The sequence below is a fragment of the Solanum dulcamara genome, chromosome 4, assembly GCF_947179165.1.
Source record: "Solanum dulcamara chromosome 4, daSolDulc1.2, whole genome shotgun sequence".
Lineage (NCBI taxonomy): Eukaryota > Viridiplantae > Streptophyta > Magnoliopsida > Solanales > Solanaceae > Solanum > Solanum dulcamara.
Genome location: NC_077240.1, coordinates 57,386,252 through 57,530,430, shown reverse-complemented (window position 1 = coordinate 57,530,430; position 144,179 = coordinate 57,386,252). Strand labels below are relative to the sequence as shown.

Genomic DNA, 144,179 nt, shown 5'->3' with positions numbered 1-144,179 from the left:
AAAAGTATAATCTTATTAAATCAACCCTATTGATTATAAGCCATATAAATATTGGAGAATGAATAATATTTAATAACAAAAATAAAAATAAACATAAAATAATAAATTATATTTTAATTTTCTAAATTGAACAAGTAAAGTTTGACAACTATTTTTAGTATACTCTACAAGTAAAGATGGATGGAGAGAGTAATTCCTACACTAAAAATAGATATTTAATTTATTTATTTTAACTAAAAAGAAAGTTTGTTTTTATACTATCCTCACTATTATCTTTGCTTTATCAATCTCAATGCCTTTTTAGAGATCCAGTGGCCATGCAGTATAACTTTTTTCATCAAAAAGTTGGTGATCAGATGTTTCTGCAGGTATCACTAATGCAGGGCGTGATGAGGTTCGAGAGGAAGCGAAATCTTAGCCTTAGGTTCATCGAACCATTTGAGATTGAAGAGTATTGGAAAGGTGGCTTATGAGTTGCCTTACCTCCAGCTCTTATGGGTGTTCACCCTGCTTTTCATGTCTCTTTGTTGAAATGATATGTTCTAAATAAATTTCACGTACTTCAGTGGGATTCGGTTCATCTTGATGAGTCATTGGCCTTTGAGAAGGAGCTTGTGGCTATTCTATACAAATGTCTTAGGAAGTTGAGGTCTAAGTATATTTTTTTGGTTAAGGTTTAGTGGAGGCATCGCCTGTTCAAGGAGGCTATTTAGGATATTGAACTTCACAACAACAACCCAGTGAAATCCCTCAACGAGGGGTCTAGAGAGGGTAAAGTGTACGCAGACCTTACTCCTACCAAGGTAGGACGGCTGTTTCCAATATTGAACTTAACATGAGGACCAAATATCCTCACTTTTATGAGCCTTCAAGATACTTTCCCTTTCTTAACATTTGAAAATGAAAGTCTTTTTAGTAGTGAATGTTGTAATGACCGTCGTGGTCATTTTTGTGTTTTATGTACTTTGACTATTTTTTTCCCTTTTTGTAGCTCCTATGTTGTGTTTTTGATATGTCAAGATAGGTGCCAAACTTTTTGAGGTGGATGGGAGGGGTTTGAGTGAGTTTTCCCTATTTTAGAAATTTTGTGTTGAAAGGGTTGAATTCAGTCAATATTCTTAATAAATAGGCTCGTATGAGAATTACGTCGGCACCGTTCGCTCTGAATCATTCAGTTTTGTCTAGTAGGATCGTTAGTTCAAATGTCATAGTTTTTAGGTTGATTTTGATAAGCTTGATTACTTTAAGGGTTTTGTTGTAAAATTGACTTCGATCGACATTTTATTGAGACGACTTTCATTGGTTGTTTCATTGATTTTGTTGAATCTAGATTTGATTGGGTGGCATGTTCATTTTGCATTTATAGGACTCCGAATGAATATTGAAGGTCAATTTGAGACTTGAAAGTTTTAGTTTAATTTGAGGTCCAACTTCACTTTGGGGTATGTGATCCTTATCTCGAGGGAAACATAATGACAAATTTAGTTTTTAATTTTGTTGTCAAGCATTGAAGGTCACTTTTTGACCCATTTTTATTTAATTTTTGCAACATCGATATGGATATCATTAGTCCCATATTTACATGTAGTTTCTATTTTTGATAGTGTGATAGCAATCTGAGACTTTTAAGAAGGGGTAACCTACCGAGCAGCAATTTGAGTACTGTTTTGGATTCGAGATAGGTTAAGACTTTGTTTTTTATACTTAGCTTAGCTAGATTATAAATAAATTAAGTTGCATGATTGTCAGGAAGATTTTAGATGGATTTTAGGCTTGATTGATCCTTTAGTATGAATTAACCATTTTTGGGACTTTAGACTAGTTAGTCTAGCCTAAAGCCTTAGTTTAGGAAATCCTTAGCCTTGGTGTGACTAGTACAGAATTATTAATATGCTTTTGGGGGATTTAAACTTAGTTATAGATGTTGTCATATCCTAGTTAGAATAATTATGTTTTTTGTTTTGATTGGTTGTGCTTTGTCTATGATTTTGAGATTGTGGGCTTGAGGCCTTGGACTTGGATTGACAAGAGTTTTAGGTTAGTACATTTGTACTATGGAGGGTGTATACCCTATTGTTTTGCATGATTTGAATGTTTTATGGCTTGTTTAATTATGATTGCCACGTATCTATGTGCATTGTACTTGCATTTGATCATGATTTGAGTTACAGATGAAGAATTTATGTATTTTCGAGTTCCAAGAACTTACATGCCTTAGTTTTAACTATTTGGGATGAAGGGGGTGTTACACTGATTTGTTGATGAAAATAGGATTTCTATGAAAGATTGTACTATCTTCTTGAGATTTTAGGTTTTAAAAAAAAAATTATCCTAAATTCACTGATTCCTATGATTTTATTGAAAGATATGCTAATTTTTCTTACATACAGTCTTCAGTGACACTCTCGGGATCCTTTCTTTATTTACTTTTTGATAATGAATCTGAGATTTGATTCTGGATGATTCACAGATTAAATTTCGGACCTTATTTTTATTGCATCTGTAGTTGAGCAGTAGTGGATCTGTGGAATTTCCAGGGGAGCCTAAGGCAGCCAACGAGGTGATATCAGGCCTTTTTACTTTATGCATTTATCACATATGCATTGCATCATCTCACATCATATGTTTGTTTGTGATAGACTTGTTCTTAGTGTGAATAATCACTTATTATTGTTGTCTTCACAATCAGTGCTTATAGTATAATTCTAGTTAACGGTTGATTCATAGTATTAGAACTATCACACCTCTTATAAATTATATAGCTTCTTACTAAGCCCGGTTGGTCTATGATACCTATTGAGTACCCATATTTTGGTAAGAATATTGCACTTCTAAATTATTTTCTGATGCAATGCATAGCATGAGCCATCCTCGTTGATTTCTGATCATTTAAGGTCATCGTTGTTTGAATCGTGGTGAGCCCTTGTTATCCGGAGGCTTGTTGCTTTTTTTCTTTTGTGTTGAGTATAAACTTTGTATTTTGATAGATATATTGTATTCTTTAGGCTCTTTTGTACTAGTGACACTGGGTCCGGATTTAGTTCTTGTATATATTCATCTTTATTGGTCACTTTCGGATCGTGTTGTATACTTTATAGTATTTGGACTTGTAATGTCCCTCGTGGTCATTTTTGTATTTTTATGTGCTTTTACTATTTTTCCCCTTTTCGTATCTTTCTTGTAGCTTTTATGAAGTGTTGGAATGGGTGGCACTCTTATCGATGTGGTCGAATGCGTTTTTAGTTGGTTAGGTTATTTTGGAGGCTTAAGGCATGAAAGGGTTTACTTTAGTCAACATCAATCGATTCTTTAGTCGGATGAAGATTCTATTAATTCCATCATCTCTGAAATGGTTATTTCGGTTTGTCAATTCTGTTGAGTCCAAAATATCGCTTCTGATTAGATAGCACTTTTGGCTTGCATCATTTGGACCCCAAATGAATTTTGAGGGTTTGTTTGATATATGGAGCATACAGCTCAAATTGCAGATACAGGCCTCTAGTGTCATGGCTTAAGAGAACCTTGATGGATTTTGCGGGTAGTCTTGTTAGCAACTAAGAGGTTGGCTTTTGCGATGGCTATCAAGGGGTAGGAGTTGCTTTAGCAACTGACCCATTGCTCTAGAAACGGCCATTTTAGCGACATGGTAGTCTCTTTAGCGAGAGGCTCCAAGTAGGCGGGGTGTATTTAGTGACCATTTGATGACTAAAGCGATGGCCGCATTAGTGACCATTAGACCACGTCTACAACTATCGCTGAGAATAAATCCCCTTTTCTTCCTCATTATTTCTAAAAAGAAAGCCATTGAAGTGGAGCTCATACCAATGTGATTTTGCTCGTCTCTTGATCAATTGAAGTATTCGCAGGTAATTTTCTTCCTTTCCCTTTTCTAAACTCCATTCTAGCTTTATTTTCTTAATTCAATTCTGGTTTTTACTTTGATTCCCGTGATTTCGAAGACTACAAAGATTAGTATTAGGACCAATTGAGGTTCGTATTAGACTTTGTTTTCACCCAAATTTTGCTCATGTGATCCTTACTTCGATGAGAACATGACAATTTTAGTTTTGTAATTCTTTTACATCATTTGAGGGTGAACTTTTGACCTGATTTTCGGTTTGAATTTCGTAACTATAATATAGATATAGTTAGTCCCTTATATGATTTGCTAGTTCTATTAGTTATAGCTTGGTGGCATTCTGAGGCTCTTCAAAAGGGAAAAACTCGTGAGTATTTGTTCGTGTGCAGTTTTTTTCCTTGAGGTAGGTTATGATTTCTTCTTCTAAACTTGGCTCGAGTAGTTTATATATATATTGAGTAGTATGATCAGTTAAAAGGTTCTAGGTTGTGATTCCAAGATGGCCTGATCCTTTGACTTTGAATTGGCCATATTCAGGTTTTTTAGCTTAGATTTTAGTTGTTAAGATTAGCTTAGGTTGAACCTTAGATTTATTTGACGAGTTTAAATCCTTAGAATGCTTCTAGATGATATGAAACTTAACTTTTGCGCATTTGAGTATTTTGGAGTGTTGGGTGCTTTTATATTTATGTCATGACCCGACCTAGGGTCTAGCCGTAACACAGCGATTAGAATCTAGAAGGACCCCTACCAATTCTCATAGCATAAAATTTATGAGCATACATAAGGTAATTGAACAATAAATTTGAATCAAGATATGGAAGCAAAATCTCTAATAGAACATAAGTCTCGAAATGAGAAAGCGACAACATAGACTCTTTACTATCTAATATGTCTCTACTACTAGATGGGGCGTAAGACAATCTCCTAGCTCACCCAAATAGATAATATAAGAGAAATGAAGTAACAAATGTCAAATATGAAATAAGTGTCATGTTCTCGAACTGTGAGGACTCACCAAAGGTAAGCTAATAGTAAGCACTAGCCATGAGCAGAAGGAGGATGAACGTGATCGTTGGACCCTACATTATGATACAATATAGGCAAAAAGTATGTGTTAGTACATGGAATGCACTGAGTATATGAGAAGACGCATGAACAATAAGTATAGGACATAATCAATATGAATCTTGGGATGCAAGACCAATATCTTTAAAACATGATTAAAACCATGAAAATAGTTAAAACATTTATCTCATTGGTCGATGTATCAAAATCTCATAATCATCATAAGAACTCCTAACTTTACTTTAACTAGTGTGGGATAGGATATTTAACCGACATATAAGACCATACGAGCTACTACATGGAATTTGATGACTCCCACATTGAGATGGGGGAGGCTACCTTGCCAGGGCATACTCCATTAAGAACTCATCTAACTTTGCCATGTGGATCCACTAACTTTGCCATATTGTCATCTGTATACCTACATGGGCAACGTAGTTTGGGACTTTAGGTTGTTATTAGGATTCCCTTAGGTAACAAACCTTTAGTTGCTGGACCGAACCCCACCTAAAAGTCCTCTCGGTGCTTAGTCATTATCCCAACAGAACTTTCATAAAACATGATCATAAACATCATAGGAAAAGATAATAACAAATATCAATTCATCTTTATAAAATAAGATTAGCTAATCTATCAATATTATAGTAAAATCATAGGATTAGCTCATTTATCATATAACTCATGTAATATGGTGTAGACCTTTCATCATTACATATCTTTAACTCATAAAAATATCTTAGGGTCTAACTTTCCCTATAATTAACTTGCTTGAAATATCATAATATCATCATTCATAAACTTCTTTGGATAAAGCATCTTTAAACTCATTCATAAAGTTTTCATTGAAATAACTTGGAAATCATGATCATATTTCATAAATCATACTTGAAATTAGAACATAGCATGGGTCATTGAAATTCAACTTGAAATCATGCAATATGATATGAATTATACATAATTAGGCTAATATCATTGAAGTATATCATAATTGAGAAGACCCAATGAAAATCATGAAATTAGGGCTTTTAATTGAAGAAATCATAATAGAATTTGAGAAGAAATCTCTAGGATTCCATGGGTGAAAGCTGCCCATGGATGAAGTCCCACATACCTTGACCTTTAGAAGCCCTAAACTGAAGTGGATTGAAGCTTGACCTTGAAGAAATCCTTTGAATTGCTTGAGGAAGAAGAAGACCCTTGAGAGGAAACTTGGGAGAGAAGATTTTGTGATTTAGGGAATTATGGTGAATATGAGAGGGTTAAGGGAATTTAGGTTAGTTAATAGGTGAGAATATAGTCCTAAAAACCATCCATATTCATTAATAAAATATAAGGAATGACCAAAACCCTCATTAAAACTGAAAATTGGACTGCACCGAGGACTCACCACGGTTAGTGAAACTCACCATAGTCCATGGTGATGATCATGGAGTTGCACTTAGACTTTTGGAAAAAGGGTCGTGAAAGGGGGTGCCACCACGAGACACACCACGGTTCATTATGGTCACCAAAGTCCGTGGTGGTCTTCCCGGGTGTTAGACTTGAACTTGAAATTTGAGGATTGCAGGGAAGGTTTTAGAAGCTCCTCCACGGAGACCTTCATGGTCCATGGAGGATAGTACGGTTTGTTAATTGGAGTGTGAAGATGATACTGACAGGGGCCGAAAGGAGGTGGTCACAATGAATACCATAAGAGTCTGTGGACCTCACCATGGCTTGTGGTGGCCTTTCGTGGTCATCACCTCAGGAACCCATTTAGCAAGGCATGGACTACGATGGCCCTTCACAGCCCGTTAAGGGCCTCGTAAAGACCACTTAGTGCTAAAAAGATGAGTTTTCTAGGAATTCTTTGTTTGAACCTTATTTTAGGACTTTCCAACTTCTTGGGTATTACAATTTATTCTTTATTGATTGTACTATTGGACTTGAGGCATTGCACTTGGACTGGCTGGAGTTCCAGGTTAGTAATATTGCTAAGTGATGGGTGTTTACCTTATTATTGTGTGATGTGGCTTGTGGTGAGGTTTGTTGATATTGACTGGATTGCATTCATGTGAATTAAATATGCATATGGCATGGCTTGCTCTTGGTAAGAAGGTATAAATGCTTTTAAGCCCTTTTCAAATAGTTCTACTATGTTTTCAATTTGTTGGGTTCCGAGGGAGTCAGATATTGTTTTTAACTTAAGGAAATTGTTTTTGAAGGGAGGTATACCATTTTTGAGTTGTGTTTCTTAAACAGAGGCCTTTTTACTTATTTCTATTGGTTTCATGTTCGAGGCCCAAGTCGGGAAACTAATTGAATTTATAAGACTTACGGTTAAGATAAAACTACTTTTCTAATAAGCTCGAGGGGGTTACTCCATGCAACCCACAAACTGAATTTCAGGTTATGTTTCACTTGCATATCATCTGTTGACGAGGTTGAGATATCACTTCAGGCTGCTCGAGGGTTCTTTCAAGTTTCTACTTTTAAGCATTTAGCCATTACATTGTATGATCTTGCCCTATTATGTGTTGTGCTTTGCGTGTATTTAGGTGCTTCTTACTTGTTAATGTGTGAATTTCTCTATACTCGGTGCTATTTGTTATTCATTGAATTGTTAGATTGTAGTTATAGAACTATTTTACTCCTTTATTTATATATACATGGTCTTTTTGAGCTTGATCGGCCTATGATGCTTGCTGGGTACCCCGTGTTTAGGTTCACCGGTCTTACCAGTACATGAACAAGTGCTTAGTAGAGTTTTGTGAATCAGTACAATGATGTCTGTATCCTCTCTTTTAGAGACTATAGGGCCTTCTTAGGAATACTTCACTTGTCTTTTTCCTTATCTTACGTCTTCTCTTGTTGCAACTTCTAAGTACGTTTGTTACATTCTTTCTCAGATGGCTAGGACGAGATCATTTACAGGTGGGAAAGAGCCTCATATACCAGTAGATACAACCCGGCTAGGGGACGAGGCAGAGTTCAACCTAGAAGAGGGCACCATCACCAAAGCTCATTATAGAGGTTGAGTCGAATCACCTTCAGTCGGAAGCTGTGCGGTCACCCAACCTGCGCCAAGTTTTTTTTCCACGCTAGTGCTCTAGGATACAGTAGTTAGAATCCTCAGCTTCATAGATGTTATTTACTTGGTAGGGACTTTTGCTAGTACTCTAGCTAAACCTCAGATTCAAGATAATGCTCATACTTTAGCCCAAGCATGGGCACAGGGTGTTTAGACTCCTGGGAAAAACTTGCTACTGTGGCTCCTCATTTAGCAGGTTAGACAATTTCGATATTTTCTCTACCCATGGTAGCTAACCCAGTTATGTCTTCTGAAGAGAAGAAGATATTGGGGTGGTTCATCAAGTTGGGTCCTCCCAAGTTCACAAGTGCAGCAGGCGAGGATGCCTATGATTTTTTGTTCAATTGTTAGGAGAAGTTGCATAACCTCGAGTTACTGGAGTCTCACAAAGTGGATACACTGCTTTTCAGCTAGATGGGTCAATGAAGCAATGGTGGAGATCTTATCTCAAGTGTTGATCAAATGGGTCACCTCCGATGATTTGGGCTTATTTCCTCGAGGCTTTTGAGGGAAGTATGTATCTCATAGCTTGTAGAGCAGTTGGTGGATGAATTCAGAGACATGAATCAAAGATCACTGTCAGTTGTAGAGTATGAGAAATGGTTCCATGAGCTGGGTAGACATGCGGTTATATATTTTTTATATTTGCCTGAGGGTTATCATCCCCACTTCAGATGGCAACATAGAAGATGGTGGTGTCAGGTTGCTCTTTTCTATATATAGTTTATCATGCACGCATTATTGAGTGGATCCATCGCCAGACCTAAAGAGGTAGATACAAGATGACCCATCATCAAGGTGGTTTCAATAACTCTTAGTACCATAGTAGAGGGTTTTCGAGCAGAGGTTTCTTGTAGAAGTTTTAGCCTACTAGACTGGTTTAGACAACTCTACAGATGGTGGGACTATTGTGGGTATTAGTGGTCAGATGACTCCAAATCTAGTTTAGACTTCTAGGGATGCATATTCCGAGTCTTTAGTCCATGGTGGCCAGTCAAGTTTGGTCAAACTATCTCACATAGGCACTTTTGGTGGGTTGTGTTATAAGTGTGGAGTGATAGGCCAGTTTGCCAAGGAGTTCCCTACGATTAGTCACCATAGGCAACATGGCCAGTAGGCTCAGCAGGTTCAGGCCCTACGACTCTGGTTTAGTCGAAAAGAGGTAGTGCTTAGGGTGTTAGGGGTGGTCCCCAAGATAATTGAGGTAGTCCTCAATTAAGCAGGTTGGTCGATTGAGGTCGACGCTATATATATGCTTTTCTAGGGAGGCTAGAGGTAGAGGCATCATATTTCATTATCACATGTACGATCTCCGTCTCTTATCAGCCTGGATATGCTTTATTTGATTGGGATCTACTTATATATATGTGTTTGCCTATTATGCTACACGTCTGGATGTATTATGTGAGCCTTTGCTTGTGTCTATGCTTGTAGCTACCCCCGTTGGTGATTCTTAAGTAGTTGATTGTATGACCCTGGAAGTGGGAAAGTTGAACAAAAATGAAATGCTTCATAAAAGGGTTTGGTGCCTACAAGCCTACCTATGATCCATATAAGGATCTATCAGTAGTATGAGGGCAGTCATAGGTGAGCCTGTACACTTTGGAAAATTTGAGATTTTTGGGTTGACCTACGAGTTCCACATACGGACTGTATGAAGTTCTATGGGCAGTAGGAAGGCCCCAGAGGAAAAAAATCAGAAACTTATATTTTTGTCTACAATAGGACGAGTTGACCTACAAACCATATAATGTTCTACAGTTCATAGGAAGGGGTCGTATGAAGGCCCTAAAGGTTGGGAAAATTGATCAAGTGTAATACCATTTGACAAAGAGGGTCTACGACCCATGTACTTTTTCACGACCCGTACACTTGAACCGTAGAGTCAATGTGCAATTTCCAATAGATACTTTTTTGGTGCATAAATTCTATGGACGTCTCCTACGACACGTAGGACTACCTACGATCCGTAGGAGGGTGATCATAGGACTTAAGAATGATTTCAATTTCATGTGTTTCAATGAGGGGTGTTTGATGAGCTGTATAAAGACCTACAGATCATAGGTCCCATCCATAGGTTACTCCGGTAATTTTAAGTTAGGGGTATTTTGCACTATTTCCCTTTGTTTAACTACTAAAATATGTCAATTTGGACTATTTTGGACATCCTATAACTACCCAAACTCTTCAAACTAATCTTATTCCCTCTCATTTACCTAAAATCCATCAAAGGCATCGAGTTCTCTCTCAAGGGTTCTTCTCAAATTCAAGTTTAGGGTTTCCAAGTTCAATACCTTCAATCTCTATTTCTTTTAGGCCTTGATATCCAGGTATTTGAGAATTCACCAATAGATTCCATTAATCCATTAGGTCCCAAAGATTTCAATTCTCCAACTTTAATTTTACCCAATTCAATGAGGGTTTAATGTCAATTCTTCATGGGTCCTTTCTAATTTGATTCAATTGATGTTAATTGATTTTATTATTCATGGATTTACTATGATAAATGATTTTCAATTGATTGCACATGGATCCATGCATTATATTTATGATTTTTAAGTATGAACTATGAACTATTAACTATGATCATGAATTTGATGAACAATTTATGAATTTTTTATGAAAGTAATGAATGATGTTTCAAGAATTTTTTCAAGTATGTATCAATGAATTATTAAAGTTTTTATCACAATCTGAATCAAATTATGATTTAGATGCTTAAAAAGGTAAGTGTCTTTATGAACGATGTTATGAAATCGCAATTTAAGGATCTACTCTTATATGATATTCATGATGTGTATTGGTACATGATTATTGTCTTTCTAATGCTATGCTATGATATTTTTATCTATTCCATTAGAATTTGACTTAGCATCGATAGGGCTAGAGGTGGAGGCTTGGTAAGGGAGTCTTTAGTAGAAACCTCTAGTCCAAAACTATGTGCCCCTGTAAGATTGCCTTAAATGACCTAGCTAGTAGATCCACATATAGCTCATTATGTTAATGATACAAAGTCTACCTTGGCAAGTAGCCTCTCCTTTTTTTGGTGTAGGAGTTACACCAAACTCTATGTTATAGCTCACATGGTTTTAGTGTCGGTTACTGTTCATATTCCACAAAATGACTATGTTTTCTTACAATCTCTTAAATGATATTTTTATGATGCATTGACCCTATCTCATGAATTTATGATTTAATTCATTCTTTTCATGATATTTTGGTCATGCATCTCATCTTCATGTTTATTATGTCCTTTCATTCACAATATGTAAATTTCTCACATACTTAGTGTATTCCATGTACTAACACATACTTTTACTTATATTATTTTGTAATATAGGTCACGATGCTTGCGTCCATCCATATGGATAGTTCAAGTTTTCATTTGGAGTTTTTTTGTTTTTGCGAGTCCTCATAATTCGAGGGCGAACCCATTATATCATTTTTCTTACTCTTAGACTCATGTTATTTCTTATGTTTTGGGTGAGCTAGGGCTTGTTAAGTCTAGTAAAGGCATTGTTGGACTATAAGAGCATGTTTAACTCCTTTTGACAATTATGTTTGAATTTCCTTATATCGAGATTTGTATGTTTGAGACTATATTTTGCATTTAAAGCTTTTCTTTCGATTTTATGTTATGAATGTTATGCTATGTAGTTTAAGAGACTTGGTTGGAGTCCCTCGGGATTCTAATCATTATGTCATATCTAGGGTCTAGCTTAGATCATGAGAAATTTGGTATCAGTGCACAAGATTTCAAATATACTAGGATGTCTGACATGACCGTCGAATACATTCTTGTTCATGGGTGTGAAATGCGTCACATCTATGAATAGGTGGCTATGAGGCATTTAGAAAACAAACTTCATTCTTTTCATCATTTTTACGTCGTACGATAGAGTTGAGCTCTCTAAGTTTTCCTTCTAACTCTTGTCATTTGTAATTACAGAATCATGCCTCAACGAAGAGCTTATGTTAAGAGGAATGCAAATGCAAACATTGATGAAGAGCAACAAGATCAACAAGCTCCTAATGACCCTGTAGCAGAGCAAGTTCCCATGTTAAATTCTGAGCAATTTTTCAAGTGCTTGCCTAAGCTATGATGGAACAAGACAACCGCGAGGTGTTTTCTCCCGCGAACCCAAATGTGGGTACAGAAGCTACAAGTTTACGTGATTTAACAAGAATAAACCCTCTGGAGTTTCATGGTTCAAAAGTGGACGAGGATCAACAAGATTTCATATAGGATATGCATAACATTATTGACATCATGGGAGATAGCTCGGTGGAGAAGGCAAAATTAGCCGCATATCAATTAAAGGACGTGGCCCAAATTTGGTTTGACCAATGAAAGGGAGAAAGAGCTAGGGATGCGGGTCCATTAGATCATGAGGAATTTAAAGATGCATTTCTTGATCGTTTTCTTTCCCCTTGAGTTAAGATAGACCAATATTTAAGAGTTTATCAATCTCAATCAAGGTAACATGAGCATAAGAGAGTATACTTTGAAATTTACTCAGTTTTATAAATATGCTCCGCTCATGATTGTTGATTTAAGAGCTCATATGAGCAAGTTTTATTGGGGGTTTCGAATTTGGTGGTCAAAAAATATAGAACTTCCATGTTGATCAGAAATGGACATATAGAGGTTGATGACACATGTCGAGCAAATTGAGGAGGAAATTCTAAAGGAGAAGGCTAGAAAGTCAAAGAGAGCAAGAACCGATGGTGGTGACTTTTCTCATTGGAGGTCTGAAAATAGTGGCCGTTCTCAGTTTTGCCGCCCAAAGTTCTCTAATAGAATTCTTCTAATACTCTATCTCTAAATTTCAATAAGAATATGGTGTCTAACCCTAAGCCTCAAGGGAGTGGTCAGACTATCCACGCATGCAAGAAGTGTAAGAAGAGTCATGAAGGTGATTGTTTGGTGGATTTCGATGCTTGTTATGATTGTAAGAGAGAGATTTACCTTTAATTTCTAGTAGAGGTGGAGATGGTCGTCCTCAGACTCAGTCTACTACTTTTGATCATCCGGCTTAGTAAGGTACTACTTCAGGTTTTGGTGGTCATCAGCGCCAAGACAAATTGTATGCTCTACAGACTACACATGATTTAGAGGATTCTCCTGATATGGTGACTGTTATGTTATGAGTCTTTTAGATTGATGTTTATGCTTTGTTAGATCTGGGATTGACTCTATCTTTTGTTACTTTGTATCTTTCCATGAAATTTAACGTTACTCCCAAAGTTTTGCTAGAGCCTTTTTCAGTCTATACTCTTATTCGTGATTCAATTTTGGCTAAACGAGTCTATATAGATTGTCCAGTCTCTATTTTCAATAAAGCCACCTTAGTTGATCTTGTACAGCTTGATATGACTGATTTTGATGTTATTCTTGGTATAGATTGGTTTCATGCATGTTATGCTTCTATTAATTGTAGAATTCGAGCTATTAAGTTTCATTTTCCAAATAAGCCAGTCCTAGAATGGAAGGGTATTAATTCCATTTAAGGGTCAATTCATCTCATGTATTAAATCTCAAAAAATGATTTCTAATGGTTACATATATCATCTAGTATGGGTTAGGGATACGAATTCTGAAGCCTTGATCTTTGAGTCAATTTCAGTGGTTAATGAGTTTCTAAAAGTGTTTCCCGATGATCTTTCCAATATTCCTCCCAAAAGGGAGGTAGACTTTAGTATTGATCTTCTTCCAGTATCCTACCTATCTCTATCCCTCCTTATAGGATTTGTTGGATAAAGGACTCATTAGATTGAGTATCTCTCCATGAGGTGCTCTAATTCTCTATGTTCGAGAGAAGGATGGTAACCTTTTTATGTGCCCTGATTATCAATAATTAAACAAGGTCACAATCAAGAATAAATATCCCATCCCAAGGATTGATGACTTTTTGATCAACTTCAATGAGATACTACTTCACAAAGATTGAAATTCGATCTAGTTATCATCAACTTCAAGTGAAAGAATGTCACATACCGAAGATGACTTTTAAAACTTAATATGGTCAATTTGAATTTTTGGAATATCTTTTGGACTAACAAATGCTCCTGCAACTTTTATGGATTTGATGAACAAAGTGCTCAAACAATATTTGGATATGTTTGTCATTGTGTTCATTAATGATATATTGATCTATTCTTAAAGTGAGTATAAGCATGCCAATTATTTGAGGATTGTCTTGCACGTTCTCAAGGATCAACAATTGTTTGCTAAGTTTAGCAAATGTGAGTTTTGGTTGAGGTCGGTGGCATTCTTTGGCCATATTATCTCCAAGTTGTTCCTAAGAAAACTGAGGTTGTTAAGAATCGGCCTAGACCTCTCCTTCAGATATTTAGAGTTTCTTGGGTTTAGCCAGTTATTATTGATGATTTGTGGAAGGACTTTCTTTCATGCACAACCAGCTTACGTAGAAAAGATTCCATATTCTATGCCAATAGACTCTTGACATCCATGTACTAAGTCGTAGCTTCACCTTTGACTATATTGACTCAAAAGAAGGTGGAACTCCAATAGTCTAACGCATGTGAGAGGAGTTTTCAAGAGTTAAAGGATCAACTTACTTAAGCCCCAGTTTTTTTATCGAAAGGATCTTATGGGTTTATTGTGTATTATGATGCTTCGAGAATTGGTCCTGGTTGTATTTTGATACAAAACGGTAAGGTGATATCCTATGCTTCTAGGAAACTTAAGGTGCATGAAAAGAATTATCCGACTCATGACTTGGAGCTAGAAGCGGTTGTATTTTCTCTTAAGATATGGAGACACTATTTCTATTCTGTCCATATTGATGTATTCACCGGTCATAAGAGTTTGAAATATGTGTTCAAGCAAAAGGATTTGAACTCTCAACAAATAAGATGGCTTAAGTGTTGAAGGATTATGGCATGAGTGTTCTCTATCATTCGAGAAAAGCAAATATGATTGTTGATGCTCTTAGTAGGGTGTCCATGAATAGTGTTCTCAATATTGAGAATGAGAAGAAGGAGTTAGTTCGTGATGTGCATAGATTAACTCATTTGGGTATTTGCTTGGTTGATTCTAATGATGGTGGTGTGGTTGTTCAAAATTGCACTGAATCGCCCCTTATGTCGGATGTTAAGGCAAACAAAGATAATGATCGAACTCTGGTTGAGTTGAAAAGAGTGGTTGCTAAAAAATTCATTGAGGCTTTCTCCCAAAGGGGAGATGGTGTGCTTCGTTACTAAGGTCTATTATGTGTTTCTAATGTTGATGGCTTGAGGGAAATGATATTATTCGAAGCTCATAGTTCTCGATACTCCATTCACCCAGGATCCACAAAAATGTATCACAATTTTAGGAAAGTTTATTGGTGGAATGACATGGAGAAGAATATTATGAAATTTTTGGCTAAGTGTCCTAATTGTCAACATGTAAAGGTTGAACATCAAAAACAGGGAGGTTTAGCTCAAGACATTGGGATTCCTACTTGAAAGTGGGAAGACTTGAATATGGAATTCATTATGGGTTTGCCTCGTACTCATAGGCAACTTGATTTGATTGGGGTCATTGTGGATAGAATGACTAAGTCAGCTCATTTTCTTCCTGTTAAGACTTCTTATTCAACCGAGAATTATGGTAGACTTTACACTTTAGAGTTAGTTAATCTTCATTGGACTTTGTTGTCTATCATTTTGGACCAAGGTGCTTAGTTCACTTCTCCGCTTTGGAGATCATTTCAAAAGAGTTTTAGTACTCAAGTTAAGCTTAGTATAACTTTTAATCCTCAGACTGATGGTCAAGCCGAACGGACTATTCAAACTTTGGAGAATATGTTGGGGGCTTGTGTGATTGACTTCAAGGGTAATAGGGATGAACATTTTCCATTGATTGAGTTTGTCTATAACAACAAATATATTTGAGTATGGATCCATTTAAGTAATTACATGGCAGGAGGTGTAGATCTCCGATTAAGTGGTTCGAGGTTGGTGATGTCTCATTGATAAGGCCCGAGTTGGTATGTGAAACTATGGTGAAAGTTTATCTCATTAGGGAGATATTGAAGACTACCCAAGTCGACAAAAGTCCTATTCGGATGTGAGAGGAAGAGAGCTTGACTTTGAGGTTGATGATAGGGTTTACTTGAAAATCTCACCTATGAAGGATTGATGCATTTTGGCAAGAAACGGAAGCTTAGTCCCCTCTATGTAGGCCTATATCAGATTTTGAGTTCCTTTGGCATAGTAGCTTATGAGTTTGATTTGCCTTCGAATTTGGCATCGGTACATCTAGTGTTTCATGTCTCTCTGTTGAAAAAGAAAATTAGTGATCCTACTACTATTGTACAATTGATATTGTACAATTGGACATCGTTGGTGTGAAAGAGAATTTATCTTTTCAAGAGGTTCTAGTTGAGATTTTGTATCATCAAGTACGAAAGTTGAGAAATAAAGAAGTTGCCTTTGTGAAGGTTCTTTGGAGGAACCAACTAGTTAAGGGTGTTACATGGGAGGCCGAAGCCGATATTATATCTCATTATCCTCATCTCTTCCCTTTCATTCCATCTAGAGGTATTTAGTTTACTCATGTTCACTACTTTGAATTCATGCATTTCAGTCGTTCTCATGTCTTCGTATGGATGCATGTATATGAAATGAGTTTTAAAGTCATATTTTAGCTTGGGGTTGATTACTCCTTGGTTTATGCATTTTTATGTGTTGTTGCATTCATATTGGATTGTTAAATCTCTTTTCCTATCTATTCACACTAGCTTGACTCCTATTTGAGGACGAATGTTCTCAAAAGAGAGATATTGTAAGACTTCGGAAGTTGGAAACTAGAATGGAAAAAAAAGTTGTAGAAAAGGAGTGTTGCAGACTCCTACGAGCCTACCTATGATCCATAGAAGGATCTACGAACCATAGGAGGGTAGTCGTATGTGAGCCTGGATACTCAGGTAAATTTGGGATTTTTGGGTTGACCTACGAGTTTTATGGGCTGTATGAAGGCCCTATAGGAGAAAATTAGAGACTTATCTTTTTGGGTGCAATAGGATGAGTTGACCTACAGAGCGTATAATGTTCTACAGCCCATAGGAAGGGGTCATAAGAAGGCCCTGATGGTTGGGAAAATTGACTAATTATAAGAATGTAGACCCTAAAAGTTGAAAATTCAGAAAATGAGGAACAAACGTTGAATCCCAAAAAATTTTAGAATTTGGCACCAGGTGATGACCACGAAGGCCATCATTGATAGTGGTTCGCACCATGCCTCGTGGTGTGCCACCATGGTGGAGTCCCTGAGCTTTAGTCTTGCAGCAAAGGGACCACGGGTTTTGGTAAGCACCACAAGTCGTGGTGCCCTCCATGGTAACCCCTCTCCTAAGACCCTCACAAAACTTCCAAAGGCAGGGACCATGCTTGACCAACACGAGCCGTGTATTCCTTCAAGGACCATGGTCGGTTCCGTGGTGGTCTCTCCTATAAACCCGCCTATAGGTACTTCACCACGTCTATGGTTCATCGACCGTAGTGACCTCCACAGACTGTGCAATTCTCTGTGGATGAGGTCCTAAAACTTTTCCTGCAACCCGTAAAGTCCGAGTTTAAATCTTGTGCCACGGACGTCCACCACGGGCCGTATTGAATTTCACGATCCATGGTGTGTCCCGCGGTGGCATATTTTCTCCCATGATTTTTTCTAAAAGTTCAAGTGTAACTCCATGATGGGTCCTACTTGTGGTCCTAGTTTCCAGTTTTAATGAAGGGTACTTTAGTTATTACCCATTCTTTCATTAATGTAATGGACATTTTTGGGGACTCAATTCATTGGGTAATTTTTCTAAATACTCCTAAGTCTATTTCATCCCCTCATTAACTCCCAAACAACTTTATGACTTCTCTCGCAAGGTTCCTTCAAGAGTTTATCTTCTTCATCAAGGTTTTGGCTAGGGTTTCTTCAAGAACAAGTCTCATTTATAAATTTCAAGTTCAAATTCATTCAAGGTATGTGGGAATTGGTCCATGGGTTCCTTTTACCCATGGAGTCCCAAGGTTTTTAGTTGAAAACTTATTAATTTCAATTGGGTTTGTAACCCTAGTATGATGAATTGCATTGGATTGTTTCAATTACGTTTTTAATCATTATAAGTACGTTTTTATATAAATTGTATGATTTCAAGTTGAATTATGAATTTTCATGTATGAAGCTACTTTCAATTATGATTATGAGGTTCAATTATGATTTACATGAGTTTTGATTATGAGTTTAATGATTTTAAAAGAAAAGCTCTTATGGATGAAGTTAATATGTATGATTCAATGATGAAAGTAATGATGATGTTCGATTATAATCCAAAAAAGTTATTATGGTGTGATAAGGACAATTCTCACAGAATCATGTTTAAGATGGTGATAAGGACAATTCTCACCAAAGTTTATGGATTTTTATGAATCACTAAAGTTAATGAGCTACTCCAATGATTATTTTCATGATCAAGTTAATGATGATGTTTCTATGATTTTAATAATTTTCGTTGGGATATTGACTAAGCACTAAGAGGAATTGTAGGTAGGGTTCGGTCCGATAACGTAGTTAGTTATCCAAGAGAATCCTAGTAGCAACCTAAAGTCCCAAACTATGTTGCCCCCATAGGTTGCCTTTATGGCCTAGCTAGTGGATCCACATATAACTCACAAAGTTAAAGTTGTTCTCATAGAGTCTACCTTGGCAAGTAGCCTTTCTCTTCTCGATGTGGGAGTTACATCGGATTCCATATTATAGCTCGCATGATCTTACTATGTTGGTTAAAGGTCTTATCCCACACAAGTTATTTGCAAAGATATATGTTTTACTATGAAGTTTATGATGTATTGACCTCAAGCTTCTTATGTTTTCAAATGCTTTTAAGCTTTATTCATGTTCATTATGATTGGCCATGCATCCTATGTCATATTGCTCATGTCCTATTACTTGTTCATTCATATCTCACATACTTAGTATCTTCTATGTACTAACATATATTTTGCCTACATTATCTCATAATATAAGGATAGACGACACTCACGCTACTCACATTCGTGGCTAGAGTTGGTTTAGTTTTCAAGAGTTGGTGAGTCTTCTCGAGGACATGAATTTTCTTTCATATTGTTACCTTAACTCTCTTTTATGATTCGGGTGAGCTAGGAGCTTGTCCTAAGCCCCCATCAAGTCTAGTTTAGAGGCATGTATAGACGATGAAGTTTGATGTAGTCCATCTTGGACATTGAGATTGAGTTTATTTTCCCTTTTACGTCTATGTTAAGTTGATTCTTCCACTTATCTTACCTTGTTTAATTACCTTATGTATGCTATGTATGCTAAGATGGTTTGGTTGGAATCTTTCGAGTTTTTTCAGCATCGTATTATGGCTAGGCCCTAGGTCGGGTCATGATAAATACTATTTGAAAAGTAGGTTCTATGACCCATATACATTCCCACGACCCATAGAATTGAACCATAGAGTCAATGTGTAATTTTTAGTAGTTGCTATTTTAGTGCAAAAGTTCTACGGACGGTTCCTTCGACCCGTAGGAGGATGGTCGTAGGACTTAACAGTGATTTCAATTTTGGGGCATGGATTTCGATTAGGGGTGTTTGACGAGTATTCGTAGGTCACTCCGGTAGTTTTAAGTTAGGGTTATTTTAACTTTTTCCCTTTGCTTACTCCTAAACTATGCCGTTTTGAACTATTTTAGACGTCATATAACTACCCAAACCAATCAAACTAGCCCCATTCCCTCTCCCTCTCATTCACCTAAAGTCCAAGGTATCAAGTTCTCTCTCAAGGGTTTTTCTCAAATTCAAGGCTAGCATTTCCAAGTTCAATACATTCAATCTCCATTGCTTTTAGGGCCTTGATATCCATATATGTGGAAATTCACCAATGAATTTCATTCATCCATTGGGTCCCAAAGATTTCAATCCTCCAAATTTAATTTCACCCAGTTCAATGAGGTTTACATGTCATTTCTTCATGGGTCCTTCTACTTTGATTCAATTGATGTTAATTAATTTCACGTGAATTTATTAGGATACATGATTTTCAATTTATTTCACATGGACCCATATATTATATCTATGATTTTCAAGTATGAAATATGAAATATGATTATGAATTTGATGAAGAATTTATGAATATTTTATAAAAGTAATGAATGATGTTTCAAGGATGTTTTCATATATGTATTAATGAATTGTGAAAGGTTTACTCACATTATGAATGAAATCATGATTTAGATGCTTAGAAAGATAAGTGTCTTTATGAATGATGTCACGAAATCAAGATTTAAAGAAGCTACTCTTATATGATTTTCATGATATGGATTGGTACATGATTATTGCATTCCCTAATGATATGCTATGATATTTTTATCTATTTTGTTGAGATTTGACTTAGCACTGAGAAGACTTGAGGTGGAGGCTTGGTAAGGGAGTCTCTAGTAGCAACATCTAGTTCCAAACTATGTGTCCCCATAGGATTTCCTTAAATGACTTAGCAAGCGGATACACATATAGCTCATGATGTTAATGATATAGAGTCTACATTGAAAATTAGCCTCTCTTTTTTCGGTGTAGGAGTTACGTCAGACTCTATGTTTCTCACGTGGTTTTAGTGTCAGTTACGGTCCATATCCCACAAAATGACTATATTTTCTTACAAGCTCTTAAATGATATTTTTATGATGCATTGACCCTATCTCATGACTTTATGATTTACTTTATGCTTTTCAAGATATTTTGTTCATGCATCCTATGTTCATGTTGACTGTTGCCCATTTAAGTATTTCTTATTTTGTCTCCGGTCTATTCTCCGGCGACTCTGATGAGATCAAGTAGCAAAACTGCAGTCTCTTTGTCTTCCACGTTTATTCCAAGTGCATCAGTTTAATTTGCAATGAAACTGCCATTGTTGTCCTGCAAATCTAGCAACTACTGAGGCTCATACATTGTTGGATTTGTCAATTTCTATGCTCTATCTTTCTGCTTGTGCCTTGATTTTTGCAGGTTCCTTCCAGCAAGTTAGCAAGTACTCCAGATCTGTTCTTCGAGCTGCGACTAAAAGTCATCACGTACAGATCCACTTGTCATCGTCGACCTCTCTCGTCTCCCACACTCACAAGCAGAACAGAGAGATTCTCCGGCATCATTTTCTGGCATTATCCAGTGATTTTTCGTCTTCCGGCGTGAACAATGTTTTCCGGTGTGAACAGTGTTTTTGGTGTGAACAGTATTTCCCGGCGTGAACCAAGTTCTTACAATTGGAGTTGGCACCTCTGGTGTACAAATTTGTATTCCCAGTGACGAACAACCGCTGCAACTCAACCCCTTACGCCGACGTGAACAGTATTTCGACGTGAGCAGTATTTTTTGGCGGCAACCAGGTTCATTTCTACCGGAGTTGGTAGCCCCAGTTTTTATATCTTTATATATCTATTCTTTGTTCATATACTTGTAGTTATATTTTGTCGACTTTAAACCCCCGAATAATTTATTAGTTCATACGAATTTTTGTGGCTTTGGATAGTGATGGTAGACTAGGGTCATGTTCTCGCTCAAGGACGGGGACGAGGGTAGGGAGAGGTAAGTGGGTTAAAGGAGCGTTTAGACTGAGAGTAGGTTCTTGGAACATTGGGACGTTAACGGGTAAATCCATAGAACTGGTTAAGATTCTAAAGAAGAGGAAGATTAATATAGCCTGTGTCCAGGAGACAAAATGGGTAGGCTCTAAAGCTAAGGAGGTAGACGAGTATAAGCTTTGGTTTTCTGGTAAATCGATGTATAGGAATGGGGTAGGCATTTTAATAGACAGTGATTTAAGGGATCAGGTGGTGGAGGTTAGGAGAGTCAATGATAGAATGATGTCGATTAAAATGGTCATTCAAGGGATCACGTTGAATATTATTAGTGCTTATGCTCTGCAAGTGGTCTTACGCGAGGAGGATAAGAGGCGCTTTTGGGAGGATTTGGACGAGTTAGTAGGAGGTATACCACCTACTGAGAAGCTTTTTGTGGGAAGGGATTTCAATGGGCACATTGGGTCTATTTCAGGAGGGTACGATGATGTGCATGGGGGCTTTGGCTTCGGGGACAGAAATGGAGGAGGAATCTCACTTTTGGATTACGCAAGAGCTTTCGGGTTGATGATAGCTAACTCGAGTTTCCCAAAGAAGGAGGACCACTTGGTAACCTTCCGTAGTTCAGTAGCTAAAACTCAGATAGATTTTTTACTTCTTAGGAAGGATGATAAAGGTTTGTGCAAAGATTGTAAAGTCATCCCGGCCGACAACCTTACAACCAGACATAAGCTCTTAGTGATGGATTTAGGGATCAAGATGACGAGGACGAGGAGGGTCGGGGAAGAACGACCTAGGATCAGATGGGGGAGTTTGACAACGGTTAGTGCCCTAGAAATGGGAGAGAAATTGAAGGATATGGGGGCCTAGGATAGTAGTGGGGATGCGAACGGTATGTGGGATAGGACAGCTAGTTGTATTAGGGCCGTAGCAAGGGAAGTGTTAGGAGTCTCGATAGGTAGTCGTAGTCGACATTGAGGGGACTGGTGGTGGAATGGAGAAGTACAAGGGAAAGTGGAAGCAAAGAAGGTGGCGTATGCTAAGTTGATGGAGAGCAAGGATGAGGTGGAGAAGTGGACGAATAGGGAACTATATAAGATAGCAAGGAAGGAAGTGAAGTCGGCGGTTGCAATGGCAAAAACGGCAGCTTTTGAATGCCTTTATGCTGAAGTAGAAGAGAAAGGCGGGGACAGGAAATTATTCAGGCTAGCCAGGGCCCGGGATAGAAGGGCACGCGGTGTAGACCAAGTGAAGTGCATTAATGACGAGCACGGAAAAGTATTGGTAGAGGATACCTTTATCAAACAAAGATGGCAGTCATACTTCCATAAACTTTTGAATGACAAAGGGGACAGAGAAATTGTGTTGGGAGATTTGGAACATATAGGAAGTAGTCACGATATTGGGAGTTGTAGGAGTATTACGGTCGATGAGGTTAAAAGTGACATTCGTAGGATGCGCTGGGGAAGAGCGTCCGGACCTGACGAGATCCCTGGAGAATTTTGGAAGAGTGTAGGCTCGATAGGTTTGGAATGGCTGATTAGGTTATATAATGTCATCTTTATGACGGCAACGATGCCCGTAGAATGGAGGTCGAGCATCATGATCCCTCTATACAAAAACAAGGGAGATAGCCAGAGTTGCGACAACTATAGAGGTATTAAGCTTCTAAGTCATACTATGAAAGTGTGGGAAAAAGTGGTGGAGATGAGGGTGAGGAGAGGCGTATCTATTATAGAGAACCAGTTCGGATTTATGCCGGGACGCTCAACTATGGAAGCCATCCATCTTATGAGGAGACTAATGGAGCAATATATGGAGAGGAAGAGAGACTTGCATATGATATTCATCGACTTAGAAAAGGCTTACGATAAAGTCCCACGAGAGATACTATGGAGATGTTTGGAGGCTAAAGGTGTACCTGTAGCGTACATAAGGGTGATCAAGGACATGTATGAGGGTGCCAAAACCAGGGTAAGGACAATAGGAGGGGACTCAGAACACTTTCCAGTTGTGATGGGGTTGCATCAAGGATCAGCTCTTAGTCCATTTCTATTTGCCTTGGTGATGGATGTGTTAACGCGACAAATTCAAGGTGAGGTGCCATGGTGTATGCTTTTTGCGAACGACATAGTCCTCATCGATGAGACTCATAGCGGATTTAATGCTAAGCTGGAAGATTGGAGACGCACCTTGGAGTCTAAAGGGTTTAAGCTGAGTAGGACCAAGACAGAGTACCTAGAGTGCCAGTTCAGTGAGACTCCTCAGGAGGTTGGCGCGGAAGTTAGGCTCGGGGACCAAGCCATCCAAAAGAGAAGTAGTTTTAAGTACCTTGGTTCTATCATGCAAGGCAGTGGGGAGATCGATGAGGATGTCACACATCGTATTAGGGCAGGATGGATGAAATGGAGGCTCGCCTCCGGTGTGTTATGTGACAAGAAGGTGCCACCATAACTTAAGGGCAAGTTCTACAAAGTGGTGGTTAGACCAGCTATGTTATATGGGGCGGAGTGTTGGCCAGTTAAGGTCTCCCACGTGCAAAAGATGAAAGTTGCGGAGATGAAAATGTTGAGATGGATGTGTGGACATACCAGGAGCGATAGGATTAGAAATGAGGCTATTCGATATAAGGTAGGAGTGGCCTCGGTGGAAGACAAGATGCGTGAAATGCGATTGAAATGGTTTGGGCATGTGAAGAGGAGAGTCCCAGATACACCAGTGCGGAGATGTGAGAGATGGTTTCAGAAGAGGTAGGGGTAGGCCAAAGAAATATTGGGGAGAGGTGATCAGATAGGACATGGCGCATTTACGACTTACAGAGGACATGACCTTAGATAGGAGGGTGTGGAGGACACACATTAGGGTAGAAGGCTAGTACATAGTGGCATTATTCCCCCTTATCCGTAGGCGTATTAATGCACTATGATTTCTTCTACTCTGATTTATGTTATTTACGTTATGTATGTTATGTTATCTTATGTTATTTATGGTATTTATATTATTATCTAGCAATATCTACTGTTTTTTTGGTGCTTTGATTATACTATTGTTTGGACCACTTTTGTTACCTACTTACCTACTTTTAATATTCTTGTCTGACTTCTTTTTCTATGCTTCTATTGAGCCGAGGGTCTTTCAGAAACAGTCATCCTACATTGATAGGAGTCAGGTCTGCGTACATTTTACTCTCCCCAGACCCCACGATGTAGGATTTCACTAGGTTGTTGTTGTTGTTGTTGTTTATCCTATGTTCATGTTTATTATGTCCTTTCATTCACGTTATACATATTTCTCACATACTTTGTATATTTCATGTACTAACACATACTTTTGCCTATATTATTTTATAACATAGGTCATGAAGCTCTCGTCCATTCACGTGGATAGTTTTGATTTCCATTTAGAGTTTGCTTATTTTGGTGATTCCTCATGATTCGAGGATAAACCTATTATATCATTTTCTTACTCTTAGACTTATGTTATTTCCTATGTTTTGGGTGAGCTAGACCTTGTCCTTCTTAGGTCGTGACATGGATCGAGTGCATCAATCCTGTATGGTGTCCATCTTAGGGTATGATACTAGGGAAGACATGATTATATTGGATGTGGTAGACTTTGACTTGATTCTAGGAATGGATTGGTTATATCTTCAACATGAAGTATTGGGTTTCTTTTCCATGATTGCTAGTTTATCTATGCCTGACATTCCTCCAATTATGTGGATGGGTACTATTAGCCATATGACGAGGGGTGTGATCCCATTTTTGAGGGTTCAACAGATTATAGGGAAGGGGTGTCTTACATATCTTGCTTACGATCGTGATACTAGTGCTAACATTCCTTCTCTTGAGTCAGTTTTGGTGGTTAGAGAATACCCTAATGTTTTCCTACTGATCTACCTAGTCTTCCTCTTGATCGTGATATTAATTTAAGCATTGATATTGAGAGGGGCACATAATTTGTTTCTATTCTACCCTATCGAATGGCTCCAACTGAGTTGAGGAAGCTTAAGGAACAGCTCCAAAACCTTCTGAGTAGGGGGTTTATTTGACCTAGTGTGTCTCCTTGGGTGCTCCTGTCCTATTCATAAAGAAGAAGGATGGTACCTTGGTATGTGTATTGAGTACATGCATCTGTACAAGGTGACCATCAAGAATACGTATGCTATTCCATGGATTGATGACCTATTTGACCAGCTTTAGGGTGTAGTGGTGTTCTCTAAGATAGACTTGAGATTGGGCTATCACTAGTTGAGGATTAGGGCAGCAAACATGCCTAAGACTATCTTTAGGACTTGGTACGGACATTATGAGTTCTTAGTAACATATTTGGGTTGACTAATGCCCCATCCACATTCATGGAGTTGATGTTACTTAGACTCCTTTGTGATAATGTTCATCAAAGACATTTTAGTCTACTCCAAGAGTTGGGAACAGCATGAGCAGGATATGAGGGTTGTACTCCAGACCTTGCGAGATCAGTAGTTGTATGCCAAATTTGCTAAGTGTGAGTTTTGGCTTGAGTCTATGATATTCTTACGGATGTGGTGTCTAAGGATAGGATTAGGATGGATACCGTGAAGATTGGTTCTATTCGTGATTGGGCTAGACCAACTTCTCCTATAAAGGTTTATAATTTTGTTTGTTTAACAGACTATTACAGATGGTTCGTGGAGCAATTTTCTTCAATAGCGGCATCTTTGACTAGATTGACTCAGAAAAATGTCCATTTTTAGTAGTCTGATGAATGTGAGGCAAGATTTTTGAAGCTTAATGCCTTGTTGACTTCACCTCTGATTATGACTCTTCCTATTAAGGTCTATGGGTTTACGGTCCTCTGTGATCCAGTGTTGGCCTAGGCTATGTGTTGATATACTAAGGCATAGTTATTGCTTATGCTTCTAGGCAGCTGAAGCTTCATGAGAAGAACTACCCACACTCATGACTTAGAGTTGGCGGCGATAGTCTTCGCGTTGAAGAGTTAGAAACACTATTTGTATGTAGTTCATTATGTGGTGTTCACTAACCATCATAATCTTTAGTATATCTTTAGTTAGAGGGACCTTAATTTGAGTCAACGCAGGTGGTTGAAGCTACAGAAGGATTATGATATTTCAATTTTTGATGTGGTAGTAGATACCTTGAGCCAAAAGAGTATAGAGAGTTTTGCTTTCTTATTTGGGAGGAGCAACCTATGGCTTCGTACATTCAGTCCCTAGCCAATCGGATGGTTAGACTTGATATATCAGAGCCAAACAGGGTACTTGCTTGTGTAGAGGCTAGATCTTCTTTGATTGAGCTGATTCGAGGATAGTAGTTTGATGATACACAATTGAGGATGATACAAGATTAGGTTCTTAGCGACGAGGTGAGGAAGAAGATCTTAGATCAAAGAGTGTATTGAGGATTGAAGGTAGTATCTGTGTTTTAAGAGTTGAGACTTAATTAGGGTGATTCTGGAGGAGTCCCAATGTTCTAGATATTATATTCATCCTGCTGCGACAAAGATGTATCGTGATATGAGGCAACATTATTGGTGGTGTGGGGATAAAAAGGGATATTTCGGGCTTTTATGGTTAGGTGCTTAAGCTATCAGCAGATGAAGTACAAGCACCAGAGGCCAGGTGGTTTGACCTAGCGACTTCTCATTCTGGAGTGGAAGTGGGAGAAGATAGCTCTCGAATTTTTAGTAGGCTTGCCATATACTTTTCGGAGATTTGATACTATTTTGTTCATCATAGATTGATTGACCAATTCTGCTCACTTTCTTCCCATTTAGACTTCCTAGAGTTCAAAGAGGATAGCTCAGATCTACATTCGAGAGATTTTCCATTTGAATGGTGTATCGATGTCTATCATTTCAACTTATTGGACTCAGTTCACCTTATATTTTTGGAGGTCTATTTAGAGGGAGTTGGGTACTAGAGTTGAGCTCAGCACAACCTTCCATCCATATACTGATGGTCAGTCTGAGAGGACTATTCAGGTCTTAAAGAGCAGGTTTTGGGCCTATGTTATTTATTTCAGGGTTAAGTGGGATCAGTTCTTGGCTTTGACAGAGTTTGCATAATAACAGCTATCATTCCAATATTCAAATAGCTCCATTCGAGGTGTTAATATGGCAGGAGGTGTCGATCCCCAGTGGGCTGGTTTGATGCCTTTGAGGTTAGGCCATGGGGCACTAACTTGTTGTGTGATTCTATGGATAGTGTTCATGTGATCCAAGAGAGACTCCATACTACCCAGAGTAGGCACAAGAGCTATGCAGACCAAAGGCTACCATCCTTAGAGTTCATGGTTGGTGATCGTGTGCTTCTGTGGATGTCGCCCGTGAAAGGTGTGATGAGATTTAGGAGGAGGGGTAAGATTAGCCCCAGGTTCATTGTCCTTTTTGAGATTCTAATATGGATAAGAGAGGTGGCTTATTAGATAGCCTTACCTTCAACTCTTTCAGGTGTTCACCCTATTTTCCATGTTTCTATGCTGAGACTATATGTTCCAGATGAGTCTCACATGCTTCAATGGGATTTGTTTCAACTTGATTAGTCTTTGTCATTTGAGGAGGAGCCTCTGGGCATTCTAGACAGATAGGTTTGAAAGTTGAGGTCTAAGCAGATACCGTTAGTGAATGTTTAGTGGAGGCACCATCCAATCAAGGAGGCTACTTAAGAGTTCGAGCTTGACATGCAAATCTGATATCCTCACCTTATCAATTCTTCAGGTACTTTCTTTTATTTTATTTTCAAGGAAAAAATTTCTTTTATTAGTGGATGTTGTAATGATCCTCATGGTCATTTATGTGTTTTTCATTATTTTACTATTTTACCCTTTTCTGTAGCTTTCTTGTAGCTTTTATGTGGTGTTGGAATAGGTGGCACGCTTTCTAAGGTGGTTGGGTAAGTTTTGATGATTAAGGCATGAAAAGGTTGACTGATCATGAATATGTAAATATATATTGATTTGCATGAATTTGGGGTGGGTTGCTAGTGGACCATGTTTAATTTCTTAGAATCCATATATTAGGCCTTGTTAGGGTATTTTGGGTATCGTTAGCATATTAGTTGCTTTAATTGACCATTCCTATCTTTTGGTGTGACTTGTATGTGACTTGTAATTGTTATGGAAGCATGTTTGGCCTTAGTCTAGGCTTAGACTATTGATTGCCATAGACTTGCGCATTTTGGAGCAAGTAGTCCTTTTAACTTCTCAAACATCGCTTTAGATGGCTTAGCTCCCTATAGACTAATATAACAGATATGAGTCTGATAGTCTGAGCCTTAGATAGACAATAACTCATCTCTTGAAACTTTGTATCCATAATTCCTTCATTCCATTAATTCTGACGTGCTTGGTCCTTGTTTCAAAAGGCGCTCGTCAATTCAGGTTGGATTTGGTTCGAGCTTGGAGTGATTTATTGATGGAACTCGATTTGGGTTTATCCCCTTGACGCTCGTTTGGTCTTTGATCCTAAATCTAACTAACTCCCCTCTATTCATGCTTTAAGTCCCTGATTCACTTTATCAAGTATGGTTAAAGTGCATGCCTCAGTATCCTCAACCTTAGTTATTGTCTTTGGCTATCTTTACCCGTGATTAGATTCCATCACTATTTGTAGTCGTGGTTAGAGTCATTGATATTTGCAGTCATGGTTAGAGTCCATCACTTTGCAATTGTGGTTAGAGTCCATTGCTATTTGCAATCATGGTTAGAATCCACCTCTATTTGTAGCCTTGGATAGAGTCCATCGCTATTTGCAGCTTTAGTTAGGGCCCATCACTATCATTAGCCTAGGTTAGAGTCCTTGGACATTTACAATTTTGGTTCGAGTCCATTACTATCTTCAACCTTGGTTAGAGTTCTCCGCTAACCCAATCTTGGTTAAAGTCCTCGAGTTCTTTTCCGCTTAGGTTCAAGTCCTTAGTTCCTATTCCACTATGATTGAAGTCTCAGGCACTCAGTTCAATCAGTTCAATCAGTTGATTCAGTTCAAGCCCGAGTAAGGTTGTGGTAATTTTGGAAGTACCATTTCAAGTTCTCCTTATAGATCTTTATTCTTCCTTGCACCTAACGGGCTTATGGGAGTCCGTTCAGGTTTTTACTTAAAACTTGTGCACAAGTGTACCCTTTGGGCTTATGGGGGTCCGATTGGAGTTAGTTAGCTATTTTCTCTTGTTTTCATGTTAGTACACTTGTGTTCTAGCTAGATTTCTGCCTTTGTCTCTTATTGTATTTATATTCTAGCATTTCATATTATTTTACTTTTCTTGTTCAGTCGATCTATTATGCCTATTGGGTATCTATTATTTTGGTACTCATACTACACTATGCATCTATTTTCGTGATGCATGTCCAAGCACTATCTACCAGTGTTGAGATCAAGGTTGCAGCAGTCTGATTCGGAGACGAGGGTGAGCACATGGCGTCCTGGATTTACCCGTTTTCTTCTCTATATATTATGACTAGTCTTTTATTTTTTGAGACAAGTCTTTTTTTATGGTCCACTTTTGGGACTTATATTCTTTTTGTAGTAACTCTGTACATGTGACTTCCAATTCTGAGAGGGATCTTCAATTTATATATTTTTGATTTGCTTCCGCTTTGTTCCTTTTATTTTCTGTTGTTGTTTACATCTGATTTAGTTTCTATCCTTAATTCCATTACTAGTAGTTCCGGGATACGAGTCAGCTTACCTAATGGTGAGTTATATAGGTTTCATCATAACTTAAGAAATCGGATCATGACAAATTATTTGAAGAATAAGTAATTAATGTTAAGGATAGATAATGAAAAACATAATTGTCTTTTCCTAATATGTGAAAAGTGACAAGTAAAATTGAAAATATTTTTCGAATATTGGATAAGTAAAAGTTAATAGATGGAGTATTAAATTAACCTTAATGATGCTTTAAAAATATACATTTGACTAATACTCAATTATTTTGTGTATTTATTGAGGTGAAAACCTCCTTGTAGTAAAAATATATTTAAAAAGAGACGTATCTCTATTGTTTCTAAGAATGTTTTAAGCATACTAGCTAGCTAGTTCTAGCTATGAATCGCCCAAGAAATCCTTCTACTATGATCTCGATTCGAACCCCTAGAATCTATAGATTAGGATAAGGATTTGTGTGATAATTTAAGGTAATATTGAAGCTCTAATCAAGGGTATTGAGTAGAAACTAACTTTAGGCGTTTGAGAGAAGCCTCAGAGTGTTTTCTCTCCCATAAAGTAGTCCCAAACACAGTGGGACTAAAATTGCAAGCTAGAGATTTACATATAGAGCACAATCTAAAGTTGACTGGATTGAAGCAGCTCGCGTCGTGAGGTCCAAGACGAGGTCCCTCCTCGCTTTGGGCCTTACTTTGCACACCGGTCCCTACTATTTCGATCACTTTGACGAATTTTTAAATTTTGCACGATAATTACGCAAATGGCTCATAACTTGCCGTATGAGGCTCAAATTAGCAAACGGTTAAAAGCGCTCGAACTCAAACTCATGTTTTCTTCAATTGGAAAAGGTAACTAACCTCACACGGAATTATTCATAGTCTGGATCAAATCACACATATAGCTAATTCAACATAAGTGTTAAAGGCTCGAGAGGTCTCCAATGATTGTAGTGGGGGAACTAGTTTGCTCCCATCATTGACTTCTTTCAGAGCACTACCTCCGGTCCTTTATGGAAGTATCTTGTCTTAATCCCCATGGGCCTCCAATATTTCAAACAATTCTCTTGACTAAATAGACCCAAAAAAGGGAGATGGGACTCTCTCAATACATAACTCAGGCATTTTCGTAGACTCTTTTGTCTTTGGAGTCATTAAGGCTCATATCCTTACCACGTTAGATTATAAGGAGAGACGAGGAACAAATTCCTATTTTTGTTCTTGTTCTTTTCCTCGTTATTGTTCTTTCCCTTGATTTGGCCATAATATGTTCATAAATTTTGTTGATCATGGAAAACTCATGGGAGGAGGGATGTTGTTTTGATATCGACCAAACTATTTTTCCAAAAAAATTATCATTTCATTTAATAGCTGCATTTGTGGGAAAAAAAAAAGTTTAAGGCAAGTGGATTAAGGTCAATCAAGTTTATTTTGTTTGAGATAAATTGTTGAGGTTGTAGTTTGTTACAAGTATATAATTTTTTGAGAAGGAAATAGATAGTACAATGGGAGGAGGTTTTAGGGCTCCTTTTATGGGAAATACGAAAATGGAGAATAACAAAATAATAACTAAAAGCTTCATAAGATTATATGATATCTTCTATTCTTTGCAAAGACTCATTCTACAAGCCAAAAACTATATTGACGTCTCAATGTGAAATGACGGTATGCTTGGATACTAAAAAGGTTATCTCATAACACGTGTCTATATTTTGACACCTCAATTGAAGCTAATTGGAGCATGTGGGTATACAACTTCTGTACGACAGTCTTTCTCGAATGAAGCCTTTTTCAAATGCCTAGTCATGAAATGGTCTTATACCCGATCCAATTTTAAAAATCTCAATCTTTCATTTATTTAGATCCGATCCAAACCCATGTATGTGTTCAAAACTTCTTATGACATACCGAGGAGTGTCTTCTTTATTTTTCTCGAATCACCAATACAAGTTCCTTCATATTTGGATGAACCACATGTCATGGCGAGATTCTCTCTTTTCACTAAACTCAATTCTTTTTCCAAGTTGCAATTTTTTTCTCTGGTCAGAAAGAGAGAGAAAACAACAATCATAAACTAAATCTAAAAATTGCCTCATAATGTTTTTTGAATGTTTTGATTCTTTTCAAGTCCTTTTTCAAAACAACATCATTATTTATAGATGGTTTATTCCATTTACGAATAAGGGTCAAAAATATTCTTGACCTATAGAAAAAGATTTAAAAATATTTTACATCCACCTTTTAGTCTAAAAATATTCTTCTATTCATTTTTTTGGTTTAAAAATACCATTACATCCGCTTTTTTGGTTAGCTATAACTCTTAAAACTAACAACTCTCTTTTTTTTAAAAAAGAGTATTTACCATGTGTCAATTTCTTATGGGATGAAATAAAAATCTCACCTCCACTAATTTTTTATACCTCGTCAAGACCCCAAATTTTTATTAAAAAAAAACTAATAGTTTTTTTTATTGTTGTAGCTTTTTTAAATTTAGTTTTTTATGGTATTGGTGCGCAAACTCCTTTCTTCTATTTTTTTTGAGAAAGGGAATTAATATATGACCTATTCGAAGCTGCCGAAACTTGTATGCAGCACTTGTACGGAGCATAAAGGTTTGGAACTCTTTTCTTATCTAAATCATTCCTTCTTGAAAAAAGTATATTCAATTGAATCTGAATATTCGTCATCAAACATGTATGTTGTTTTGTTTGGATAAATTATGGAAAAAAATAAAAAAATCTATTTAAAAAATCTTTTAGTTACATGTATTATTATAAGATAGTTTTACAATAACTATCTAAAAACTATCTTGTAATAGAAAAAAATATTTATTTTTTTACCATTTTGTACTAACTAAAAAATAATTTAGTTATACATATAACTAAAAAAATTTAGTTATTTTATTTATATATATTGCCAAAAATAAGTATTATTAAATAGTATAGAAAAATCAAGCCAAGAACTAAAAAAATTTAGTTTTTTTCCTGGTTAATTGGATAAAAAGTCTTAATCTAATTTATCAATGTAGCTTTTAAAAAAATAGAGGGAGGGGGTGGGAGGTCTTAAAGAAGTATATTGTTTGACTTAGATAAATTATTAAAAAAAATTATTGAAAGTGAAATTTTTATTTCATCCAATATAAAGATGACGTGTGATAAATACTTTTAAAAATAAAAATAAAAAAGTATTAGTTTTAAGAATTATAGTTAGCCAAAAGATAGATTGAAAGGTATTTCTAGATCAAAAATATAGGTAAAAAGATGTTTTTAAACTAAAAGGTGAATGAAGAATATTTTTAAACATTTTCCTATAATTCAAAAATATTTTTTACTCTTTTCTATTCCATTGATACTTCTTAAATTTATAATAAATTTTATTTAAACACTTTGAACCATTATTAATTAAAATTAAATATGTAAATAGATAAAATATTTTATTAGCACTTTCAACCTAAGTTTAATAAAAATAGTATTCTCAATCATTTATTATATAATCATTTATTATATACCATATAAAATATGTGATTGAAGACTTTTCAACTTATTGAGGTTGATATGTCTAATTAAAAAATATGACAAATTTTATGTTAAGTTCACTTATCACCATTTTACATTCTCTCAATTCGCATAACTTGGTCAAAGAAACGTGATAAATTATGTCTCCATATTCAACTACCTATCAATTTGTAACTTAAAAACAATCTACCTATTGAACTACACACTTTTACTCTCTTTCAATCACTCAATCTTTCTAGCTTAGTCAAAAAAAACATGCCAAACTACTCAATCACACTCAATTCCAACACACTTTTGGCTTTCAAATCAAAATTTAGATTTGAAATTCACTTTAAAATGATAATTCAAAATATTTTAAAAGATAAAAAATTATAATCAATACATAAACTTGTTTAATTTATCCTGTCTTTAGAGTTTATTTTATTAAATGATTTCATTTAGACCAAATTAGTAAAGTTCGTGAATAAATTTTAGAATCAACAATATTATGAGTTTTGAAGCTAATGCGTTATATTGAAACAAAATGGAAAAAGATGAAAATAAGGCCTCAACGATCTTGGTAGATAGGATTCATCATACGGTAATTTTAATAAATCAGTAACAAATATTTTCTTAGAACACCAGCCATTTTTCTTCAATATAAATCTTACAAAATAAAAAAAAATACATAATTAAATAAACAAAAATGGAATTTGATTATGATTATGATAAGTCAGAAGTAGCTGGTTGTAGTAATCATGTATATCATTGGGAATCCGAATGATTTCTTTCATCACCCTTATACATCATAATCAAACAATCCGAATGTTGTTTATTTTTTAAAGAAGAAAAATAATTTCCAAAAACTCCCTAAATAGAAAGGGATAGATATTCAATACCCTATCAAATCAAGTCCTAGATTATTTTATAAATCTGTATAAAATAAATTTATATATAATACATTAAAAAACAAAGCATATAACATGTTTAGTTATAATATTTAAAAATAATGAATGCACTTGCCGCAAAAATGCAAACGTGGAACGAAAAAACCTATACTTATTTTTAAAAATTAAAATTAAAGAATAAGGCCTCAGAGATCTTGGTGGATAAAGAATCATCAGATGGAAAATTGATAAATTCCCATCAAGAGTAGCAAATATTTACTTACATCACCGGCCCATTTTCTTTCAAAATCAAAATTCCAAATCCACAAAAAATATATATATATATATAAATGAAATAAAGAGAAAAAGGAAAGGGGATTCGATTATGATGTGAAGTCAGAAGTAGCTGGTTGTAGTAATCAGGTATAAACATCAGTGGGAATCCGAATGATTTCTTTCATCATCCTTACACACCATATAACTCAATAAAACAAATTATTTGAAGAGATGAAAAAGAAAAGATGTATCTACCTTGTTACCGAAAAACCCTGTAAGAGAAGGGAGATTCGGAGCTAAAGGTAGAAAAATATATATAGGAATAGATATATATGCATTGTTTGCATATTGCCTAATGATAGATCCCTTGATCCATTCTTCAATCACTTACGATCAAGAAATTGCAATATTAGGCATCTAATTGATTTAAGAAAAAAACAAGATGATGAAAAGCTAATTCGAGCACAAGAAAATTGAAAGAATAAAAGTTTTGTTGTTGAGCCGTTGATACGGCAGAGAAGAGGGAGAGAAAAAGTAGAGTTATGGTTTAAGAGAGGATTTTCAGCTTAATTTATAGGAAGCAAGAAAAACCCTAGAGAGAGGTTTAATGTCAGTGTAATGTTTTAATGGACTCGATTGCTCTGGCCCGCTAAAGGCAATGGGCCGACGACCCCTACACTAGTCCTCCTTCAAAATATCATACTTTGGTATGCAAGGTGTATTTAAATTACAAGTTACTCCTTATTTCACATTTTGGACCTCTACACGTCAATTTCCTAAATAGTCAGCCAAGTTCGGACATTTCCTTTAAATATCATTTTGTTTCATTTACAATCATAACATCATTCAATTATCACTATTCTCCTCCAAAATATACTTGAGAATTCAAAAGCCTCATTCTCTCCTAATTGACATGTCATGGCTTATTATTAAAGCCTTGCTGTTTTTTAATAATAAACTTATTTAACTAAAATAATAATCTTGTTATTTTTTTAACAAAAATATATTAATTTATTAAGAAGAAATTTCCATACTTAACAATCTTTTATCATAATAAACAATTTTTTATTCTATAAAAAATAGCTTTTTAAAACTAAATATAATTCCATCAATTTTGAATGCTTATAAACACATACATTTAAAAAATATTGATCTACAAATCACTCATGAACGTCAACTTATATTGACTAATCGTATATTGTATAATGGATCAATAATATTAAAGGTCAATTAACTATTAAAAAGAAATTAATTGTGTACTTTGAAATTCATATTTACAATATTACTATTTTTGTGAATAATAATTTATATTAGAAAATAAAATTTTAATATTTATTAATAAGCATATTAATCTTGTATAATGTGTGAATTATTGAATTAAAATAGGCAATCAATTTATTATTACTTGTGTTTCGTGAGTTTAGGATGAGATAAGAATATATATTGGTGTTTAAGTGTATAATATGATAAAATATAATACAATAGTCATAAAAGAATAAAAATTTAAAATAAAATTTAAAAAATGATAATAAAATTTTCTTTTTACCAACTTTTCTTTGTGTCAACCTTACAAATTTATTTGAATATTTTTATGAAAAAAATTTCTAATATTTTTTAGATAATTTACTTAGAGATTAAAATATTTCTTAGATAATAATAGCATATAAAGATTTTTTTTCATTGAATTTTAATTGGTTTAAAAATTTGACAAAAATTAGATTTTTTCTTATAATCTTCATAAATTCTCACGTAATTTATATTTTTTTGTGTAGAGACATAAATTTGATGAACTAAATAGGTCTATTATTTTTTAAAATGATGGTTTAATGCCATGACATATCAACTAGAACAGAAGGAGACTTTTAAGATATTTAGTATTTTTCTTGAGAAAAATAGTAATAATTGAATGATATTATTGTCTTTTAAAAAATAAAAGTTATTTGTATAGACATTTTTCAAACACAAATGACTATTCAGTAAAATAATATAAAATTTAAGTACCGAAAAATATTACTAAGCATGCAAATTTCTTCTTAATAAACTACTATTTTTTTATTTTAAAATAAAGAACAAAACTATAATTTGATTATATGAATTAAATCTATTATTAAAAAAATAATTGAGGCTATATGGCATGTCAACTAGAAGAGAATGAAAATTTTTGAAGTATTAAGTATATTTGGAGGAAAATAGTAATAGTTGAGCGATAGTTTTAGTCCTAAATAAAATAAAAATGATATTTGAAGGTAATTCTCTAAAGTTAGGTGACCATTTAAGGAATTGACTCATAGAAATTTTAAGGAAAAGTTACATAACATAGCAAAAATGTGCTATGTATTTATTATACATAACTAATTTAGTGTACATGTTTTGCACGTGTGTGTCACACTAATTAATAATAAATGTATATAAAAAAATTGATGTATGTATATTATATTATTAAGTAAAAACTTTTTTAAAAAGATAACATAAAATAGTTAAGATAAAATATGTATTTAAAGATATGTTGCTCTTGAGAGAGAAAATTGAAACCCCCCATATTTTTTTCCTCTTTCTCACTTACCATATTTTTTAAGACTTTTCTCTTACCATATATTTTAGAACTCATTTTTCATGTAGAAAAACCTACCAATATTAATTCTCCATATATTTCTCTTACTATATACTTTAGAACTCCTTAATTTTTAAAGTTGAATTGAGAACAGGGACCAACGTCTAGACGAAAGAGGTTAGATGTGGCAAATCAATTGTTGTCCCTCAAAGAAAGGGAATCGATGAATTCAAAGCAATTAGGTGTGAAGCGCTAGTCGAATCAGTCATCTCAACAGTGAGATTTGATACCCGCGTACGATTGAGGTTGCATTTTAGTGCTCCCCTAACATAAAAAGGGGGTTTTCCTTCTCTTCACGCAAGACATTGCTTAAGACTAATGGGTCACACAACTTTGCACATTCCATCCTTCATCTCTTCGCCTATCGCCTTGGCAGGCGAGCTACCTTGATCCTTCTTCAGCTCTAACTGCTGACCATTTGTTATTTTTGTAGGAGATGAAGTCCAAAAGATCATTAATAGCATGTAGTAGATTGGTCCAAGTGCAAATTTGTTTTATAAGATAAAGTTAATTGATTTAGATGCGTCCCATAAACGTAGGAATTCAAAAAAATTGCCTACTTTTTTGGAATTCTTTTTTTTGGACATTTTTTATAATGAATAACCATATAAATTAGTTTATAAATGTAAAAAAAACATAAATTAATGAAATCAATCGAGAGAATATATAGAGAGCGCCTACCATTTCAATGTTGGTTTATACGTCTATGGACATTCAAACAAAACCTTAGCCACTATAGCAGCCTACAAGCATGTCTAATATCTGCAGCAACAACAATAATAATACATGAGTACACGTAACTTATCCCTTTATTATTATTTTTGTGTAATAAGCGGTTGTTCCCAATATATCCTCGATCCAAGTAAAAATTAATGATATATCAAAAAATAGTCTAACAAAAAATTATCGAAAGCTTTACTTGTCTCAGATGGCCACATGCTGCAAGAACAAAATAAAAAAAAATCATTTACATTTAACCTACACTAAAACTGAAAACCTAATGCATAAAATCACGGACTTGATACTTTCAAACTTGAAATACCCAAAAATATTGTACCTTATAAATAGGGCTAAATGTCACGGACTTAGATTTCAAACTAAGACCTCTGTACGACACTTGATAACTTACTCACGAATCTTTCACGGTCTTGCAAACTCAAGTAAGCCTTTAAAACTAGATCGCTAAGGAAACGCTAGATTGTAAGAAAGACAAGAGAGCATTTATGAAGAAGGCTTTGTATTACTTGGAAGAATGCTTGATTTCTAGATGATTTGCTACAAATGAATGCCCCTCTACTTATACTACTCCTTAGGGGCTTAAGTGTAAATAAAAATTACCACACAAGTCCTTCCATATTTACAAACTAATCTCTCTTCTAGATTTCTCTACACAACTAGAAGATTCTAAGGACTTTCCATGCAAATCCATGGAATTTTAAAGTCTTCCAGGAAATTCTCCACATGTCTCTAGAACCTTCCACTATGGACTAGCATTTTTCCTATGTAAGGCTTCCACATGGACAACTTTGTGACATGTGGCACTTACGTGGTGCTTATGTGGCGTGATGATGTGGAGGGTCATTACATAAAGCTTCATAACCACACACAACCACCTATTCCCTTTATATTTGAAGGATCACGTTTTGTCTAAACTGTCAATTTTAGATCAAGTCTATTTTAGTTAGAAAAAGATTCTCCGTGTAAAAATTCAATCATATTAAGAAAATCTTTTTTATTTAATTTTTATTATGTTTATTATAGTTAATACTTAATATCATTAAAATAATGGTATAATAATTAAAAATAAATGATGAAAAGATGATTTTATCTAAAGCTGAGTCTTTTAATGAAAGACAAAAAGTTCAAACAATATTTCTAACGGTCTTCATGTTTTTAATATAATATAGATAGTTACATTACACTTTAAGAAAATTACATAGTATAATTATACGTTATTTCGTAGCATCTCTCTACTCTCTTTTTCAATCTTACTGTCCTCCTCCTCTTCCTCTCTCTCCCTCTCCCTCTCTCACTCCTTCTCCCTTATTTTTTTGTATTTCACTTTGTTTGTTGGTATCAATTGTATGTTTACGCTCTCTCACCCTCTTTGACCATTGTTTTGGACATTTGTATTAATTGTATATTTTCTCTCTCCCTCTCTCACTGCCTTTCTCTTATAGTTTATTTCATATATTTTGCTTTGTGTATTTTATCAATTGTATGTACTCTATCTTTATCTCTCCCTTTATAGCTATTTTTATTGTATTTTGCTTTGTGTATATGTATAAATATCATATTTGCTCTCTACCTCTCCCATTACTCTCTCCTTTTAAAACTTTTTTTCTTGTATTTTACTTTATGTGTTTATATCGATCGTATATTTACTTTATTTTTCTCTGTCTCTCTCTCCATCTCCCGCTCTCATTGCTCTCTCCTTCTTAAACCTTTTTCTTATATCTTGTTTTATGTATTTGTATTGATTGCATATTTGCTTTATTTATCTCTCTTTCTCTTTCTCTCAACTTCTATCACTTCCTCTTGTTTAGCCTTTTTTATATATTTTACTTGTATGCTTGTATCAATTGTATATTTGCTTTCTCATTGTTTTCCCCTCTCTATATATCCTTTTTTCTTATATTTTATTTTATGTATTTGTACAAATGTATATTCTCCCTCTCTATAGAGACTATTTTCTTGTATTTTATTTGGTGTGTTTGTATTACTTGTATATTCTTTCTCCCTCTTTCTCTCTAGTCTTTTTCCTTGTATTTTATTTTGTGTGTTTGTCTATATTAACTATATTTTTCTTTTCTTTCTCTCTCCTTCTGTTTCTCTTGCCGCCTCTCCTTTTTTAGCCCCATATATATATCTATGCATTGTGTGTTTGTACAAGTACTATATTTTCTCTCTCTTCCTCTCCCCATCTCTCTCTATATCCTTTTTCTTGTATTTTATTTTGTATGTTTGTATCCGTTATATATTGTTCTCTCTTTTCCTCTCATTTTCTCTCTATAGCCTTTTTTCTTGTATTTTGTTTAGTGTATTTGTATCAATTGTATATTCTTTGTTTCTCTCTCTCTCTCAATAGCCCTTTCTTAATATTTTGCTTTTTGTCTGTGAGAAATATCGGAGAAAAATATTATTGAATTGTGTAAGAACAATATTGCACAAAGACCTTATTTATAGATAATATAAAACAATCATTTTCCAAGTAGGATACTATAAACTATTCCTAATTCTATTCCTATTCTAAGTAGGATTGTGTACAATCCTTTTCCGAGTAGGATACTATAAACAATCCTTTTCCAAGTAGGATACTATAAACTCCCCCTCAAGCTGGTGCATACAAATCATATGTACCTAGCTTGTTACAAACATAATTAATGCGAGGACCGGTGAGGGACTTGGTGAAGACATCTGCAAGTTGATCACTTGACTTCACAAACTTTGTAACAATATCTCCTGATAGTATCTTTTCTCTGACAAAGTGACAATCAATCTCAATGTGCTTAGTCCTCTCATGAAACACTGGATTTGATGCGATATGAAGGGCCGCTTGATTATCACACACAAGTTCCATATGACCGATTTCTCCAAATTTTATGTAACACCCCCCAAAATGTTTCCCTAAGATTCAGACCTTTCTTGTATTCGTGTAGGGTCGAACTTAATTATTGTGAAGCATGTGCATGAGTTAGGATGAGTTCCTAAGTAATTAAACAGTGTTAGAGGTGATGTGGGGTCACAAAGGACCCCTAGGACCAAGCTAAGTCCAAAAGATTCGTCGTGGCTAAGTTTTAGGATGAGTTCGTATAAGGGGTCGACTTCTAACGACCCTATCTTTTGAAAGACGACAATCTAGGTGGCCCACGACCTATTAAATTAAAGGTTGTCGAGTCTTCTTTCCAACGCCACCAAGAATGTAATTTTTGGAGTTCGGAGTCAAAAGATATGACGATCCTAAGACAAACCAGCACGGCAGGAATTTCAGGCCTGGATTGCAACTGCTGGAAATTTGGGCTTGGCGCCGCAGTGGCGCGATGGGCCACTATCGCGCCAGGAACAAGCCTCAGTAGTTTGGTCCCTGGCGCGGCGCGCCACTACGAGATGTGTAGGATTTTCAAGCCTATTTTCCAGAACTTAGAAAATATGGGCTTAGCGCTGTAAGGGCGCGACGCGCCACTATCGCGCCACAAAACTGCCTCAGTAGTTTGGTCCCTGGCGCGACGCGCCACTATTGGGTTGCAGGGTTTTTTAAGCCTATTCGACTTGGCGCTGCAGTGGCGCGACGCGCCACTATCGCGTCAAGATGTTTTTGGCCTATTTTTCAGATTTTGGAGAAAGGGCAATTTGGGTATTTCCCCAAATTATATATACACAGCCTTGGGACATTTTTGGGACCATTTTTAGTCCTTCTCTCTCTCTCTAAAAGCCCTAGAAAATTTCCCTCTCCTCTTCTTCTTTTTCAAATCCATTTCCAACAAGGGTTGCTTCAAGAACTTCAAAGATTCAAGCTTTCCATTGAAGACCCAACATCAAGGTTTTCTTCAAGTCTTCACTAAGGTATGTAAGGCTACTCAAAACATGGGTTGAGTCCACCCATGTGCCCTACACTTTCTTTGAGGTTAAATGTTCATAAGAATGGAGTTTCTTGATAGGCCTATGTCCAAATGAGTCTTGTCATCCATTAATGTGATTCTTATTATGTTGATGTTGTTGAGACAAGAAATTTCTAGAAAGAACCTTCATGTGAGTATGAGTTGATGAAGATGAGTTGTTAAACATGCTTTATTGATTTTCTTAGCTATGTGGATTATGACAAAAATGCTAATTCTCTTAACTATGTTGTTCATTTTAAATTATTGGTCTAAAACCTTGGAGTTGTGATGAGTTCCAAAGATGTGTTAAATGAATAGAGAAATGGTTGGATATGTTTGTATGATGCAATAAATGTATATTTAAATTTACTCTTGAATGATATGATTGGAATCGGTCGGATAGTATGATTGGGAGATGTTTGACGGTGATAGAGTTGATGAGTTGACAAGGTTCTAAATGAGACTTGTCGATATGATTTGATTGAGTTGATTGGATGAAGTTTTATGAGCATTGAGTCTTGAGAGGAGTATCGAGCACCAAATTGGGCAAGAGTATAGTCCATACTCGAACCCAATAACTACGTCGCCAAACGTAGGAGGGGATTGAACCGTTAAAGTCGGATGCTTCCCCAAAATTATTGTCCTGACATTATAGGACTTGGTTGGATTGGATCCATGATTGGTTGATTCATTCATACCCTGGCAAAGTATGAACGGACGCGGCAACAACGTCGGTTTGTTGTACTGTCACTGGCTCATAAGTGATGGTTGTCGGATAAGAAAAACTCCCACATAGGTCTTGATAGTACTCTGAGTCGGATTGAGTTGAATTGTATGTGATTTGGTCCCGTCTAAACTATATTCTTGCTTAGACTTAAGACGCTTGTTGAGTTGTACTTCTTTCTGAGTTGAGATTCCCGAGTTGATTTGGTCCTTTCTGATGTTGTTTCATTCGGCCATTTTACATACTCGTACATTCCATGTACTGACGCCATTTGGTCTGCATCATTTCATGATGCAGAGACAGGTACTAGAGATCATCAACCGGCGCACCGTTGAAGATCCACACACTCCCAGCTAGTTGGTGAGTCCTCCTAGTTTCCGGAGGATGTTGAGTTTCCTGTATAGTTTTGTGTTGTTTCTTTTATTTTGATTGTTGGTAGCCATGGGCTTGTCATTGGCACCTTCTAGATTGTTGATAGAGGCTTCATAGACCAGAGCGTAGAAATGTTGGATTGTTCTTTTGAGTAGTTCTTCTATAATTGTTGGTTGATTTGATAGTTATTTGGCCTTTGGCCCTAAATTATGAATAGTACTTCATTGATTGAGTCTTCTGCTGAGAGAATGTGTTTGAATGAATGTGTGACTGGACCAGGTGGTTCGCTTGGAGGCCAGAAATGGCTTTCGAGTGCCGGCCATGCCTAGGGTACCCTCCCGGGGCGTGACATTTTAGTTCTCTCAGCAACTGTTTGATCCAAACTAGCTCACAAATTGCTATAGCCATTGCTCGATATTCTGCTTCTGCACTAGATAGAGCAACCACACTATGTTTCTTACTTTTTCATGACACCCAATTACCTCCTACTAAAACACAATATCCAGATGTAGAACGTCTATCAGAAGGTGATCCAGCCCAATCAGCATCTGTATATCCAGTGATATGCTCATGGCTGCGATCCTCGAAGAGTAGTCCTTTACCGAGAGCTGACTTTATATATCATAGAATACAAATAACTGCATCCTAATGACTATCACAAGGAGAAGTTATAAAATGACTTACAACACTAACAGGAAAAGAGATGTTAGGTCTAGTCACTATGAGATAATTCAACTTTCCAACCAACCGTCTATACCTTTTAGGATTACTGAGTGGCTCCCCTGTCCTGGAAAGAATTTACCATTCGGATCCATAGGAGTGTCAATAGGTCTACATCCCATCATTCCTGTCTCCTCAAGAATGTCTAAGGCATACTTGCGTTGAGAAATAACAATACCTGATCTAGACTAAGCAACCTCAATACCTAGAAAATACTTTAGTTTGCCGAGACCTTTAGTCTGGAAATACTGAAAAAGATGTTGCTTTAAATTAGTGATACCATCTTGATCATTCCTAGTGATAACGATATCATCAATGTAAAAAACTAAATAAATACACAATTTGGTGTAAAATGCCGATAAAAGACAAAGTGATCAGCTCCATTGCGAATCATGCCAAATTGCTGAATTATCGTGCTAAACTTCTCAAACCAGGCTCGAGGAGACTGTTTCAGACCATAGAGTGACCTATGCAATCGACATACAAGGGTACTAGACTCCCCTTAAGCAACAAAACCAGGTGGTTTCTCCATATAGACTTCTTCCTCAAGATTACCATGCCAAAAAGCATTCTTAATGTCCAATGATGAAGAGGCCAATAATGGACGGCAGCCATGTATAGAAAAAGACGGGCAGGTGCTATTTTAGCCACAAGAGAGAAAGTGTCACTATAATATAGCCCAAATATCTGAGTATAACCTTTGGCAATAAGGCGAACTTTCAGTCGATCCACCTAACAGTCTGGACCAATTTTGACTACATAAACCCAACGACAACCAACAGTTGATGTACCTATAGGAAGGGAAGCAAGCTCCCAAGTACCACTCATACGTAAAGTAGACATCTCATAGCCTGCCTCCATCCAGAATGAGACAGTGCTTCATCTGTAGTCTTAGGAATGGAAATAGAGGACAAAGATGATACAAAGGCATAATGTGGTGAGGATAGACAATGATAACTCAAGAAAGTATAATATGGGTTAGCATTTCAAGTGGATCGTATACCTTTTTGAAGTGTAATCGGTTGTCCAGAAAGAGGCAAGTCTGTAGTAGGAGAAGGGTCCGGCACATGACATGAATCATCTAGACTACAACTGGATGCGGACGAAGATGATAAGTCGAAAGTAGTAGCACTACAACTGGAGATGTAGGAGAGACCATAGATTCCTCAAAAGTTGGTACAAGTAAGATTTGAGGTATGGGTAAGACCTCTAATACATTAGGATGATCAGAAGATATATAGTAAGGTTGAGATTCAATGAATGTGACATCGGCGGACATAAGGTATCGATGAAGTTCAGGTGAATAATAACGATACCCTTTTTGAACTCGAGAGTAACCAAGAAAGACACATTTGAGGGCATAAGGGGCTAATTTATCTTTCCTTGGGGCTAAGTTATGAACAAAGCATGTGCTCCCAAAGCTACGAGGAGGGATAGAGTAAAAATGTGACTGAGGAAACAGTATGGAATGTGGAACCTGATTCTGAATAGAGGATGAGGGCATTCTATTAATTAAATAACAAGATGCAAGGACTGCATCTCCCTACAACGGAACATAAGATTCAATGAGAAGAGTGCGAGCGGTCTCAATGAGATGCCTATTCTTCCTTTCTGCTACACCATTTTGTTGAGGGGTGTACGGACAAGATGTTTGGTTAAATATTCCATGGTGAGTCATAAACTATTAAAATTAGGAGGATAAGTATTATAAGGCATTATCACAATGAAAAGTACGAATAGAAACACCAAATTGATTTTGTATTTCAGCAAAGAAACTTTTGAATATAGAAAATAACTCAGAACGATCTTTCATTAAGAAAACCCAAGTGCATCTTGAATAATCATCAATAAAACCAACGAAATAACGAAATCCTAAGGGTGAACTAACTCTAGTAGGACCCCAAATATCATAATGAACTAATGAAAAAATAAACTCTGAATGACCCTCAATACTACGTGAAAATGTAACACGAGTGTGTTTCCCAAGTTGACACGACTCACAATCTAAACTAGACAAACTAAGCACCATCTTTGCATCTTGGATAGACTCAGATGTCTCGAACATTTGTGAATTAGGTATGGACAATATGTAACGAAGCATGCTGTGAAGGAATTTGAAGAGGTAAGATAGTAAAGGCCTTGTGATTCATGTCCTGTGCTAATCATCTGTCCCGTACTCCGGTTCTGCATGAGAAAAATATCATCAAAAAAGAATATGCCACAATGTAAGGCATGCGTCAAACGACTAACGAATGCCATATTAAAATGAGAGCTAGGGACATAAAGAACATAGTCTAGAGTCTAGAGTGACAGAAGATAAGGGTTTGGCTTTACCAATCCCTTTTGGTTTTGTTTGGATCCCTAGCTGGAAGAGATTGTGAATAAACAATATCAGACAAAAGTGATTTATTACCAAAGATATGATCAGAAGCGCCAGAGTCCATGACATATGATCCAAGAGTACTAGATTGTGAAACACAAGCAAAAGAATTACCCGCAACAGAAACATCAGATTGTGCAACTGAAGCTACTTGTGGTGACGTTTGCTTACTTGCTCGATACTGAAGGAACCCATCATATTTTGTATGAGAAATATGATCATTATTGGATAAATGATTAGGCTGAGACACAAATGCTACTTATAGAGATGTCTGCGTACTTGCACGATTTCGAAGGAACTCATTATATTTCTTTAGAGCAATAGGATCATAACTGGGTGCTGGACCATGCAAAATATAACATATGTCACAAGTGTGCCCAAGTTTATGACAATAAGTACACTTAGATCGAGGTTTTCCAAAACACCCTACTCCTAGCCGATTCTCCATAGATTGATATGTTCATTTTTCTATGTTTTGAGATGCAAGAAAGAGGATTCAATGGTGGGTGATGAGGCTACTTTGTGACTAGGAGGCGCGACAAGACGAAGTAGACGAGAGAATAATTCATCAATTGTACGAACTACAAGACTAGCTAAAATATGATCACGCGCTGAATCATGGTCAGTAGAAAGTCCAGCAAGTGTAAGAACTAGAAACAATGTCTGTCTGTGCTCTTTTTTTCTCCACATTCTAGTAACTGGCATCAACGTTTCAAATTCCTCCATGACTGTTTGTACCTGTCCCAAGTAGACATATCAGAATCTTGTTTCTTTAAGTTGGTCATTTGAGATATCACATCATAGAATCGAGATATTTCATTAATGTATAAAGCACGAACCTTTTCCCAAACTGAATAACATGTCTGGGATGGGCGAAACAAGGGCATCAACTTGAAATCAATAGATCACCATAGGAGACTACATAATTGAGCATCAACCTTCACCCATTGTGCTTTGATTTTTGCATCTTCCTCACTAGCCTTTGCTTTTCATCTACCACATAAACATTATTGGTTAAGTGATCTTGGACGTCTTGGCCCTTACACCACAGCTCAACCGAGGAAGCCCAAGCTAAATAGTTTGAGCTTCTCATTAATGGTTTCGAAGTAATCATAGGGCTTGAACTTCCTATATTTTTGGAGCTAAAAATATCAATCCCGAAAGACATATTATGAAAACAAAAAGAAAATATATAGGAATCTGAAAAATCTAGAAAAGTTAGATCTGTCCGAAAACTGGGAAAAACAGATCTGACTGCTGAAAACTAGTCGGAATCAAAATATAAATATATGGTCAGCCTCGGGATATAGAGGCGACCTCATTGGAAAATAACAAAAGTTTCAAAAATTGGCTAAAAACTGCCACACGCCCCAAAAACGGACTGAGTTTTCTTTCTTGTAAATTTCTCACCAATGCTCTGATACCATGTGAGAAATATAAGAGAAAAATATTATTAAATTATGTAAGAACAATATTACACAAAAACCATATTTATAGACACTATAAAACAATTTACAAGTAGGATATTATAAACTATTCCTAATTTTTTCCTATTTTAAGCAGGATTGTGTACACCTATTCCTATTCTAACAGTCCCAATTATATATTTTCTCCATTTTTAGCCTTTTTCTTTCATCTTTTCGATACACATTTCTGCGTACAAATGAATACAAGTAATACAAGAGGGAAATAACACAAGAGATACAAGAGATTTGAATACAAGTGATATAAGAGCAAATGAATACAAGTAATACAAAAGTGAATGAATACAAATCATACGAGAACGAATTAATACAAGTGATAAAAAAGTTTTGAATACAAGTGATACAAGAGAGACTGAATGCAAATGTTAGAAGAACGAACGAATACTGATGATATATATAAGAGAGAGAGAGAGAGAGAGGTGAAATTATAGAATACAACTTAAATGCACGCATGAATACAACAAATACATTCGCATTATACTTCAAAAAATATATAAATACATAGGGAGGTGAAAATACAAAATATAAAAAGAAAGAGATGTGAATATATAAAATACAAAGAGAAAGAGAGGTGAAAATACACAATACAAAGAAGAGAAAGGTGATAGGCAAAAATACAAAATACAACAAGGGAGAGAGGAAGAGGAGAAAATATAAAATACAAAGAGGGAAAGAGGTGAAAATACAAATACAATGATAGGTAAAAATATAAAATACAAAAAGAAAGAGAGGTGAAAATACAATATACAAAGAGGGAAAGAGATGATAATATAAAATATAAAGAGGGAGAGAGGTGAAAATAGAAACTAAAAAGAGAGGGGGGTGGAAAAACAAAATACAAGAGAGAGAGAGGGGTGAAAATTCAAAGAGAAAGATAGGGTTGAAAATACCAAATACAAATAGGAGAGCGAGAGAGAAAGGGAGAAAGAGAGAGAGGTGAGAGAGATTTTTTATTTTATTTTTTTAGCTTTGCATCTCAAACAGTAGCTATAAATTGTAAATACCAAACTATTGTTAAATAGGTCTCTAATTATGCCCAAATGAAGTCATTTTTGAAAGTTTCTCAAATTTTAACTCAACTCGTGTAAAGATTGTCATAAAAAATATGAAGATTAGAAAAGTTTGGTGTTCATATGGTATCTCAATAGAGGCTTGGAAGTGTCTTCAACATGTTGGAGTATAGTGACACCCAAAACTATTTACTGTTATATTAAGAAGTGGTAAAATGTCTAACGAGTAGAGAAAAGTATGTTGATTTCAATTTATAAGAGCAAAAGAGATTTAAAATTGTGTAGACTATCGTAACATTTAACTTATGAGTCATATGATAAAACTCTATGACAAAATGAAAGAGCAGGACTTAGGAATACACAAGAGTATAGAGAAATAGTTTGAATTTGTATCTGACAAATCTGCAAAAGAGGCTATATCCACAGTCCTTACGAAGAAGATTAATTGAAATTTATCGCAAAAGGAAAAAAGATCTATACATGATGTTTATTGATCTAGAAAACATATGATAGAGTACCACAAAAGGTCTTTTAGTGGAAGACGAAGAAGAACTAAAGGAACTCGAATTTAAAATATAGATATAGAACGTGTATGAAGAACTTATCATAAGCATGAGTGTAGCAGTAGGATATACAAGGGAATTTACCCTAATAGTGAATCTATATTAGGGGTCTACATTGAGCTCTTGTTTGTTTTTATAGTTATGGATGAGCGAACCAACACATCATAAAGATGAGGTTTCATCATGTATGTTATTTGTTGATGACAAAGATGAGCTTATGGGGCCCAATTAGGTTATTATTTGTATGATTTTTGTCAGGAATATATCAATTGCATTCCGACTATCCTGCCTCTGGCAGAAATGCAAGGTAAGGCTGCGTACAATAGACCCTTGTGGTCGGGCCCTTCCCCGGACCCTGCGCATAGCGGGAGCTTTAGTGCACCGGGCTGCCCTTTTTTTTTTTTAGCATTTTATAATACCAATTTCTGTTATTTAATCATCTTACATATTCAATGCATTATTTCGTACTAACATTATGTTGTCTAGGGGAACTATGGTCATGCCTATAGGTCCTGACAGACAGGTAGACTAGCCTCCTAAGTAGTTTTGCCAAGTTCTAGTTGATTATTAGTAAGCTCCACTTCCTTGGAGTTGTCAGTTCCAGAGTTTTAGAAGTTTAGGCTTGTATATAGCTGATAGGTAGGTCGTGGCCATATGTTATACTCTTAGAGGTTTGCAGAAGTAGATTATGTTGTAGTACATTTTGGTCGGTCCTGTCGGCCTTACTACTTAGTTATTATTAGCATGGTGGTCTTGTTGGTCCTTGTTTATATTTCTTGTATCTTCTGCTGCTTTAGACATTATGGTGGTCTTGTTGGCTCATATAGAAACTGATATCCTATTGCCACATAATCTTGTGTTAGCTGAGATTATATAGGCCTACAGAATTCTGTGAATATGGCCTCAACTCAATTCTATGATTGAAATGTTTTGTTGACATATGTCCAATATCGTATATGTTCAAGGTTCGCTTGGAGTCAAGTAAGGTATCAGGTGCCAACTACGTCTCCCGAAGTTAGGGCGTGACATTCGTTTTTAAAAAATTGTTAGGCATTCTCATATCAATGAAAGACCTTACTAACTTGAGATTATTTTTACCATATGATTTATAGTTACAACTGCTGATTTCTATGGTGGTTTGAGATGCTCATATTTTCCTCAAATGGATAGGTGATGTAACTCAAAATGCCTAGTAGATGAAACTATTGACATCCAATAATCAAACGCTAAGTTGTGGCAAAACTATCATGTTAGTTTTTTGGTAGATGAATTTCAGTTTTTGCTTTATCATAATTCTTTATATTATTGTTAATTTGTTACAAGTAGATGTGTTGTATTATTATGCTCATGTACGAGGTGGTTCATTTTTCCTTTACCTTATATTTTAGAGTATTTTTGTATATCAATACCAACATAATTTTGACTTTTAATTATCAATGACGAAATTTTATTCACCACATTTAATTATGTTCATTAATTTTTATGTGATAGTGAGTTATGTTGTTCCTCTTTTAGTACACTTTTTAACTTAGAAAATTTACATTATTTTTTGGAAAAAAAATTATACTTAATAATAGATATGTTTTCTAAAGTAAAATTTTATTTACTAAGCTTTATAAATCAAGAAAAAAAAGCAGGTATGGGCATAAGCTCCATCTTGTGCTATACTTAACGACCATAGCTAAACAAGCTACACTCTATGGGATAGATATTCAAATCACGTAATCGAGTAGCTACTCTAGAATGTCTACTTCCTCTTCCATGGATCTCCTAAAGGATGCGCCTAATAAGTGACCTTGCTGGCTGCTGCTTCTGTTGGAATATCTTGTGTTACGCTCCAACCATAAGCAATATAATGTACTAGCCATTGCCATTTTATACACAAGTGTTATGCTACTTTTGCCCTACATAAACTTGCTTGCCCAATGTACCTCATCTGTCCAGTTTATAGTGCCTCTACTAACCCCTTGCCAAGTTATTACACTACTCTACACCTTTGCGGAATATGCACACTAAAAGAATAGGTGATCACTCATTCATCTGCTAACATAGAGGACATGTAAGGGACTGGACAAGCCCCAGTTAGCCAACCTATCTTTAGTTGCAAGTCTTCTATTTACTGCAAGATACAGAACAAACAACCACTTAGGAGCTCCAATTTTTTCCACACCAGTGATCTCCACTCTACATGTCCATTGTACCCCACACACGCGCGCGCGCCCACACACACACAGATATATATATATTCTGCCAATATGGTACGAAAGACTGACTTTGAAAAGACAGTTATATCAATCACAACGTCCTTAAAGGTTGGAGAGCCAACACTTCCGTTTCAAAAAGGTTGGTTTTAGCATTAGCACTCACTTAGGTGCTAAAGGTAGAAAGGTAGAAAGGTAGATATGTAAATCACTAAGTTCTTGAACTAGGGATAGGGCCTATTAATCAAATTCAAATAAAGTACTTATACTATACTAGTGAGGGAGGAAATCATATTCTCACAGGATCCAATGAAGCTATGCCATTTTCCTTTGCTTAAGGACTAGAAGGAGATTCATTCATTTAGTTAGAGAGATGAATGGAAGGGAAGTCCAGGAAGGACAATACAGAAGTTGGAGACTACTCAGCAGCTAGTATTTCCAGAATAGGAAGAAAGGATGCTATTGAATCTTCTTGTTGAAGGGAATTTTAGCAATTAGACGGAATGAGTCTTAGTTTTCCATATTCCCTGCTCTTTTTAAGTCTACTCTCTCATGTTTTTTCGGGACCAAACTTTTACCAGTTGAAAGGGAACAGAATGCTAAGTATAAGGAATATATCCACTTAGCACATGACTGAAGGAAAATGAGTAGGACTAGGATCAGGAGGTCTAACCAACAGAGGCAAGCAGTGAAAAGGAATGGATGCTACAAATGCTCTTTTTCCCTAATTTGTTTTGTTTGAGAAGTTGTAATCAGAACTTCTTTTCTTTGAACGACTTTGATCCTTTTGAATTTGTTAAATGGCTAGTCCAAGGTAAAGGAGATTCAAAAAAAAGAGAAGATCAAAGAAATTGAACCTAGGGTGAGAAGAAAAGCTTAGCGAGGAGATCAAGAAGATCGACAACATTCAAAGGTAAGACAACGAGGAGATTCCTCTGAGAATCGGGTACAAGAACATATTGTAGCAGTTAACGAAAGAGTCCCCGAGAACAAATAAATTGAGAAGGCCCTTTCTCACCTGCAGCAAAGGAGGTGGTGACCAAGTGAATACTTCATGGTCTTACTACCATGGTTATCTCTAGAACATATTTTTCTTTCCTCACTAAAAGGCTTTAGGTAATTCAACGACCTCACTTAGGGACTTCTGACCATTTTAGGGGTGATCAGCATTTGTTATACTATAGTTTATTGATGCAAATCCTAATATCATTTTGTGACAACTTTGAGTGCGATCGAAAAAGGAATAAGGCCCGAAATCCCTACATCAAAAGAAAAGGCAGTCTTTAAGTGAATGCACCGATTCTGCCTTAGATTTCTAAAATAAAAACGAACCGACTAGTGGCCAGAAGATATGTGTACTAGCTTGAGCAAGTGAAAGGCCAGTCGAACCTAAGTATCAAAAGAGGGGATTGCTTTCTTAATGCCTTCGTGTCTCTCACGTGATCATATCCTACTCTCTGCTCCCTTTCCTTTTCGGGATGAGGAGGTGTATGAGCAGTTAGTGACTAGATGAGCTTCGGTTCCTTTCGAAAGCCAGTCAGTCAATTAACAAATTCTGGAATTTTCACTGCTCATTGGTTAGCGCAAAGGAAGCAAGATGAGCACTAACGCTCAGAAAGTTATCAACTGACTAAAGATAGAATCCTGAGCGAGCCGAGTGCGTATCCCCTAAGTACGATGCCTTGAGCTATTGCCAGACTTCATCTCAAATCGAGCTGCAGTTCTCCTTTCCTTTCAAACCTAGCTAGGAAATTGAATTTTACTCTATCAATTTTGTCACTCTTATCTACGATAGAAGCAAACTCCACTTCTGAAACAAGAGAAAATATCATATCGGCAACAAGAAGTAAAGTCTGCCAATGTCATACTAGACTCTATTTTGACTTGAAGGTGACTGAACTACCTTAAGACCCGAAGTAAATTCTCCTTTCTTCCCTCTCGTCAAGGAACTTATCTAGAGGAATTCATTTTCTCGTACTTGAACTGTTGTAGACAAAAAGTGAAAGCTTGAGAGCGTAGCACTTGTCGTTTTATAGGTACATAGCCTCTTTCGAGAGGCTAAGAATAGTTATCTTTTAGAAAGAAAAAAAGCAGAAAACCTTTATACTACTACCAGACTTGAGGCGAAGAGGGATTTACCAGAAAGAATCAGTAGGAGGGTTAAAGCACTTGCTTCGTCCTTAGCCCGGGACTCGTTCCTTACGTAGACTACACTTATTCTTTCTTGGCGCCTCATTTTTAGTGGAAGATGTCTGAACTTGCTCCACTTGTAGGAACATCTGCAAGTTGCCATCCTGATGAGAGACTGCTAGAGGAAGGTGAAGCTTTGGGCAGTAGTCATATATCTTATTCAAAAACTACTACATCATCACATCTTTTCACTTTCTAAGAAGTTACTTTAGCAACAACGTAGGATTAAGGCTGCACCGTTCGCTCACTGATTCATTATCCTTCACTTACTTTCCTGAGTCATCATTTGCTAGTACCAGAATTGGATGTTGCCTTCGCGTTCCTTCCTTATTTTTTTCCTTGGCTTGAAATCCATTCACGCGCTTATCCGGAATGAGCTACCGAGTTGGAGTACAGGAAAGAAACATCACATCTTTATTGTCTGAACCCAAGTCGTAGAACTCGAATATGATAGATTTCTCATCTTAGGTTAATCAATTCTATGATCGGCTTCTTTCTTTTTCTCAATATAATTCTTCAAATATGCTAAAATTGACTATCTCATGGAAAGTAGTGGGATGTGAGAGAAAGTCTTACAATCCAACTATCTCTTGTACCTCCTAATTGGCGCTGATGAGTCTTCATCTTGGCATCCATCGCCACTCCCCATGCTGGTAAGAAAAGGGTTAACCCGGTGGCGCATCGACATCTTGAGCGAGTGAGAACCTTGATCCCAAACTAGGTGTTGTCGCAATCTGCAGAAGTAGCTTCAATCGAAGGCTGCACAACTATCGTAAAGACATTGCTCTACGACTCCTTAAAGGTTGGGGAGTGGAAGAGGATTAATCACCGAGTTGGACTTTAAGACCTTAGTTGCAAAATACCTTTCCTCATTCATGGGGATCTAATACATCATGGTCTAGGGGCCTAAGAGAAGGAATAGATCACCAAGCCTTATTTTTAGCCACAACTTAAAGGAAGGTGGCTCGATTGGAATCTTGTACACTTTCTTTATCTTTCTTTTATTGATTCAGTTTCTACCTCATAGAAAATCCTGTTTAAGAAGCTAGCCCCCACTCTCACCCCAATATTCGTGTAGGAGGAAGCACCAATGAATGTGAGTCGTTATTGTTTCATTTTCTTTTCTCTTCGAATAGATTAGAAGGAAAGCAGTAGTTCCTCCTACATACGAGTAAGGAATACGAGTAAGGAGATCCTGAACTAAGGTATGATTCCATTTTCATTTGACGACAAAGAAAGTTATAGTAGCTTATTCCATTTGGAAGGTTTCTTGTTTAAGACTGCTTTTCGTGTGCTACTTTTGAGTCTATCAGCTGCAACAAGGGCAGCGGGAATGAGTATTGTTCTTTCCCCGACCGATACCACCATTCCAATATTGTGAAGCAGCCCCTCTTCAGTATAGGCAGGTCTTCTTTAGAACAAATTCATTCCAGAACAAAAAACCAAATTAAGAATCAGAATCGCGCTTGGAGCCTATGGCTAGAACGAACAACACACCAACGACCAGACTTGCTACGCTAGTAGGGCTTGTGGTTAAAACAAGAGATTTTATTTTATCCTTAAGGATAGTGGGGGCGGATCAACTAGGTCACCAGTAAAGAACCTCTACTTAAGCAAAAATCATAAGAGAAGAAAAGTTCAAAGAAGGTTGGGAAATAGTACGCCCGATTCACTAGGTTCTACCACTACAGGGCCCAATCATACTCAACAGAAGAGTTTGATCCTGGCTCAGAAGGAACGCAAGCTATATGCTTAACACATACAAGTCGAACGTTGTTTTCGGAGAGCTGAGAAGAAGGAAAAAAAAGGCTTCAAGATAAAGGTAGTTTGTCTCGCCCAAGAGGAGGAAGAGGTAGAACAAATGATTGTAAAAGAGAATTTCCAATATGCGATACTTGGGAAATTCTCCTCTGGATGACCAGATATTCAGGATCTTAGATCTACTATTCCAAAGCAGTGTGAATTAAAAGGAGAATGCAATATTGGACTTTTGAGCATGAGATATGTTTTGATAAAGCATCCCTTCTTGAAGACTTTGTAAATATCTTACCAAAACATGTCTTCTATATTACCCATAGAGGATGGTCTCATCCCATGAGAACCCTCAAATGGGATCCTCTATTTGATCCGATGGAGGAGACCACAATGGCAATGGTGTGGATTTCATTCCCAGCATTACCCCCAAATTTCTTTGGGGAAAGAAGCAACGTTTTCTTTAGCCTCAGTAGAAGAAAAACCTTTACAAGTTGACCTAGCCACAAAGAACCAATCAAGACCAAGTTATGCACGAGCGAAAGTGAAAGTTGACTTATTAAGTGAATTCCTAAAAAAATCAATGTTGGAGTGAGAAAGCAGAAGATGGGAGAGGTTATTGAAAAGTTGATTAGAATCAAATATGACTACATTCCTAAGTACTGCAAAACATGCAAACTCCAAGGACATAATGAGAAAGATTGTTTTGTGAATCACCCAGAACAATATCCCAAAGAAGAAGAAGAAGAAGAAGAAAAAGAACGAAAAAGAGGAGAATAAGGAGGAGGAAGCAAAGGAGAACAAGGAGTAGAAGGATCAAAATAAAAATGACATCAACAAAGGGGCCAAGGCTGGGGCAGACAAACAAATAGACAACCAAAAGTTCAAGAAGCAGAAAGACAAAAGTGGATATGGAAGAGGAAGACAACAAAAAAAGAGAAGGATGATGCAACAATGGAATAGGAGAAAGATACAACAGGAAGGTGGACCTTTGAATACAGAAAAGAAATTTGTAGCACTAGAAGAAGGAAGAACAGAAGAGCAGAAAAGCCAGGAGCAAACATGAGAAAAGGATACTACCAAACAATCAGTAGAAGAGGGACTTGGCTCGCAAAAGAATGATAAGATGCAATCCAACAACAAGGTAAAGGAAAGAGAAGCTTGAAAAATCAATCAAGGTAGGCAGCACATGATCAGAAAAGCCCAACAAGAGATAGTCAAAATGAAGGAGAAAGTGTGTCTGGAGAAAGTGATAACAAAAAGGAACCGAGTGTAGATAGTACCAACAGGATAGAAGGCAAGGAAAAGAATGCTGAAGAAGAACAAGGAAAGTTAAAGGAGGAGATTAGATCTCAAGAATGTTGTGGTGAACTTTTCAACTAAGATATGGATTTTCTTGGTTGAAGAGTGGGAAGGGCTGGTAATCTCAGACATTGTCCAATAGCTAACTGTGAAGTTCACTCACACTATGAATCTGAAGCAGATCATCATTATAGCTAAGGTTCTGTCCAGAGGGCTAAACAAGTTGTATCAAGAACCAGACTGTAGAGATATGGAATTCTTAAGTGGGGTCAGATATAAATCACCTGTCCTATGCAGATGATATAATTTTATTCTGCTCAGAGCACCATGGATCTATGAAGAAAATGATGAAGGTTTTGAAAGATTATGAACGAGGAGACAACCCATTTATGATTCCAGTCGAGAAGACTAGTAAAAAGAAGGATAAAGACTGTCGATGCCTACATTAAGATGGAAAACTTGTCGTCTACTTTCAGGAAATGTTTAGAACGAAGGACTTCATTTGACTTTAATAATTTATCTTTATGGTTGGGGAATGGGACAAAAAATGTTGCGACGATTCCCCTTCATAAAAAGAATTTCACCCCTCTTTCTATACCTTCCTTATCCTTGATTTACATAAGGGAAGTTTGGTGGGTGGGATCTCTTTGTATCTTGTCTGTAATATATACACACGACAATTTGTTATTTGTATATACATTCATTATTAATTAACACAATACATACACTTAACTAGTCTATATATAATAATTTCTACGTGTTAGTAGGAACAACAAAAAGAAGCTAAAAGTTAAAATGGTTCTAAGTAGGGGTGACAAAATCAAACCCAACCCATCCAACCCAACCCAACCCGTTTAAGTTTTGATTGGTTATTGACCCACACATTCATTAGCTCAACTCATTTCAACTCAACCCATTAAAAATTGGGTTGATATGTAACCCGAATTGGCTCATAAGAAATCTTGTTAAAATATTTTTAAAAAACTTTTTTAAAAAATTTGATATGTTATAGATAGCCATAATAATTAAAAAAAAATATTAGGTACTAAGATAGTTTAAAAGAACAAATAAAATAATTAAACTTAGTAAAAATTGAGTTAGATTGAGTCTTTGACCAGTAATACAACCCATTACCTAACCCATTTTGACCCAACCTAATTTGGATTGGTTGGGTTGGATCGGGTCTTGACCCAATTGTTGTCTTAACCCATTATGACCCGCCCAAACTAGACCCAACCCGCTCAATTGCCACCCCTAGTTCTAAGGAATATGATATCCGACCATAAGTTAAAGACAGCTATAAGAGAATGATTTCCTGATTGGAAAAATAATCGTGAAAATGGCTTCCATCATCCACACATATAATATTTATTTTCAAACCATAAACCAGCCACATATATTGGCTCTGCGAAAAAGCTATTACAAACTGAAATTCCAAGGCAGGCTTAAAGCCTTTAAGAAAATTGGTATACCAAAAACAGATACTGCAGAATGAATAAGGCAGGATTAAAGCCTTTAAGAAAATTGGTATACCAAAAACAGATACTGCAGAATGAATAAGGTGATACAATATAAATTGCATACAGCATGGACATGATAATATTAACCATACATTTGACAGTGTTAACATCTTGATATACAGTTCTTCCTTATATTGGATGAGAGCACAAATTTGTACTGGAAGCTGGATCTCAAGGCATTGCGGATCTCTTCTCATGACTTTGCAAAGGAATGCCCAGAAAAAGTGTCTCATGTAGGTTAAGATATAACTCTTTGAGGATTCATCAAGATCTTGATCCTGGACAATTCAAGTAAACACTGACTGGTTAACTCGGGCATCCTTTGCTATTTCAAGATCCTTTACAAATGTCCTGAGGCAGCCATTGACAATGCGGGGTGCTGACCCATCACAGAATCGTTTCGCAAGGTCAACAGCCTTCAAGAATGGGAGAACGAAAGTTTTTTGAGTTACAGCTCAATGAGCGCTTCATAAACAAAATTGTCAAGTGATGAGCAGGATCAAAATATGAGAAAAGATTTGACAAGGGAAGGTGGATTTACGGTGGGTTATGCAAGTTCACCTGAACCGACTACTTTCGGTTTGAACTACGTATATTATATGCACAAAAAATCATCCATATAATAAGGTCATACTCTTCTGACCTCACCCTAAAATCATGGATGCGCCTCACTAATGATAAGACACTTTTTAAATAACTGAGAAATCTCCGAGGGCCAATGTCGCACAATTCCAAACTAGGTGGATGATAGGCCAGCCCCACTACCCTTCCCCACTTAAATATCATGTTTTTATTTGAGGCGGGGTTCGAAGCAGTGATGTGCACCTAACCTACACATCACAAATTGCTCTCTTACCACTAGACCAAAACCCTGAGAGCTTGATGAGACTATTTTTGCGTGCAAGTTTCATGCAATATATAGAGAACTCAACAACAAGAGAAATTACATCGACTCAAATCCATATGTGGAATCATTATGAAACCATTCACCTCATTTATAATAGATTATAGTTGCAAGCAAGTTCATGCAATATACAGAGAACTCATAGAAAGAGAGAATTTTAAGTCATTTCAAATCAATACAAGGAATCATTATGAAACCATTCACATCTTTGACTTAGCCTCCATTCCTGTCATTTGAACAACATATTTTCTACTTTCATACTAATATCAACCTTAATGGAAAAACTCTTCTAAAGATGGTTAACAGAAAGTAAAGAAAGGAAGCTAGAAAAAACACATTGCCTCTCAGCTTTTCATGCCAGGGAATATGGAGGTGAAGTAGTCCAGTTATTCAAGAGTTGTCCAAAATGTTAGAGAGAGAGAGAAATACCTCATTGATGACTATCTGGTGCCGTGTTCCTAATACTGATATTTCAGACATTGCTAAGTGAAGAATTGAAAGCTCCAGGATCCTGCCTGCTGGCTCATTCTGGAAGATAAATTCATGGAATTAGAGCCAGGCATATTAATAAATTCTGTCTTCTAAAGATCCCAACAAAAAGTGCAACCTTGAAAGAGGATGATTCTATCTGAACTGATAGACCATTCACAAAACAAAAATGCAAAGAACTCCTGGATGATAATATTGAGAATTGGAGGGAACAAAAAGGATTGTTAAACCTGTTGTTACTAGGGTCTATAACGCAGGAAGAAGGGTTTAAAATAAGGCTTTAATGTAACTGTTTTATTTATTAATTATTATGTGTATGTATTTCTAGCAGTTTAGGCAGTTATTTTGTGATATATTGTACTATGAAGAGTATTTTCTCTGTAGGATTTTCCCTGGCAGATTTGGAGGTTAAGGTTCCTCGAAATAACTTGGTTGTTAGAAGTATTCTCTCTTTGCTATTTGTAAAACTTAAAACTTATTCTATTTGTTGGTGGTAGTAAATAACAGTTGCAATGTTGTTCCTATCTCTGTGTTGTGTTTGGAACTTTACAGATTTATTGTTAGGAGAGTTTCTCAGTTCCTAACAAGGATATTGCTATATTCTATTTTTTTTGCAAATGGTATTTTTTTCTGGGAAATTATCTTCATCCTAGTGAGTCTCCTTTTCCTGCAATTCTTCACGCGGGCGATCACCGTGCTCTTTGCCGTCCGCAACCTCTCTCTGGCGAACTCAGCCTTTTGGGACCTCGCTGCCAGCGACTCCTCTATGCAGCCGGAGAATCCTCCGGCGACCTCTCTCTCTTTCTCCGGTGCAACTCCGGCGATTTCTCTTTCTCCTCTTCTTCTTTTTTCTTTCTTTTTGCTTGTTTTCCGGAGAATACCTCCAGATCTGTTCAGATCTGGCCTAGATCTATTGATTTCCGGCGTCGTCCAGTGGTTTCCGGCGAGAACTTTCCAGTGAACTTTCCGGCAACATTCAGAATCTTCATCACATCTTTCTCTGGGTCAGGTTCTATCTTTCCTCTCCTCAACTGATTATTTGTGCCCCCATTTATATTTTAGTATCACTTTCTGATAATTGGATTATTGCTCTTCTTTCTTAGTTCTTGCCATTAGTGTTCTAGTTATTGTTCTTCATTTTTCCTTCTTCACTTGGTGTTTAGTGTTATTGATTTGCCTATTAGCTAGTGGGTGTTGTCTCTTTATTATACATTATATATTTTCGATTATTATCTCGTTGCTTGTATTTTCTGGATTTATTTGTTATCTATTTTTCACTTTGTAGTTTATATCGTTTTAGTGGCTTTGGTTACTGATGGTGGACTAGGGCCATGTCCATGTCCTCAATTGGGTTAAAGGCGAGGGGAAATAGTAGTAAGAGGGAGAAGGGTTTTAGTAAGTTGAGAGTAGGATCGTGGAACATAGGTTCGCTTACAGGGAAGTGCATAGAGCTAGTGAAGAGTCTTAAGAGGAAAAAGATTAATATAGCTTGTTTTCAAAGACTAGATGGATAGGTTCCAAAGCTCGGGATGTGGACGGTTTTAAATTATGGTACTCAGGAGTCTCAAGGGATAGGTTTGGAGTAGGTATTCTAATCGACGCGGATCTTAGGGGGTGTGTGGTGGAGGTAAAGAGGATCAGAGACAGGATGATGTTTATTAAGCTAGTTATAGGCAGGCTTATTGTGAATGTTGTTAGTGCGTATGCACCCCATGTGGGCCTGGATGAAGAAGTCAAAAGGCTCTTTTGGGAGGGTTTGGATGAGGTAGTGAGAGGTATACCGAGTACGGAAAAGATTTTCATTGGTGGAGATTTCAATGATCATATCGATACTACTTCTGATGGTTTTGATGATGTCCATGGAGGCTTTGGTTTTGGGGAAAGGAATGGCGGCGGGGTACCTCTTCTAGAGTTTGCTAAAGCCTTTGAGTTGGTTATCGCAAACTCGTGTTTTTTGAAGAGGGATAATCAATTTGTCACCTTTAGTAGCATGGTAACTAGGATTCAGATTGACTACTTACTTCTCCAAAAGGGTGATAGAGGCCTTTGTAAGGATTGCAAGGTTATTCCGAGTGAAAATATCACTACCCAAAGTTCTGACGGATGTTCTTTGGAGGTGTCTGAAGGCTAAAGGTGTCCCGATAGTGTATATTAGGGCGACAAAAGGATATGTATGCTGGAGCCAAGACTCGGATTAGGACGGTGGGAGGTGACTCAGAGCATTTTCTTGTTGAGATGGGACTGTATCAGGGATCTGTGCTGAGTCCTTTTCTTTTTGCCTTGGTGATGGATGAGCTGACAAAGTCTATTTAGGAGGAGGTTCCATGGTGTATGCTATTTGCGGACGATATAGTTTTGATTGATGAGACTCGGGACAGAGTTGACAATAGGTTGGAGGTTTGGAGACAAACGCTAGAGTCCAAAGGGTTCAGATTGAGTAGGACCAAAACAGAATACTTGGAGTGCAAATTTAGCGTTGCGATGGAGGAAGAGGGCATGGATTTGAGGCTTGTCACTCAACCTATCACCAAGACAGAAAGCTTTAAATATCTTGGATCCATCATCCAGAGTAGTGGGGACATCGATGATGATGTCACGCACTGCGTTGGGGCAGCGTGGATGAAATGGAGGCTTGCCTCTGGAGTACTGTGTGATAAGAAAGTACCACCTAAACTTAAAGGTAAGTTTTACAGAACGGTGGTTAGACCAGCGTTGTTATATGGAGCGAAGTGCTGGCCAGTAAAGAACTCTATTGTTCAGAAGATGCATGTGGCAGAGATGAGGATGCTGAAATGGATGTGTGGACACACTAGGGGTGATAAGATCAGGAATGAGGTTATTCAAGAGAAGGTGGGAGTGGCATCTGTGGCTGACAAGATAAGAGAAGCAAGACTGAGATGGTTTGGGCATGTGCAGAGGAGAGGTATCAACGCCCCAGTTAGGAGGTGCGAGCGGTTGGATTTGAGGGTTATGCGGAAGGGTAGGGGTAGACCAAAAAAGTATTGGAGAGAGATGATTAGACAAGATATGACGCTACTCTATATCACCGAGGACATGACTTTAGATAGAAAGAAGTGGAGGTCGCGGATTAGGGTAGAAGGCTAGTAGGGATAGAATGGTGGCTGGTCGTATGCCAATTTAGGGTGATCATAGGTCTAGGCGTGCCTTTATAGTTTGCTATCGCTATTGCCTTGATTATCACATTACTTTGCTATCGTTATTGTTCTTTTCATGTAAAATTTGCATCACTATCGTTCTTGTTCTTGTTATTGCCTTTGATTATCAAATTACTTTGCTATCATTATTGTTCTTGTTATTCATTTTTTTGTGTCTTTATGCTATATATATTATTTTTCTCTTTTACGTGGGACAGTGACTTTTGAGTTGAGAGTCTTTTGGAAACAACCTCTCTATCTCCATGAGGTAGTGGTAAGATCTGCGTACATCTACCTTATGCAGACCTCACTTGTGGGATTCCACTGGGTATATTGTTGTTGTTATTTTTTTTGCAAATTCTTCATTTGTAGGGACGTGTGCTTATTGGATACAGATCACAAGTCAACTGAAAGATTAAACATCCCTGCCTTTTACACATCGATGAAGTGAAGATCAATTGACCTATCTACTCATTAAAAGCCTATCTACTCACTAAAAGCATATCTAAATAGCAAATTGTACCTTTTCACTTGAATTTATACGAAATCCTATCCTTTGCTAGATTCGTATATTTCCTCCTGTCCCCTGACCCAACAATCACACAACAGCAGAAATCATATCACGTCTCGAGACTTAGAACACTACTGATAGAATAAGAGCTATAACTTATCCGAGAAACACTGAATGACGAAGAGGTGGATTAAACTTCTATCTATCATCTTAAAAAATCTGTACAGGCAAATGGTAATTTTGGCTCTTGAACTATACTTAATCTGCAGCTCATTTAGCCTTGAATTCATGCAATACAAACAAAGTCGGTTCTCTATCTAAGTTGACCAAATTGACAGAAGTTTAACAGCCTCTTTGGTTTTCATTTCTCTTCTTTCATTGCCTCCTCCGCTAGATCCTAAAACGACTCCCTCACACTCTGTAAACCTGAGTCAGTGTGTAGATAGTTTGAATATGCTTAACAAGATGGTAGAGAAAGAGGAGAAGGACAATGCAAATGGAATTGCACAGTTTCGCTTAATTTGGTGGACCAACTTGGCAGAGGGACTAGGCAGGTTGAAAACTTTGGAGATTGGGGGGGTGTTTGGTAGGAAGGAAAATGTTTTCCATTGAAAATATTTTTCAAAGAAAACATTTTCTAGGAAAACAAGTGGTTTCTTACTTATTTTTTTGTGTCCGGTATGCAAGTAATAAATAATATCCATTTGTATATATCTAAGACGAAATTCTGAGGATGGGGGTAGCGTGCCCTTAGCAGTTTTGGCTCTTATATATCCGTAGTTGGGATTTGTCGTTTCTTCGTGGTCGTAACAATCACTTCAAGCAGTGGAAAGAACAAAAGATGTGCTCCAAGTCCTTGGGCTGTTGAACAGAATCCAACCACAGTGGGGGGTTGGGGTGGGGTGGGGATGAGGGGGGTAGGGGCGGGGCCGGGGGTGGGGGTGGGCCGATAAAGTGGTTGTGAGGGAGGGGAGGAGACAATGCGACTTGCTTTCCCTATTTTTAATTATGAAAGTCATTTTCTTTATTTTCAAGGAGCTTATTTTCCTAAAGAAAATATTTTCCAAAACTTTTAACCAACCGAACATGAGAAAATAGGAAAACACTTTCCAAAATATATTTTTCTCCATACCAAACACACCCTAGATTGACTAAAGGGAGATTACTATTTTCTTTTGTAAAAGTGCAAGAGCCAACCTTTTCTTTTGATAACTGAAAAATTCGCGAGGGCCAGTGGCACATGGTTTGAAACTCGGTGGATAATGAGGCCCCCTCTACCCTTCTCCACTTAAATAATAAGCTTATGTTTGCGGCAGGATTCGGACCCATGGGTGCAAACCCAATCCACATACCACGGGTTGCAAGAGCCAATCTATTTTCCTAGCCATCTTTAATCCATAGTTGCCTTACAAATATAAAATCTCCCAAACATGAACATTTTCTTAAAACCCAAGCTTGTCTACATTTGTACACTCAGGATGACAGACCACAAGTGAGTTTATTAATCAAGAAAAGTATAGTGTAATCTCTTCATTCAATTGAAGGAAAGATATAGCATTGTGTTATATTTATGTTTTGATGATTTAACAAACTGGGACCTAGTAGAGGGACCTGGTCTCATGATTAACTCCTGTTCAAGACAAGAAAGTAGTGAATAGTTGTAAAGCTGCAATAACCGTAGAGGTTGATGGGCACTGCAGCAGAGGTGCATATTTGTGTTTTGTTGTATCGACAAACCATGGGACCTGATAGATGGACCTGGTCCCATGAACACAGAATGTCAACAACATAATGGATACCAGCTAACCTGCCACTGTCTGTTGTGCAGAGGACAGCAGACCTGCTCAGCAAATCAGAATGCACGAGGTTGTTTTGTCCATACGTTAATACCCATCCTTGGACAAGAAACAACCAAGTTTTTGCACATCAAGAATATACAAGAAAAAACTATTTTTTTCTCTCAAGGAAGAACAACTTCACGAAGACAGCAAGGGACCTGATAGAGTCGTTCAAGAAATGTCTTTCTTCGTTGCTTTGGTGTAATGTTCTGTCTTATGTTCTAACATTGTAAGATCAGTTCCTATGCTGTAAAGGTATCTTGATCATTTCATATTACACTCCTTGTTATTCAGTTCATAGCTAGAGTTAGCTTTGAAGGTTGTGTTTGAAGTCTATGTCAACTATAGTTAATTGGGATAGTGGGCAAGAGAGTTATTGCTTAGCCGTGGTGCACTAACTAGAGTTTGTTTGTGCAGTGGGCAATAGAGGTTTGCTTAGGCTTAAGACTTGTAATAAAGTTGTTACAAGGTGGAAGGGATCAAGAGGTTAGTTTGTGCAGTGGGCAATAGAGGTTTGCTTAGGCTTAAGACTTGTAATAGCGTTGTTACAAGGTGGAAGGGATCAAAAGGTCGAGGTCTAGGTTACAAGAGCCTGTAATACAAAGCCTTGCTCTTGATTTTAGTGAAGTTGGTTGTGAAACCCTGTGGAACAGGTCATGGTTTTTCCTCCTTTGAGCAAGGAGGTTTTCCACGTAAACATTGTGTGTTATCTTACCTTCTGCACCTAACTTGAGCATTCTGTTAACTGATTGTGTCAAGGGACCTGGTCCCCTGACTCGTGTGGTGGACGCATATATTTCATCAATTGATATCAAAGCAAGGACTCTCTATACGACTAACACCTAGAGAGGATCCTGCTAAGATGGTTGCTCCACCATATTTGGAAGAAGGCCAGTCAATCAATAGCCCCCCCTACTCAAGTTTTAATGGACAACACTATGGGTGATGGAAGACTAGGATGTATGACTTCATCGTGGCTGAAGATAGTGAGCTATGAGCCATTATTCTTGATGGATCATATGTGGCTACGAAGGAAGTGAATGAAGGGGAAACCACCAAAGTTGTTCCTAAAACACGAAAGGAGTACAACGAAACTGATAGGAAGAAGATCGAGAAGAGTTGTAAAGCAAAGAAGTTGTTGATGTGCGGGTTAGGACCTGATGAGTACAACCGAATCTCGAATTGTGAGTCTGCCAAGGAGATCTCTAAGGGGGATATGTCTACGATCCAAAACAAGAACTTCACTATGAAGGAGGGTGAAACCATCCAAGAAATGCATATCAGGCATACCTCAATCACAAATGAGCTGTGTTGTCTGGATGAGGAGATTCATCCAAGAAAGCAAGTAAGAAATTTTCAAAACTTTATTTCAAAATTTGGGCAAAGTGAAGTTGATTCTATCACAGAGGTAAGGGACATGAAAGCTTTTGGCCTGGATGAGCTGGTTGGAACTCTCCAGATTCATGAAATGAACAAGACAAAAGAGCACTCTGAGAAAGACATGGGAAAAGGAAGTGCAAAAAATCTCTCAAATGAAAATAACCTTTGTCAAAATTGCGGCAAACCTGGTCATCTCAGTAGAGACGGTTCAATGCACAAGGTGGATTACAAGGATCATGTCAAAGCTGGTGATAACAGTAACAAACCAAGGGACCAGGTCACAGAAATGTTCAGAAGAAGAGTTGCAGCCGATTATGGTTCAAGCAAGATCTTGCTGCTTGGGGAGACTCATCAAGTGAATCTAATCAACCAGAGGATCCAGAAAATATGTCTATGATAGCAGTGGAAGATGATGAAAGTGTTTTCGACTCACTTTTTGCCCTCGTGGCAAAATCAGATGATGACGAGTATGATGAGGTAACACTTCTTGACATTAAGCAAAACCTTAACGACTATTCACTCAAAAAATTAAAAAGTCTAGCTAAGGTCCGGATTGACTCACTCAGTGAGCTCACTACTGAAAAGGATGTCTTAAGTGATAGTCTAAACACTCTTGAACGTGAAAAAATTACTTTGACTACTCAGCTTTTTGATGTTGGAGAAAAATTAGCTTCAGTAAGTGCTGCAAACATAGATTTTAAGGAAAAGTTGAAGAAAATTCCCGAGTCTATTTCAAAAGGAAAAAGTGAGGCTAGTAGAGTTCAGCTAGAACTTGAAGAGAGGTTGAAGAAGTCTAAACTAAATTTTGCAATGTCTCTAGAAAGAAATTCTCAGTTAGAGACGGATCTGGTTCTAGTTAAGGAAGAGCTCAACAAATCTCTTAAGTGGACATAGCTTAACCAGTTGAGGGCATAGGGTGTCAGGATATTGATCCTCCATACAATCCCCACAGTAAACATGCTTTTGTGGATGACTATTTGCTTTGTTTGCACTGTGGTCGAAATGGTCATCTTAAAAAGGATTGTTCAGCCTAGAAAAGACGTGAAGAAAGTTTTTCCAACTACTCTAAGCAAAGTTATAAACTAAAGAAGGAACCTGGTCAATCATTTGGTCCTAAGTTGAAGAAAACCAGTTTGCCTTACTGGTCAAGAAATTTGCTTATCACTCCTTTATCTGCTTACTAGGAACTCCGACTCAAATGGGTTCCCAAGGCTAACAAGTGATTGCTATGAAAAAGTGAGAGGAGGAAGCATCAATCAATGTCAGTTTATGCACAGCGGATGCTCAAGACATATGACTGGAAAACTAAAATTTCCTCTCTCTCAAGGCACTTCAAGGGGGAGGTGTCTGATTTAGCAATGGAAAGAAAGGGTATATTCTTGGTGTAGGCAGAAATGGGAAGTACGTGGAACATTCTAGTGAAGATGTGTGTTGTGTCAATTGGTTGAAGTATAATCTTCTAACTGTTTCATAGATTGGTGATAATGGGAATGAAGTTGAGTTTCTGATGGACAAAGGTGTGGTCACAAATTGACCTCTCAAGAAGCTATTTTGATAGCAAAAGGGATGCAAAGAATACGTACATGGCTGATATGGATACTGCACAAAGTGACAATCTCATGTGCGTTAGTGTCCAAAGTAATAATGCTGATTTATGGCATCAAAGATTGGGACATGTCAGTGCTTCTAATATCAACAATCTGGTTGGTCTGCAGAGTACCAAAGGTTAAATTTGCAAATAACAAAATTGTGATGCATGGGTCGAAGGCAGACAGACCAGGTTGTCTTGCAAGCAAAAGAAACAAGTCAGCACTACCTGGCCTCCCGAATTACTTCACATGGACTTATGTGGACCTGTAAAGGTTCAAAGCAGAGGAGGGGCCAGGTCAGACCATGAAACAGAGTTTGAAGATGCAAAGATGAAAATTTCTATGCAGATCATGGGATGAGTCACAACTTGGAAGCTCTCAGAACTCCTCAACAAAACGACGTGGTTGAAGGGAAGAACAGAATCTTGGCTGACGTTGCTAGAACCATTTTAATTGATGCTGATCTTCCAAAGATGTCTGAGTTGAAGTTGTTAACACTGCATGCTATATCACCAACATATGGTTAATTAGGAATCTGGAAGACGAGGATGATTCTGTGATGGAAGAGCTACTTCAGATTCAGAGAAATAATCTGAATAATGAACTTGTTGAAGAAAATCCTTCGCAGGAAACAAATGAACCTGATGAAGATGATGAATCTGATGAGGGACCTGATCTGCTAGACAATGCTGAACAAGACGATACAGTTCAGCCTGATAATGCAAACTCTGATGGTGAAAATGTACAAGCTGCGGATCAGATTCAGCACTTGAGGAGCTGCATCAGTTTGAAAGAAGCAAGGTATGTCACTTGGTTCCCCGACCAGCTGACAGAACCATCATAGGTACTAGGTTGGTGTACAAAAACAAACTTGATGAGCATGGTGTAATCACAAGGAACAAATCCAAGCTAGTGGTTCAAGGATACAATCAAGAAGAAGGCATTGACTATGATGAATCCTTTGCCCCTGTTGCAAGGATGGAAACAATAATAATTCCCATTGCTTTTTGCTGCCTACATGAGATTAAAATTGTTTCAAATGAATGTGAAAAGTGTCGTTCTCAATGGGTACTTGAAGGAGGAAGTCTATGTCAGGCAGCCCCCACATTTTGAAGATGTTGATTAACCAAATCATGTGCTAAAACTTGACACTGACAGACCTGGTCCAAATGTGAATGAAACTATGCATAGAGGAATCAGTGGATTTCTTCTATATTTGTCAACTAGCAGACCTACTATTGATTCTAGTGTTGGGATGTGTGCAAGATTTCAAGACTTGTCTTAAGGAGTTTCACTTGAAAGCTGCTACAAGAATTCTAAGATAATTGAAGGGGACCTGATCCTATCCTACCCATCTGGTGATTTTTTAATTGGCTATACTGATGCAGGTTATGCAGGGGACCTGGTCGATAAAAAGAGAACCTCAGGAATGGCTCATTTTTTTGGGTTTCCTCTTTGATTTCCTTGGGGGGCAAAGAAGCAAAATTCAGTGGCTCTGTTCATGGCTAAGGCATAATATGTAGCAACCGCATCATGTTGTGCTTAGCTCCTATGGATCAAGCAACAACTCGAGAATTTTGGAATAGTCACCAACATTTTCTCTCTCTTATGTGATAACGCCAATACTTCGAACATGGCCGAGAATCCAGTGCATCACTTTTTGAGGGACAATGTTGAGAAAGGAAATATGTGCATGAAATTTGTCGAGACTGAAGATCAAGTGGCTGACATCCTCACAAAGGCTCTTAACAGGGATCAGATTGAGAAAAACAGGCTGAAGTTAGGGTTGTTCAAGTTGAATTGTGCTATCCTAGCTGATATTTACAGGACAGGTATCCTTGTAAGTAGTATGTTTCCTTTGGTTTAATTCAGTCTCATACCTTTTGTAGGTATACAAGCATGGTGGGCCAACTAAGAAGAAAGGTTAATGGGACATACTCAAGGGCAAAACTTTCAAAAGTTCAGAAGAGGGACCAGGTCCTTCATCAAAGGTTAGTATCAAACTTATTGTTTTTTTAAATGCCTTTAAGAACTGCAAAATGCCATGTGTCTTCTTCCGCCTTTCTGTACTGTTGTCACATTCTTGCCTCCCATTGATTTCTCTTGTACAAAATTCTCAAAATTCCTACAAAAGTCTCAATCATCTTCTCCCTCAAAGTTACTTTTTTGGGCAACCAGTCCCTATCTCCCTCTCCTGAAATGTCCTCCACTCTTTCTTCCTTCTCCCAAAACGACCTTCATTCCTTTCAAGGTGTCGTCAATTCCTGATTTGGTTGTCTCAGAATCTCTCTCAGAGACAGTTTTCTAGTCTCAACCTGGTCCCGTCCCCACACGTGTAACTGAACGAATATCTGAGGGTGGCCTGTCAGAAGAAAAGAGAAATAGATCAATTATCCTAGCGGCTGGAAAAGAGTAGGTAGTTCAGAGTTTGACCCAAATGAGTAAGAATCCTAAGGCAAATCTTAGTGAGCAAGAAGCTCTACATCCCCATGCACAAGGTTATGACTTCAAGAGATGGAAAACATGGATTGGCCTCCAGTGAATTCTTGAACAAGGTCCTTTCCCACTATGAGATGAATCTAGCAAAAGGTTATTAGGGGCAGTGAAGCAATCCTTCTTATTAACCACTCTCATTAAATGTGAGTGTGCTGAGGGAAGAATGAGCAACAAAGCAAAGTTCCAAGTGTCAAGACTTTTTGGGACAACAAGAGAAACCGAAGGCAGAATCTGGAGGAGATAACTGTTGCAATGGCAAGGCGTGAGGCTAAAATTGCTAATTTGAAAGTCATCTTGCTGCAAGGCCCGACTCAAGGACTAGGTTGTGATGAGACTTTTTAGAAGTTCATCCCTTAACTACTAAAACAAGAGTCTCACTGGGAAGAGGAGGACCTGATCACATGATTGTTATATGTTTATGCTGTTGAAAATGAGCGCATGATGGTGGTTCTCCATTCCCTTCTTCCTCATCCTCTATCTTCCTAGTCCTTTTATTTTTGCTTTCTATCCCCAATGTATTTCTTTGTTGTCTCCATGGCTATAACTGATCAGTTCCCTTATGCATTTTTGTTAATGCAATGTTTTTTATGCTACTCTGATGAACTATGAATGAAAATTTTTGCCTCTTTGTCTACTATTCTTCTTTTCTTGCTCGTGGCTAGTTCATTCATGTTAGTGTTGCCCAGTGGCCATGAATTTACCGGAGTGCATATTATTTTACTTGGTTTACTGTTCTAACCTTTTTTATGATGCCAAAAGGGGGAAGAAATATTAATGAAGTTAGCCAGTTATCAAATGATCTGGTCTATGTAACAGAGGGAAGACAATGTCAACAGAGGGAATGGTTTATAGGGGGGATAGTTTGTCATCATCAAAAAGGGAGAATATGTTGTATCTTGGGTTTTGATGATTTAACAAACTATCGTACAATGAATGATGCAAAGAGGGACATAGGAGACAAGAGGTGCATACTGATAGGGGGAACATGCAAGCAGTAATAATTGAAAAGGGGGAACAAACTTGATATAGTTTGTCATCATCAAAAAGGGAAAAAATGTTATATTTATGTTTTGATGATTTAACATACTATGGGACTTGGTAGAGGGACCTGGTCTCATGATTAACGTCTGTCCAGGACGAGAAAGTGGTGAATAGCTGTAAAGCTGCAAAAGCCGTATAGGTTGGTGGGCACTGCAGCAGAAGTGCATATTTGTGTTTTGTTGTGTCAATAAACCATGGGACCTAATAGACGGACCTGGTCCCATGAACACAGAATGTCAACGACATAATGAATACCAGCTGTAAAAGCTGCCACTACCTATTGTGCAGAGAACAGTAGACCTGCTTAGCCAATCAGAATACACGAGGTTGTTTTGTCCATACGTTAATACCCATCCTTGGACAAGAAACAACCAAGTTTTTTCACATCAAGAATATACAAGCAAAAACCATATTTTCTCTCAAGGAAGAACAACTTCACGAAGACAGCAAGGGACCTGATAGAGTTGTTCAAGAAATGTCTTTCTTTGTTGCTTTGGTATAATGTTTTGTCTTATGTTCTAACATTGTAAGATCAGTTCCTATTCTATAAAGGAATCTTGATCATTTGATATTACACTCCTTGTTATTCAGTTCATAGCTAGAGTTAGTTTTGAAGGTTGTGTTTGAAGTAAGTCTATGTCAACTAGAGTTAGTTGGAATAGTGGACAATAAAGTTATTTAGTTGGTGGCTTGAGTTAGCCGTGATATATTGTTGAAGTCTGCACTAACTAGAGTTAGTTTGTGCAGTGAACAATAGAGGTATTGCTTAGGCTCAAGACTTGTAATAGAGTTGTTACAAGGTGGAAGGGATCAAGAGGTCGAGGTCTAAGTTACAAGAGTCTGTAATACAAAGCCTTGCTCTTGATTTTAGTGAAGTTGGTTGTGAAACCCTGTGGAACAGGTCATGGTTTTTCCTCCTTTGAGCAAGGAGGTTTTCCACGTAAACATTGTGTGTCATCTTACCTTCTGCACCTAACTTGAGCATTCTGTTAACTGATTGTGTCACGGGACCTGGTCCTCTGACTCGTGTGGTGGACGCATATATTTCATCTTATTGTTTCATTTACAATATGAAAGAGTTTTTTCAAAGTGATACCGAGGCTCCCATGGGAACACATAGGGCAAGCTTCTAACTGAACTGCATGCTTTCTCATCTTTCATGTGGAAGTAGAGAAATGGGAGAATGTTTTGTTTATCATCTTCGATCACTTTAATCTGAATGTCATTCTAAAGAGTTGGATTGGTGGCAGAATGTGGCTGTGTGGGTTTAAGGAGGAAAGAATCCCAAATTTTAAGGTGGTATCACTTCTGTGCATATTGTAACTAAGAGCAAGAACGTAAAGGCATAAGTAACACATCCAACCTTCCAATTATCGGGTGCAACTTTATTTATTACAAGCACATGACTATCCCACTTTTCTTCAACTGCCACCAAAAGTTTCCGTGTGAAACTGCAAAGATGCAAGAAACTATCAGGCTATACCTGCATGCTCATATTCTGAAGAAAGTAGAAACTGTAAGGTACATAAAAAGAGTCATATATGATCAATGAGCCTACCGCAAAATAAGTTTGCTGTACACCAACTTTGGTGGAGCAGAGAGAACTTCAGCTTCTGAGAGAGAATAAATTAATGGATTACTGGATTGAATGGACAATTCAGCTAATAGGAAAATGATAGAGCTGGAAACATTCCGCATCTTTTAATATGAGACAGAATTTTGCATTCAAATGTTTCTACTAAAACCATTTACCACAAGCATTGCATAGAGATAATATCACTAAAATGCAACAACAAATTTATGAGGGGTAGACTCCGGAGTTTGAACGCTCACCCAGTCTCCCAGGAGATTGAGGAAGAAAAAAAATAGTTCAGAAAATTATTCGATCTCAAGGAATAACTTGACCCTAATAGCATCTTCTGCAGATGAACTTTTGTCGAATAAAGTTTTCTTTTATCTTTCATCTACATATACTGGATTTGGGCTATAGGTGGGAGCTCGGTCCTATTCATCGTGTTACTCATAAATGTGACTATTTTATGTAAAGAAACATTGTCCATATCAAAATATTGTTAATACAAAATACTTCCATTGTCTTCAGAAGGTCATTCCTGAAGAGCTTTTTCATTGCAATTATTTCTTTTTGACTAGATCTTTATTATTATTTTTAAAAAGCATATAAATATGTCTGGTTAACATTTACGATAGATGTCATTTTGGAGAAGAACAGTCTTATGTGGCTTCTTGCAAAATAGTTCCTGGAAAAGTACTTTGAGAAGCCGTCATTAAGCAATCAGCAATGCCAGGAATTACTGATGGGGATCAAAAAGTTTTTAATAGATGAAAAGGACTCTCAAAAGCTTCCCCAAGTTGTAAATAATGCTTTATTAATTGGAAAGGAGCGCATAACATTCTCTAAAACTTTAGGAACCAAAAGTAAACAAATAAGACAGCTTCAAGAAGTAAGAAGGACAAAGCCTGAAAATCAAATAGCAAAACCAAATCAAATACTTTTGCACCAACTATTGAGTTAACTAATAGCTCGTGAGCATCCTTGTCACAAAGGAAACCATTAGTTCATTCCTCTTTAACCTCATTTTTTGGAGGAAAGGAGCTGACACCTCAATTTTCAGATTCGAAAGGACGCAAAATCATGGACTACATCCTATTACTATTGTGTAAAAAAAAAAATTTAATTAAAATAAACCCATAAATATTGCTTCAACTATTGCGTTAGGTAGTATACCCATTCATCCTATGACTGCAAGTCACTTAACTCCACTAGTTTAGAAGATACATAGTTGCATCATAGAACCAACTCTACACATCCAATCAACTATATTCAAGATGTCTAAACAGTTTCAGGAAGAATCAGATGTCCGAAATACAACAAAAAAAACATCATCGACATTATAGCTGAAAAAGGAATCACCAAAAGATACTTCAGGGTCTAGTGGGAACTCCCCACAGAAAAATAGAACAGAAATAATTCACAAGTACAGGAAAAACTTCTTAAGCAACCTTATGACAAGGTACACATCAACCCAACCAGGAAAAAGTACCTTTATGGGTGGAAGGACTGAAGTGATGACTGAAATGAACGCACGCGTGAAGGCATATAACTGATTTAGACCTCATTTGTTTGCACTTAATGGAGGTCTGAACATAGGTCATTTAGTGCATTTGTTTTCACCAAGATTTAAGCACTTATTTGGTCTAAATAAGTCTTAATCGTTAAGATTTTGAACAAAGTCTTAATATCATTAAGAGGTACTTTTGTGTAGATATTGTCACCACCACACTTTATCCAAAATCACCGGCCACCATCACTAACAACCTCTACCATCATAATCATCACCACCATTTCCATCGCCAACCACCACCAGCCACCTCTGCCATCACAAAGACCACTGTTGTCAACCATTATTTTCAGTCGATACCACTCCTACCACCTCCATCATTATAATTACATCCACCACCATTATCGTCACCAACCACCGCCACCACCTCCACCACCATTATCAGTCACTACCACCATTACAGTCAATCCTACAATCAACTAATTCCACCATCATAACTAGTACCGATGCCAACTACCACCAACACATCACCAACCACCACACATTTTTCAGCCACTGCCATCAATACCGCCAACTACTAACATTAACCAACTTCACAATCATAACCACCAACACTACCAATCGCCATCATCATGTCAGTTACCACAACACCAACCACCTCCATCATCACAATTCACAACTATCACTACCACCATTATTAGCTACTAACATCAACCACCACCACTATAAACCATCTCCAACATCATTAGCGAGTATAAATGTTTTATTTTTTTATCAAAAATATTTTTTTATTATTAAATTTATATTTTTTCTAATATTTAATTATTTTTTATTTAAAGTGTATATTTATTATATTTATAACTAAAAAATTTTACATATTCAGATGTTGAAAAACAAAAGGTCTTAATCATTCAGTATTTAGATCTAGAGACAACATCTTAATCATTCAAATGTGCATTCAAAGTCGAACGTCTTAATCTTAATGAAAATAAATGAGGTCTTAGTCCCTTAAGGAGGATACGAATATCAATAACTACCAGAGAAAACAAAATGGAGTTTGCGAATAATGTCAAAACAAAATGAGGCTCCAAAAGAAATCAAAAGATGCTTCTATGATGCTACTGGAAAAGAGATATAAAGATTGCAATAGAGTAAACATGTTAAGCTCATGTTAACCATCTCTAGTGAAAACTATAGTAAGCAACACGAACCTAACATTATGCTCACCTTTGTGTGTTTTAGAAAGTCTATCCAAGCCGTATGGTCATGAAGAATTGAGGGCCAAAGATGCAAGACAAAGTAGCAAAGATATGAAGAAGTAAGCTCAAACTACACTTGTAAATACCTATTTCAGAATCATTTTCATCAATCTTCAGAAGTTCATCAGCTTCTTCAACCGTCTCAGTTTTCACAGGAGGACCTCCAAAACTCATGTGATTGTACTTCATTAACCACTCTTTATCAAATTCATATCCTGGTTCTACAATCCAAAAAGCATATAAATGTTAGCTAAATAATGAAAAAGAACCATAAACTTAGCTGCAATTTCTTTAAAATTTGAAAAAGGAGCCAATAGAACCAGCCGTTACCTCTTCTAATATTCAACCGTTTCTCAAAAAGGCGAACAGGGTCTGACCCTTCCAAACAGGCGGCATAGATTGTCATCCTAAGATAAGAAATATGCAACCGAATTATACCAGACATTTGGTATATTTAACTGTTAGATAAATTTGTTTTTACATTATGGCCATCCTTGTGATTTTTCATGAAATTCAATAAAGTAAGGAATCACCCTGAAGCATTACATCTTACATGGTATCATTGCACACAGAAATCCTTAGTTCTAGTCTTCTCACCACCATAAAGGAAAAATATTTCCATCTACTTGGTTAAGAAAAAAAAAAGGTCCACCCTGAAGATGTATTGCAACCCTAACTACAAAAAAAGGTCACATTTTACAACAGTTTAAATTTATTGATGTAGTGGTTGGGCCTCAGAACAAAAGAAAAATATCTTCATGAACTTAGTTTTAAAAAAAGGTACTGTTATAAAATGGAGACAATTAAGCATGAATTTTTAGAAAAGAGGAAAAGGACATACAGAGCGAGCTCTCGGGCGGCTCTAGGACAACAGAATCTACCACTCTTATCAATTTTGGGCTGCACTGAAAACGTATCTGTGGATTGTTCAACAGTTTCCTCGACTGTAAGAGCTGAAGGGCGAAGCAGAGAGAATCTTCCAACGCTGTGGTTGGATGAAAAGAGCAAACGAGAACCAGAAGTGCATTTTGATAAAGAATTGAAGATAAACCTCAAATGGGGTTTTGAGGTATAGGAAGATAAGAGCATATGTGAAAGTGAAAAGGAAGAAGTAGAAGAAGAGCTGAGCACAGAAGCTGCTGCCTCCATTTCTGGGAACTTTGATTGTGGGTTTATCGGTTTAGTTGAATTACTCACTCTTCTGTTCAATTCGTTATGGATAATGGCGCAGCCATGTACATACTCCACCGTTATTGTTATATGAAGCAGCTGTGAATGGTATTTTTCCTATTTGGCCCTTCTCCCACGTAACCATTTTGGAATCCTATTAGTAATTTTCAAAACATAACAACCCAAGAGAATTAAGCTCTGTTTAATCCTACATTTTGAAGTTAATATTTAAAAATGTAAGTTTTAAAATTGTATGGGAAGTATCTTTTACTTGGAATTTTTTTTGAAATTCTGTGGGAGAAGTCACAAAAACTCACAACTGATTTGAGCTAATTTTGAGAAATTTGCAAATATTTGAGCTAATTGGTAAAGTTGCTGCCATGTGACCAGGAGGTCACGGGTTCAAGCCTTGGAAACAGCCTCTGGCAGAAATGCAAGGTAAGACTGCGTACAATAGACCCTTGTGGTCAGCCCCTTCCCCGGACCCTGCGCATAGCGGGAGCCCTAATGCACCGAGCTGCCCTTTTTTTTTTTTAATAAAATTTCATAGTCAAACAGAAAAATTAATAGGGTATCTCAAAAAGAAATTCTTGTCTAAATTCATTTTCTTAATATAATTCAAATTGGTCTTTATTCATCATTTAAAGACATTGAATAATAATTGTAAAAAGACAATTACTAAGGAACCTTTATTAGAATTGTGACAGTATTTATTCACCCATTATCATCTCATTTATATATATATATATATATATATATATATATATATATATATATATATATATATATTATTTTTTGTTTTGTGAGGAAAGAATAGACCAAAAATATATATATTCTTTTTCCTATATTTTTTACTCATTTATATTAGTTAATCATTATTAATTTATGTGTTCCTAATTTTATACTATGAGAACTTGTTAAATTTTGGGAGATATCGTGTGAAATATTCTTAATGATGCTATGAAAATTTCTTGCATTTTTTGTGATCAAATATTTTTCGTAAAATTTTCAATAAGATATTTAAAGATAATTTTTTTTAAAAAAAAAAAACTACTCCTAGAATCTATGGTCGTTGCTAGCTAAGTATCTCTGAATTTTTGGTTCTCCTATATTAATGTCAACTCACATTCCTTTTTTCCAAATCAAATCTTTCATTTTGCTTAATTTTATAGGTCTCCATTGCCTCACATTTCTTTTTTTTCCAAATTAAATCTATCTTTTAATTCAATATCAATTTCATAGGCCGCCTCCACTTTTAGACCCCTTTGAAAAAGTCTAGATATAATGTAATCGTTATTCTTTCAGTTTTAGTTCTTTGAATTTGGGAGTTAAAATTGTATTTCCATATTTGTTTGTTAATATGAAGATATGTTTGAAGTTGTTCACATAATTTAAAATTGAAATTACTTTATGAACCTATAATTAAAGATTTTGATTTGAAAGTATAATTTAAAATTTGAAATATTGAGGTATCGTTGATGAAATCAATTAATATATACGTCTGAGCTTAAGAATTATTGCATTATAATGTCGAAAGTGAAGATTTGATTTCATTTATTGATTTGAAGCTTTTGGAGTGAAACAGATTCACTAATAAATTGTCCTTTTATTCTGTCTTCTTTTTCGCATGGAATGATTTTTGCATTGTTATTATGATGAAAACTGATAAAGGTTATATTAGTTTATCGTATTTTTTGTAATAATCTGATAATGAACTAGTTGTATATCATGAATATATCTTATGTATCACAAAAATATATAAGACATACGAATAATATACGGTGACACACAAGTATTTATTGTGTATGGCATATGTCTATTAATGTATGCCATATATATGTCATATGTATATAGTGAAAGACATACGACATGCAATGATATACAAATGCACATTGAGAGAAGAAGTTGACGAATTCATGGGAGAGAATTTTAGAAAAAAAACATCTAGAATGAACAAAACTTCGACAAAGCAGTGGAGAAATACGACGGACGACGACTAACAAGCAAAACTTCAACAACGACGAATAAGGATTGAGATGGGGACAAAACAACTATCGCTAGGATTTGTGGAAAAGAGTAGAAAAACGAAAGAGAAGGTCTTCAAAAATTTTAATTTTGTGAGTTTGGTTGAATTGTGCATATTATGTAAATTGTTGTATTTTGAAAGTTCATAATATTATGGGTTATTATAAATATGAGTTTTCTTGTCATATATCTTTGTGAATCTCACATGTAAAAATAGAATGAATAATAAAGGGAAAATTACACGAGTTAACAAAAATTACTAATTTATTATTTCATATGGATATAGTTTTATTTTATTATTATTCGTGGGTATATTTTGGTGAGATTTGCTATAATTTATGGGTATAGCGTTTGTATAACTCGCTATACAATTCGCAGATTTTGTATAGCGTTTGTATAATTCGTTGTACAATTTATAGTTTTTTATAGTGTTTGTATATTTTGCTATATAATTCATGTATATCATTGTATAATTCACTATACAATTCGTAGTGTTTGTATATTTTGGTATACAATTCGCGCACAACCTTTATATAATCGCGCACATCAGTCATCTTTAAAGGAAAGGAATTTTGTATATATTTTTTTACTTAAAATTCCGTTTATACAAATTTAAATGGACCATAGCAAATATAAATTTGTTGTTATAAGTAATTAGGAAAACTATACTCATATGAAGTTATTATGCTTAAAAGGTTTGTCATATATAAAAAAAAAATCTATTTTCATTTGTGAGAAAGGATAAACAAAAATAGTTTTCTTGAAATATTGAAAATAGAGTAACTACGCCCTCTGCTTGCCTTTTAGAACAAATATATTCTTGCCGTTAGTTAAACGGAACAAATATTTCCCGAAACTATTGAAAATATATCAATTATGGCCTTTATTTATTTTTTGACACCAAAATACCTTATTGTTAGTAAAGTGAACCAGGAATGCTTCTAGCCCCTAACGAACTCCACCTCGAATGTAAGAGCATAAAGCAATATTTCTTTGTTTAGTTGAAAATTAAGATTGGAAAAAAATTCTTAATAATAGCAACACAGTTAGTGAATTAAATCAAAATAATATTCACCCTAGCAATATAAAATAATTAGTGAACTAAATCAAAATTATCAATGTTGGCATGAGTGAATCTCCTCCGTTATTTTTCTCTTAAGCCCAAGACCATCCATAAACAGTTATGAGGGTTGAACCAGTCAATTTTACGCTCCATCCATTTCAACAAAAGAAAAATAATTCAAAGATAAATTCGCTTACACATTGGTTCAAGAAATTAAAATTTGAACTTGACACATTGCAAATAGTGATAATTTCCATATATTTTGATTTACTTCACTATTTGTGTTATAATGTTGTCAAAATTATTATTTTAATTTAATTCATTAATTGTGTTATATTCTTAATGAGATTATTTCATTATAATCTAAAATTTTGAATCAATCAAATAAATATTGTGAAATGATAATTTACGTTTGATGTGAAGTTTATAAGTGGACAGGAATATATTATCATGATTTGATTTATGACGAGTCACAATTAATATTGTGCTCTACTTCTATTGTGCTCTACTTCTATTGTGCAATGCACCTCAATGTCACTTAGGGAATTTAAAGAATTTTTTTTTAAGGCTTAAAATAAAATAACATTCTATATCTAAACAATCTTTCTTTTATATTGAATACACTAAAAATAAATTCAATGTAACATGAATGTCATTTACCCCATTCTAACATTGCCTATAAAGCCTCTAACTTTAAAAAATGGCAGACTGATAAGGACACAAACTTCATTGCTAGTCATCAACTTAAAAATAAATGCAGTACACAAGACTAAAATCAAGAAAACTCGTGAATTTCATGGTCTGAAGTGAAGCTCACTGAAATTTAATGTAAAAAGGAGGAGATTCTAAGCTAGCGTTTGGCCACAAATTTTCAAGTATTTTTGGCAAATTATTTTTGGGTGAAGTTTCACCATGCGTTTGATAATAGATTTTTGGAGAAATATTTGGCTTTTTAAAAAATATATAATTTATACCCATAAGTTATAAAAATTATTAAAATTACTCATAAGTTTGTATTATCATTTTGAATGAACATATTCCGTTAAAAAATAATATTATAACATAATTGATAACAATCAACAAAAATATATATATGGACAAGAACAGTACAATAATCATACACTCAAACTAGTCACTGATTCAGGATAAATTATAACCCATTAAAAACAAGTTATTTTTTTTTAATGGAATTGATTTTAGATAGATATTAATTTGAAGATGATGCATATTTTATAAAATATAAAAGTTAAGGATAATTTTTAAATTCTAAAAAATTTTCAAATACCAAAATTTGGCCCAAATTTTAGTTTTTTTAGAACTTGGAACTTGAGATATTTGCCAAATATATTTCCCAATTAATAACAAGTTATATGACCAAACACTAATTTTTAATTTTATTTCAAATTTTCTCGAATATATTTGTGGCCAAACGACACCTAACGTATAGTGTTTTTGTCTGTATAATGTGTCTATATTGACATAAGCTAATACAAGTCTCAAGAAAAAAATAATAGAACATCAATACACTATAAGCACCTAGTATTTTGTGCTTCAGTACTCACTTTGTCCCTCTTTAGTTGTTATGTATACTAAAAATATTTGTTTTAATATAGTTGTCAATTTAAATAACCAAGAGAGAATTAATTATCTTTTCCAAAATTTTTCCTTAGCATCATAATTATTCTAGAATTAAGAGGCACATATATAGATAAAAATTAAATAATTAATAAGGAATATATTAGTCAAACAATACCTCTAAGTATTTTTTTTCCTTAAGGGTTGTGTCAAATTTTATCATGACAATAAAAAGGGACGGAGGGAGTATATGTCACGCCCCGAGCCTACACCCTGGACATGGCCGGCACTCAAAAATCATTGTTGATCCCAAGTGAACCCTTGGCCTGACTAACTCACTCAGCGGAAGACTCAACTCATGGAAAGAGTAACTCGGGTGGGGATTAATAAATGTAAATAAACTTAACAATATCAAGATAAAAACTCAGAACTCAAATATATGTATAAGACATGACTCAATGTTTTCAAGACATACACAAATAAATAAATTGAACATTGTCTAACAAGTCTATGAAACCTCTAAATACTGACTCTGAAATAGATATAGGGACAGGCCAACGGCTACCTCAAACTGATAAATAAAGGACTGAAAGTAAATGACTCAAGAGGTCCTCCGAATGCAAAGAAGTCTCACTAAAGCTGGGTAGAAACTAATCTTCAAAGATGCGTCTGTTGATGATCTCTAACACCAATCTGCATCATAAAACAATACAGGTTGAATGACGTCAGTACATAGAATGAAAGGTATGTAAAATGACTAAAGGAAAATATACTAAGGAATACTCCAAGACATAAATACTGAGGTAACTCAACTCATGATAAAGCATGCAATATAAAATAAGACAATGCTTTACAATGTACAATATGCAATACAACTCAGTGTAAAATAATATATATTTATGGGGAGTTTCTCTAACCGACAATCATCACTTATGAGCTAGTGAAGATACAATGAAGCGTTGTCGTTGCCACAACTGTCCAATACCTTGCCAGGGTAAGGGACATCACATCACTAGATCCATATAACAAGTCCTCTTTTGGGACAAATGAGGAGTCGCTCGAATAAACTTATAAAATCCTATCCTACGCTAGTTACGTAGTTTATGGGGATTGAGTTATCTAAACTCTTATCCAAGTCGGTGCTCAATACTACTTCCAAAATATTCATCATGCTCATATACATCAAGTGACAGAAATACTCAAAATACATCTCATCTAGTCTCATTGGACTTTTATTTCAATTTACTCAACTTTTCTTATCCCATCTCTTCTCTTTAAGATAGGTAAGATCTCATCTCAATAATACATTTAAAAAAAATATACATTAACTTTTCAACTCAATCTCAAGATAGATGTTTAAAATGTATTAATACTCATGCTTGAAAATAGGAATCAAAAGACTTCTTCAAACTCAACTCATGCTAAATTCCTTCTTAATTTAATACTGAAAAAAGCATTCTTCTAACTCAAACAATGCATATAATATTTAATGTAAAACTCAAATAGGGTTCATGTGAATGCAAACATGAATCCATAATATCAAAATCTCAACTCATCAAGTATAATTAAATATACATACTAGAATTCGTAAAGGAATTATATAGATACTCAAGAATTCACTTTATCGAAATTGAAACTCAACTTAGAGCTTAATTTTATTGTATGAAGATGTAGGGCACGAGGACGAAATCTGTCCAACGTTGTGATTAGCCTTACATACCTGAAACGAAGATTATCTAAGCGCAACTCGAAGACTTAGATTGAAACCCTTGAACCCTAGCTCTTCTCTTTCTCTCCAATTCTTGAGAAAAAACATGTTGGGTACTGATAAGGGACTAATTTTAGTCTCAAAATAGCTTGGGTTTAGTTTGGAAAAGATGGAAAAAGACCAAACTAACCCTCATTAAAATTGACTATGGGTCGTCTATGTACACTTCTATGAATCATAGAGTCTTCCACGTATCGTACAAGATCGGTCATCGAAACTGTTGTCCAAATTATGGACCTACTAAAATTTGCAAGGTTGGGTCTACGAGTCCCTCCTACGGGTCATAAACCCACTTACAGATCGTAGGAACCAAGCTCATATGAAGTTAGGCACTTACTTGGGTCTCTGAGGTTTGGATTTACGAACCCTTCCTACGGGTCGTAGTCCTGACGACGGATCATCCTGCTAAGTCATAGGTAGAGTACTGGGGCTTCACTAAGGGTAGGGTCTATGAGACCCTCCTACGATTCGTAGACCCTTCTACGGATTGTTGAAAGGGGCTCGTTTTGCATACAAGAAGTTTTAAGTTTCTGAACTTCACCTACGAGCCTCACCTACAGTCCGTAGGAACTCCTACGGGCCGTAGAAGCCACCTGTAGGCTGGGTTGAGGAAAACTCAGATTTCTCTAAGTGTGGGAAGGACCTATGGGTCCCTCCTACGACTCATAAGACCTCCTACAGGTCGTAGGACCGCACTCGTAGTCACTGGGCAGTGACTTCTCTCAAATTTTCTTTTAGATTTTTCACGGTGTATGAGCTAGGATTTCTTGGGGTGTTACAGTATAACACTTCGTACTTTCAGATCCTACTGAAATTTAAAGTGCTTGATCTAAAAAAATGTGGATTTTCATCCTGAAAGATGAACAAATTGAATAATATTAATGCTATTTTGACTATTATTTTATCTTCTACAGGTTCTAAAAAAAAATTAATTAGTCACTCTACGAAATCAAGTACCTATGAGGTTAGATGAAGTTGTCGCCTTGCAGAGAATTGAAGTAAACAGAGGAAAACTAGTGATAATATTGGTGTATCAAGTAATTGTGCTTCTCCTACGACTTTTTGGGATTTTCTATAGGTATTAAAAATAAAAACTAAACATAAACATTTTCTAAGAATATGCATGCTTAATAATTTATCAATAAATAATATAGTTAGGAAAAGAATAAATCACTCGAGTAGTTTGTAAGAAATGTGGATTGAAAATGAGATCGTGAAACACATACTTTTTAAGTGTCATAATTGTTAAATAATTTTAAAAGATAAAAAAATTTATTACGTGGTTGATTTTGACAATATTACTTCTGTTTATGGAGAAATGTAAGATTAATATGAAAAGAAAGTTATAATTTTGCTAGTGTTCTGAATTTGACGAAAATAATAATAATGTGACATATATGAAAGTTTAGGAAAACTTAATTTTTTTAATAATGGATTAACATATTCTCCTGAAATAGTAACAAAAACTTTATTGGAGTCTAATGAATTCCTCAAAATGATGCTTGCTGATTTCTCGAATTGTAATTTACAAGAGAATCATGAATATCAACTGCTTCCTTCGTCTCAATTAATATGATGTAATTGGATTTGAAATTTGTGGTCTAAAATAAGTCATAGATATTTGTGTGACTATAAATAATTTTATTAATGGTAAAATTGACATTTTAAAGTTTAATTGTTACTAAAATATAAAAATGTGTTTGTAACATCCCGAAAATTTCTAAGCTAAGACCCAAACCATTTTTCATATGCGTATAGGATCATATCGGGTGATTTTTAATTGTGCATAGATGTTAAGGTCAATTCTTTAGTGTGTGAATAGATTTGGAAATAAATTAAGGTCCAAGAATCTAGCACAAAGTTGAGTTGAAAACTTCCTTACCGATTGATTTTCAATATAAGATTTTACTTAAGTCAACTTCAAACGATCATATCTCCTAGAATATAAAGAGTTAGGTGGACCATAACTTATCAAATTAAAGGTCTATGAATACTCGTTCCAACACCACCAATTTTACCTCATTTGGAGTTCGAAATAAAAAGTTATTTCCATTTTGGTGAAGTCTTGTCAGACAGTCAAACTTTCACGCACACCTATACGGTCGGTATAAGTCTTCACGACCGTGCAACCTCTCGTGAGAGGCTTGCTGCGAAATTTTTTAGAAACTTTTTGCATGTCTTCTAGGGTTATTTTGATCCTTTCCAAAGTTTTTTAGCCCTATTCTAAGTCATTTTTGGATATTTTAAAGAAATATATCATTCAACTAACTAGTTTTTCTCTCATAATCATCAATCTAAACATCTTAGTCTCAAGAAACTCTCTCAAAACTCACCTAGGGTTCCTCTTCTCCATCAAGAACCCTAAAGCTTTGAAGTCAAAAATATTCGGAAATCAAGGGAAGCCTTCTATCCAAGATTTTTCCAAGGTCTTCTTCTCCAACAAGCAAGGGTTTCAAGGATTTCCAGTCTCCTTTTCAATTTTCAAGCTAGAATGCGTTGAGGTATGTGGGAATTTCATTCATGGATCCTCTTCCATTCATGGAGTTCCAAAGTATTTTCAATTTCCCTTTATGATTTCTTCCTAAACCCTAGGTATTTTCATGATTTAGCATTGGGTTCAATCAATTATAATTTTATTCATTCTAAATGATCTTATTATGCATGATTTGATCTTAATTACATGTTTTCCAGTATTTTTACATGAATCCATGAACTATGCCTATTTATGATTATGATCTATGTTAAGAATGATGCATGCATCATGATTTTTATGAACAATGATTTAAGGATGCTTCTAGATAAAGTATCAATAAAAAATTTATGCAAAAGCTTATCATGATTAGGATGATTTAGATAAAGTATCTCTTATGAATAGATTATGTTACGAATCATGATTTATTAAAAGAGCTGTTCTTATGAACTTCAAATATTTTATGATGAACTTGATATTATTAGATTCTTATCATTTTCAAAGCTTATGATATGTTATGTATGATATTCCGTTGAGAGTTTACCCAGCACCAAGTGGACCTAGGATAAAGCCTAATCCGTTAGTAGAGGCAGAGTTCTTTAAAAACAATCCAATTATCCCATAACTATGTGCCATCGTAGGAGAAAGGATCACTCATTAGTAGAGGCTTGATTCCTTAGAAAGGATCACCCGTTAATTGAGGCTTGATTACCTAGTAGCTTAGTGGATCCACTTAGGCAATATAATGGCCCGTACCTTGGCAAGTGTGGATCCTCTCTTTTCAGTGTGCAAGGAAAACACTGAACTCTATGTTATAACTCACATGGTTTATGTAGGTTAATGGTATCTCTCACTATGATTTATGATCCTCACTATTTTATGTTTAGCTTATGATTTTCTTCTAACACTGCTTTGATCATGTTTTATATTTCTAAAAATATTTTAAACATTGATATCATATTTTAGCTTGGTCATTGCATTATTATGTGTTATGTTATGCATTGCAGTTTTTCCATACTCAGTACATTCTATAGTACTGACACATACTTCTTTGTGCCTATATTATTTTATAATATAGTTTCTGGCGCTCCTTTTTCTCGTCGTGGCTAGTTTGAGATTTTGATCAACTTATACTATTTTGGTGAGTCCTCATGCTTTGAGGACACAACTATGTTACTAGTTCTGTATATCTTTCTTTTCAGACTTTTTATGGGTTTCATTGAGTTGGTGAGCTAGGCCTTGTCCTATGCCCATCTATGTTCGTAGATGCTATGTCAGACTAATATGCTGTCATCCACATTTCAGATGTTATTCTTAGATTTTTCTTATGTTAAGTAGTTAGATAAGATTGTTTTAAGACTTACTTTTCCGCATTTCAATTTTATGTTGGTTTTCATGTGGTCTTAAGTCATGCTTATGCTAAGAGGCTTGTTTAGGGTCTTTCAAGATCCATTTACCGTGTCACGTCTAGAGTATAGCCTGGGTCGTGACAGTGTTATTCTTATTGGGGCCAACTAAAAAGGAAAGTAAATCATATAAATTGAAATAAAAAGGGGTAATACTATCCATAAAAAGAGATCTGTTTATTTATTGATGCACGGTTAAAGATTGAATCGAAGAAGACAAACATTTGTTTGATTAAATGTGTTTTACTTCTTGCCCATGATTCCCCAATTCAGTTAGGTGGAAAATCTATGATTGTTGAAGTGTTTGAAATCAAACAAGTTATGACAATAACGACACAAAATGATGTATTTTTTCTGAAAGATGAAACAGATATATTAAAGAAAAATGTGCAGGCTACTTAAGCCATGAATGTAGTTTGTGGAAAATATTTAGAAGATATTGTAAGCGACTAAGTTTAGTTCCTGAAATATAGCGATCAAGAAAGAAAAAATAGCAAGCAAACAATAATATTTATATTTACATATGTGCGAAGGTTACAATCTTTATGAAATCTTAAGAAAGAAAGATGTAATCCCCTGATTCTCCTCTTCACGATTATCACATCAAGAGTTTTACTTTGTTCTTGATTTGATGGAATACTTGCGGCTCAACACTTGGACATGAAGACTTTTTTGTATGCACAAGACTTGCAGATTACCACTGAAGAGCAAGGATTCTCTATGTATTTGTGTGTGCCTTTCTTTTCTTCTTGAAACCCCTTTATATAGGCATGAGCTAGGGTTTTAGGGGTATTTTGGTCTTCAAATAATTTAGAAGACCTTGGGCTTGAAGAGCATGAGTTGGGCTCGTCTTGTCCACTTAATGGGCCGGCCCTGATGTAATTTGGACTTTATTTAAGTCATATAATTCTAACTTAAATATTAATCCTACTTTATTAATCAATAATTTAACTTGGTCAACGTATCATGAATTTAAAATTTAATTCAAATTTATCAATAAAACTTCACTGTCTACAAATGCCCATTGTTTCGAGACTTGTTGGGGTACTCGACTTGTCGAACCCGTAAAGACAAGACTTGAAGTATTTGTGAAGTAAATTTTTTATCTTTCACGTAGTTTATCATACGTGAAACATTTATTTAAATAATTTTATTCGGGTCATCAACTACAAAATGACTTCCAACTCTATGAGCAAGAATTGTGTCTACAAGCTTGATCTACTGATACAGAGCTTGTAAATTTGGAGAAAATTTTAGGCGTTGCTTTCCTTGGTGTCGAATGCCCTTATGATAGGTTCTCCTCCAATTTTGCTCGATTACTTGAATAAAATGTAAGGAATTCATATTCTCCTTACGTAAGCCTAACCTTATTAGGAGGCTTTTCGTACATATATAGGAGTTTTTTTTCCGGTCATATTTGATTATAAGATAGGTTTCCCACAATTTGGCACAGAAATGCACACATATACATAGGAGGTATTTTTTTCTTTCATTTTTATAGATGTCATATTCTTTTGTGTAACTTGAATTGAGTAAGTTCCATAGTTTCATCTTGCAATGTGAAGGACGTGTGAAGTTTTTTTTTGTGCAACTTGAATTGAGTCACTTCCCTATTTTTCTTAGACTTTTCGTGTAGGCATAGACGGGAAACTTCACACATTATTTACTTTGGTTTTCAAGAACTTTCCATATTTTATTCCAATAGAACTTCCATAATTCGGTCCTATGAAAACTTACCATAATTTGGTTCCTATAAGAACTTACCATAATTTGGTTTCTATGAAACTTATCATAATTTAATTCTTTTCCACAATTTGTAGGAATCAAACTTTCCATAGTAATAATTTTCCATAATTCGTAGGAACCAAATTGATGTCTCCATGTTTTGAAATCTATATATACCACGTTTCCATCGTTGTTGAATATCGATTTACGGTATCATCAAACTCCATTGAGTCCATCTCTATAAGGCAAACCCTTTCCTTAAACCTGATTTTCGCCACTTTTTCTACTGCTCAGCGCACCTGTGGTAAAAAAATTATATCTCATTGTAAGAATGTCTAAATCGTGATCCGCAAAAACTAGACTCGTAGAGCTACAACGTATCCAAAAATCACGATCAGATAGCTCCTGGATTCACTCAGGGGATTTTTTTAATTTCCCTTAAAGTTTTGATGAACTGACTGCACCAACTTTGTGCGGCTTCACGGAAAAATTCATTCTTGACATAGGAATAACGAAATAACAAATAGTTTGCGGTGTTTCCAATAAGACGTGTATATCTACATCATATGCGAAAACCACATTTAGATTGCATTTGTATTCGTTCAGTTTTTAATTTGAAATGAGCCTTCAAACGACTTCAAAAATCTGAATTTATCATCTTTATGCTTTTACAAATCTTACCCATTTTTTGAATTCCTTTTTGTAGATATACAACTTTGATCCAACAATATGATGAACTTTAATGACCTTAATACGCCGCATCCTCATCTAGAGATAGTGGGTGACCAACAAAATTTGAATGCCAAAATCCTAGTTTTGGAGGTTCAACCTTTAGCAACGGGCATCTTCTCACTTGATAGTGGGTCGTCTGATGATTCTCTTCTAATTAAAATATGGTCCCAGATGGGTAACAAACACGTCATGGGAAACTTCTCAAGCGAGGCTATTAGCACGAATGTTCCTCTACTAAAATCTGCAATTCATCAAGAAGCCGCTTCCGCCGAATCTTCTCATCCCAAGAGGTGTTTTGACAATTGGAGTGTTCCTCCTTCTAGCTTTGGAAATGTCCGTTACTCATCTGGATACTGGGATGGGTAGAGGACGTGTTGCCCCGTTATAAGGAGAGTTTGGAGTGCATTAAGATTTATGATGCCATATATACTTCTTTGTTCACATATGACTACGATGATAATGTACTACATGCTTTGGGTGAGCTTTGGTGTCCATCTACCAATACAATTTCTACTTTCATTGGAGAAATATCCATATATGTTTGGGACCTACGGGTGATTGTAGGTCCTCCTGTCTAGGGATCCTTTTATGATGAAGTCATTCCCTCAGCGAAGGAGTTGACACAGTCGATACTCAAGGGAAATTGTTTCTTCCTAAAAGTTGTTTATATTTATTTTCTGCCTTCCAAAAATTAGCAAAAGGTTACCTCCATGAGGGTTCCATATATGATTGGGTGAAGTTTTGGGTTGGAGGAGCAAGTAGATATGTCGAGCCTCCACAAAAGGTATAAAGGTACGCTCCACAAAGCCAAGGTTGAACCATAATTCTTCTAGACATATTGACATGAATTTGCTATCATGGACTGACGAGGAGAATGACCCTTTTGTTGAGCTAGGTGTGAAAAAGTCACTTATAGACGAGATTAATTTGGCGGCCTTCCTTGCTTGTTGGATTTGCAAATTTGTGCTTCCAAATGAGAAAGTTGACTATATGCGCGCTATGTTTTCAAAGCTGCGAGCTTGATGGCTCATGGAGAGAAATTCTCTTTGGCAATATCAGTTCTTGCAAGCATATATCGCGGCTTGAGAGACATCTCTACTTTTTCAGACTTGAGTGTGGAAAATATAATTTTTCCCATACACTATGTATCTGGCTGGCTACAGGAATATTTTGGGATGCACCATCATGCCAGTCACTCACGTCGAACCATACCCCTATGCAAAATCTCTGGCGAGAAAATGGCCAAGTGTTTCAGTTTTGTTGATGCCCAAAAGTTATTTCAACAGGATGATGTCCTTCGCCTCCATCATTTAGCAATGCTACAAGGCAAAGATTTACACCTTATTGATAATGGTCAACTCTCAAATTCATGAAACAAATTTATCATAAGCCTTAGTTCGGGCTACATTACCTTTAGGCATGATTCAAATTTCATTATGAAGTCCTACAAGGTTTAGTCGATAATTTAGTTTTTGTCAAGATATCCCTTGAGATCTTATAGAGCGACCGTATGATGAAACACTGTCAACATTAGTTCAACTTTGGAATTCCTTCTTTCAGCTTGTCACATCTTCGAAAGTCATTATTTCGATGTGCCTATTAGAAGGTACTCTCTTAAAGACCCATGAGTATGTGGACTGGTGGCCAACTCACAAGACAAATCCTTCAAAAGGAAGCCACCGTAGTACTTTGAAAAACTTGAAGCAAGACCATACACCCATGTCATCTAAAGAGGCTTCGACTCAACTAAAAGAAAAGCCGTATTCTTCTTCCACGCATGGGGTGAAGTTAAGTGATACTTCGCAAGCTGTCAAAACCTTCTCCAAGTCTAAAACTTTGAAAGAGATGGATGTAACTCCGAAACCAAAATTGAGGCGCCTCACATTAGCCTCAAAGGTACAGTCACTTTTTCCAAAGTTGACAATAATTCTCATATGCTTACTTCGCCAAATGTAGTTGAACAAACCAATGCATCTTCTAGTTCAATGGAGAGTAAGGATCGTCACTGGAATCTTCCAAAAAAAAAGGCACAAGAACTAGATGATCTCTATTATGGTACCGATATTTTAGATACGATTGTCATCGATGATAGCACCTTTGTGGATGAGGATCCAAACTTGGCGTCATTTTCTGAATTAGCAAAATAAGTAAAGTACTATCCTTTATTTTATTTTATTTTATTTTTCCATCAGATAAATTTATTATTTTTCTTTAATCTGATGAATTTATTTTTGTTCTCCCATTTTTTAGTTGGACCTTCAGGAATTACGTGGCGATGATGACAATGACATGATTACAAGTTTTGCTATAGGCCTTAATGATCTTGATGCAGCTGCAAAAAATTTCCAGTCTCCCCTTAATGCCGGGATATCTTCATAGGAAGTTGTTTCACATAGGAAGTCATCTTCTACTTCTTTGGATAATAAGAAGCTTTCCCAAGAAAATGATATTGGTGCGGCTAAAGTTTTCGCCAATCAAATCACACTTCCAAAACCATTCGAGCCTTCTTCATGGACATTACGGTCTAGTGCTCCAACTTTTAAGCCGCAAGAAACTATTTTTTGTGTCAAATCAGCTTTTGTTTCTGAAATGTGGGGCGCATTGTGCGGATGAATTACACAATTTTCTTTGGGTTCTTTAGATGGTTTTGCAGAGTTAGAGTCAAGTATCGCTTCAACTCTTGAGGAAATTAGAAAGGTCAACATTATTGATATCTCTACTTTGGAGGATCTTGTCGACAATTTCTTTAAGTCATATGCAGAATATGATGCTTTGAGACCATCAAAGATGACTAAAGAATCATATGAAAAGGCCCTTTTTGATGCACAAAGTCGTCTTGATGATTTGAAGTTGGTACGTGAAAAGTTGGATGGATCCATAGGGAAGCTTTAACCAACTCTTGCAGATGTGGAAAAGGACGTAGCCACGCTGGACTCCAAGAGAAAGAACAGTATCATGCTCCTTGGTAAATATCAAGAGAAGCTGTCCAAAAGTCAAGAGAATATCACCATTACCAGGGAAACATTTATACCATTGAGGTGAACTACACTGTCATGATTCAAAAACCGAGGTCATGATGATACACATTCCAAAACCTAACTTGATGTGTAAGCCTAAAAGTAAAACTTATATGAGACTCCTAAAGGGAAAGTCATGCCACAATTTAAATGAAAAGAAAGACAATGAAGAAATTATCCTAAAACCTGGTGTCATTAGTATAAAAAGCATCTAATACAAGGTTTGATTCTGAAGATACAACATAAGTCTTTGAATGATGCAAAAGACTGAGAAATAAAGATAGACTAGTGACGATCCAAATTTTGAGACCTCACCACAAATCTGAGAATACACAATCCTCTAGAATATCAACTGTCACGTGAGGTACCCTGACTAGTATCTGCATCAAAAAAGGACACAGAAGTAGGGGTGAGTACAATTCATATGTACTTAGTAGGTTTTAGCCGACTGAGTATAAAAAATTAATCAAGCCTATGAAATAAACTAAGGAATGCTTCCACCTGCATACAGAAAAGTCCCACTTCGGCATCGGTGTTGCCAGTTTATATATATAATGGCGCGAGTAAAGTAAACCCATAATAATAGATCATAATCACAATTAACCAGATAATTCAAGCAACTCAGATATCAATGTAATGCAATGCAATATGATGATGCAATGATGTGGTGGTACGGTGGAATCAAGACTGTCGCATAGCCTATCGTATACACCTGCCGAGCTGTGCTACCAAGCAGGACCCATAAGGGTCTCGCAGACCATATACCTCAATCACAATATTCATTATCCTTTCCACCTCCTCATGGTCAAGGAATCACAATGCATCCACTATCCTGCCATAAAACTGCTTCGGTCAGGGACTCAAGATACAAAGGTTTAAAGGTGTTTCATTTTCTTTCTCAAAAGGAATTTCCATATTTCTCAACTTCCCATGTTTCATGATATGATGAATGAGGATGAATGCATCAAAGCACATATGTCATGAAAGCAGTATTCAACTCAACATGTAGTACAAGGTTCAAAGTTCTCAAAACTTAACCTACACATGATACTCACCCTTAATAAATAGAATTGGGAAGGAAATATTTCAATGTAAGTGTTCACAACTTTCTCAACAATATTTCAATACTCAGGCATGCTCAAAACCCACAAATCAACCCCGCAAGCGGGCATCACAAGTCAAATAATACCCTCAATCCTCTCTCCCAGGCAAATCATAAATCACATGTTCTCAAAGCAAGTAAGATAACAAATAAGGCCCCCACACGGGCTATGTAATACAAATAAGTCCCCACATGGCAACACATAAATAAATAAGCCCCCTCCCCATGGGTATCACAATATATATAGTATTCTCAACTCATATTACAAACCCATCCCAAAGTCTACAATATATGAATGACTAATTACTCTTCTCAGTCTCAAAGAAGGATAGCCAAACCTACCTCAATTATCGAAACAACACTCGAACACCTTCACCGAATAAGAAACTCTCGAATTCAACACCCAGAATGAAAAAACACTATCAATAATGAAATATACACATCACAAGGAGTCCAATGACACCCATATTGATAGGTTTTAGAATCGGGGGTAAAATGATCCAAAAATTAATTATTTTTGAAAAGGGTCAAATTTGAAATTTTATTTGAAAATTATGTTCTACACATTGAGTAGAGTTCTTGGCTAAAAATCCCATTAAAATCGAGCAAGACTCAAGTTCCAAATCATAAAAATACAATTTTCTAACTTGGAAGAAAACTCCATAACCCACCTTTGATATCTTGATTTAAAGATGTTTTGAAAAATAATAATTACAGAAAATGGTAAAGGATAATCTCACCACAATGTTTCTTGTGGAAAAAATCACAATTTAGACCCAAGAATCATTAAAAATGGAGCTAAGATGACCAAGAAATAATCCTCCAAGATCCATTAAAATTCCAACTTGAAAATGATAAAGGCAGCAGCCAAATTAGAGAATTTATCTCACACGAAGCTCCTAATCAAGTTTTTGAGCTCACCAATGGATTTCTACGGAAAAACTATACAATTTATAGCTTTGAATCACTGAATCCGGATCTAAGATGGCCAAGAAATCATCTTCTAGAGTTAACAAAAATCTGAATCCAAAAATGATTGAGGCAGCATCTAAAACATCAAATCAGACCTCCAAAGAAGCTTATAATCAAGATTACGAGCCACCAATAGACTCCCCATAAAATTCTTTTGAAGATAGACTCGTGAATCACCAGATTTGGACTTGAAAAGCTCAAGAAATGAAGGTTCAAAGTTGAGAGAAAATCTGAAAAATCTGCACTTTTGCACTAGATTTTTTCTGGTTTTTGCATTATTTAAAGTCTTTGTACGGACCTTCGGAATTCGTTCGAAATCCGATAAAAATAAATCAGATATGCTACCCCACTAAATTTGGCATTCTGGATTCAATGACACATTCAAAATTATCATGCGAGATCATTTTAATAAAAAGTAGATCCCACATCAAAGTGTTATTTTAAGCCAAATTCCACAACAGGCCTCAGGATTAGACCAAAAACTTCGAAAAGTAAACGAAGGGTCGTTCTAGACCAAAATAGACATTTTGGAACTAACCGTGCTTTCAGAATTTTCATCCAAGTACATTTTCCAAGAATGTTGACCAAAGTCAATCATAAGCTAACTTTTAAAGTCAAAAGCGTCAAATAGCCCCCCAAACTTGTATCGATTGCCTCGATAGTCATGCCAACATTGCTACTAGCCTAATTTGGCCATTTCGGAGCTGATAGAACCATCAGAATTCAAATTCAATGTCTCCTTAACCCGAAACTCACGTCGCAACTAAACCAACTTAGACCTTTAAACTATCAAAAAGGGCTCGAGACCTCTAAAAATTCAACCAACACTTCTTCTAGACCAAAAACCATCCCTCGAATCCAACGAAGTCATCGAAATTCCTTTTTGAGTATCGAAGCTCCAAAATTTGACCAAAGTCAAACCTTGGCCTAAAATTCCTTAAATTCCCAACTCAAGACCTCTAATCTTCGTTACAACTCCAAAACTAATTCCGTAAACTCTCCTAGACCAATTTTTACATCCAGAGCTGCTGAAATTGACGAAATTTCATTTCAAGATCCGTATCTCCGATTGGTACTGAAAATCACTTTTTAACCTTTAAACTCTATAAACTCAAGAATTTGCACAATTTACAAACCATTAAGATTTTGACACTTTCAACTATACAAACCAATCAAATAATACTCAGGGGCACTAATGATAGTGGTAAAATGATTATTTCACACAAATATTTTAAAAAATGACCCTCAAGGTCATTACACAAGTATTTTCAGATGATGATGCAAAAAGATTATCTAGGCTAGCAGAGGCGGTTGAGATGAGTCGTCAAAACATTCTGAGCTTCAAACCCTTTCAGCAGTTCAAATTCTTGGTTAGGTTTTATTTATTTATTTGCTTATTATGATGTAGTAATTTTTTATTTTTAAGCAATGGTGACTTATATTTTAATACGAAATGTCTCATCTTGAATTTCGGATCTTGATTATGTTTCTTTTACATAATCACAAACTTCTCTTCCCATTGAAAATATGACTCAAAAACTAAAATTTCTATATGAAAAATGACATCCAAAGGCTAACTTTTTAGCTTCAAACTCTATCATGCTCAACTTTTTAATATTTGTGTATTTATGAAAGAAAATTCATAACTCGGAGTAGGAGCATTGAAACCATGAGATCCTTTTTTTGTATGAAAGATAACTTCAATACCTTTAACCTATATAAAAATTACGGCAATAGTCTTTACGAATTTATACAGAATTTACTTTGAAGTTGGCTCAGAATCTGTCATGCTCAACTTTTTAGATCTGCGCGTCTATGAAAGAAAATTCATAAATCAGTATAGGAGTGTCGAAACAACAAGATTATTTTTTTATAGGAAAGATAAAGAAATGCAACCTGTATAAAAATGATGTCCATAAGATTTACGGATTTGTACATATTTTACTTCGAAGTTGGCTCAGAATTTGTCATGCTCAACTTTTCAGCTTTGCGCGTCTATGAAAGAAAATTCACAAATCAGCGTAGGACCCTCTGAATCATGAGCCATTTTTTTCGTTACATAGAGGCCTTCAATAAATACAATATGTGTAAAAATCATGATTAAAACCTTTACGGATTCTTACATATGTGCATTTGAAGTAAGCTTAGACTTTGCCTTACTTGAAGCTTCTTCTTTGGCATCTGCGGCACAGCTGGTGAGGAATATCTAGTTCATGTTCTATCTATGCCACTTCAAAGAGCTATTGTGATGATCAAGCAATGCCACTAACCTATATTTTTTTTACTCATGTGACTGAGCTTAGAGTAACTACTACAAGTGCCTATGTACCTCGGTGAAGAGGATCAAGTCATATCGTAGTTCAAGAAGATGAGTTTTTTTTTACGTCTTAACTTTTGCCTAGGCCACCTCTTTCAAGGTTTACAACCTAGCAGGCTATTTTTTATTTTGGGTCGTGCACAGTTTATACTCTTGCAGGCCAGGAGTGAGATGCTGCTTCAAGGATAATACTTTTTCAAGAATTTTCCATTGATGGGACCAATCCGCAAGCCGTATACATCCACAATCTTGTAAGCACCACTTGAATAGGCTTCTTGGACGGCGTATGGTCCATCCTATTTTGAGGTGAACTTGCTTTCCGATTTATGAGATATGATCATAGATCTTCTTATTGCGAGGACTTGATCACCAACTTGGAAGGACCTTAGGCGAACCTTTTTATTGAAAGTACGAGAAAGATGAGCTTGATAACATTCCAGACTTTGTTGAGCTTCCATTCTTTTCTCATCGAGAGCCTCTAACTCTTCAAGGTGTAGACGAGCATTTTCTGCTTCAATAAGTCCTTCTTGGATGGCAAGCTACAATGATGGTATTTGGCTTTGAAGTAGAAAGACTGCTTCAGCTCCAAAAATAAGAGAATAAGAAGTTGCTTGAGTTGGCATGCGATGAGTCGTCCGGTATGCCCAAAGAGCTTCTTTTATTCTATCATGCCATTCTCTTTTGGATTTAGAGACGGCCTTCTTTAACAAGCTGCACAAGGTCTTGTTAAATGCTTCGGCTAGTCCATTTGCAGCAGCATAATACATTGACGAATTACGTTGCTTGAAGCCAAAAAGATCACAGATCTTATCTATCAATTTGTTGGCAAAGGACTTTCCATTATCTGTTATTATATAACTAGGAATGCCAAAACGATAGATGATGTTCACCCTAATGAAGTTTGCAACATTATCCTTCTTTACTTCTTTGAGGGCTATAGCCTCAACACATTTTGAGATGTAATCTATCGCAGCCAAGATGTAAAGTGGCCACCAGAAGATTTTGGTAGTGGTCCAACCACGTCTAGCCCCAGGCTTCAATTGGCCATGATGCAATAGTAGGATATAGTGCTTTAGGAGGTTGGTGCGTGAAATTCACATGAAGTTGGCATGCTTGGCATCTTTGAGCATAATCCAAACTATCTTTCACCATTGTTGGCCAATAATATCCCATTCTCTTTATGTGAAAGTGCAACTTCGATGCAGATTGATGGGATTCACAAACTCCAATATGTGCTTCTTGCATAGCTTGAGTTGCCTCTTTGTAACAACCCCTAAAATGTTGTATGTTGGTATTTCAATTCTCGACGAAAATAATACAACCTCTGTATTTTGGGCATAACTTTTCATAGGTTGGTCCAAATTAGGTGATTCAAATTTCAGGGTAACAACAACATCCATACCGACAACCTTTATGAAGAACATATCTTACGATTCGGAGTATAAGTAGGTCAAATAAATTAATTTTTGCAAACTATAGTACTGTGATGGAATTGAGTATTTATAGAAGAAAATTCATATCTCACTGTAGGTTGCTCCAAATTGGTTGATTCTTGAACGATATGAAACTAGATTTCCATATCTACAATTCTTATGAAGAAACCAAATCCTAATAAGGAATTTATCTTATTCAAACGCAGCTTCGAAAAAGAGTATTCTCATCTTACCTACCATGGAAACATCTAGATACATTTGACATCATGCATGACATAAATTGTCCTCCATTTAACATCATCCATGACATCAATATATTCCATTAAATTTTCAGATTTTTCTTTATAATTATTTTATTTATTGTTAGGTCCCTCTTTTCCACCTATAAATACCCACTTTATTTCCTCATTTTATTCATCAAGCTTTCTTAAGCATTTCTTCTCTCTATATACTTCTTCTCAAATATAATTTTAGTTTTAGTAGTATAAAAATACTATTCCGGTGATTCTTATACTCCGAGTAGTACACAAAACGCTCCGGCGAGAAGAAAAGGCTAGGGGTCCAAGAGTGTTCCAATTCGGAGTAAACCTTCAGATTTAAGGTATGTAAGGCTTTCATAGCATTGGATTGAGTTCGTCCATGCGCTCAATATTTAAATTCATTATAATTGAGTTATAGTTGAGTTTTATCCAAATCTTGAATTCTAAATAAAATAATTCTTCTTCTATTGAGTTTGATATATTTATGCATTAATATTATTATTATTATTATTATTATCTCTCATATTATTGGAATTATTGTTCATAGCTACTTTCCCATGAATCTTAATTGATTTGATGTTCATGAATATTTTTACACATGTTTTGAGTAAAGATGTTGCCTTTTTATTATTTTCATTGATAAAAAGAAAGTTATATGAATTAATACTATATATGTATTTTATTGAGTTTTGAAAGAGCAAAAGAGTTGAATTTGAATGAATTTGAGAAAAATGATATTTTGAGCAAGATGTTTTGATGAGATGTAAATGATGTTTTTGGAAGTATAATGATTGATGAACATGAAATGAGATGAGTTTGATGATTTAAATTAAAGTCCAATGAGACTAGATGATGAGTTTAATATGAGCACATATTTTGGGAGTAGTATTGAGCACCGAGTTGGGTAAGAGTTTAATTGACTCAAACCCCAGAACTATGTAGCCAGCGTAGGATGGAGGCTATGCCTCTTAAGTCCCAAAAAGAGGACTTTGATGAGTGGATCCAAGATGGTGATGTCCTTTACCCTGGCAAGGTATTGGATGGATGTGGCAACGACATCGCTTCGTTGTATCATCGCTAGCTCATAAGTGATGGTTGTCGGTAAGAGAAACTCCCAACTGAGTAAGCATTGCTTATTACTATTATTTTTATTATTATATTTTAAACTTGCATTACATATTCATGTTAAGATGATGTTGAGTTCTGAGCTGAGTTTTATTGAGAGGAGTATCTTGATATCTGTCCTTACCTTCCTGCCATTTTACATATTCGTACATTCCACGTACTGACGTCATTTGACCTGCATCATTTTATGATGCAGATACATGTGTTAGAGATCCTCAACAGACGCATCGTTGAAGATCATTTCTTTTCGGCTATTTGGTGAGTCCTTCTTGTATTCGAAGGAACTCCTTATCCTTTTATTATTGTTGAGTGTGATGTTTCTTTTGAGGTAGCCATGGACATGTCATTGGCACCATCTAAGAGTATTAGAGGCTTCATAGACAGAGTCTGATGATGTAATCGGAGTAGTTCTCCTTAGAAACTACTTCTTCTAAGAATTATCTATTTTTCCTTTGATTATGACAAGCCCACATTAGTATTCTTAAGTCTTTCGCTGATGAATAAATAAGAAATGAGACCAAGTGGTTCTCTCAGAAGCCAGAAATGGTTTCTGAGTGCCGGCCACGCCTAGGGTACCCTCTCGGGGCGTGACACTCTTCTTCCCCCAAGCAACATAAAAGGACGCCCTCAAATGATCTTCGATATAAATTATCTTTGTAGTAAAGAAATCGAGGAGCACAACAGTACTATTTATCTTTGTAGTAAATTATCTTAGATTTTTAGAAAGTATATTGTAACACAAGTAATCGATCATGACTTCTCTCCAATCGACTTTTTCAGCTTCTAAAATGGCTACAAGACATTCAATCTTGCTTTCTTCATCCTCACCCTCCTCTAGCGGTACTATTCATTTTTGGCAGATAGTGATTTGTACTTGGTCAGGCAGAGTCAATGTGAAAGCCAAAGTAGCTAAGGCATCAGCTTTCTTACTTTCCTTTCTTGGACATGTTGAAGAGTTACATCTCCAAGCTACCTAATTAATTTTTGTGCATAGTCATGATATGGGAGAAATTCTGGCTTTTTGACTTCATAGCTACCCAATAACTAATTGATCACCAATTTAGAGTCTCCAAAAACTTGCAATTGTAATTGATTCATATCAACCGCCATTTCAAGCACAAGTATTAGGTCTTGATATTCAGCAATATTATTGGAGCAACATTGTGTTAAGGTGAAAGAATATGGCAAGATCTCCTCTTGAGAAGTGATAAATATCACCCCAACATCTGCTCCTTCGTGATGTGAGGCTCCATCAAAATACATCCTCCAGGGTAGATGAATTTTAATGAAATTGCATCTTCATTAGGTAGTTCATCTGTTAGTTCCTAATTTTCAGGTATTGGGTGGTCTGCTAAGAAGTCTGCCAATGTTTGCCCTTTCAAAACCTTTTGAGGAACATACATAATTTCAAATTGCTAAAACTGGAGATACTATCTTGCTAGTCGATCATTGAGGACAGGTTTCGACATCAGAAATTTGATGGGGTTTGCTTTAGAAACAAGGCTAATGGCATGAGCTTGAAAGCAGTGTTTCATCTTCTGAATTGAGAAGACTAAGGCCAAGTAAATTTTTTCGATCGACGAGTACTTCAACTCATTTGGTGTCATCATCCTACTCAATTAGTAAAGAGAATTTTCTTTGCCTTAGCCATTCTCTCAGGCTAAGAGTGTTCCCACTGATCTTTTTGAGCTGATATGTAAAGTATCAATGGCTTTCCAGGAATAGGAGCTACTAAAAATGGCGGTTTCGTCAAGTAAGACTTGATGCTCTTGAAGGCGTTACTACAGGCTTGGTCCCATTCGAAAAGAATGCCCTTTTTCATAAGACGACTGAATGGTTGGCATTTTCCCGCTAAATTTGAGATGAATATCCTAAGATATGCTAGCTTCCCTTGCAAGCTCTTTGAATTCATGGATGTTCTTTGGCTTGACCATCTTCAAAATTACATCTATTTTGTCTTGATCAATTTCTATCCCTCAATACCGTACAATGAAACCAAGGAACTTTCCAGAGGTAACTCCAAATGCACATTTCAAAAGATTCATTCTAAGTTACTACCTTCATAGTAGATCAAACACCACCCTCAAGTCTTGCAAGTGGTCACTGCTTTTCCTTGATTTCACTACCAAATCATCAATGTAACATTCAACATTTTTGTGAAGAATGTTGTCGAATTTATTTTTTGATAGCTCTTTGGTATGTTTCTCCAGCATTCTTCAAGCCAAAAGACATAAATTTATAGCAATAAATGCCCTTAGAAGTGTGGAATGCAGTAAGCTCTTCGTCTTTTAGTGACATGCGGATCTGATTATAGCCGGATGAACCATCCATGAAAGATATCACCTCATATCTAGTAGTAGAATCAATCATAAGCTCAGGGAAAGAAAGTGGAAATTTGTCCTTAGAGCATGCATTATCGAGATCCCTAAAGTAAACACAAACTCGAATTTGCCCATTTTCTTCCTTACGGGAACAATACTCGAGATCTATGTGAGGTACTTAACTTCATGGATAAAGCCAGCCTCAATAATCTTGTTAACTTTAGCTTTGACTATAGGAACCAATTCAGGCCTAAAGTGTCGTTGAGCTTCCTTGATAGAACACGCACCCTTTTTGACCGCAAGATGATGGACTTCCACCTTTGGTTCTAATCCAAGCATTTATTTGTAACTCCATGCAAATACATATTTATACTCTTTGAGTAAGTCGACGTAGGCCCTCTTTTTATCACCTGCTAGTAAAGCACTCACATAAGTGAGTTTTGGATCTTCATCAGTTCCAAGGTTGATTTCTTTCAATGAATCAACCGTTGTCTTTACTCTTTCTTCGAGTTTGGGTGGTGCATCCTTAGAGTCTTTATCTTATTGAGGTTCTCCATCATTAAAAGATATGTGGTAATACTATGAAACATCTTCCAACTCTTCATCAAGTTTAATTGGAGAAAGGTTTTACCCTTCATCTTGTGTAGTGACATGATATGAAGAGCCAACACTTTCTTCATCTTCATCACGTTGCTTGGTGTAGACCACAACATGTGACTTTGCCTTCAGTACTTCTCCACATGAGACCACAAGGTTTGTTTGCCGCCTCATTCTAGAAGGGATCAGACTTTGGAAATCCTTAGGGACATTTTGAGATTCTGGCAAAGCAGATGCCTTCATACTCCTATTGCTTCTCCAAAGCTTATTTTTCTTATTCAATGGCACTAACCTCTCAAATACGAAAATTCTCGTTATTGAGTCTCTAAGTCGATCGAAGACAGAAGGCCTTATGTTAGAAGCAATAGGTTCATCTTCTGCAGTAATCTAGTTATTGCTTACCCTTCTTACAGAGATGTGGATCGGTGGAGGTTGTTTGTATCCCAAACCTTCATATTGTTGCCTCATAGTAGGTTTTGAAGGAAGATTTCCTAATTTTGATGGATTGTTAGAATCGAATCCAACCTTTGCTAGTGTCTACAAACATTAGGATAGAAACCTTATGTACGCTTCATTGGGAGTGTTTCATATTAAGACGACTTAGGGTCCACAAATCTTTTGTAAAGCAATGACTTAGGAGCTACAGACTTTCCAAATAACTTTGTGGATGACTTCATCATATCAATTCACCCAACAGGAAGGGTTAGTCCCTCTAATTCATTTCCTCGCAACTTGAGAGAGTGTCCTTCATCCTCCTTAGCCTTTGGAACATAACAAAGAATAGGTGTCACCTTTTTACTTGAAGAAGAACCATTTATGTTAGGCTCCTTATTCGGATTGCCAAGATTTGGAGCTTACTTGATTGCAACTTTTGCCTTACCAATGACTATCTTAGCCTTTTTTTAGGAGCTCCGTACCTTTGGTCACGATGTCATCGAACATTATGGCATATTTCTTCAAGTAAAACTTTGCATCAGTAGAGTGTCTTCAACTTCAGTGAATGGATTATCATCGGCAACAATTCTTTTTGCAACTCCATCCTCAAAGTATTTCAAACATTGGTGGTAGGTAGATGGTACAACTTTGTTCTCATGTACCTAAGGCCTACCAAGCAAGATGTTATATGAAGTCTTTGCATCAATCACATGTAACCACACCCTTGATTGCAACTCTCCAATGGTGAGGTCTAGTTTGACCCCTCCTATGACCCTTTGTCCTCCTTGGTTGAATCCTTGGATCATCAAGCGACTTTCAGTAAGATCTTCCACCAAGTTCCTTCATTGTACGAATTGGAAGGATGTTGACTCTAGATCCACCATCAACTAGGATTCTGTTCACTCTTTGTTCAAGCATAAAACCAACCATGAATAAAGGGCGATTATGAGATATGTCACCAAGAAGAAGGTCGTCATCAGAGAATGTGATTTTTCCATGCATGCATCCTCGACTTCAGGAGATGACTTTGGGAAGTCTTTTGGTGATGGACATGATGAAGTTACATTTTTTTACTTCTTTTTCATCGACATTACAACATAGAGCTTTTATGCCATCATATATGAATTTGGTGTAAAACCAGCTCGAACAGTATTCTCCCAATGTAATTGGTCGACACAGCTCTTGATAGTGGTGCACCTTTATTTCCTCCTTTGGGTGCACAATCAATTTTGTTGTTTTTGGTCTCCTCAACATCTTTTCCCTGATGTGTCTCTTAGCCAACTCCTTATGCAAACTTACTTTATGGCGTTTACGGCGAGTTACGAGAGTCCATCCACAATCATCAAGATGATCTACTTGGTCTCCATCTTCTTTCGTCAATCCTCCTTCTACGGAGGCCACATCACTTAGCGTAGGAAGAGACAATAACTCATCTACATTAATGGGATCGAAGTCTCCAAACTTAATTATTCTTGTTAGATTTATGTTTGGAACATCTTCTCTCCATATCCTTCAACAAAATTGGAGGTCATAACCGGATTGAGTAAGTCAGAAGCAATACTAACTTGGTTTGAACTCGACTTCTCATTTTCAAGTTCAATCTTCCCTTTGCGGGCTAAGGCCATGATTTTGTCCTTAAAGATGAAACATTTCTCGATAGGGTGTCCAACTAATTGGTAGTACTTGCAGTAGTTCTGATCATTACTCCTCCCTTCTTTATTTGGTCGTTTCATCTTTGGTAACTCAAAAGTTTCTTCCCAAGGAGTTCATCAAAGATTGCGGCAAAATTTGAGTTAAGAAATGGGTAATCCTTCTATTGCATTTCCTTTAAAGATAATTTTCAATTTGTCCTATCTTCAAAAGAAGTCATCTTTACGTTCTTCTTATTTCCTACCTTCATGGTGAACTTCACAGGAGAAGCATTGACGTTCATCGATTCTTTGTTTTCAACCTTGGACAAATATTTCTCTACTTTTTTGAATTCCTGCTTTTCTTTACCTTTGCGGAGTTCGTAGACAGGAAGCGCTTCAATTCCGACTGATGCCATACTTTACTCCATATGATGAGCATGAGGGGCCAATTCATCAAAAGTTCTAGGCTTTATACCTTGCAAAATATAACAGAGACCCCAGCGCATACCTTGAATGCATATCTCTATACCCGAAGCTTCGCTAAGTTTATCTTTATAGTTTAGACTTGCACAATGAAGTCAAAACCCGGCTCCTTATTTTGCTGATGTGTGTTTGTAAGTTCCACCATGCTTACGATACGTCTTGTTCTATAGAAGCGGTTGAGAAATTCTTTCTCCAATAGAACCAGACTCAAGGTCTATGTACCAATCGAAAGCATTACCCTTAAGGGAACGAACAAATTATTTGACAAGGTAATCACCATATGTCCCAGCATTGTTGCACGTTTCAATGAAGTGTGCCAAATGTTGCTTCGGACTTTCCTTACCATCAAACTGCTAAAATTTTGGGGGTTGATAACCGACATGCATCTTTAAGTTATCAATCCTTGCAGTGTATGGCCTCGCATATGTGAGGGAGAATTTTGAAGCAACCTCATACTTCTCTTTAATGGTACCTATGATGAACTCCTTGATTTGGTCGATTGGAATCATTCCTCAGAGGAAACTTGGATCTCCTTAGCATGTTCCACTTGCTTTTTGGGACGATCAACTGTCTATTGTACTTGTGGACCTTTTCCAGGTGCATGATTGGATTCTTCGTCTATCATGCCTTCCACCCTATCCGTTAACTTAACAATTTAAGCGTATTGGTCTTGAACATATTTGGTCAAGCCTTCAATAGCTCTTGTCAAGCTACCAAGTTGTTCTTCTACGGATGAAGTGTTAGCCACTATCGTATGCATCACGATCGTAGATGGTGGAGAATAACATCAATTTTTCCAAACATGAGATGCAAATATGTTTTGCGGAGAAGATCCAATGCTTAAGACATCATCATTGGCAAAAGTGAAGGGCCTTTTAGACGCAGATAATCTCAATTGGGCAAGAACCCTCTCAACCATTTTGGCGATGTCTTCTTTTGCAGTGTTTACGGGAGACTTCACACCTTTCGGAGAAGAATCAAAGACAACATCAGATTTAGATTTCACTTGTGAGGCTTGTCGTCCTAGCAATTTGGCTTGGTTCCTTATGACAGGTTCCATGCTTCCCAAAGTAACATCTAGGATGTTTTCCACAGCAGCAGAGAATGCAAATCCAACAGTTTTTGCAGATGCAGATGTGGATGTAGATGCAGATGCAAATGCGGATTTCAAGTTGACCTTTTTAGAAGTCATCTCAATGTTCTTGAACTTTGATTTTTCAAAACAAGAGATGAGAGGTAAATATTGTCTCACTGGGCGTGCCAATTTGTAAGCGACTAAGTTTCGTCCCTAAAATATAGCTATCAAGAAAGGAAAAATAGCAAGCAAACAATAATATTTATATTTAAATATGTGCGAAAGTTACAATCTTTATGAAATCGTAAGAAAGAAAGATGCAATCCCCTAATTCTCCTCTTCACGATTATCAATTCAAGAGTCTTGCTTCGTTCTTGATTTGATGGAATACTTGCGGCTCAACACTTGGAGATGAAGACTTCTTTGTATGCAGAAGACTTGCAGATTACCACTCAAGAGCAAGGATTCTCTATGTATTTCTGTGTGCCTTTCTTTTCTTCTTGAAACCCCTTTATATAGGCATGAGCTAGGGTTTTAGGGGTATTTTGGTCTTTAAATAATTTAGAAGACCTAGAGCTTGAAGTGCATGAGTTGGGCTCGCCTTGTCCACTTAATGGGCCAACCCAAATGTAATTTGGACTTTATTTAAGTCGTATAATTCTAACTTAAATATTAATCTGACTTTATTAACCAATAATTTGACTTGGTCAATCTATCATGAATTTTAAATTTAATATGAATTTATCAATAAAACTTCACTATCTACGGATATCTTCATGTCTAGATGATGTTGTGTTTATATAAATTCCTAATATATTTGATATTCTGTCTGTAATGAAGTTAGAAGTTTTCGATTTGCTTTTTCTCTTCTCTTCTCTTGCAGTTGACAGTCTCAATCAACCTTGTTTTGAGTCTTCTTTTCTACTTATCCGCTTATTGAATTGATAGATATATTTATCACTCATAGCTTAGCTAAGTTTTCAATTTCTTTGTTGCAATAATATTCTTGAAAAAGAAAATTCCCAAGTTTTTGTGGATTTCATTTTTTTCAATTCTTGTTCTTAATTACTCATTTACTGATCAATTAATTTCTATCTTTCTATGCATAAAACAAAGTCTGTATACATTTAATTAAATATTGGGACATTTACTTTGTGTGTGTGCATTTTGTGATCTCCCTCCGATATCCACGCCTATCTTTTCAGCTGGATTCTCTCTTCAAGTCTCTTCATCTCTCACTTATTCTCTCAAATTTTTCTCAAATCCAATTCAACTTCAACCTCTCTGGTCAACCCAAATTCACTCTTCCCTTAATTCGAACTGCCTTCAAATGGTTGATTGCCGAAGTTTGATCGAGTTTTGCCGGGCATACGAGCAGCACAAACTCATGAACAAATTCAATTCCAATATCAAAAAACAATATAATAATCAGAAATATTCCTTTTGCTCTGATCGTTCCCCTTTTGCTGCGCTAGATGCACTTATACTACTTTGTGTACTTGGATCACTAGGGTTTCTCATAATCCCCTATTTCAATTTACTTTTCACCCAAATTTCCCCAATTATCTGTGAAGTTTTCATCGAGATGATCAACACTTCCCCTGTAGCATATTTTGTTGGATTGATGGTGGCTTTCATCGGAATAATTATTTTGATTGTAATTTGGGAAATTATTGATTTGAGATCCAGGAAATGTGGAAATCCAAATTGTCAGGGTTTAAGGAAAGCAGTTGAATTTGATATACAGTTAGAATCTGAGGAGTGTATAAAGTGTTTGCAGTTGGATCCGGATTTGAATTCAAATGCGTTTTACAATTATGGAGTGAAGCCGTTAGAGTTGGGGGAAGAACGTAAAGAGTTGGAGGCAGAGTTGAAGAGGATGGCGCCACGTAATGGACGCACTGTGCTTATTTTCAGAGCTCCATGTGGATGTCCTGCAGGTAGATTGGAAGTTTGGGGTCATAGGAAAATTCGTAGAATTAAGAAATGAATGAAGTTCCTCTAGTTTATTCAGTTATATAAAATATATATGAATAAAGTAGGAGATATTCAGTAGTTTGGACATTTTCTATTGGCTGTTATGGAATAATTATGATCACTGGTGATTATGCTCTAGCAATAATATCTATGATTATTGATTGAATTTCTTCCTGCTTTCCTGGTGAAGTTATATTATGTTATTTAATTATCACCTATACTACAAATAGTGAAGTTGGCTTTTGTCAAAAATGTATTCCAATAATCGTTTTGCTATTTAACCATCAAGTTCTCTGCAGCATCTAAGCGTATATGGTAGAATAGGAAATTCTGATTATTAAATATCTGAATATTTGAAGTCAAATTCAATGCTTTTGTTACTTTCTCTACCTTTCTCCCACCCTATACTCCATATAGAGTCTGCACTGTGTTTCCTTCACATGGTTTTCATTTGAATCTTGTTTTCCCTGTTTTTGGTTTGATGGTTGCGATGACTATTGTTGCCTACTAAAGGATTTTGGATGATAAATGTAAGTCCTCAAATTTCTTCTCATGCCGGTTTTTCTCGTGCGCGCTCTTCTTAGAATATTATGCAGTCCCAGTGATTGCTAAGCCTATCATACTGGCCAGGTCATGCTTGGTGACTCCCTCCCCCTTTTGTGACAGTGCTCTCTTTTGCTCCTATCTAGTTTATTGAGTGATAGATGAGTGTAAAGAAGAAAGGAAGATTGTTTTTCCTTCTTTCATTTATATATTAGGTAAATATTGTTGAGCTTTTGTGGGAATTCAAAGTCCAGGACCAATTTATCTGTGTCTTTTCCTCTCCCCTTCAGCTTGCGTGTTTAGATTTTGAGGTCTTGAACCTCACCAGGCTGTTCTTCTCCTTGTTGATTTGTCATTCCAATGGTCTATAAATAAAATGCTGAAATTGTCTAAAATTTGCATGTGTAAATCATTAAGGAAAAGAAAATAATACTTGTAATTTCTAATTGGTTAAACAAAAAAGATATCTATATGGTTGTTTGGTGATTCAGAATAGTGTGGAGCATATAGCAAGCTTTCTTTAGAATTTTCATCATTTCTCTGCATTTGATGGTGGATAGCATGAAAGCAACACATTTTTCCGGTAGATGCGGACTCAGGTTTAAACATGTAAGTTCGACCTTTAAGGTTCTTAGCACCTAATTATTGTACAGCTAAATTTATGGGTTAAGATCTACCATTTGATGAACTGTTGTGGCTTTTACATATAAATCCATGCTCTGTATCGAATATACTGGGTTCTAATGAACCCAGTACTTATGAGCTACATCCAACCCTGTTTTCTAGCATCGTTAAGAGATCTATCCTTTTCATATTTTTACCTTTTGGTGTAAAAGTGACATGAAGGACGCCAAATGATAGTAAGATGACTGCACATCCAAATAATGACTCTGAAATGATAAACAAGGAAGAATATAATGCAAATAGGTAAATGGGATTGTGAATGCAAGGTTGCTCCTTCTGTCCTTAAATGATTTTCCGTTCAGGAGTCTGTTTCCATCTTCCTTTTGTGTTTATTAAAGAACTTGCAAACTCTGTCAGAGATCATGTCATGGAGTAGCAGGTCAAATATAGATGCCAACATAAGCTAGCCTGCTAGTTTATTAATATTGTTCTCAGATTGTGAATTTGGCGAGTTTGCATGTACCTGAGTATTGATATGTTCTGGTCCATTAGTGACTTTTTGATGTCTAGAATTCTTTTAAGTGACTTAGGTAAACAAATCTTTCTTTCTTGGACTTGCTTCTTTTAAGTAATGTTATGTTTCATCTGATAATGCATTTGGATTCGTTAAGTGGTACTAAAATCACATTAGCAGATAATAGATAATAGGGAAATGGGCCAAATATATCCCTGAACGATTTAAAATGAGTCAGTTTTACCCTCTATTATTTTTTTGGCTCAAATATGCCCCTATCGTTATGTTTTGGCTAAAAGATGTCCTCCAACTAGCAAAATGGATCAAAAATACCCTTCTTTCTAACAGTTGCTCCAAAACAAGAAAAATTGATCCAATTTTCCTCTTGAACTGTGCAAAATAAGACAGTTTTGCCCTCCATTTAAAGTTCAGGACATGTGCTCTTAATTGTGAAGAGTTGAGCAAAAACTTATATTGGAGATTATGATATTAATTTGAATATTTCAAATGATGACCTTTAAATAATGTTGATTTTATGTTTTATATAAAGTTCAATTACCTGCATTAATTTTTCAGCTAAATATTTATTATGTTGTTTTCTTTCAGAACTATTATGGCCTCGAGTTAAACTTGAGATGACTTAAAATTACGATAAGTAATGTTACGTACCAAGGTATAATTGAATTTGATTTTTTGTATCATATCATTCCCGGAGTTAGTAAAATAAATCTATTATTATTAATGTAAAAATTAAAGTTTAAATTGTTATGTAAAAAGGGTACGTGATAAAATGTTTAGAAATGAAAATTCATTCCTAATGTATAAGAAACCGGAAGAAAAAGAATTTGTGTGTTATCGTTTTCATTTGTTAAAATGGAAAATGTTTTTACTACTTATTTTCTTATGTGTTATTAAATGAATCACACTTTGAACCCCCCACTCCCCGATTCGTTTTTTAAAAGAACTTTGGCCCATTTTTTCTTGTTTTGAAGCAGCCATTAGAGAGAAGGGTATTTTTTAGTCATTTTGCTAGTTGGAGGGCATTTTTGAGCCAAAAATGTGACGGAGGGTAAAACAGACCCATTTTGAATAATTCAAGCGTATATTTGACCCTTTTCCCTGGATAATATAAGGGTGAAAGGAGGATTCCTAGTTTCTTTCATGATGAGCTAGCTAGGCAATTTAAATGGAATAATGCAATACTTGTCTTACATAGGAGGATGACTGTTAGGTATATCTTGTGCAGAATTCCATCTAGTCTATGACCATTTTTTGTTCAGTTACATTGTTAATGGTTTGTTGCATACACAATGAATTATAAAGGGAATAAATGTATGTACCTTCCTTCTCAAACAGTTGATAGTATTAAAGCTCTTGGAGTTAGAGAGATGGAGTTCTATGTAGTACTCGTATACCTAATCATTTGACTGGATATCTGAGGTAATTATAAGAGGAACTCTTGAGGTCTTTTTTTCTGACCAAAAAGAAAAAAATAATCCAGGTTTCCATCAACTCCCCCCTTCTTGTGTGTGAAGGTATAATTTGCTGACTAACACACACATAAACTAAGTTGCAACTGTTTCTACTGCATGGAACTTGTTTAGCTTGTTCATGTGGTAGTTCTCTTTTCTATTGAGGAAAAGGTAAGCTTGGCCAGAGGATGGAGGGAGTGGAATTTGATCTCAAGACCTCTGGGATTCTAGGTTTACTTTGATTGTCAAGCCAACTTCGTAGGGTTTTGGAGAATAATTTATGCTGTGTGGTAGTTTGAAAGTTAACACATTTTGCAATTTTTCCTCGATTTTGAAAGCTCTATCTGTGGACAACTAAACCTGATATATTCTTAATTTAGAAGTTCTATGCTAATTTTAGCGTTAGGCCAGAAAACATTTGAACTGTCATGAAAGTGCTTGTGAAAAACTATTAGTTCCTTATGAAAAATTACTTTTACTTTGGGGTCTCTCCCTCCCCTCTCTCCTTTAGTGTAGTCACACCAACACACACACATCCACTATAGAGCATACATCTATGATCAAATTTAAGAAAGACATCAGATTGGGATGGTTTATATTGGGTTCTACAAGACAAGATTATGCTTTCACCACAGATATTTGTTCCAGAGTTTCTCTTTGAATTCCCTCTTTCATACTCTAGGGGTGATTGGTGCAAGTTATGGTGTTTAGACATTGCCAACATGACAAAATTCTTTTCCGCTCCCTTTTAGGGATGGTCTTGCTTCTGTATTATGTTGGGATTGAGCAGAACCTTGAGATTAGTAGCTACATTAAATGGATATAATTTTCCTCTGAAGAAGTGTCTTAGACATTCATAAGCAGCCACAAGTGGCAATATGCTCTTCATTTTTAAAGCCTGCTTCCCAATGTCTTTTGAGCAAGTAACAACAACATACCCAGTGAAATCCCACTAGTGGGGTCTGGGGATGGTAAAGTGTATGCAGACCTTACCACTACCTCATGGAGGTAGAGAGGCTATTTCCGAAAGAGCCTCAGCTCAAATGTATCAGCTTCAAGAGAGACGAAACAATAGATATAGCATAGCGTCTAAAACGAAGAGTAAAAGTAAATACCACACCACACAAACAATAACTTTTGAGCAAGTAAATTGATTGAAAATTACAACTCAGAGGTGAATCATTGTGAGTTTGCATGATCAAATTCAATACCCTAACTCACCAAGAAAAGAAAAGAAAAGAGACCTGGGTTTCTTTAAACTCCGCTGCTGGGAGCTGCTCTTCACAATACGTAAACTGGAACTCCAAATACTGGCTCTCTCGATATTTTCCCTATATTCTTTGAATTTGTATATAAAGTTGTTTGGTGGGCAATGTTTCTATGCTAGAAAGCAAGCATTCTATGCAGACTAGCCCCTAGTGAATCTGTCATGAAGAATTTTTTTTTCCACAAGCAGAAAACACGCTTTTGTTACTTCTGATGCTTTGTTTCTACAGCTAATGAGTCTATAATCTTTGATACCTTTCTCTCACACACTCACACAACACACACACACGCAAGGAGGTTATGGTGAATGATGGTTGTTTCTGTGAGGAAATGTTTAATATTTCGACTTGATTAAAAACTTCTTTTCTTTATGAAATTGCTTGTGTTTTTTACTTGATTATAAACCTGTTTCCCAATACATACCAGAGTTTTGTTAGACTTGTTCTTAGACAATACAATTGGTAATATAGCCGCAAAGGTCCAAGACCAGTTAAAAAGTTGCAAGCTTGTGGAAGGAATCAAGCTTGAAGCCTATTCTTTCTTTCTAAAGTGAAATCTGGACACCATGCAATCTGAAAACACTTTTTGTTGGTAGCATCTCTGGAAGTTCAATGAATCCACCTTCTTTAGAGTGAACAACACTTTGCTTTATTTGATCATTTTGTTGCTGCTTGATTGATACTCGATTGATCATTTTCTTTCGAAAAAAGAAAAGTCTCTGATAATGAATTGTCAGGATGAGAAATACATTTTTTGACTTTTAGATTGAAGGACACAGAAGACTGTGAATATCGTCTACCACCAAGGCAACCATCTTTATGTTCAAGTCAATGAAGACTCCAAGATGCAAACCTGGCTTCTGCTTCAATGTGCTGAAGCTTGTCTCTCAGGAATTCACCTACAGCTTTTGTCCCACTACTGTAAGTTCTGTAAACTGATTCAAGACAATTTGTTGCAATGCTTTGGAAAGTCGTCGTTTGAATTCATGTATGGTTCTTTTATATATATATATATATATATATATATATATATATACACATGATCTCCACCCGAAAGACATCCTCGTAAAAGTGACTTAGCAAAAAGTCAGTGTCAGAAATGACCAACAGATAGACATAGCATGCACATACCAATACTTGCAGCTATCATGTCCAGAATTTTATCAACTTGTGCTTTTCCTTCCTCTTAATTGTTGTTGCTTAATATGAACAAAGGCCCATAAATACCAATAGTGTGTTCCTTCCATTGGAGTTTTTGCTTGCTATAAATTGTTGATGCTTTCTGGCACGATGCCCTACCTGATGGATAAAATAGTTCCTTTTCTTGTTCCTAGTGCCCTCAGCATCCCTGAACTGAGCCTGAGATAATGTAACTGAATAGTATTTTTCTCGTCTTCTATTGATTTTCTTCGTGGCATGTCATTGAAGGATTCCCTGTCAATTTAGATAAAGAAGCTATCTAGAAGGGGCTTTCCTATGGAAACCATCAACTCTTTGAAGCACTCGGGCCTTGTTTCTCTGATTAGAAATCTGAATATATTCATCCAACTTCAGTACACAGGCGACAAACTAGGGGAAACAGTATATATAGTTCAACACGAAGATTAGAAATAGTAGAGGTAAGGCTTACTTTAGTGAAGTGCAACTCATTCACGTGGCGATAATGACATGAGCGTTAACCACAGGATTTTTTAAAATTAACTTTACTTGAGCAGATTGAACTGTAGATAATACTTTTAGGGCGTCATATGAATAACAGATACAACACTAACAAAGGTGCAGGGGGAATCCAAGGTTCTGTTTACTGCAATAATTATCTATGTGGGAAATGATGTGGAACGTATTATCATTCTTTCATTTTGGATCATCTAAGACTGCTTACTGTAGCAATAGTTATCTTTTTTGAGCAATGATAATGGAAGGTTCATTCATTTTTTCATTTTGTCAAGCAGATAATAGATCTTTCCTCATCTTTAATGCTGTGTGTTGACGTGTTGGGTTCTTAATAAATAAATTAAGAAAATGACAGGGAAAGACTTTGAGAAAAAAAATACTGCAGTGGTGTCAAAGAGAATTATTTTATTAATAATTCACAGACATACATTTATAGCTATACTTTCTAACTAGAAAATAGATAAATATGCTACTAAACTTATCAGTAAAATTCAAATAACAGACAGAAAGAAACTTACTCCTAAATTCTAGCCACACAGGACTCTAATAAAAATAATTTAAAAATCCTAAAAGTTAGCTACTCAAACTGAATTTCTGTAAAAGAAATATTTTAGAGAAAATGTAGCTATTTGTTTTATTTTTGCAATATTCTAAGACATCTCTTTAACATTCCTTCTTGGATCAGGAATCGTAGATTGTAGTCTCATTTGAAATTGACCTCGTGAATAAATCTGCCAATTCATCTTTCGTCTTGCAAGGCTTGTGTGCATCTTCTATTGGATTAAATGAGAAGTTTTTACTTCTCATTTCAACTTGTAAAATTTCCTGCTTATTGGAATCAAAGATTCGACAATATTTGTCTCCAAACAATAATATAAACCATTTTTCCATTAGCGGCCAACACTCAACAAACTTTTATCAATATCAGACACGTAACGGACATCTGAAATTACTTTTGTACCTAACCTTGAATTGATTTCAATAGACCCCTTTGCCTTTTGCAGGAATATAGTCACCATTTTCAATTCTGACTTTCTTATTTTCCATAGAAAAACTTTTTAAAATGATTTCTGTCATGTCATGTGATTTGTACAATCACTATTAATCATCCAAAGATTAGATTTTTTTGTTACATAGTAGGTTGCCACAAATAAGTGGTCTTCTTCTTCTTCGGTAGTGACTTGGGCAACTGCATAATTTTTTTGAAATTTATTTTTGCAAATCACAGCTTCATGACCAAGTTGTTTGCAAATCTTGCATTGTGCATCTAGTCTCTTCCAACATTTATATGGAGGATGTCCATTTGTGCCACAGTGCTGACAAGGTGGGTAATTCTTCAAGAATTTACCCTTGCTTTGAGTTTTGTGGCTAGCTGCTAATGCTCCTTCAATCATGTCATCTTGCCTCATAAGCCTCCTTTGCTCTTGTGCCTGCAATGTATTTAATAATTTTGTCAAGATAATCTTGGACAAATCTTTTGTGTTTTTCAAGATAGTTATAGAAACTTTGTATCTTTCAGGCATCGTAACAAGAATTTTTTCAACAATTCTTGAATCTTTAAATTTAGTGCCAAGCTATCTTACCTTATTAACAATGTCAAGAAGTTGGTTTGAGTACTCTTTGACGGTCTCAGATTCCTTCATCTTTTGCTACTCAAATTCCCTTATCAAATTCAACACTTTCATCCCCCGTATTCTTTCAATCTCCTGTGTATTCTTCCTTCAGATAGTCCCAAATTTCTTTTGCTGATTTGAGAGCCATAATTCTCGTGAAAATTGTTGCAAACACACCAGCAGACAAAGTTGCTTTAGCCTTTGATTTTCTGATTTTGTTTTCCATTTGGTTTTTGATATGGGCCACCGTGGGATTATTGGGCAGTGGAAGAACATCATAATCCTCTTCCACGGCCTCCCAAAGATCTAAAGCCTCAAGATAAGTCTCCATTCTTATGCCCAGAGATGATAATTTTCACCATCAAAAATAGGAGGAGCTATCTGAGAAAAGCTATTTTCGGAATTCATCTCTCACTCACAAGTCCCTCAAGAAAATGGCTTTAGATACCAATTGTTGGGTTTTTAATAAAGAAATTAAGAAAATAACAGAGAAAGACTTTGAGAGAAAAATTATCGCAGTGTTGTCAAGGGGAATTATTTTATTAATAATTCACAGACATACATTTATAGCTATAATTTCTAACTAGAAAATAGAAAAATATGCTACGAAACTTATCAGTAAAATTCAAATAATAACAAAAATAAACTAAAATAATAAAAAAAAATAAACCAACTCCTAATAAAAATAATTGAAAAATCCTAAAAGTTAGCTACTCATAAACTGAATTTCTGTAAAAGAAATCTTTTAGGGAAAATGTAGCTAGTTGTTTTATTTTTGCAATATCCTAAGACATATCTTCAACATGACCTAATCTCGTTAGGGTAAAATTACAAAAAGAATTATGGTCATACTTCATACTAATTATTAGTCTAAGACAAAGGATGGTGTAATTTTTAGTACTCAGTAGTGAACAACTACAGTATTGGGGTGGCTGTGAGGACAATTAATCCAATTATCAGTCAACCAGTGAAACTGGCATAACCAGGTTATAACTTATAACTGGCATTTGGTCGGACTTATGATGGAACTGATTTTTCAGCTTTGTTATCTTTCATCCTTTCGGCAACCAAAACTCTGTATGTCTCGTATTTTTACATGTTTTAAACTGCCCTTCATGTAACCTTGGACTTGGAGTTAAGAGGCTTCAATATGGAATATATGCTGTGGATTTATCCCACCTTTAGGGGAATATGAGTTTTGTGAATACTGTGTGTTGTGATCTTTATGGTTTTTAGTGGACAATCACTTTTGACTCATTCTTTTTAATAGCCTATAATCTGCAGAATAGAAGTCATATTATTCTTGTCATTTGCTTTGCTAAATAACCGTCGACTCAGTTTTTAGAAAAAAAAACAGGTTTGACTCATTAAGGCTAGAATAAATTCAGATGCTAAATCTTGGACCCTCTGCAAAGAAGTGTCGCAAGTGGAAGGCTTAATGAAATTTCATTGGAGCTTTTAGTACTCTGCAATGAAGTTAATCAAGTAGACTACAAGTGTTTTTGACATTGATTCTAACTTTGGTCAATTCAAGCTTATATTTGAGATCATCTTTTTTGACTTTTGAAGTTATGTCAAATGGAATTTAATGCACTAGCTCTATCTCCCCCCCCTCCCCCCCCCCCCCCCATTGTTTCCCCCTTGTTTTTGGTTGTCCAAATGAGTGTCGTGGTGCAGGGACTGCCTTGAGTCTGTAGTTATAGGGATGACAATAGGGGCAGGGCAAAGGCTAAACAGGGGTTTAAATAGGGCAGGGCGAGGTGGGTCAAAACTTTTATTCTCAAAAATTAAATGAGGCAAGGCAGGTGGTAGGGTGGCAGAGGGAACAGAGAAGGGCCTCACTGATCCACAAAAGTTCAACTGTAGCATTGAGAATGCCTTTGGTAGGATCTTCAAACTGTAGCATTGAGAATGCCTTTGGTAGGATCTTCAAAGCTGTTGTTCCTTCTGCTTCTTCCAAACCTGCAAATTAATTCATAAATTTTGACTTCTGTTACTGTTCTTCTTCTTCGTATTCTGTTTCTTTTTTTTTTTTAAAAAAATTGTGCGCTTTCTGATTTGTAATTTATTTTTCTAACCTTGGAAATTGCTTAGTATAGATTTACAGGTGTTTCATTTCACTTTCTTTATTTGATAACGTGAACAAAAATATGTAAATAGGGGCTAAACGGGGCAGAAGGGGGGGGGGGGGGTCACTGAATCTAAATGAGGCAGGACAACTTTAGCAGGGGAGACTAAATCCGCCTCGTCCCGTCCCATTATTTGTCAAAGACATCCTTTTCTTAATTTGATTTTTTTATCAGGTACCAAGTAGCTCAGAGTCCTTCAGTCTTGCACTTGGGGAGCAGTAAACAAACTTAGATGGAGATTTATTTATTTATTTAGTAGCAGGCAAATAGATACATCACTTCTCTTGCAGATGTCACAGATAAATTAACTCAGCAAGTGCCTAAAAGGCTAAACTTGTTTCTGTTGCAAGCAAGGTTTATCAGTAACAGGTACATGGTTGATTCCACAATTGCTCATGGGAATTGTACTTATAAACTTGACGTTGCTTTTATTATGAGTGATGCCGTAAAGCATTTCATGGGAAGCAAAATTACTTTGGCTTTCATCCCATAGTAGTCAATGGTTTTTCACCGGAGGATATAATATTTCAGTCCAGGGGCCAATGAAGTGTGGGAAGATCATGGAAGACGAGGGTTCAAACACATCAAGGACAAAAGACATTAGATGATTTTGTTCCATCTGCCTAAATCTTTATACGTAGAGGCGAAGTTAGGATTTGAGTTTATGGATTCTAGATTTTTAACATAAGAAAGTTGTCGGATTTTTGATAATTCAACTATACATGTTATGTAGTTTTTTTGACATAAGTATAGGATTTGGATTTGTGTCTCTACCGAACCTGTAAGTGGAATATTTCTGTCGTAAGCAAGATCTATCAGTACTAGGTACATGGGTAACCAACAAAGGATGTTGTGTGCAGTGTTGGGAAAAAAGGTACCGACTGTTTTTCCATCCCTTTCGGATCTCTTTCAAACAGAAAATAATAGAGTAATTTAAAGAGAATAACAACACAAAAGATTTAACGTGAAAAACTCTCTAATTGGAGAAAAATCATGGACCACCAAGAAAAATATTCACTAGATGAAAATTGTTACAATCATGTAATACACAATGTTTTTCTCACACACCCAAATACCTAAAATACTACACCCAAGAGATCTCTAAGAGAAAAATTCTCTAAATCTTATATGTATTTCTCTAGATTTTTGTTGTTATGTGTTCATGGTGGAGATGTCTATTTATAGGCTATTTAGAGCCATAGTTGGTGCTTATGAACACATTTATGCCACCATATTTGATAAAATGTGTGAAAAACTTTAGTCTTTTTTCTTGACTTTCACCAATCAAATGCCCACAATTTTGACATTTTATCTTCTTCATTCAAACAAATATAACAAATCTCCACCTTTAAAAAGAAGAAAAATATAACTCGTTGGCTTTTGCAGTTATCCAACTGCACATAACAGAATCAGTTCTCCACCTGATTCTAAACTCGGCCAACCATGTGCAGCTACAACCTTTACATTGTTTGCTACCGACAATCATAATTCTAATATCAAGAATTATCATACCCCCACCATAAAGAGTACATCCACTCAGATTGAAAAATTAATTCAAGAATTTTCATTTGAAATCACTTCATAATTTCAAGAATTTCAATTTCGGCTCATGTCGAAAAACTTACTAATAACTTATGGTGCAATCCTCTTGTTGATTTCTTAAGAGTTCATTAGCCATCGACATCCTTTCCACCACACACCTTGCATCACCTATCAACCAATGCCCATGTGCAAACTTGTGGACCAGCTACCAATTAAACATCATCTTCCATGGCAATTGTAAAAGTAGCATTCATGCCATGAGGATTTTCATCTTTCTTACAAAAGAATATCATCCCCTCTTCTAGGGAGATAACAACATTTCCCTTGGAGCTTCCAGCCGAACTAGCCCTATTATTTGGACATTTACTCTTAACATGTCCCAGTTGATCACAATCCCAGCAAGCGACCTTCTTCTTGGAGCTATTATTTTGCTTCCATTTTCCTTTAACAACAAGAGCTAAATTTTCTTGAGATTTTTCATTTCCATTCTTCAATATTTTTTCCTCAGAAATCAATTTGCTCGTCACTTTCAAAAAAATTACAATTTCCTTCTCATACATTAAAATGAGTTGCATGTGCTTATAGGAAGATGGAAGATACCAGATGAGTAGAAGTGTCTTGTCTTCACCATCAATTTTCACTCCAATAGATTCCAATTTAGAAACAATCTCATTCAAGACACTCAGATGATCAGAAATAGTTATATCTTCATCCATTTGCAATTTATGAAATTGCTCCTTCAAATATAGCCTATTTGAAATACTTTTGCTTTGGTACAATTCTTCAATTTTCTCCCACAACTCCCTTGTTGTAGACAATCCAATCAAATTAGCAAGAACATTTTTAGCTAAACACAAGCGAATCTGACTTGCCGCTTTCATGTCTAGCTCTTCCTATTCTTCATCACTAATTTTTTTTTTCGAGTCTCCACTGCTTTTAGATTTTTCTGAACCCTTGTCATCTTTTCAGCTAGTTGGTCTCCCTTTCAACACCTTGTGTAATTCATATTAGATTAACACATCCTTGACTTGCACTTGCCACAAGTCAAAATTAATTCTCCCATCAAATTTCTCAATCTCAAATTTTGTCTCCACCTTGCTTACCAGTATTAATAAATAGACAATAGCAATAAAAAGTACCCACTAAAATTAGTTTCTAGGAAAGAGAGGTGGATCACAATGGATACACTTAAGTACCAAGTCTTTACTTAGCCAAAACCTCTTTAGATTGTACTTATTTCCACTATTGTCAAATATACAAGTACCCCAAAGCAGCTCCACTAGAATAGCAAACTGCACAAGCTGAAAACAATAATTCTAATTCAGAAATTTTTTCTGATGTGGAAGATCAGACAAAGCTGCAACCACAGAGTATACTGAAATTTTAAAAGAATTATTCTACACCAAAAGCTCTAATTTCCACCTCGGACTGCCTTCAAGCAGAAAATAATAGAGAAATTTAAAGAGAATAACAACATAAAGATTTAACGTGGAAAACTCTCCAATTGGAGAAAAACCACGGACCATCCAACAAAATATTCACTATATAAAAATTGTTACAATCATATATAATACACAAAATTTTTCTCACACACCCAAATACCTAAAATACTACACCCAAGAGATCTCCAAGAGAAATTTTTGCTAAATCTCACATGTATTTCTCTAGATTTTTGTTGTTATGTGTTCATGGGGGAGATGCCTATTTATAGGCAATTTAGAGCCATGATTGGTGCTTATGAACACATTTATGCCACCATATTTGATAAAATGTGTGAAAACCATTAGCCTTCTTTCTTGACTTTCACCAACCAAATGCCCACAATTTCGATATTTTTTCTTCTTTATTCAAACAAATACAATGTTACACCCCACATCTTTGAACTCGGAATGTCCCTTAAGTTACTTAGAAGCTAGCATGTGACCCACTTAAGTTACAACACTATCAAACGGCTCTAAGGAAGGGAGAATGTGATACCCCATACTAGAGAAGGTTGGAGATGAAATCATAAGAGTCCGGAAGGAATTGGAGGCCAAGTAATGAGTCGTAGGACTCGATTTACCTATGTAAGCTACTAAGTTAAAAGTCATATGCACTTGAGCTACTTAAGCATATATCAAACTTACGTAGCACGGATTACATAGGTACATAAAATAAGACGAGATTACGAGCCCACGAGGAAGGGAAAAAAAGACGACACATGGTAGCCAATGAAGAAGCAACACGTGGCAGCACCTCAAGAAAGTAGGCGACCCACCTTCTTGGGGGGGGGGTGTACCCCACTGCCACGTGGCAGCCCATAATTGGCAGCATGATACGATGGCCCAATAGGGGCTGGACACGTGTCACCTCTTGGGGTTGACACGTGTCATACCCTAAAGCCACATATATATGTTGATATATATCATATACTTCATTTATCCATCAAAACATCAGCCAACATAGAGAAAAAAAAACGTGAGGGAGAGAAATAGGGAAGCAGCCATGGTTCTTGAAGTTTGAAGGTTAGTTTTCCAATTTTCTTCCGTGAATTAATTATATACGGTGTACCTTAAGTACGTGGATACGTATATATGTATTTTAAGACCTTCATGGAAGTAAAACTCCAGCTTTGCAATTGGAATTTGGAAGAGAAAATAAGAGAAAACGCTAGTTAACAAACCCGTTTTTGGAAGGGACAGTGGTTAGTAATATTGGTATAACTTCTTGTGTACAGATTCGTTTCGAGTGATTTAATATGTTTTGGAAAGGTCATGGGTCTATAACTTTCATTCAGACTCCAAAATCCAGTTTTACATTTATCAGCTCGAAAAATGGTGATGAAGCGTAGAGGAGGTACTGCTCAGATTTGGTTTTGGAAATTCTACACGGACAACTGTAAGTATTTTGGTCGTATCTTTTTGTACAAAATTGATGTAGGGATGATTCGAAATTTTTTGCGACCCTAATACACATGTATATAACTTTCATGAAGGACGTAAATCCTGTTTCCCTCCATTACCCCTTCGAAACGAAGCGACAAGGTAAAACAGTAAGCTGTCCAGATTTCACATTTTGGATAGTTTTGGCGAGTTTGACAAGTTTAACGTAAGGTAAGGTTTCTTCTTTAAATTTGAGCTTTATGTGTTCTGATGGAGCATGTTACACGCCCTATAGGTGGCTGGAAGTGTGTAAATATCATTAGAATACTTGGCGTTCGGAATAAACTAAAGTGTAGTCGTTATAGTCGAATTGTCGTCAGGGTAAGGCGTTGTTCTTGTGAGTTGCTGCTGCAGGGGTGTGGTGTCTTGTTGCAGGGCCTAAATATGTTCTAATGTGGGTTAGGGTGCTTCTGGTTGAGTCCACATGACCCCCCGTTGCGTATAATTAAAGGCGTTGTAAAATAAAGACTAGACACCCTATTTGATATCATCTTTTTGAATAAGTCGTTTGGAGTTTATGTTGTATATTGTTGGTATGAATTGCTGCAGGTTGTTGTTGTTGGTTGGCTGTAGGTCTTAGGGACCTAATTGGAAATTTGGATAGGGCACATTATAGGGGAGGTGCTGCCCAATTTTCGTTAACGCCTTAACAAACTAAAGAACTAGTCGAGGAAACGACTAAGGGAATAGATTCCATTAACATTAAGGCGTAACCTCAGATACTGAAAAGTTAAGAGTAGTTGATATTCGTATTACTTTATATTGAATAGGTTTAGAAGACGACGAGGCGAGCAGGATAAAAGGTAACTCCCAAGAGGTATGTAAAGCTTTCTCTTGGCATGTTTTGGTATAAGTTCGTACAACTATCTTTCTTTCCTTTTGGCAAGTTTTAGCCTTAAGTGAATTGTGTGTGGAATATGGGGATAATTCCATTCCCAAAACTCCAAGTATGCCTCATAACCCCTATCCACTGCTTAGTATTGGAATTTCTGCAAGGATTGAGTATTGCCTAGTAAGGCTTCTACGTGTTAAACACTAGTGTGTGGAAAGCTATCTCTCATTTTCCTTGATACGTATTTAGTACGAAAGTGAGATTATGATGCCATAATGATTCACTGAGCCCCATGATGGGCCGAGTATGAAATATGTGTATGCAGATCCCATAAAGGAAAGTACAGACTATATATAGTTTATTCTCTTTCTTCTTCTGGCATGTCTTAGTTGTAGGTAAAGCCTATTCTTTCTCTTCTTTTGGCATGTCGTAGAGGTAAGTAAACAATGATGTGATCTCTGAAGTAATTCCATTTCTAAGTGTCTTTTATTCACTTTTGGGTAACGAACTTTTATAACAGTTAAGCTACTTTCCTTGAGCCTTACCTATACTAAGGACTTAATGAATATACGGGCTCCTAGTTGTAAGGACTATATGAAAACATGTATTCTGGAGTCCTTAAGCAGTTAACATTATCTTAGTACGTGTCTAAGGACCCCGAAACACTAACTAGTATAGCCCCTAATGGCATTTAAAGGGCATTTAAGGTGATTACATTACAATCCCGATTCTCAGACAATAGCTTAATTTTCTTCTACGGTTGAGTCTTCGATAATGATTTAAATTGCATATAGTTGCTCATTACTCTACTCGTGTATACTGTGACCCATCTTTCCCTGAGTCCCGGGCCAGGATATGTTCTCGTGCACAGTTCACTGCATTATTCCCTGAGTCCCTCAATAGAGGGCCAGGATACGTGTATAGATATATGATGATGTGTTGTAATAAGGTGGTGATGGCACTGGGGCCATGATGGTTTTACAGAGATGATTTTACAGAGATGATTCACCGGACCCCCGAAAGGGCCGGCTATATGATATGACTCGAACATGCATGTTTTTGTAATTCACCAAGTACAGGTACAGGTTTCTGAATTGATATCTTATCCCCTGTTTTTGTATCTCAGATATGCTTCCAGTTGTATTATATTGTGTTTTACATATTCAGTACATATATCGTACTGACCCCCTTTCTCGGGGGGCTGCGTTCATGCCCGTAGGTACATATACAGATTTTGGGAGTCCGTCAGCTTAGGATTCCATGCAGCTCAGTTGGAAGAGGCTCCATTGTATCGGGGCCTAGTTTTTGGTACTGTCCACAGATGTATAAAAATTATTTCGTCCATTCAGGGGTACGGCGGGGGCCCTGTCCCGCCATATGTTGTCATTCATATGTTTAGAGGTCTGCAGACATGTATATGTGGGTTGTGTATGTCAGTTTGATTCAGCTGGGTCTACATGATATATGATATATGTTATTATGTTATGGCAACCTTGTCGGCTTGCGTGCCCTATCGTGTTGTGGTACAAATGAAAAGGGCTACAGGTTTATGAAAATGTTATCGCCCAATGAGGCTTTGTTACATGATACTATTTATTTACAGTTCAATGTGACCACAACTGATAGATATGTATACGGAGGGTCCAGATCGGACCCCAGTCACGGCTTACGGGGTTGGGTCGTGACATACAACATGCAGCAGTAAGTATTTTTTCATCCTTAATCAAATATTTTGGGTTTGATCATGTTGGGTATGAAGTCACCTTTGTTTGAAAGCGTTTTGCCTCTCAATGTGGAATTCTCTACCATGAATCATAATTTAGTTGAATCTCAATATGAATACTGAATACCAAATGGATAATCAAAAAGTACCAAGTAGGTTCGAGAGGGATTTGTGTGTACAAGCTTGGCGGTTGCTCTTATGAGTGATGCTCTTAAGCATTTGAGGGGAAGCATGAGAACTTGGCTTTCATCTTATAGTACTCCCTCTAGTCCATATTAAGAGTCTGTTTGGAAAGCCATCTGGTAACTTGAATTGGTGTAATTATTAGAGTAGTAATTATCAGCTTAATAATTACACAATTTAGTAATTACGATGATCATTTTATTTGCCACAATATAATTATAGTGTAATTATAAGTGTACTGTTTGGTTAACAAGTGCAATCATAAGGTTATATAAAAATTTAAAAATAAAAGTTAATTATCTAAAATAAAAATTTTATATTAGACAAATAAGGGCCTTTATAAATGATATTAAATTAAATATTAAGATACATATTGTCTTTTGAAAATATATTAATTAATAAACATATGTTATTAACTAATATTATAAAAAATAATTGATTTATATTTTTCAAATTAGTATATTTTAATTAAATTAATCATAAAAATTAAAAGTAGATGATTTTCATGAATATCATGAAATGCATGTTTGACAAAAATATTAATATTATAAATATAATATCATAAAATTATTAAAACATTTGACAAAAAGATGATGTATAAAATTGTAATGACCCTGAAGGTCATTTTTGGAGTTTTTCATAAAATGACCATTTTATCCCCTCCTGATAGTTGCCGCGAGTCATTTTTGATCAGTGTTTGGTGTTGGTTTTGGGAAATTCCTTGGAATGTCTAGATTTTTGAAAGTTGTTGAGTTTTGAAGTCTTAAGTTGTTCAAAAGTGGTATTTAGTACCAATTGGAGCTACGAGTCTCAAAATGGTATTTCATCAATTCCATCAGCTCCGAAATGTGGAATTTGGTCTAGAACAATTGACGGAATTAAATTTGGAGTGGTATCGTAGATTTGAGGTCCTAAGTAAGAATTTGTAGTGTTTTTGATCCTAGAGTTTGATTTTGGTCAACATTCGGAGTTCGAATGCTCGAAATGGAATTTTGACAACTTTGTTGGATTCGGGGGATGATTTTAGGTGTAGAAAGAGTTTCAGTGTATTTTTCAGAAGATCTGAGGGCGTTTTGGTCTTTTCAGTCCTAAACTAGTTTGATTGCGACTAAATTAATTTTGGATTAAGAAGACATCGAATTTGAATTTCGACGGTTTCATTGAGTTCAGAATGTCAAATTTAGTAGGGTAGAATATATGGTTTGTGTGCGCGGTATTCCAAACGAATTCTGAGGGTCCATTCGGGAACTTTTGTGTTTGAGTGTGCGATCACGTGAGTGAGTGGCATTGTGCTTTGCGATCACATATGCCTTAGTCGCGATCGCGAAGGGTCTATTAGTCGTGCATTAGGGTGCGTTGCATGAGTGAGTGGCATTGTGCTTCGCAATCGCGTGGGCCTCATTCGCGATTGCGTGGGCCTCAGTCGCGATCGCGTGGGCCTTAGTCGTAATCGCGAAGGGTCTGTTAGTCATGCATCGTGATTGCTTGAGTTCCATCACGAGAGTCAATTAATGAGTTGACTCTATAACTCATTGCAATTGCGTGATTAGGAGTCGCCATCATGATGAGCAAGTTCTGCCTGAGCAGTGTTCTTCCTAAAAAGTCGGGAATTAGCCCTTTTTCACCATTTTGAGTCTTTAAAGCTCGGTAGAGGCGATTTCTTGAGGGTGTTTCAAGGAAAATCGATTGGGTAAGTGTTTTCTACTCAAATTCGTTAGTACCCATTCATTATATCTTGGTTTTGGCCTTTAATTCATCATTGTGAACCCTAAATTTTGGGGGGCTTTTCATGAACCCAAGTTTTTCCTAAATTGATGATTATGAGTTGATTTTAACCTATTTTCAAAACAGTTTTCACTAATAGTTTCCTTATGCAGTGAAAAATGTTTTCATCCAAAATTTCTAGATTTACCTCTTCGTTTTCGGAAGTGAGTTTTTGGGTCGATTTCAGCTCGATTTTTAAAATTAATGATTTGGATGTCGTTATGCTCGTATTCTTACTGAGAATTCATATTTGACTAAATTTTGTTGATTCAGAGAGTCGACGTAAAGAAGAGGCCTAAGTTTCGTAGTAGTTGTGGTTGAAACTGAGGCAAGTGAACTTCTTAACCTTCGTTTAAGCTTGTAGAATATCATATTTCCTTTTATATGTGTTGAAGAGTAATGAAAATTGGTTCGGGTTCTTTGATTAATGTGATTGCTCTTAATAATAAAGAAGAGGGATAATAAAATGACAATTTGAAGGCTTATATTTGTGTGATCGATGTGATGATGACTTTGACATATTATGGACATGCGAAATGATTATATTGGTATGAGATGTGAATTGTTGTTGATATCATTATGTTATGGTGACTTGTATGAACATTGCTTATTTGCATTGGTTCTGATATACTATGATGAATTGAAATGATGATGATGCCAAAGGAAAATGGTTTCGGCGATGCAGAAGGGAAATGGTTCCGGCGATTGATGATTGCACTAAGGAAAATGGTTCCGGCAATTGATGATTATGCCGAAGGGAAATGGTTCCGGTGATTGATATTTGTGCCGAAGGAAAATGGTTCCGACGGATACATAGACCATGTGAGTCCCCTATGGGTTCCTGTTTGCTAGTCAGCAGAAGTGTATCATTAGGATAGATATGCTTCACTATACCTGACATTTCATTGCATTACATTGCACATCTTTTGCCATTTGTGAGCTGTGTTTACCCTTTGTTGTGCCTGTGATTGATACTATTGATTTGATGTGATTTGACTGTGGCATGTTGAACTATTACTAATTGTGAGATCTATATGATATTAGAACTATTAGATTAGACTGATTTCGATGCATGTTGTAGTTTGAGGAAGTTTGGTTGGGATGACAAGATTACTTATATTATATTTAGCGTTGCCTAGTTTTAGTTTTCCTCTTTCTAAATACCGTGTTGTTTGGTACTCACTCCTTGCTTCTACACTTGTGTAGGTAGTGAGCCCCGACCTGCATGACTTCTAGCTTTTTCTACCTTATCCAAGGCTACTAGTTTGAGTTGTTGAAGTAGCTGTTGCATCCATCCAGCGGACACCTCTTACTCTTTTTCGTTATGTTTTAGTCCTATTCTATAGATAAAGACATTGTTACTGTATTTCCTTTCTATTTCTGTATTATATTAGCGGCTTGTACACGTGACAACTAGCCTTGCGAGATTATCTATCCATGTTTCGCTTAAATTATGTATCCTATTGTCTTTTTCTTCCGCATTTACTTTCCGTTGGGTTTTAGATTGACTTGTCTTGGTGGATTGAGATGAGTGCCATCGCACTTGGATTCGAGTCATACCAAAAGTCTAACTTAAAAATAAACGGTTTGCAATGTGAAATATTAAGTCAATACTACTAAAACAAATGAAACTGAAAATATAACATAAATTCTAAATTGATTTTTTTAACGTAATACTCTTGTGTCAAATTTCAACATAACGTACATAAATGTTATTTAAAAGAAAAGAAAAGCATAGGTCTATAACCTTATTTAACAATGAATTCTGCTTTAATTTAAAAATTAAAATACTAACAAACTTATGCTAATGAAAAAAAATACAATAGAATGAATAAATAGATACTACAAAAATTTGCATGAAATCCCATGAAGTTAAGGTTGAGAATGAGAAGGAAATGAAATATAAATTGTAGACACGTAATTTTTGACCGAACTCGAAATTTTATACCGTTTAGTGCTTAAATATTTCTTTTATATCTAATTTAAATATTTTAATTTTATCTTAATTTTAGTAAGCTTATTTTAAAAGATTTTGAAATCTACAAAAATAGAGTCATATTTTAGAGTAAGTTTTGTTTTCCAATTTACTTCAAAAGAAAAGAAAATTTACAAAAAAATATATATTTTCTTTTAAGTTAGAGTTTTATACTAGTGTTTCTTAAGTATATTTTTAGATTAGCTATTTAACTTTTCTTTTATTTTATTAAGTTCAAAATAGTTTCCTAATATTTCTATCGTTATATTTTATTTTTATTTTTTTTCCTTCCAAACAAAATCAGATAAAAAAATAATAATTAATCTTAACTCGTTTCCACTAATCCTCACCTCACCCCATTACCCCTACATACACTCCACAATCATCCACTATCACCCTCACCTACTCTTCCACTCCTACACCTATATACTACAAACACACCCACCCAAAAGAAAGAAAAGAAGGAAGAGGATCCTCACAAAAAAAACTGCACAGAAGAGAAAAAAAAGAGAGCACAACACACACACAAAAAAAATGAAAGAAAAAAAGGAACTACATATTCATATCATTTCTTCTTTTCTCATTACTTTCATGCAAACACTATACATATACCAACACATACAACCTATAAATATATTCGTGGGTGTTCTAATCGAGCTTTGGTCAGGATTTTGCGGTACTTAGTTTCTTCATTTGAGGTTCAACTTTACCTTATCTCTTTAATTTATTTATGGAATTTGATGTAATTATGTGATATGTTTTCTTATAGTTTTGTTTTTATTCATAATTTGATTGAAATGAATATTTGGTAAAGTGTTATATTTTTATTTAATGAATGAAGATTGCTTTAATGAGTGATTATACTTGTTTATTTATTTTTACTCATTAGTTATTGTCTCTTAAAAATGAATGGGTCATGGAGGTGTTCTTGTCTTGATTTAGATGTCAAGAATGATAAAGTAGGGACTATTAGGCTCAAAGAAATTACTGTCATTTTTATTTTATCAAACAAAAGAATGAAATTTGTTTTAGCAAGTTAGAAAAATTGCAGTATGTGTATGCTTAATTTTGATGTTAAATTCAAGAGTAATAAAAATAAAAAGATACTGGAAATGATCCTAAAAAAATTATATTGTATCCTAAAAGTTTAGATTTACTTTATTTGATTTTCTATATAAGGGATGAATATTTTTTTTAATGTTAGACGAAGTTTCAAGCACATTAAAAATATTTGCTTCGATTAGAATGCAGTTGTGCATCTTTTTTGAGACAGTTAAAAGAAATTCAAGGATGCGGTGACACACTTTATCCAATAATTGAATTTCCCTATTGCTCTAATAATTGAACTTTCATTAATTAAACTAAAACATATAAACAAAGATTATTATGTGTGATGCAAAGAAGACAGTTATGCCTCTTAATGTCAAGACCAAGAATGCAGTTACGCATCTATATTGAGACCAATAAAATTCAACAATGAAAAATGTGAGCGAACTATGGCATGTAGACACAATATATCCAAAATAATGTAAGACAAGTATAAGTCAATAAAAGCAAATGTGCTAGAAACACGGGACTCAAGGGGTGCCTAATACCTTTCCCTCGGTCAACAGAATCCTTACCTGAATTTCTAGTTCGCAGACTAATAAATCTAAAGAGTCAACTTTCTTTTGATTAGGGATTAAATAAGGTGACTTCGAACACCGAAACTCAATTTCAAATGGCGAATTTGAAATAAAAAATTAAAATAGTCCCTAATCAATACGTCACCTCAATTGGAAAAACCTATTACACGAAAAAAGGGTGTGACATCTCTGGCGACTTCACTGAGGAAATAATCAGAATTCGAGCTTTATTATATTGTCTTTTACTTGCTTTATTATGCTTTGGATATATATTTGTATATGATGGCCTAATGTGCTACTTGCTGCTTATTTATTGCTTTGATATTGTTGAATTGCATTAAATTGTCTCCTCTCTCGCATCCCACCTGAGTCTCTGGAATATAGGATAGAAAGGAATGCAATTATTCATCCTACTTTCTGTCAAGATAAAACTGGAGTGTCTTGGCATCCGGTGAAGGATTTTTAGTCTCACATGTTAGGCAGGGTTGGACCAACAATTGAAGTCGGAATAACGCTGCTACCGACAAGTTGCCATTCCTTGGCTCGAGTTGTTCACTCGGGTAAGCTAGTCTAGACACCCATCTCCTTAAGGTCCAAGCCTAGTAAAACTTAACAGACATGGTTATCCTTAGTAGGATTCACTTGTTTGCATTAGTTCATTTTATGTGTTATCTGAAAATGCATTTATTTGTAAGGTCTTTTCTTGTTGACAAATTCTAGAGTGATTATCTTTCAATTTTTACGCCAAGATAGATGAAGGGAGAAAACACAAAGGGATTTCTTGTTTTAGATGTTATTGTATATAATTTTTTGAAAATGTAAAAAAAAGTTTTTCACTTCTTAACAAAAATCACAAAAAGAATTCTTTTTTTTAAAAAAATTTCTTTTGTATAGTTCGTAAAATAAAAATTCAAAACATTTTTCTTTCATAATACTTTGAAAATATTGCATTTGTCAAGTCAAGTTTCAATATAAAAAATAATAATAATCTAACTGTCCAATTTGAATGAACTACGCACACCTGATTCTCATCTTGATGAGATACATAGGCATCCCTCCACGGGTTTGGTGATATAAGTTCAAAAATTCAAAAAAAAAGTTTTTAATCCTCATTCAAAATTAACAAAAAATAAAAAGTTTGTTCACTCTTGTTTCAAAAAAAAAGTTTTTATCCTTTTTAAAAAATTAAAAAAATATTTCTTACTTCGAGTTTCAAACTCAACGAATTACACACACCTGATTCTCACCTCGATGAGATACGTAAGCATCTCTCCTTGGGTTCGGTGGTCTATATTTAAGAAATTCAAAAAAAATATTTTATTACTTATTAAACATGTGCATACAAAAAGTTTTATTCCTTATTCATAAAAATAAAAGAAAATATTTATTTCTTATAGCAAAAGAACTACGAAGTTTGCTTATGATCTTTGTGAACTACGCACACCTGATTCTCACCTTGATGATATGCGTAGGCATCCCTCATCGGTTCGGTGATCCTTATTCGTAATTTCAAAAAAAAAAGTTTTCATCTTTATTCAAGAAATTCAAGAAAAGAGGGAAAATTTGTTATCCACATTTAAAAATACAAAAAAACTTTTCTTACTTCATATATTAAGCATTGTGAACTGCACATGCCTGATTTTCATCGCCTCGGTGATATACTTAGGCAACCCTCTATGAGTTTGGTATTCCTTAAGGAATTTTTTTTATATAAAAAAAACTCTTGACTCGGTTGGTGCCAACATAATTAAGAGTCTACATGAAAAAAAGTAATCTATTTGACATGATAGTGTAAACATTAAAATTATATTGGATCTAAAATCCATAAATTAATTTGGACTATATTAAATTCAAGAAAATAGTCCAAATAATGGGCAATCCAAGTCAAATAAATGATCCACTAAAAGCACACCAGGTGTCAAAGTTATGTGGCAATTCAAGTCAAATAAATGAGCCACTAAAATCACACCACGTGTCAAAGTTATATGGCAATTCAAGTCAAATTAAATGAGCCATTAGAATCATGACATGTGCCAAAATTATGTGGCAATCCAAGTCAAATTAAATAATCCACTAAAATCATGCCATGTGTCGAAGTTATGTGACAATCTAAGTCAAATTAAATGAGCCACTAGAATAATGCCACGTGTATATGTGACATGTTCTGACCAATCAAATTAAAGTTCTCACCAAAGAAATCTGATTGGTCAGTTCAAACCAACCAATCAAATCACACCCTCATACCACCCCCTACAACTATTAATAGGGGTCCTCATTATTCTCAGAGGAGAGGGTTTCTTCAAGAACAAGAAGAAAGAAGAGAGCTCGTGGATCAAAGACCATAAATTTTCTACAAAGCTACAAAGTTCAAGTAATCAAATTCAAGCTCAAGTTCAAGATTAAGAACGAAGGAAAATATCAAGAAGTTCAAGATCAAGTTACTTGTTCATATTTAAAGTTGCTGCCATGTGATCAGGAGGTCACGGGTTCAAGCCTGGAAACAGCCTCTGGCAGAAATGCAAGGTAAGGCTGCGTACAATAGACCCTTGTGGTCGGGCCCTTCCCCGGACCCTGCGCATAGCGGGAGCTTTAGTGCACCGGGCTGCCCTTTATTTTATACAAGTGTTCATGACGAATAATTCAAATTAAAATTTGAAGATAAAGATTCAAGATCAAGCTATTCAAGCCCTTGACTCTAAATCAAATTCAAGTTCAACATATTCCATATTATTTGAAGAATCAGAGGAATATCATAGAGATTGTAACACGCACTACATTTTGAAATTAAACATTACACTTTGTTACTCCAATTTTCCGGTCTTGATTATTTATTTTTCTTGCTCAAAAATTTATTGTTTACAAAATTTGGCCCTTGACTCTAAATCAAATTCAAGTTCAACATATTCCATATTATTTGAAGAATCAGAGGATTATCATAGAGATTATAACACACACTACATTTTGAAATCAAATATTACACTTTGTTACTCTATTTTTCCGGTCTTGATTATTTATTTTTTTAGCTCAAAAATTTGCTGTTTACAAATTTTGGCATGCCCAGTGAGACAATCCCTACCTCTCATCCTTTACATCGATAATCAAACTTCAAGAATACTTAAATGCCATCTAAGAAGTTTTACTCCAGGACTATTATTGCTAAGGCTACTGATACCAAGTTTTTATTTGAGGTGGAGAACATACTGGATGCGACTATGGGAAGTTTGGGACCCATCACTAGGAACAAAGCAAAATTACTAGGACAACAAGCACTTCAAGTGGCGTCCGCATCAACTCCTATTTTTGATCTTCCATCTTCAAAAGGGGCAAGATTCTTTCCGAATGAATTGGAAGAAGGAGAGAATATAGCTGATATTATTAAAAACACATTGGCTCGACTTAGTCCTTTTAACACAAGGAATTGCACTATTTAAGATGAAGATGATGTCTTGATCACAAGATCTACCCCAGTCACTCCATGTAACTTGTTTCAAACAAATTTTAGTTTGAGGGAAAATCTGTGCTTCACTCCATCATCCATAACGGCCATCAAAGTGATGATGACTAACGCCTCAACTGTTAAAGAACAACTCGCGAGTTTGACAAAGGCGATCGAAGGTCTAACAAAATATGTGCAATATTAGGATAATCGAATTATCAAGTTGACAGACAGAGTTGGAAATGTTATGAAGGGGGACTCAATTCATGCCCCTGGAAAACGTCCGATGATACAAAAAAAGGGAGATTCAGTTACAAAGTAAATAAATGTGGGTGATGAGCTGCAAGTATCTGCTGAAGGGAGAATTCCCATTCATCAACTGAAGGACTTTATTATGAGAACTATCAAAGATAAGTATGACGTATCTTCAAAGTCATCATTTATGTATGCAAAGCCATACACTTCAAGAATCAATGCTTTGAAGATGCCTTCAGGTTTTCAACCTCCAAAATTTCAATAATTTGACAGAAAGGGAAATCCAAAGCAACACATTGCCCATTTTGTTGAAACTTGCAATAATGCTGGAACATATGGATATTATCTGGTCAAACAATTTGTGCGCTCCTTACAAGGAAATGCCTTTGACTGGTATACGGATCTCGAGGCTAGCTCAATTGATAGTTGAGAACAACTTGAGTATGAATTTCTCAATCATTTCTATAGCACAAGGCGTACTGTGAGCATGGTTGAACTCACAAATACACGTAGCATGTCATTGAGTTCATCAACTGATGGAGAAATGCAAGTCTCAATTGTAAGGATTAGCTTAGTGAAACTTTCAGAATACAAATGTGTATTCAAGAAATGCGTTGGGGACTTTGTTATATCCTACAGGGTATTAAACCCAAATCATTTGAGGAACTAGCCACACATGCTCATGATATGGAGTTGATCATGTCTATAAGCGGGATTGAAGGACCACTTATTTATGGGCCTCGCAAGGGAAAATACACAATGGAGGTAAAGAAAAGAGGAAAATCGGCACCTAAGTTTGGAAATAAGGATTCGATGAATGTTAATGCCGTGCCTTTGAAAGTGGCTACAAATCTAAGCAAGAATCAAAGGGTGAAGACCACGACTTTTTAGAATAACGCTGGTAGAAAACTGACTTTGAAGGAAATGCAGGCAAAAGAGTATCCTTTCTTGAATTCATATGTCCCAGCAATTTTTGAAGAGCTTCTGGCATTAAAGCTCTTTGAGCTACCTGAAATAAAACGTCCAGATAAGGCTGGGAGGACTAATGATCCAAATCACTGCAAATATCACCATTTGATGGGCCATCTTAATGAAAAGTATTTTATCTTTAAGTAAAAGATCATGGACTTGGCCCGTAAAGGAAGGATATTGCTTGAAGACGAGAAAGAGAGTTCAAATCAAGTCTCTGTTACTTTTGATTCACTCAATCCCATAGTTTTTTGCAACTTTGTCCAAATACATGATGGTGGTGATGTCCTAGCCATATCACCACCAAAAATGATTAAATTTAATGACTTCAAGAAGATAGACGTTAACACATCATCGCTCGTTCCCTTGATGAATGAAGTAATAGGGGAAGATAAACCTCTAGAGGAAAATCAATCTTGTGGTGCTTATACTGATGATGAGGGATGGATTTTAGTAATATGACGAAGATGTTGTAAAATGAGCTCGAAAAGAGAGCCAAGTAAGCAAGTGACAAGAGCAAAAATGAAGAAACTACCTAAAATCAAAGGGTAAAGAAGAATATGAAGAAGTCAAGAGTTGGGGGGAATTACTATCAAAAGCAATATTCTCCGGTGACATTAGAGGAATTCTTGCCAAGTTGGTTCCGTGAAAAGTTTTCTCATTGTGACACCAAGGCCTCATGTTGTAACATTGATAAATAAGAGACAATGGGAGAAGACTCATCGCCATCATTACTTCCATCACATGAAGGCCCTATCAAGTCTCACTCTGAAGAAGTGGACACTTGTGATGTGAAGTTTACATTCACTAATGATGATCTTTTATTGGGTGAAGTATTGCATAATTATCCTTTATATATGGTAGGTTTTGTTAGTGGACATAAAGCAAATAGGATCATGGTGGATGATGGATCTGGGGTCAATATCCTCCCTATTCGCACTGTGAAGGAACTTAGAATCTCAATAAATGAACTGTCTGAAAGTCGTCTGATGATTCAGGGATTTAACCAAGGGGGCAGAGAGCTATTGGCGCCGTCAAATTAGATATAACAATGGGAGATATGCGTTCGAGTGCATTGATGCATGTTATTGACTCAAAACCCTCATAGAATATCTTGTTAGGAAGGCCATGGATACATGAGAATAAAGTGGTACCATCCACCTACCATCAATGTTTCAAATACTTTGAAGATGGGGTTCAAAAGAAGGTAGTTGCTGATGATGAGCCTTTCACCGAGATAGAAATGCACTTTGCTGATGCAAAATTCCACTTAAAGAATCATGTCTAAAAAAAGTCAAAGTTGATAACGCAACACCAATTAGAAAGGCTGATATGACAAAAAAGGTTGATGTAGCACTTGATAATGTGAGGGTTATGATTGAGAAGAATAAAACTCCTTCAGATATGAGTAAAATACCTAAGGCAAGTGAGGAATCTTCAAGTAAGAGAGCGATTCCTATTTCTCACTATGTCCCAAAGACAAACAAGGTCAAGATCCCACCCTCTGAGTTATAGAGTAGCAATTTGACATTTCCTATCAAGCAAATTGATACAATCAAATCACTTTCAAAAATGATAGAAGGATTTGTCAGACCATCAAATCATGATTCATATGAATCACTTCCTAAAAAGCATACAAATGAGGATTTTGACCCAAATGCGTATAAGTTGTTGGTGAAAGCAGGGTATAATCCCAATGAAGCTTTTAAAGTAGGGAAACTTCCAAATAAAGTTATTAAAAAGGCAAATCATGGCCTAAATCCAACTAAAAGGATGATGATAGAGAGAGGGTATGTTGTCAAGCAACCACGTAAAGGCTTGGGTTACAAACAACCATCTCCAGTTCAAATCTTTATAAAAAGGATGAGCATCAACTACATTACCCCCGTGGAAGAACCTATGATGTTCAACAAGAAGCCTTTTGTGTTTGATTGACCGAATGGCATGACGCCTAATGTTTCTTTATTTGATCAGCTTATCGAATCAACTCTAAAAACTTCAATGTTTGATTAGTTGGGACCAATGAAAAAGAAATACAAGTGCCAAGGAAATTATAGAATGATAGAAGAATGGGTACATGCTCGAGAGCATAATTCACCCAAGAATTACCCTAGTTTGATTCCTTCTAGAATGAGGCGAGAAACAAAACTTGTAGTTTCATATGGAAATGTCCTGAGAGCAAGAACTCACACCATAGTTCATGCTAGAGAGCGAGATGAAGATGAAGAAAGTGTGGGATCATCAAATCACATCACAATTTGTGACGAGGAAAGTACTTCACTATATGCGAAAATTGAGGATGGGTTTGTTGATATTCATGCATGCCATCACGTATCTTTTAATGATGGTGATCTTCAAGAAGACGAGGATGCTGAAGATGTGCCACCTAAACTAGAAAAAGGGGTAAAGAATACTGTTGATGCATTGAATGAAGTAAATCTTAGGGTTGATGATGATATAAAGACTACATATGTAAGTGCTTCACTAGATGAAGATGAAGAGAATAAATATATTGAGCTGCTTATGGAATTTAGGGACGTATTTGCTTGGAGTTACAAAGAGATGCCAGGATTAGACCCTAAAGTTGCAGTTCATCGTCTTGCTATGAAATGAGGGACTCATCTTGTTAAATAAGCTCAACGTCACTTTAGACCTGAACTGGTTCCTTTGATTGAAATTGAAGTTAACAAGCTCATTGAAAAAGGTTTCATTTGTGAAGTCAAATATCCTATATAGATTTTGAGCATTATACCTATAAGAAAGAAGAATAGACAAATCCGAGTTTATGTTGACTCTAGAGATCTTAATAATGCATGCCCTAAGGATGAATTTCCTCTTCCAATCCCTGAGCTTATGATTGATGCTACGAATAGATACGAGATAATGTCTTTCATGGATGGTTCATATGGATACAATCAAATTTGCATGGCACCAAGGGATGAAGAACTTACTGCATTTCGCACTCCTAAAGGTATATATTGCTACAAAGTAATGCCTTTTGGTTTAAAAAATACTGGGGCCACTTATCAATGAGCCATGCAGAATATTTTTGATGACATGCTTCATAAAAATGTTGAGTATTATGTCGATAACTTAGTGGTGAAATCAAGGAAGAGTGGTGACCACTTGCAAGATTTGAGAATGGTGTTCGAATGACTTCGAAAATACCAACTCAAAATGAACCCTTTAAAATGTGCCTTTGGAGTTACGTTGGGAAAGTTTCTCGATTTTATTATTCAATATCGAGGAATCGAGATTGACCAAGATAAGATAGATGCTATTTTAAAGATGCGTGAGCCAAAAAATATTCATGAGTTAAAAAGCTTATAAGGAAAATTATCATACCTTAGAAGGTTTATCTCAAATCTGTCTGGGAGATGTCAACCATTCAGTTGCCTTATGAAGAAAGATATTCCTTTTGAATGGGACCAAGCTTGTACCAATGATTTCGAGAACATAAAATCTTATCTAATGAAGCCTCCAGTACTTGTAGCTCCTATACCTGGAAAACCATTGATTTTTTACATTGCAGCACAAGAAAGGTTAGTAGGAGCACTTCTCACACAAGAAAATAATGAAGGGAAAGAAAATGCCCTATATTACTTGAGTAAGATGATGAGACAAAACGAGATCAAGTATTCACCTATTGAGAAGTTATGTCTGTCACTCGTATTGTCGATTCAGAAGATGAAGCATTACTTCCAAGCTCATATTGTGCAACTTGTCTCTGAAGTGAATCCTATCAAGTTTGTCATGTCCAAGCTTGCCTTAAGTGATCGACTAGCAAGGTGGTACCTCCAGTTTCAACAATTTGACATTGTGTATCTATCTTAGAAGGAAGTAAAAGGAAAAGTGCTAGCAGATTTCTTGGTCAATCATCCAATTTCGAATGATTGAGAGTTATCTGATGAATTACCTGATAAAGACACAATGCTAGTGAAAATTCAGCCACTTTGGAAGATGTATTTTGATGGTGCTGTACATCGTGAAGGAGCCGGTGCTGGAGTGGTATTTATCACTTCCCATGGAGAAGTTTTGCCGTACTCCTTCACTCTAACATAACACTGCTCCAATAATATTTCTGAATATCAAGCACTTTTACTTGGGCTTGAAATGGCCATTGTGTTACACCCCGTACTTTTGTACCTTGAAACGCGTTCTTAAGTCTCTTGAAAGTATCTTAAGTTTCATGGAAGGATCGTAAGCCTCTTAAGTTTCTTAAGGTTTCCTAAAGTTTTTTAAAGCTTCTAAAAGCCTCTTAAGACTTCTTCTTAAGAGTTGCCATGTGATCCGGATAATCTATAACTCTATCAAACAACTCTAAGGAAAGGAAAATGCAATACCCCATTGTAGAGAAGATTGGAAATAGAGTTATAAGAATCCGGAAGAAGTTAGAGACCGAATGATGAGTCGTAGGACGTGACTTATTGACATAAGCTACCAACATGGAAATCTTACATACTTAAGCTACTGGAGTGCATACCAAGCTTACGTAGCAAGGATTACATAGGTTTATAAAGTAAGACGAGATTACGAACCCACAAAGGGGAGAAGAGAGTGCCACATAGCAGCATGAGAGAGTGCCACGTGGCAACATGAGATAGTTGCACATGGAAGCAACTGGAGCAAGGGTGGTAGACCCCACATGTCATATGGAAGCCTGTGATTGGAGGAAAAGGGTGTGTTGGTCCAATGAGGGCTTGGCATGTGTCACCACTTAGGGCTTGACATGTGTCACCACTTAGGGGTTGACACTTATCACCCTCTTAGGTGGCATATATATATATATATATATATATATATATATATATATATATATATATGTCTTATGACTTATTAAAGTTCCATACTTATCTAGAAAATTCAAGAACAAGAAAGAAGAGAAGAGAAGAAACTAGAGAGGGAGAGAGCCACGGTTTTGGAAGGAAATAAAAGGTGAGTTCTTCGATTTTGCTCTGTGAATTAATTATATAGTGTGTACCACCATGTTATGAAGGTGTTAGTAATGAAAATATATGGTTTGGAGCATCCCAAAACGTTAGCAAATAGACACGAAGTTTTAGGCGCGCTAAAGGAACTTCCGAGGTAAGTTTCGACAAGTTTGACGAGTTTCGGGCAAGGTAAGGGCTTCCCTTTCAAATTGGAGTTTATTATATTGTTATGAGGTATATTACATATCTTAAATAAGTTGTTAGTGGAAAAATTGCATAAGGATACTAGACGTTAGAAACAAACTAAATTGAAGTGGTTGTAGCTAAATTGAAGTCGAGTTGTGGGTTGTCGTTGTGGTGTTGCGGGTGAAGCTGGTTGGGTTTCGTGTTGCAGGGCTTTAAAGTATTTTAAAAATGGTGTGGTTGATTCTGGTTGCAGCCACGCGACCCTCTGTTTGGTATGGTTAAAGATTTTGTGAAATAAAGATTAAAAACTCTATTTTTGTATTGTAGTTTTGAGTTAGTGGTTTGGAGTTGTATTGTGTAATCTTGAGGTGGTTTACTTGTATATATGCTGCTGGTTGTTGTTGTTGGTATGGTTGTTGACACTATGGCTGAGTTGAAATCTCAGGGATGTTGAAGTTACAGGGGAAATACTGCCCAATTTTTGGTAGCATTGGAACTAGTAACAAACTAGTCAAGGGTAATGGATAAGGAAATGACTCCTATTAGTACTTGGTTGTAGAGTGGGATATTAGAAAGTAAAAGTCTATTAATCTTAGTATTACTTTCATGTCAAATAGGTTTAGGAGGTATCAAGGCAAGCCGGATTTCAATTAATCCAGAAAAAGGCATGTGAATCTTTCTCTTGGCATGTCTTTGGCATAAGTATGTGTAACTATCCTTTTTTTCTTTTGGCATGTCTTAGACTTAAGTGATTGATATACTAAATGTGGGGATAATTCCATTCATACAACCCCAAGTATAACTCATAAGTCTTATTCATTTCTCGATGGTAGAATTCCTATACTAGTTGAGTTATTACCTCTCAAGGCTTCTATATGATGGAGAGTAGTAAGTATGTGAAGTTATCTCCTTTATCTTGGCCTGTTTTGGCATAAGTACGTAGAGCTACCCTTCTTTCCTCTTGATATTCTTTGACATAAGTGTGGTGCTATAATGGTAAGGTAATGCAATAATAAGGTTATGATACCGAGCCCATGACAGGCCGAGTACGATATATGTAAATGATGACTCCTTGAGGAAAAGTAGAGACTAGGTAAAGCTTATTCTTTCTCTTCCTTTGGCATGTCCTAATTGTAAGTAAAATGTGATACGAGCTCTGGGGTAACTCTACTTGTAAGTCCTAAATATAATTTGTATCTCTTATTCACTTCTGAATGTCAAACTCTTGTAGTAAGTTGAACTACTTTCCTTGAACTCCATAGGTTGAGAAGTACTGGATGCACAAGCTCCTAGTCCTAAGGACTATGTGACGATGGGTATCCCTGATTCTATGAACTGTTAGTATTACTTTAGTACATGTCTAGGGTCCCCAAGGTCCTAAGTGATATAGGCCTCAATGGCATTTAGAAGGCACTTGAGATGGCTACACTACTATTCTGTTCCTCAGACGGTAACTTAATCTTATTACATTGTCGAGTCTCTGATAATGATTTAGATTGTATATGGTTACTCACTACTTTATTCGTGTATACTGTAATGCATCTTTTACCGAGTCTCGGGCTGGCTATAATATAATTATTATTATATGGTATATGGATCGTGCCAATCATTTCTTGGCATTATTATATGATATATAGATCGGACCAAACGTTCCTCGGTATTATTATATGATAGGTGGATAGGACCGAACGTTCCTCAGCATTACTATATGATACGTGGATCGGACCGAACATTCCTCGGCATTACTATATAATATGTGGATTGGGCCATCATTCCTCGGCATTATTACACTATGTGTGGATCGGGCCGTACGTTCCTTGGCATGTACTTACTATATACATGGATCAGACTGTACGTTCCACATCGCTAATAATATATATGTGCTTATGATGACAGAATGATGTAGATGGTACACTGAGTCCCTTAATGGGCCGATCACAGTACGTGATGGTAATATGTATGACTTTCTTTTATACGATGCGAGTACGGTAAATGGTTAAATGTTATACTTGCCCCCTACATCCCTACGCCAACTGTAATTTCCTTATGATATCTATGCTTTACATACTCAGTACATATGTTGTACTGACCCCCCTTTCTCGGGGGGAGGGGGGGAGGGGGGAGGGGAGCTACGTTCATGCCCATAGGTACAGATACACACCTTGGGGATCCATTAGCATAGGAGTTCCACTCAGCAGTTCAGAAGTGCTCCATTGTGCCAGAGCCTAGTTTTGGTATTAATCCTCGATGTATATATTTATTTGTTCATGGGTATGGCGGGGGCTCTGTCCCACCTTATGTTACTATTCTTACTCTTAGAGGTCTGTGGACATGTATGTGGGTTGTATATACATGTATGTATAGTGGTGCCTATGATAAGCCTCGCTGGCTTATATGTTATCCTGCCTTTTGATGTGCTATAACTTAAACAGGGGACAAATTTACTTACAGATAGCAGGGATATACGCGAGTGCCCAGTTCGGGCACCCATCACGGCCTATGGGGTTGGGTCATGATACATTGATATGAAATAATTGCAACTACAACTTTTTGGGGATTCCAAGTTGGTGATCAATCAAGTGTTGGGTAATTATGAAGTAAAGAAGCCTGAGTTAATCCCATACTACAATTATGCTCAAAAGATGATAGGATGGCTTGGAGAGGTGCCTATTCAACATGTCCCAAGAAAGGAAAATAAAAAGGCTGATGTGTTGGCAGCTTTAGCTTCTGCATTAGTATCACCTGATGAAATATAAGTTGTGGTTTACCAAAGATGGATAACTCCGCCTCCTGATGAGCATGAAGAAGAATTTCAACAAGTTATCGCCACTTTGGAGGCTGAAATTGATGATTAGCAAAAACCAATAATAGATTATTTGTGTTATGGAATATTTCCAGAAAACCTTTGAAGAAGGACAGAAATCCAACGACGAGCCCCTTATTTTGTTTATTATAAAAATACACTTTAAAGGCGGTCGTTCAATGGAGTTCTCTTATGAAATGAAAGAATGATGAAATTATATGAATGATAGATTCTTTATGCAATAAGGACAATTCTTGCATATTTGAATTACGAAAATGTTTTAATGAGGTATTCTACCAAATATGATGTTTTGAATTCTCAAGCTATATGCTATGACTATTTTGAAGTATTAAACTATTCTATGAGATTGACTTAGCACCAAATGAGTCATTGAGGTAGGATTCGATAAGGAAATTCTTATAGCAACCCCTTGTTTCAT

The 144,179-nt window shown here is 36.0% G+C and overlaps 3 protein-coding genes and 3 non-coding genes across 9 annotated transcripts; 1 reads left to right on the top strand and 5 right to left on the bottom strand.

Annotated features, from left to right (window-relative positions):
- Positions 1-34,478: 34,478 nt before the first annotated feature.
- LOC129888148 (small nucleolar RNA R12) lies at positions 34,479-34,553 on the bottom strand. The gene has a single exon (XR_008766573.1). It is a non-coding gene; the product is annotated as a small nucleolar RNA R12 (small nucleolar RNA).
- A 286-nt stretch (positions 34,554-34,839) lies between these two features.
- LOC129888132 (small nucleolar RNA SNORD24) lies at positions 34,840-34,931 on the bottom strand. The gene has a single exon (XR_008766559.1). It is a non-coding gene; the product is annotated as a small nucleolar RNA SNORD24 (small nucleolar RNA).
- A 96-nt stretch (positions 34,932-35,027) lies between these two features.
- On the bottom strand, positions 35,028-35,107 carry LOC129888150 (small nucleolar RNA R12). Its single transcript, XR_008766575.1, has one exon. It is a non-coding gene; the product is annotated as a small nucleolar RNA R12 (small nucleolar RNA).
- Positions 35,108-58,118: 23,011 nt separating this feature from the next.
- On the bottom strand, positions 58,119-77,365 carry LOC129887453 (uncharacterized). Of its 3 annotated transcripts, none has more exons than XM_055962561.1 (7): positions 76,924-77,365; positions 76,413-76,489; positions 76,169-76,303; positions 73,302-73,356; positions 73,107-73,212; positions 59,674-59,772; positions 58,119-58,756 (listed from the first exon to the last, which is right to left on the bottom strand). In XM_055962561.1, exons 1-7 carry the CDS (start codon positions 77,229-77,231, stop codon positions 58,628-58,630), a joined length of 909 nt encoding a protein of 302 aa, XP_055818536.1. In that variant the 5' UTR covers positions 77,232-77,365; the 3' UTR covers positions 58,119-58,627. The 3 variants fall into 3 exon arrangements, with proteins under 3 accessions (XP_055818536.1, XP_055818537.1, XP_055818538.1); XM_055962562.1 differs by having other exon boundaries at positions 73,107-73,194; XM_055962563.1 differs by having other exon boundaries at positions 58,664-58,805.
- Positions 77,366-97,963: 20,598 nt separating this feature from the next.
- Positions 97,964-105,642, bottom strand: LOC129884267 (uncharacterized). Its single transcript, XM_055958593.1, has 2 exons — positions 105,490-105,642; positions 97,964-98,458 (listed from the first exon to the last, which is right to left on the bottom strand). Exons 1-2 carry the CDS (start codon positions 105,640-105,642, stop codon positions 97,964-97,966), a joined length of 648 nt encoding a protein of 215 aa, XP_055814568.1.
- Positions 105,643-107,921: 2,279 nt separating this feature from the next.
- Positions 107,922-125,125, top strand: LOC129887452 (uncharacterized protein At5g19025-like). Of its 2 annotated transcripts, none has more exons than XM_055962560.1 (3): positions 107,922-108,724; positions 113,945-114,100; positions 125,110-125,125. In XM_055962560.1, the coding sequence occupies exons 1-2, from the start codon at positions 108,115-108,117 to the stop codon at positions 113,947-113,949; spliced, it is 615 nt and encodes a 204-aa protein (XP_055818535.1). In that variant the 5' UTR covers positions 107,922-108,114; the 3' UTR covers positions 113,950-114,100; positions 125,110-125,125. The 2 variants fall into 2 exon arrangements, with proteins under 2 accessions (XP_055818535.1, XP_055818534.1); XM_055962559.1 differs by lacking the exon at positions 125,110-125,125 and adding an exon at positions 118,770-119,423.
- Positions 125,126-144,179: the final 19,054 nt, after the last annotated feature.

Bases quoted from the DNA above. Each gene is read 5' to 3' on its own strand.
- LOC129887453 (XM_055962561.1), bottom strand. From the start codon at position 77,231: ATGGAGGCAGCAGCTTCTGTGCTCAGCTCTTCTTCTACTTCTTCCTTT. The intron at 76,490-76,923 runs GTATGTCCTTTT...TTCTTATCTTAG, and splicing joins GCCGCCCGAGAGCTCGCTCT to GATGACAATCTATGCCGCCT. The intron at 58,757-59,673 runs GTATTTCTCTCT...CCATTCTTGAAG, and splicing joins ACCAGATAGTCATCAATGAG to GCTGTTGACCTTGCGAAACG.
- LOC129884267 (XM_055958593.1), bottom strand. From the start codon at position 105,642: ATGGCATCAGTCGGAATTGAAGCGCTTCCTGTCTACGAACTCCGCAAA. The intron at 98,459-105,489 runs GTAGGAAATAAG...GGCCAATTGAAG, and splicing joins CTGTGAAGTTCACCATGAAG to CCTGGGGCTAGACGTGGTTG.
- LOC129887452 (XM_055962560.1), top strand. From the start codon at position 108,115: ATGGTTGATTGCCGAAGTTTGATCGAGTTTTGCCGGGCATACGAGCAG.